General features: G+C 40.8%; 4 protein-coding genes across 4 annotated transcripts in view; 3 read left to right on the plus strand and 1 right to left on the minus strand.

The window, feature by feature from the left end:
- LOC138202810 (phospholipid hydroperoxide glutathione peroxidase-like) overlaps positions 1–3,551 on the minus strand; it is a 4,508-nt gene extending 957 nt beyond the window's left edge. The window contains exons 1-6 of the mRNA XM_069157093.1: positions 3,447–3,551; positions 2,561–2,655; positions 1,741–1,885; positions 1,293–1,444; positions 128–152; position 1 (exon numbers count right to left, since the gene is read on the minus strand). The exon at position 1 is cut by the window's left edge and continues 59 nt beyond it. Coding sequence (XP_069013194.1) covers position 1; positions 128–152; positions 1,293–1,444; positions 1,741–1,885; positions 2,561–2,655; positions 3,447–3,530 — 502 coding nt within the window. The 5' untranslated portion in view covers positions 3,531–3,551. The remainder of the gene's footprint in view (positions 2–127; positions 153–1,292; positions 1,445–1,740; positions 1,886–2,560; positions 2,656–3,446) is intronic.
- A 25,240-nt stretch (positions 3,552–28,791) lies between these two features.
- Positions 28,792–31,555, plus strand: LOC138203263 (C2 calcium-dependent domain-containing protein 4C-like). The gene is made up of 3 exons (XM_069158015.1): positions 28,792–29,040; positions 29,523–30,284; positions 30,423–31,555. The coding sequence occupies exons 2-3, from the start codon at positions 29,553–29,555 to the stop codon at positions 30,972–30,974; spliced, it is 1,284 nt and encodes a 427-aa protein (XP_069014116.1). The 5' UTR covers positions 28,792–29,040; positions 29,523–29,552; the 3' UTR covers positions 30,975–31,555.
- Positions 31,556–34,041: 2,486 nt separating this feature from the next.
- On the plus strand, positions 34,042–38,225 carry LOC138202811 (protein fem-1 homolog A-like). The gene is given in 2 exon segments (XM_069157094.1): positions 34,042–35,708; positions 35,710–38,225. Coding segments are annotated over 2 exon segments (1,854 nt in total). The 5' UTR covers positions 34,042–34,205; the 3' UTR covers positions 36,061–38,225.
- A 2,994-nt stretch (positions 38,226–41,219) lies between these two features.
- Positions 41,220–110,485, plus strand: LOC138202812 (receptor-type tyrosine-protein phosphatase S-like). Its single transcript, XM_069157095.1, has 36 exons — positions 41,220–41,550; positions 55,698–55,911; positions 60,739–60,884; positions 64,529–64,670; positions 72,289–72,477; positions 79,739–79,849; positions 83,832–83,846; positions 85,318–85,587; positions 86,183–86,562; positions 87,509–87,710; positions 88,656–88,792; positions 89,060–89,204; positions 91,351–91,668; positions 91,798–91,991; positions 92,135–92,161; positions 92,401–92,518; positions 92,708–93,370; positions 94,121–94,215; positions 95,079–95,332; positions 95,640–95,727; positions 95,955–96,173; positions 97,392–97,549; positions 98,312–98,326; positions 98,558–98,670; positions 100,361–100,458; positions 100,731–100,854; positions 101,326–101,501; positions 101,701–101,820; positions 102,611–102,765; positions 103,393–103,678; positions 104,441–104,619; positions 105,096–105,222; positions 105,328–105,453; positions 106,241–106,395; positions 106,568–106,703; positions 107,706–110,485. The coding sequence occupies exons 2-36, from the start codon at positions 55,767–55,769 to the stop codon at positions 107,772–107,774; spliced, it is 5,895 nt and encodes a 1,964-aa protein (XP_069013196.1). The 5' UTR covers positions 41,220–41,550; positions 55,698–55,766; the 3' UTR covers positions 107,775–110,485.
- Positions 110,486–113,058: the final 2,573 nt, after the last annotated feature.

Consider the following 113,058-nt stretch of genomic DNA (forward strand, 5'->3'; position numbering starts at 1 on the left):
ACTGTTCAGGAAAAAGACATTATTTTATTGCAAGATTGATTTTTCATGCAGCTGCAACAAGAAAAGTGAGCATTGTACTGAGGTTGGTTCCTAAATGGACATAGTGCTAATTTTATTAGCAAATTACCTTTGTGAAGTTCCATTTGATGTTACTGCAGAAAAAAAAAAAAGAAGTTTTTATTACAACACAAGCCGCAGACATGACAAGCGAGACTACTGTTTCTTCCACGGGGCACAGGGTGTGCAGTCAGCTTGAAGTCAAATGGATTACAACAGTGAATAATTCCATGGTGAGTGAATATTTCATTCATGGAGCAATTTATGAACCCACTTAGGCCACTTCTCCATTATCTATTTGTAGGCTGACACTTATTTTTTACCAAAAAAATGGCCAAGTGTACCGTTTCCTTCTCAATCTTGTAATTATCTTACCACATCACCTTTTAAGAGTGAATATTTGATACTCAAAAGTCATATGGTATCAAGATGACGCCACGAAGCTGATTGTTTTGATTTTTCCTGTTGCGTTTATTAAGTGTACATGGCGATGGCATTGATAAAGTTGCACTAAAATTATTTACATGCTGTAAAAACTGGTGAAACATTTCACAATCTAACCCAAAGTGGACAAAAAGCAAAGAGGAAGAAAGGAGTGGGATGAAGAAACAAAAAAAAATCAACAGGATGTGTATCGGATGTCGTGTTCCCACTCTGGGGTGGAATGACTCAATATGGAAAATATTTATTTTTACTAACAAAGGAGACTTTTAAGAAATGACTACATACTGATTTGGACTTTACACACAACTCTTCTTTCACGTTACTCAAATGATCACATTTACTTATTATAAACTAAAGATATAACCACCGGCTTCTTTACTAAAATAGGGGCAGTGACTCCAAGCTTTTCAAAACTATAAAAGTTTTCACAAACTGAGATGAACTATAAGAGAAATAACAGCCATAACTATTATTAAGACCAACATTGTGAAATATTTTTTTCCTTTAAATATGTTGTCTTCCTTGCAGTGGCATGCATGAATCTAAATGCACACCCAATACATTTGAAAGACAGAAATCAATTTAATTCAATAACAATGATGTACTGAAAACAGATACTGTAAAGAATATTCATTCATACTGTAGAGTACATGGTCCGACCCATTAATCTCATTAACTCAAAGAAAAAAAATAATTTCAGTGTTTAATCCAATTATGCTAAAGGCTCTTTTTGTACACAAAGTCATGAAGCATTTCTTTTTAGTTAACAGAAGAGTAGGACAATAACTCACTTTCCCAGGGTTCCCTTGCCTTTAGGCTGTGCCTTCATCCACTTCCACAGAGGGTGAGCATTGTCGCCATTCACCTCAATCTTACTGAAGAGATCGAACTCTGCATTATAACCTTTGGCAAACTCTTTAATCTCTGCTTCAGTTCCTGGCTCCTGTATAATACCAACAACAACAAAATCCCAAATAAAATTCATTTTATTAATACAGCCATCCAGAAATGTATCTAAAAATAGGCAAGAATCCAGCTGACAGTGCAAAAACAAATGAATGAGCATTAAAACGGCCACCATCCTGCTCGACCACTACACTCAAAAAGAACAGGGAGACAGAGGAGAGGATTAAGATTTGACAGTCATGTGTTGTTTCGATGGCAACAATGACAATATTTGTTTGATATTGCACAAAATTCCAAAAACAGGCTTTGCTGCCATCAGTTTATCCACATTACCTGTCCTCCAAACTGGTTGCATGGGAAGCCCAGGATGCGTAAACCTTTCTCAGCATAGGAGGCGTGCATTCCCGCTAGCTGAGTGTAGTTTACCCTGGTCTTTCCTCATTTAGAGGCAACATTTACGATGATGCAGACGTACCCTCTGGCAAGGAAAAACAAGACAAAACATTATGTTTAAACATCCAGTGTTACTCATTGCTTAAGTAAACCTGCAGTGCAGACCTTTTTTTTCGTCCTCCTTTTGCCAGTGAGAGTAATTACACACAGGAACATGAGCGTCGATACACGCTCACGTCTTAGGCTCTGCCTTTGCTTACAACACTATTTTAACCCAATTCAGTCAGCATGGCTAAAAACCGAAAGGTAGCTCGTGCGCGTGCGCTGCCCATTGAGCATGCGCAGTATTAAATATATATAGATATATACTGTACTGTATATACTGTGCATTTTATATTTTTACTGCTATTTTATTGCTTTCTATTATTCTATTATTATCTTATTGCTTCCTGTATGCTGCTGTAGCGAAACAATTTCCCCTCGGGGATTAATAAAGTAACTACCTAACCTAACCTAACCTAAATGCAATGCATTGTTCCGGCCAACGCGTGAATGTTTCACCAAACATCAGATTTAAAACCGTTTTCTGTGAAACACGGAGAGCTTTCTCTGGCGGTTACAGGCCCAAAGCATCATGTGAACTCGTTTGGCAAAACTTGAATGTAATGGACGTTTATTTATGTGTAAAAAGTCCTCCACTAAAGCTTTAGGTTTTGATGTCGAGTAGGGTAATCTCGGAATAAAACAAAATATACTTTACCTGTAATTCTCAAGAGACACCTCATTCCCATCGATGTCTTTGGCAGAGAACTCGTAGATGGATTTGGCACTCTGCCAGTCTCCCACCTGAGCACACTACATGGAGGTAATGAATTAAAATTGGACGCAGGTGAGTGTTGGTGATTAAGCAACAACTTAAGATAGAAGTGTGTCTGTCGGGGGCCAAAGTAAAAGAAAGCAGGCCAAAGGGTGAGCTTAAATCTGACGCCATGATTAATCACATTATTGAGAGGAAATGCAAGGATGTCAACTTCTGGTCCTAACATTCAGTGCACTTTGGCCCATTTGTGTCATCATGCATAAACATGTTTATCTTGCTATCTCCACAGTTAGTGGCCAGCATTTGAGTCTATCTCACTCAACAGAAGGGAAACACGCAGATTAAAAAAAAAAAAAAAAAAACAGACCTGATATTCAGCGTTAATATTATTTCTCAACTGCTGCATTTTCGCGATCAATAAAAATGAGGAAACGAAATAATGACACGGTGGATCTCTGAGACGTTACGTTAGATCACTTAGAGCCTTGATTTGGCGACACGGAAAATACGACGAACACGAGTTTCATTTGCGGCAATTGAGTCAAGCTGAAGGGGTACATTTGTTACTTATATTCAGCCCTTGAACCGACAACAGAAGCTTAAACGTTGCTCTTATAATGTCTGGGGCTTTTACACGAAGCTCGCATTAATAGGTATCAATGACGGACCCATTTGTCGGTTGCACCGCGAATATAAATAGAAGTTCTAAATGTGACCTCCATGTTTTCCAGCATGTAGGCTGCAGCGAACATACAAATGTTTAGACCAATTTGATATTGAAGCGGAAAACGTGCATCATCTGTATAACGGTGCTCTATTTACTTACCATGCTTCGTAATGCTCCTCTGTTCCCCACCAGTCCTAACAACAGTGACGGTCCCCGGACCCACATGCCTGCCACACTGATCATGTGACCTGTTAGCTCGGCCCACTGAGACACGCGGACGCGCAGCACCAAGCAGCCAGACCTGACATTACCTCAGTGGAGAGATTGGATCCCTTTATAATTTTCGTAAACATGACGTTTTAAAAACATTTTCCTCTTTTTTTTTTTTTTTCCTATCGTCTTACACTAATTTATTTTAACAAATGAATGTACCTTCATACCGGCAAACTGTATGGAAATAGGTTGTTACAAACCTACACAAGAAGAATATGCTATCAAACTAATAAAATGCCTGACAATGACAGACTGTCTTCCTCTTTCTGGCAGCCTAGTGAGGTGAGGTTTGTGCTTACTCACTCTCTGGGGAGGAACAATGTGGTAGGATCACTTGGGGATTATGACCTTTTACTTTTTGTCCAAACATGTTTGCACTGCAGAGTCAGCTGCCTTGGAGACTGGATAGCAACAGGTGGCATGTGTATGCACACTCATAGTGAGATGATTATGGCCAAAATCTGAGCTAAATAATTCATTACATTTAATACATTTTTCCACGGTCTTCCCTGTCTCACACCAGCTAACAGTGTGACAATGAGATGCGACAAGCCAAATTTAGGTCTGAAAGAACAGTTTATTTGAACTAATTGAACATACACTCCTCATCAGAAATATTGCCACCTCTGAAACAGAATTTAGAATAACCTCAGGAAGGAGTTTTTATAATCAGAATATTTAACAGAATGTCCAAAGATGTGTTACTAAAAAGAAACTCAATGAGAGAAGGCTGCGAAGGTTGGTGTAGACTGTGGAAAAAACACCACAAATGGCTTGTTTGGTGTCTTTATAAAGAGCTTCAGGCTGACTTGAATTCATCTGGAGTGGTGGTTTCAGCCTGTACGCGGCACACTGAACTAAGTAGGGCTCCAAGGTGGACCCCACTATTGAAAGAAAGGCACATAAATGGAAGGCTATTGTTGTCAAAACCTCTCAAAGTTATGCCACAGTCTTTCTGGGATAATGTACAGATGAAACCAAAGTAGAGCTCTTTAGGAATGCAGTGAATCAGTCTGAAAAGAAGACCCTACCTACAGTAAAACGTGGTGAAATCTCTCTCATGCGTTGGGGCTGCTTTGCTGTCTCAGTTACTGGAGGCATTGAATGTATAAGAAGAAAGATGAAATCAGAAGATGACCAATGTTTCTCAGAACAAAATTGTCAGAAAAGTAAACATCTGGCAGCAAAAAAGAATGGTTGAAATCAATGAAAAATAGTTGACTTAAATTCCATTAAAAACATCTGTAGAGAACTTAAATCAGCTGTCGCAAAAAGGACCTCTGCAAACTTAAAACAGCTTCAATGCACCAGCAGACAGAAGAAAAAGGCTTCAACATGCTGGCTACAAATAATGTTAATTGTCCCCAAAGGTTCTGTACTCTTGATAATGCATGAGGTGTGTGCGAGTACCAAAGGCAGCAAATAAATGTAATGCAAACCAAACTAGGATATATCTGTGAGCAGGAGCGGCTTAAACGGGGCAGGAGGAGGCTGAAGTTGCAATCACTTTCAGCCATGATCGGCTGTGCACGCTCACTCCTGACAAAGAGGCTGTAAAGGGAAGGATGTAACACGGCATTTAATGTTTTATTCTCCTTAAGTAATAGGAATCTTGTTAAATCGATGGAGTATTCAGTAACATAATTTGTAACAGTTAACACATTTTCTAAACTTATTGCTGTAGTGGCTCAGTTCATCTTTGTGGGTCAGAACATTTCACATCACATAAACACAAATAATAATCTGTCTTATCTTACATTGTAGGAAGTTAGGATACTGTTGACCCAATTGTGTCTATGGACTCCCGCAGCGGGTAGGCAACACACGTTTTAAGAGCATACTTAATTTATTTATTTTTAAAACCAAGACGGGTAAAGAAATAATGTGTTTATTGTAATAATGTTATTTCTTGCAAGAGGAGTCACAACCTTTCTTTTTTGTGCTTTTTGTTTTCATCTTCACTTCTGTCTAAAAGTTTTAGACTAATGTTATGTACAAAACTAATGTTTCAGAGTTTAGAAAGTATGGCATTTAGCTGATATAGTTTTACTGCACACCAAAACTTTCTCTCATTGACTTCAAAATTAAATTGAACTGTATGAATGTGGCTGGTTTGTGATCAGCTTGAATTCAAATCATTAAAGCTGTAATATCATTGTTATTCCAACAGAGGGCGTTATCTCATTGTAGGAAAGACTGCTATGGAGCGTTCATAACTTTGGTTTCTAAAAGAGGCCAAATTAAATTTAAATTGAGAAAGAAAAACAAGATTAAGATTCAAGGAGGGTTGTGAGATTCTGTGAAGACTGAAGGCAGTTTTGTGGATTTTAGTTGAGGAACTACAGAAGTTTGCCTCTGAGGGCCGTACAAAGTGATATCAACCTGAGATCTTCAGGTTTTTAGGTACTCACATTGTACACAAGTTTATTCAAAACTACTTTTTTTTTTTTTTTTTTTTTACTTTAGTAAAATGAGGCCAATGACTTATTCCTTTACACCCTCAGCTGTTCTGGGTAATGAAATCGTCTGAAATAGACTCCAGTGACCTGACGTCAGTCTGGTGCCACAATTAAAGTCCCCATGAAACAGCGTTTTGATTCTTTAATTGGATGTATTCCCAGCTGAAACTGGATATTGGAGTGGGACATAATACACAAAGGAATTACTCAAAAGTGTGAACCGAGAGGTTATCAGTTGGAGAAAGAGGTTAATTCATTTATTCGTTGGCATTATTAGGCTTGCAATATCAGTTCATTAAGTTTAAATGTCTAGAGGGGATAAGTGACAGAAAATGTTATTTCATGCGAGTCTTAAATTTACTGATCAAATGTACATATTTCTCTCCACTTATTACAGCTCATGATTTATTGGCAACATTTTAATGTATTTCTGTAAAATCAATGATAAAAGTATAAAGTCCTGGACTCATTTCAGTTGCAGTCCCTAGTGTATACACAGTTAATGAACCTTTATCACGATGGAAATGGGAACTAAAAACCTAGAAATGTGAACAAGGACAGATAAGTTGAACGATATTGTAGATACGAAGATATCACATTACAAAAATAAAACATAGAATAGTTTTACATTAAAGGCACATGACTGGAAAAAGACAACACTTCTAATCACTTACTTTTAATCAGCTTACGTGTGATGAAATAACGACATGGACTTATGAGACAGTGTTTTATGACACAGGAGTCGATCAACTCTGAGAGACTTGAACTAACTGAATGTCTTGATCATGACAGCAAAGGACTCTGCAGGGGTTCTGCATGAGAACTTTCTCTTACCTACCGGCACACACACTGACGAAAAGGCTTTTAATTGGGTATGACAAAAAAGAAAATTTGCTACAGGTTTCGTTCGGCCTGTAACATCCAGTTCCGAGACCATAATTGAACACCTGATGTGTAACCAATTAAAACCTAGATGAAAGGGCTCTTTCTGTAAAAGATATCAGTTCAGTCAATGTTTTGTGTGCATGTGTAGAAGTCTAGGGAGTAGACACTGTAATTAGTAGCTGCTCTGCCTGTACTGGCATAGTGAATGTGTATAAAATAATACAGTAGGTTTCTCCTGTGCAGGTGGCTATTACACATAGCAGTGCTGAAATAAATTAGCCTTTGATAACCTCACATGAACTGCGCAACTCCATACTGATTTATAATACAATGTGAAATGCAGATATTTTCTGTAAAAGGCATCTACACCTGTTGCACACACACACACACACACACACACACACACACACACACACACACACACACACACACATGCAGGGTTAATTAAAACCATAAGGATAATAAGGTCATAAGATGACATTTCAAAGTGCTGCATGACACACATGTGTCATCCAAACATCTTTTAAACCTGATGAAGAAAAGGTTTGTTTACATGTTTTCTTGTTTACTTTACCACAGCTCAGGCTGTAATTTAATGATCTGCTCCCATCTGAGGCCGAACTATGCAGCCAGCCAACAGCTGTTACAGGTCAGATATTCAAACATCCGCTCATGCATGCTGCAGGCAGGTGTATGGAAGAGCATGCAGGACGTGACTGAACAAAATTCAAGCAACACAATTATTGCACATACATACATCAGAATACGTTTGAGACACACAAAAAAAAGAAAACCACACCACAGTTATTCCTGTGTCGATTGAAGAGGCAAATAAACAACCAAATAAATGGTTAAGGTAGACACTGTGACAATATTGCCATTCAATCCAATACAACATTTTTAACTTTTTCCAAACCGCATCTTTTTTTTTTTTTCTTTTTTTTTTTATATCAAAGAGTTATGTTGGGTGATACACGACATAACCAGTTAACCCTGTCTAAATGAGGAAAAATTGTATTTGTGAAAAAGTGGGAGATAATGAACAGGAATAGACAGAAAACACAGAAAAACAAACAAGTTTCATATTAAAAGAAGAAAAAAAGCAGTTGCCTAGAAACAACCTCTGCTAAAGCTGACTCTTTCTACCCCCCCACCACACCCCCACCACACACGCACACGCGCACACACACACACACACACACACACACACACACGCACACACACACACACACACACACACACACACACACACACACACACACACACACACACACACACACACACACAGACAGAGCTATGCCCACCATGAGAGATAACATCAGATGCTTAGGGTTATTTCTCACTGTTCCTAAGCAACAAGTTTGCTGTTTTCTTGCCTCCGCCATATCTCGGTTGACTCCACTGGAGATTAATAGTCAAAGACAGAAATTGAATGGACCGCAAAACTTAAGTAATTTCTCAGAAGTTTGTTTTACATTTGAGGGCGGAGTAAAAAAACGCTATTACTATTAAAAAAAAAAAATGGCCCTTTGGGGATTAATAAAGTATCTATCTATCTATCTATCTATCTATCTATCTATCTATCTATCTATCTATCTATCTATCTATCTATCTATCTATCTATCTATCTATCTATCTATCTATCTATCTATCTATCTATCTATCTATCTATTACCTCAGCTCGACGGCTGGGTGTTAAAAAACAATTTTGAGACGTGGGGTCTTTCATTTTAGGTAAACTGTGCTTTTTGACTCTATATTCTACTGTTTATGTTGTAATGGCACATGGTGTGAAAAGCTCATCACATCACTTTACATTTACTGTTCAGGCATTTACTTAAAAAAAAAAAAAAAAATCTATTCCACAATAATTAGAGCCTGCCAGCTATAATTACTACATCAACAAATTCAATCACTTTGATCAATTGTCAGCGCACACTTTAAATATTAAATGACCTGCAGTGATGGCAATAAAATATGTGAGATAATAGGAGCCCACATGTGCTCGCTATGAGATCGTATTACCTTGAGAGACATGTGATGGTATTTCAATTTCAATACAGGTATGCATCACAGCAAAACATCTAAGTAGGATCATGCTGAAAGGGACCACTGAATTGAAAAGTTACATGTCTCCCTGTTGCATGTTTTAGAATACATAACAAAAGGAGTATAATGAAAACAGATAGCAGCCTATATTTGCATCGGCAGGGAATCTTTTACATTTAACCCTTACACTCTGGGGGGTTCGGTTGGCAAGGCAACAGATTCTACAACCTGTTTCCCATGACTGCATCTCAATAGTCCAGATCAGCCTCCGTATCCCCCCTGTCTTCCTTGAGAGAACAGGAGTAAGTCCAGGCAGGCAAGCCATGTGTTGAAACCTTCGATGTTATGCTGACAGTCAATTGGCAGCCAGCTCACCACATCCCACATCAATATCTCTCAGATCTATCCCCAAGATCAATTTAATACCTGCAGTCTTAGCTGCCACTGCCCAACCTGCTTGTAACCATTTGAGCTTTAAATAAATCAAATATTGTATTTGAGCTTTGTGAGAAACCTCAATCTAACTTCAACATATTGCAATCCTATACTTCTCAAACATTATATTTGCAAACTTGTTTGGTCCTTAATGCATTTGTTAAACAATAGAGGGGGGAAGATTTAGTGGCTGTGAGGAAATGTGTTAAACGTGGGAGTATACAGGTAATCACTTTGGGGATTTACAATTTTCCAGTTAAACTAAAGGATTAAGTATTTCTTTGTGGACTGAGAAAATATTCCTGTTAAATATATATATAAATATATTATCTACAATGTGTTGTCAAAAAGTTGTTTTTCGAAATGCATAAAGTGAGGTTTTAGAGATGTATAGTTCTGTTATAACAGATTTAACATACTGCAAATATAATCCAAACTTCCGAAATGTTACAACAATTGGAATACAGACTCAGTCTATCAATTGTATAACATATAATGCATTTTAATCACAAGAATAATAAATACCAGATACAAGCATGGCAGTTTATTTACAGGTGCACACTTCAAAGTTCAGATAGTATGATTTTTTTTCCCCCTCCATGTGGGTAAACCATGCCTGCTTGAGAAGTTAGTATCCATAACAGTTTTCACAAGTGCTAATTATGAAAAGCTAAAAACAAAACATTAGACAAAGTCACTTGGTTGCTAAGGAGCACAATTAATGAATCTGTACAAGACTGCATAATGACAATTAAAAAGACACTCAACAACAGTATGCCTACAGATTGAAAAAGACAGTAGAAAACTCCAAAGCATCAGACTAAAGATTTTGAAATCTAACAAAACTGGAAGTGAACTTTTCAGCTGTAAGTGAAAGTGGTATGTCTGAAAGAAAGCAAGCACAGCTCATTAACCATTTAACATGATCCCCGCTGTGAGGCAATGAGGTGGCAGCAGTGCGCAAGGACAGCGCTGGTGTTGAGTGACAGGGGCTAGGACACTTCAATATAAATGGAAATACATATAACGATCAAACTTGACGAGGATGGCATCTGGTCAACAGCGAACAGAGCTTTGCCGACTCTGCAAAGAAATGTATTAATTAGTACACTTTGTATTGGTGCTGACCAATTTTCCAAACTAAGTTGTTTTCCTTACTTTTTGGTCATTCGATACATTTACAATTTATTTCCACATAAAAATCACCAAGTGAACTCTTGTGTCTCTGCATTTCAATGCAGTTGTCATGCTGACTGATATAAAAAGGCTGCACTTTTTTTCTCACTGTGATTATGAAACACTGACAAAGGTTAATGCAGACTTGAAGTTCATGATGTTGTTTCACTAAAGACTAACTCTTAAAATCTATCCTGTAAATTATCAAACTTGAGCCCTAACTGAAATATAAATAGACACAATCTCAAATTTGCCAATTATTTTTTTGCTCAGAGTTTATTGATAACATCTATGACACTGATGTTGGTATATGTTAAGGACCAAGAGCCAGGAGTGGATTAGCGCAGCATCATGACTGGAGGCTGGGGAAGTCAGCTAACTTAACTCTTTCCAAAGCTCAGAAATAACCAATAGGGTAGTTTTGGTTGGATTCACACACAGACTCTACAGAGTGTTACTTTACAGGGGTTGGATGCTGTATCTATTTCTTGACAAACGTTGGCTTCAGGTCGCTGGCAACCTCACAGTGACAGCAAGACACTAGAAATTCACAACATCCAGCCAAGAATTTGGTGCATATTTGTGCAAACATTAAACATGATGCAACATGTTAATTAGAAAGCTCTAGAGCTGTTGGTATCAACTTTATACAGTCTGGAATTACATGAAGAAACGGCGTAAATCCACAGAACATATAGCATGTACAGCATGAAACTTGGAATAAACTGCTTGTAATTCAGTTGTTTTGTAATCTGTAATTTTTTTTCATCATTGGAGGGTATGTTGTTTATGATGTTGACAATAATTGCAGTCTATTTTGATTACAGGAGATAGCCATGACAAATCGAAAAGTCCAGCAGATTGAGTCCTACAGGAGGAACTCTGCATACGTCAGGTATGGCATTTCTTTCTTGTCATTTTTAACTCTTGTGCAATGAAACCTTTTCTTGGCTCCACCTGACTATTGTTCACAGCTTCAGTCGACTCTGTAATGAAAGTCTGGAACCCCTGTTTCTGGTGCGTTCAGCGACTCGGGAGGGCGGACCAATAAACAACCAAGTGCTATGATGTTGAAGTCAAGTGTTTGTTTCAAAATGTAGTTCAAACAATGGCAGCAGCAGTAGATCTACATGAAGAGATACAAACAATTGGAGCAAGGCTTGCAAATATCGAAGAATTGAAGCAGCATCAAGAACAATGCTCCCTGTATCCTTAGATTTACTTTACAATGTCTCCAGTGATAATTTACATACATGCCACTGCACTCTGCTCACAGTGAGTGAGGGTCTCTGTTGCTTACAGCTTGGTGAGTTTTTGCGCACAACATGTGTCATATGGTGGTCAATGCCGATTGGTTAAAGGCTGTTCCAGTAGTTTCCAAATTAACCCGAGGTCCATGCCTACTAGAATGCAACAACAATGAAGTGTAGCTAGACCCAGATATTAATGCAGTGAATTTGGGTCTGGTAATGGCAAATGAAAACTAACCAATGGATGGGATAGTGATGACAAATGTACACCCCTTTAGTGTTTTCCTTTTTACCATATCAAAGGTTCCTTTTTGTGTTTTGACAGAATTTCTAGCAGGCTTCAATTGCACTGTTATGGAAATTTGTTTTTAGCAAGGTTTCAATCTCATTATCATAGAGAAAAAAAACGTTTGTCTTGATTCTCATCATTACCTTTGGAAAAGGTTAAGGCAGCTTGACAGTAATTTTGGATTCCACCCGATTGGTAGATCAGGCTACAAGCTCCACTTCTCACATTCACAGAATGATACCAATACATCTGGAAGAAGCTGCTGCAGAATAAAAGTTCAGCCACGGCTTGTTATAGAAAGTTACTCATTGACAGTTTCTTAAAAGTCAGTGAATGGATGAACATGGCTACCCAACAGAGATTTTCTGGACTGAAGAAATACAGTATGACTGGCTCAAAAAGAGAAAGAGGACCTGAGTCAAGTCAAGTGCCTCAGTATGTCTGAGTATGAAATGTATGTCTTAGGATTCTTGTCATTTTAGGGTATTAAGATGCGTGGTGTACTGCTGGCTATCACAGTACCGCACCTCTGTATGGATGTGCTTTCAAAAGGTGGATAAGTGCATCAGCAAAATCACAAAGAGGAAAATAAGAGACCTCTGTTCACCTGCTACCTCACAGCAAGACTGACTCTGCTGCTGTCTTTAAAAGAGTTATTTCTCTTTCATGCCCAGTTGTTAAATTTTTTTGCTTGCCTTATTATGGTCCCTTGTCTTTTTTTTTATCTTTCCCTCTGCATTCATCTTTTCTTATGTCACACTCCCTCCCACTTCCCACTTTCTCTCTTTGCGGTCCACACCCTGCTGTGTTTCCTGCCTTTTTTCTCAAGCAAATTAGTTGATATCTCACTGCAATGGTTGCTACTCACCAGCACACATGTTGCAAGTACGAGTGCAAAAATACATGTACAGAGAATATGTAAGTTAGCCCGAGTGTAAGGAACTGACACCCATGTCTCTGATGTGTGTTTTGTGCATGTGAGTGTGCATTTGTTTTTCATCAACTATCATCTCCATCACTTTGATGTATTTAAAAAAATAAAAAAACAGTCCCAGTTTTGGTTTTCTGTCCTTTTATTTCATCATTTGTTACTTCCTATTCTCTTGTTTCTTCAAACATCCCCTTTCACCTGCCCTGCTTTCCCACCTGCTGCATCACCTGGCCTGACCCACTCCTCCCCACTTCCTTGTTCCCACGCAGCTAATCATCCCCGCAGTTTATATTTAACTCCAGCTCACCATTATTCACCTGCCAGATTATTACCTGGTTCTTAGCATTTCTCTTTTCCAGCGTTCTCTTACCTGTTAGTTTCGTGCATATTTTTTGACCTCGCTTGGACCTTGGACTTCTTGTGTTTGGTTTGCCTGCCTGTTTCTTGTGTTTGGTTTGCTGTGAGTAAAGCTCACTTTTGCTTTGAAAAACGATCTTGATTTCATGCATCTATTCTGTAAACTGTTAACCGTGTACAAGACAAGTAGGGATTACAGTTAATTTTTTTTATGCTGATGTCTTTCACTGAGCCTGAAGGCGAACATGATACAGAATTAATATAGACTTCAAGGTTCTTCAAAATTTAAAATAGCGTAGGAATTTTACAAGCAGAACATTGCTTTTGTTCTTAATATAGTCTGGCTCATCCACACAGACTTAGATGAGAAGAAATGGACACATCGGGATATTGGAGGAAAGTAATCTCAGCAAATTCCACCTCTCCTCTTTACAAGACCTTTCCAGATAGTCTTACAGGAATTAACTTGGCAAAAATCAAAAATACCCTTAAGGCCTTTTCACCACACATCTTATCATTTTGTGGTTTAAAGGTCTTCAGGCTCCTTTTAAGCAGAAACTATTTCTCTACTATAATGGGAAGATTAAAGACAAAAAAAAAGCTAGAAATTTGATTAAAAAGAGTCTTTTTAACATTTAAAACCACATGTCGACCAAAGTTATTTACAGGACAGATGAGTTCAAATAAAAACACAGACTTAATTATGAGGATCAGATAGTGTAGAATTAATCATTTTGGCTCAAATCATAAAAACATAGCGAGCTGCACAAACAGTATTGTGTAAGTTGTGTAATTGGTTAGCAATGGTTACATCATTACACAGTAATTAGGAAGGTAACAAAGTATTCATGGTGCATTAACAAAATTGTCCAGCTTTTTGTTATTCTTGTGTGTGTTAAGCTTAACTGGGCATGATCATTTTGAAATATGGACAATCATTTGATGCTTTTGAGTTGCTCCCATATGTCAGATCAATTATTTTTCATAGTTTGTTTTTATGAATATAGAAAACTGCATTGAACGCACTTGTACTTTATGAATCTGTAACAAGCTAACCCTAACCCATCAGGGCTTTTAGTGATCACAATACACCAATATATCGGTTGCTTACCTTTACATATTAAATTACATAGATGTCTCTGGGACTTGTTATCAGCACAGGCTGGATTGCAATAAGTACTACTGTAGACCCATCGACATGTATAATTACAAACTCATGTGGCTGTGAAGCATAACCAAGTGGGGAGGCCTATGTTTCCCATATTATAAATAAAAATGGATTGCAGGAACAATTATTTGGCAGGGCGTACATGCATTAAAAAGAAAAAAAAAGCCTTCTGCTGGATTGTCAGACTTAGACATGCTTGAATTTCGCTGATAAGATAAATTTGAATTTTACACCCCTCTGTTCTTTCTGTACTTGTCCACAGCTGACATTATAGAAAGAGTGGACCAATGGAAGTCTTTGACAGGTGGAGATGTCTGCTGGGTTTGAACAGATATAGTAGCTACAATGGAAGGAAATGTTATCTGCCTCTCTCTTTTTTCTTTAAGCTTCAGTTGAGTTCGGCTCTGCTTAAGGGGTATGTGTATTGCATTTCCTTGTTGCTTTAGCAACAGAGAGAAAATATATCTGACTCGTCTTCACAGGATTAAATATACGTATTTCTTTTTTCCGGTCTGCCTTATGTGTACGAAGGCATGTGTGAAAAATAGTATGTGCTATACTGTATTTATAACATGTGTATTGACGAACCACAGAGGGAGCTGTGTGCTTGGTTGTTGCCAAGTATGTTGATCCTTTATTGGCTCATAACTCTGGTCATTTGCAAATAACACCAACAATCATTTGAATCGCATGCTTGCAAACTGTAACGAGGAGCTCATTGTCATTTATATTCTTAACAAAGAACCTGTTGAAAGGCACACAGCAGAGCATTACCTCAAACATATTCCATTGAAAACACTAAAGATGATGACATACAGGTTTGCTGGCACCTGTATCCAGCTAGCAGAAGTCTCCAACTGTAGTTTGTGGGAGTGTTAACAGTATAAATAAACGCTGGCTCTGTGGTGCTATGTGCGGCCTGTTGTTGTCTTATCATAGGTCCTCCTCCATTTCAAACACCCTCACCACAAGGCTGCCACCTTCACAGGGGACAACAGCAAGGACAATGAACTTCTAAAAGATTAACAGGATAGCAGGGCCCGCGCATGGTCACATTTACAAAGTGTGTAGGCTTGTTTGTAAGTCGCAGATAACAGTTCTGGGCATGTAATCACATTTAACATGAATGAGTCAGAGCGTATAACAAGCCAGAAACACAATCTAACAGTCAAAGCTGCACAGTTAGTGAGGATTTATTCAGATATATGCAGTTTTATGTTATTGCTCTTTAGAGCTGTTTACCTCCCTAGATTGTTCATTTGTTAGTATGACAGCTATCATATTTCTCACAGTTACATCACAAACACTGTAACAAAACCACTACTGTGTGTTTTGACGAGGCCTGTCAGGGGAGATGGATCAGAAGCTTTTACAATGCCGGCTTTTTCACATCAGCCGTAACTAATTTTGTGCACGATGTTCCCCAACAGTGAGATGCTGACATGATATTCACACCTCAACAACTGACCAAGGCCTCTTTGTTTATTCCGGCTCCTCAAGTTTTTCCCTCTCGCTCTGCACATAGTGTAACACCTTATGGAGTTCATAGTTAGATGGATAGATGGATAGATATACTTTATTGATCCCGCAAGGGGAAATTGTTTTGCTACAGCAGCATAGGTTAGAAAGATACAGAGTAAAACCAGTAAAATTGACAGAATAAAAATAAAGGTAGCAAAATATAAAATGTAAAAATGTATAGTATATACCAACATTTTTTATTACAATTAAACAACCATGCAAAGGTCAGCAATAGTGCAAATAAGTTGACTCAACATAGTGAAAAAAGTACCATACCATACCTTCAAATTTGTAGTAATTTTGTAATTGTAACTGTACAAAAGGTTTACTGGAGTTGCTCAGGTGTATGTTTCCTCAAATCCAATAAAAACAGTACAGAGTCATGTTAATAACCTACTGGTAGCACATAGAAAAGAAAAGCACAGACAACATTCACAGCAAAAGTCAATCAGATTTTAAGATTTGGAAGAATCTCAACATACACATAAAAAAAATTTTTTTAAAAGATTTTTGTTAACTAAATAAAATTGTGAGAGTGTAGTGAAATTCAAATCACTAGCTATTCAACAAAATGTTGTTCTTCACCTCATCAGAGCATCTTTCCAAAGCATTTCGGTCATTGTTTAGTCTGCCATCAAAACCATGTCCTGCTAAGTTTCATTGGAGCCATTGTGTTTATGTGTCCAGGTGAGTATAATAGGTAAAAAGAAACACTGAAAATATAAAACAGCTATGGCTCTTTAATATGATTGGCAATTATGGATTGAAGCGCAGCCCTGTAAAGTACGTCACAACTCATGCTTCCCTGCTGTTACTGCTCCCGTTTTACTACTTCTGTGCCATATTATAAATACCAGCAATTGTTCACATTTACTTGATGGAGCAGGGCAATGAGTCATCCATGTTGCCCTTATAAAAGGCAGATGAAAGCATTGTTCAGGACGTGCTAAATCATGAGAGACTATGTTTTATGAAGGACCCTAAAGGTTCCGCGATTCATTTAATTCTTCCTATTAGAAGAGTACTTCACTCCTGCCATTTCCTTTCTCTCCCCTTGGGCTCTGAGTTGACTCTGTGCAGCCAATTGAAAGACAGCAGGATGTTTTCTTCTGCTGCAGTGAATTAATTAAAAATAGCCTATATACAGGCCAAAATATTTGTATGTGAAAAACAACAGCAAAGATGCTGCGCAGAGCCACATATAGGTACTCTCAACACCTCTTGCTCATTGGCAGTGTTACCAGAGGTGTTAAAATCATGTTACAACCCTACAGTATCACCATTTGTATTAAGCGCTTTTGAAAACTACTATGTGTGATTACTAACATCTTTACTTGTATGCCATTTTCTGATGTAATTGAAAGAGAAATCAAAGTTTTCTTGTGTTTTTGTCACTTAGATAAAACAATAACGTCTCCAGGAAGAGAGAACAGAGTGGTCATTGTTCAAAGTATTGACATCTGTTGATTGTGGAATTTAAACAAGCAGCTTCTCTTGTCGTTGAGCCAATCAGCGTCTGTCATGATTCATTTGTATTGGTGATGAACCCAGGCGGTTGTGTTTATCCTTCATGTCAAAAATATACAGGGTACCATTTGGTCGGTCTTTCTTTTCCCTCTGTCTTTTTGAGAGACACTGTTCATTGCCAGCATATTGTGAAAGGATTCATCATCCTGTCGTCGACAGATTTAACTGTCACACACTTGTCAAAATGCCAAGTAATGGAGTGAACTCACTGGAAAACTTGCACAAGTATAAATGTAGGGGGAGGAGATCCAAAGTAGTCAAGTAAATGGAGTATTTCATCTTTTCTTTCACAGAAGATTCTTGATGGAAAGCAGCTCTAATCAAGTAAAAATCAGTTTTGACATTTTAAAGGTGTCTCATAAGATAACTGAAAAACACCAGAGTAAGTCAGAAACATAGTAATTCATTCAAGCATACACTGTTTTTTGTTCACAAAGTTGAAAATATTTAACTTGGTATGACTGCAGAAGTCTATGCTGTAATAAATGATTTTCAGGAATTAGAATTAAAGTTTTAATTTCAGAAACAAGGCTTCTGAAAATGTTAGTTATGTTGGTGTCAGTGGTACGTTATTAAAGTAATACGAATATATTTTGCCCTACATTTTGCTTTTGTATTTGTTTTGTTGATGTTTTCAGTTACACTTTAATGCCTACACTTATAAAATGCCAAGCTCTGCCTAAACTATAAAGATTAGAACAGCAATTCTGTGAAAGTACATTATACCGTGTTATTGTTGTATATTTTACCTGCTGGGGTGTCCCGGTGGCCTCCAGGTATAGGGTGCTGACCATCAGCCCCAATGTTGCTTGCATGCAACAAACACAGGGCGTAACTTACAACCCTGTTTCCCAAAAACTTGGTATGCTGTGTAAAATGTAAATAAAACAGAATGTGATATTTTGTAAATGATGTAAGCCCATATTAAATTGGAACTAGAACAATGACAACATATGAAATATTAAAACTGAGAAATGATATAGTTTCATGACAAATATATGCTCATTTTGAATTTGATGCCAGCAACACGTCTCAAAAAAAGGGACAGGGGCATGTTTAACACCGTTGCATGATCTGTTCTTTTAACAACATTCTGTAAATGTTTGGGAACTGAGGAGACAAGTTGGTGGAGTTTTGAAAGAGAAATGTTGTCCTATTCTTGCCTGATATAGGATTTTAGCTGCTCAACAGTACAGGGTTTCCTTCATCGTATTTTTTGTCATGATGCGTCAAATGTTTTCAAAAGGTGACAGGTCTGGACAAAAGGGAGGCTAGTTTAGCAAAACCGGTACATACTGTTCAGCATTAATGGTTCCTTCGCAGATGTGTGCTACCCATACCATGTGCACTAATGCACCTTCATACAATCACAGATGCTGGCTTTTGAACAAGCTGGACGGTCCCTCTCCTCAGAAGACGTTGCATCCATGATTTCCAAAAAGAAGTTCAAATTTTAATTCGGCAGGCCAGGCCACAAGACAGTTTTCTACTTTGACTCAGTCAATCTTAAATGAGGTCAGACCGAGAGGTGACAGCATTTTTGTATCATGTTTATATGTGGGTTCGTTTTCGCATGGTAAAGTTTTAACCATCATACAGCGACAAACTGCTTTTACAGATAATAGTCTTTGCGGTGTTCCTGAGCCCATGCAGGGATTTCCACTACAGAATCATATCTGTTTTTATGCAGTGCTGCCTGAGGGCCTGAAGATCACGGCCATCCAATATTAGATTTTGGCTTTGTCCCTTGTGTACAAAGATTTGTCTGGACTGAAAAAAATGTTTTCATGATAATATGAATTTATGATGACAAAACTCCCAAATTATTTGCAATTGTACACTGAGGAACATTATTCTTAAATTGTTGCACTATTGTCCCACGCAGTCTTTCAAAGGGTGGTGAACTCTACACTACTGAGACACTCTACCTCTGTGATGCTCTTTAATACTCAATCATGTTCCTAATTGGTTGCCCGTTAACCTAACGAGTTCCACAAGTTTTTTTTTAGGTTTTTTTTTTAAAATAATGGCATCAAATTTAAAATGAGCAGATATTTTCCAGAAAAAAATAAACTTTCTCAGTTTCAGCAGGCGATATATCTTGTCTTTGCTCTATTTTCAGTTCAATATGGGTTTAAATGATTGGCAAATCATCACATTCTATTTTTATTTACATTTTACACGATGTCCCAACTTTTTTGGAAACAGGGTTGTAACTTTTCGAACATTACTTATATAAAATTACTCGTTTTAACCCAAAACAATATTTTCCAAAGTGGTTTTAGTGCCTAAACATAACTGATTTGTGACCGTGTGACATTTGACCAAAACCATGATCTTTTCCTAACCCTTACAATGTCGTTTTTGGTGCCTAAATCTTGTGTGTATGAGACGCCAGCCAGCTGTGACAAAACGGCGGTATTCAACTTCCTTCTGGTGTGTTAGCTTATTTCCAACACAGTGATAGAGTTTAATATGACTAAATGATAGTGGAAGGAATTACTATCCAGTGCACTCACTAAAATCCTGTCTATATTTGAAAAACCTTTGTGTTGAGGTGTTACTTCAGCAGAAGGGAAGCTGTTGCATCTGGGCTATGCATACTTTGTGATGATTATGATCACTGTGCGCAGATGGGACTGAGCTTGAAAGTGAATATGGCTGAAAAGAGCGAACCATATGTTATCCTGCTCTGAGCTGTAGGCTACATTATTTATATAGGCTGCAACAATCACTTTACCAAAATCTATTGCTGCCATCTGTAGAGATAAATTTTTCCTAGAGGAAAGAAAAAGTCCACACGTGTATCTTAAATCCACCAGGTCTTTGTCCCTTAATTTTATGCCTTAGGACTTTTCCAGGTTGAGGAAAAATGTGATCCAAAGAAGACAAGCTGTCAATGTGCATGTTCCTCAGTTGGTACAAAGTTTATTTAAGCACCCAACCAACATGTCTGTAAAAAAATGACCTTTCTGTGTGTGCGTGTAGGTAGATTGTGGGATGATTGAGGCATTTTTATTTCAATTTTCTCTTTCTTTTAACCTTTTCAAGGCATATTTGTATGCTATGTAGGTTTGGAATTTATTCCCTCACATAAATTCATTTAGATTTCTACTCAATAAAGACATTGTAGTCAGTAAATTCTGTTAAGTTTAAGTTAAAGTCTGTTAATATTGTTTTTCATGTTGAGACTCAAATAACCGTACGAACAGACTTAGAATTTGCACTTCAGGCAGGTTTTGTCAATTTCTTTTTACAATTAAATTTTAAGCAGAGAAATAAACTGTTGCTGTTCAGGGGATTTTAATGTTCTTAAACAGAGATTCTTTTGTGTTTATTGCTGAATAGAGAACTAAAACGTCTCATTTATGTGTTGTGTGTTTTTACATTACTGTGCTTGTGTGATTAATAAAATCAAATGTCTTATTCCCTCTGTTGTTTCTGTTGTTCTTGTCTCCTGACTATTTCTGCCAACTGTTTTACAGATGGTAAAGGTCCACTCTTCACTTTGTACATGCTCAATCATGTGCTGTCTTCACCCCCTCGCCATCTGTCTCCTCTTCTTTTCTATTTTTTTGTGTTTACTTGCTCTATGTACACTCATGGCTTCTGGTCTGTATATGTGATAAACCTCAAACAAATGTATCATCATAACTCTTAAGACCGCCGCCAAGCAACACTATCCACTCTCTTGTTAGCTATCTGTGCTCAGTGTTTGTTTTCCTTGGTGCCCAGCAGCCCCTAACCAGATGGGTCGGTTGTCTCTGAGCTATAATCAGTAGAGCGATGGAATGAGGTTTGTGCTAGCCAAAACACACTGTCATCTGAGAGTGTATTCTCTACACGCTGACACAGTAACTTACAAACGAAGAGTAGTAGTTGTTTACAAGTGATATCAACTTAATGCTGATAGTAATATTGTAGTAGTTTTACAAAGATGCCCAAACATCTCAAATTTAACGAACATATTTGATCTACTATGTATCAATCTGACTTCAGATTTATTTTTTCTATGTTTAGGTAAATTTAGTATTCATCAGGATATTCCTCATCTTTACAAATGTATTAAAAATTGTGGCAATGGGCAGTGCTTGGATTCTTTCCAAAGTCAATCTGATCTTGAACATGAGTCAACTCACTCCCATCCTCTCATTTCAGCCTTAGTGGTAGCAATGACTCACACTGAAAGCTTTTGACTTTATTATGGACTATTATCCTATGTTCTCTTATTATATACAATTTAATAATCTACATTATCAGCTGTAATTACTGAAATCCAGCATTGAAACATCTCTAGTTTTGATCCAGTTGAGAAAAATCAAGGAGGAAAATGTGGTTGGTTTGAGTTAACTTCTATACTAAAGATTCAAAAATCTATAGAAATATATGGAACAATTATGGATTAATGTATATATGTTAAAAGGCAATGCACACCTTCTGCTAAAATTGTTTTTTCAAAAATGACCCAAAAACAAACAGAACTGAATCTAATGAAACATATATCTTCTTTTGTTAACCCATTGTCAGCAGTTCAGAGGAAGATTAGGGTTTGTTATGCAAATAGTGGCAAATATAACCTTTAGCGGCTAGTCTCAAAACGGAGATGAGGACTACCAGTCTGTTAAGATCACCTTTCTTTACCTCCACCCCACAGTTTTTAAACTTTAGTCTTCAGACTTGATCAGCACTGACTCAAGTGCAGTTGCATGCTCCTCCACTTGCATGTGAAAGAAGTGGAGTACCCCTTTTAAATTAAAATTTAACCTTTGGCCAAGGTCTGTTCATGATTGAAGGGCAAGAAATTGACATTACACACATTCATGCAGTGTATATATACATGTGTATGTGCACCAGACTTTATACAGTATACTGTACATAGATTATATGAAATTATAATACATATTCTAATTATGCAGATTTAACCGTAGGATAAACATAAAACAAAATTCAGGCGCAGGTGGATTTTTTATTGTCAACATTAAAAAAAGAAAAGAAGCAAACTATGGTTATGGAATATCTGGAAATACTACTTTTGCAACTCATAAAATATATGGACTGGAAATGTTCTAAAACACCTGAAAGGAGAAGTAATGTCAAGGCAATAATCCCTGTGTTATTTCATTTGACATTTACTTTAGGTTTTCTGTAGTTTCTTGGAGAAGATTTCAACCTCCAGCACTGACTCTGTAAAATCAGTAGGTTATTTTGCTCCTGTTATACCTCTGGCACACTAAAATGAGCTAAAAGGAAGAGATGGAGCTGCCATTTTCTCTGTGATGTGGGACCAATTTCTGCCAATCAGGCCAATAATAATGACAGCCAAATAACATCCAGTGGTGAATACACTCTAATGAAAGCAAAGCTGCTGAAACACGTAGGTGGACTTTTACATTTCAGCTATTGTGCCCTGTGTCCTGTTTTTAGACTGCATTTGCTCCACTGTGAAATAACCAAGAAAATATCTCTGTTATTTTACCCCTTGGTTTTCATATATCAGCCTATAGTGCCAGAGGATGACAGGTAGGCTACATAAGTCATTCCAGGTGAGCATATTGACATTTGAAAATTACGTGAAATGTCACTTTAAGATAATGCAGTCATAGTACTGCTTATTGAGGCAATGAATATTTAACAGATCAGAGATCATACTGTAGCAACACTGATCACCCACAATAGGTCTGTTTAAGATGAAATATCACAGACAACAACCTCCCCGACTTGTTAATGATCACACCTAATAAATGTTATGCTGGAAATATAATAGAAAGGACCTGAGTTGGAGCAATAGTGCTTTGAGCTAAATGACGATGGCATGCTACAAGGTATATTTACCATGCTCACCATTTCAGTAAAATGTGTTAGCATGATAATATTTGCTAGCTGAAAATGATAAGGGAATGTCATCACTTTTACAGGAGTTTGGTCAAGTATTGAACTAATTGACATTTTAAGGGATGATACAAATAAACAAGTTGCAGCAAGTGGAACTAAAAAGACAAATCAATAAATCAACAAACAGTAGCTTGTAAGAACTGCTGAGAAGAATGATACACACAGAGAAAGCCTACTGATTTGTCATTGGTGAATTAAACAGGACTGGCGATTATTTGGATCACCTGAAGTGACATGCGTGTTTAAGTGTGTCAATATAGATAGTTACCACTGCCGAAGATAGCCTACTCCAGAGACGTAATTCGACCAAGAAATGGTGTGTTCGATCCTGTACGTTGTTGTCAGATAAGTGTGGAAGGCCTCATTATACTCTGAAGCACACCAGCATTGGTCCAATTAAATCTAGAGTCACACTACCCTGCATGCTTCGATGTGTGTCTGCATACACATACAGTACAAGTTGTGGGTTTATTGTGATTATGTTGCGTTCGAGAGATGTTTTCGAATTGTATTTTTGTAATTTTACACAAGATTAAGATTAAGATTCCTGCTGTGTGGTACTTCTTTTATCTCACGATGTAATGTGCAAATTATAAATATATTATGACTAAATGATAAAGTAATTTCTAACACTTGTGTTTACCTCTACTTAATTCTCATTTGTTTATTTATTTAAATGAAAACTCCATAAAAAGAATATGCAGTGTCCATAATTTGAGTGGGCACTGGCTACACAAGTGTAGTATGCATATAATAAACCTTCTGTATTTTTACAGTTCAAAATAGTAGACTGGCATATACTGTTTAACTGAACAGCTCTATTCAATTATCAAGAAACAAAGTGTGTTTTTTTAATTTTGTTTTAATCTGTTTTATTTTTAACTACAGTATCTATGCTGCAGTCAGGTAGAATGCATTTTATTCCTTTTACACAGCAGTGCAGTGCATGTCAAGTCCTCTCCAATGGATGTAGCGTAGTCAGATCTGGGTTAAGCATGTTTACCTAAATCAGATTAGGCAGTGAACCTACTGTGTTATTAATGTTACTAATGTTGGATTTTTTTTTTTTTTTAATTTTATGTTATGGTTCTTGTGTTTTTTTCATAATCAGAGGAAACCTTCCAATTTAGAAACCATACAGACTTTCCCTGTCATGTTCCTCAAGATTGTATTTTCGTATTGATCACATACTTGTATCGATCTAACATTATAAGTCTCTTCATTCTCACTCGTTGTTATATTTTTTATTAATAAGTATGACAGCCTCACTGGGCTGCAGGCTATAGCTGTTTAGGGTTTTGTTTTTACAATACATTTTTGCACTCAGTTTAGGGGCAAAAAAGGTATTTCTGTATAAAATCAGTAAGTAGTTGACTGGCTTCATGTCGAAATGGATTGCTGGACCAGTGGATGAATGTACAAATCTAATGGTTTATCACTAATCTATAATTGACTACAATCTACTTTCACAGGAAATAGGATGAATGGATCTCATTTGCATAATTGTTTTGAACCTTTATTTAGTTTTTGTAGAGCCACTAATGGCAGCAGTCATAGCTGAGAGTCTTTTGTAATTGTCTTCCAGGTTAACACACTGGCATTGATTGTGCATGTGTAAACTGATATTTGTTTGGGTTCTTGGGTATTGATGAATTGTCTTGCAGTGTGTCAAGATAAATGGTTAATGGACATAGCTGTAATGTATTTTGTTCTTGTTGGGGACATTTGTTGCATGTCATGTCTCCCCTTGTTTCTCGTGTGATTCTATAATTTCTGCTGTCGAAATATGGCAAAAATGCCCCCCCCCTCAAAAAAAAAAATCCTCTTTAATGATATCCTAAAGCAGGGGTCTTCAACATTTTTTTAGGCCAAGGACCCCCAAACTAATAGAGAGATGGAGCAGGGACCCCCTACTATATATATTGTATAAAATTGTGTTTATATTAAACTGGAGGAGTGCAGGAGGCTTGAAGGGACAGGTCCAGGCTAGTCTCGCTCTATGAGTGAACCGGTGTCCAGCTTGAGAGCGCTGCTGTGTGTCGCTGAATGTGCGCATTTCTGACTGAAAGATAACATCTTCTGCTTCCATTTATCCATCCGCTACAATATGTTGGATTCATGTTAATGTGTATTTAAAGACATATAAATGTGTGTGTGTGTGTGTGTGTGTGTGTGTGTGTGGGGGGGGGGGGGGGGGGGGGGGGGTATTGTCTATTCAACCAAAACTTTCACGGACCCTCTGCAGTACCTCTGCGGACCCCCTAGGTGCCGTGGACCTCCTGTTGAAGACCTCTGTCCTAAAGCACAAGTACAGTGTACCTCTCACTGGTCATTCTGCTTACTTTATATGATGAGAGAGTAATGTCTTTGTTAAGCCTCCGCACCGGATGTGTCATGTTTTTGGTTTGCCGTCCGTCTATCCCATTCTCATGAATGTGATATCTCATGAACACTTTGAGGTACTTTCTTCAAACTTATCACAAGCATTCACTTGGACTCAAGAATGAATGGATCTGATGTTGGGAATCAAAGGTCACTTTGACCTCAAAAAACAAGTTTGTGGTCATATCTCAAGACTTCGTACAGTAATTATGATCAAATTTTGCACAAATGTCTAATAGGATGGCATGGTGAAGTGATGATATCTTATATCCAAAAGGTCAAAGGTCAGCTTCACTGTTACATCATAATGTTCCACAAAATCCCTTTTTTGGCCATTACTCAACGCCATAACTGAGGAACAGAAGGGGAGATTGTGAACATATTTCACATTTGGTCAGCTACTGAACTGGTGACACTGATCTTGGGTGTCCACCAAAACGCTGGTGGATCTTCTTTGCTGTCAGTTTGAAGATGTGTGTGAAGCTTCTACTGTACGTCTTAGAATCTGTAGCTTCTTTGCAGCAACATCTATTTTCCTTGTTTATCAATTCTTTCAAAGTCCTCTCTAAATATCGTATATGATTCTGGACATGTATGGATGTGAACTGCAGCTTGACTGGGTGGTGGAGGCATACATTTGTGAGGTAGTAATTATACTTTGTCATGGAAGAAGTCTATGTCTTCAAAGTTTTGTGGCAGCAGTTCTTTGGAAAATGTTAGTCTCGCAGATAGTTTTGTTAAACTAATAACCAAATGACAAGCAGGAAATGTTTTGACCAGGGAAGGCAACTTTTTTTCATCTTTAACTTTAACTACAGTTCCCTTGGATCAAATGATTAGGCTGTAAGGTACATTGAAAGTTTGAGAAAAATAGAGCTACTCTGAAGTTAAACGACGTTGATTAAATCGAAATTTTAAAATAAAAGAAACATCTTTTCAGGCAAAAGCAAATAGAAGGAAATGAAATGGAATAATAATTTAAATGCACAGGTCACTTTTTTAAGAGCAAATGTATTGCATGAAGTCTCTGCTAAATAGGCTGTCAAGGGCAGAAAGATTGCCTGCATACATTGTGGATCCAGCCAAGCAGATCAGACCCTAATTGCAAGGAGAGATAAACATGCATTTCTTAGAAATATAGAAGAAAACCTTTAAAGGAAAATAAACAACATTTTCATAATGAGTGTGTCTGCTTTTTCGAAGCTGACTTTTAACATGTATATTTTCAGAGTTTAGTGACCATATTGGGCACAATAATACAAACAAATCATTGTAACGTTCAGCAAAGTCTGGGAGATGGTAAACTTGGAATATTTATATCATGAAGGGACAAGATTGGTCCTCTGAGATGGCCTCACATTTGTTGGCCATTTTTAAATACTCTGAAGAACATTGACTGGTCCAAACGACTCCCACGAGATGGCAGCTTATACCATGACAGATCCACCTCCATGTTTAACACCTGGCAAAAGGCACTGTGGGTTGAATACATTTTTGGGCTTTTTCCAATCAGAAATTGGCTCAGATTTAAAACAAAGACAATACTTAATGTACTTTTCTCAGGTTTTATTGTCTTTACACCAAATTATACTATCTATTCTATCTATTCGAGAGAGCTTTGGATACAGATGAAGGTAAAGAATATTTTTAGAAAAGTGTTACAAACATGTTCAGTTTTTCAGAGTGCCTATTATGTAATTTAGCAATTATAGGATCAGATACCATCCAAGCATATTTGGCATATTTGACATGCCTTATGTTGTTTTGAAAATTCAAATAGGTCACAACTTGGCTCTATTCATAAAAGATAAAAAGCTCAAAGTGATTAAGACAAATCATTGTACAATAATTGGTAACAATTTACTTTAAGCTCCCCTTTTTTTCATTTGAAGGACTGAAATAAGCATTATGTAACACAGTTGTGTGTTTTACTATGAGCCTCACAGTTAAGAAGCTATAACAGGAACTTCTTGGACATTTATTTGGAAAATGACTTAAGGATTTAATCCACTCTAAAGAGTTATGCTTTTCTTTTGGTCAACTTGGCAACCTGTTGTTTCAGCTCTTGATATCATGCTATAGATCAAAGCACATCTTTTGTGTGTTTTCAGTGGGGGTTTAAAAACCTAATTTGATGTCTTCAGATCAGCAAGGAACCTGTGCCATTGTTTGCATCCAATATTCAGAAGGCAGCTTTACCTCACTTTGACACACTTTTGTCAGAGTTTTGGATGCAAGAAGCAGCACAGAGTCTGTTGATCTGAGGACTCGATGTAGGACATATTCTTGCAGTATATCAAAGTCAGCAGCATGTCGATGGGAAGATTTATGGACATGGATTTATGGGTTTTAAAAAAATATCCAAAAACTAAGAATAGGTGTAGGGGCTTTAGAGCTGACTGAATGTGAGGTCTTTTCTTCATTCCAGTTACTGCAAGTTGGACTGTTTTTGTAAACAGACACATAATTCACCTCACTTTAACTCACTACTGCATATGATTAAAATTCTCTGGCAGTTTCTTTATCATGGTATCATTTTGTCAACTCCTCCATTAATAAAAACAAAAGCTTCTTACTTTGGTAAATGAGTTCAGATGGTTGGTAAGAGAAGAACATATTGTTTCTCCACTTTCTCATCAGTTTAGCACCATGAAGTCCAATTAACCCGTCTGTCTGTTTGCATGTATTAGATCCTGGTAATAGATGGTGTGCGAAATGACAATACATAAGAGCGCTCTCACGTGAATGCCAAAGGCAATGTAGTGACGTTCTCTCTAAAAATCAATGAGGCAGTGCGATAGGACTCCCACATAATTTGCAAGACTTTGTGGGTGATGAAACAACAGCTTCTAAATGAGCCCCCCGCCCCCTCCACCACTCCACCTATCCTCCTCGTGCCTGCGCAGGGAATAGTTTTATGGTAAATATCATGGGAAGGTTTCACAACCTCCTCATTGGCTCAGAAGTCAGATACCCCATCATATAAAGCGTGAGTGCCTGATCTAGCAGCCTTTTCCCGCTGGCGAGCGTTGTGGGTCACACTTGGACTTCAGCTAACAGGAAAACACCTTTTACGCACGGAGTGCTTGGAGACGCTGCAGATCGAGCGCACGCCGGCGATCAATTTTCTCGAAGGAAAAAGAGTTTTACATCCAACAAGTGGGTATATTCGATTACAGATGTGCAATGCAGCGGCACTTAATATGGCTTTTGTTTGGGGAAAAGTTATTTAGACTCGCCTTTGCGCATTTATTTGGAATATTTCATTGAATAAAAAAAAAAAAAATACTTTTAACATTTTAATTTAAAAAATAGTCGTAGTTTGACAAGGTGAAAACGCAGGATACTAAAAGAGCTCGTGTAAATTGTTTAGATGAAATTGATGAGGTTATTTGATCTCTTTTGCGCTGTAATTTCTTATTTAATTAAAGAGGTATTTGGAAAGCTTAGATGATCTTTTAACGTCTGAATTGTGAAAGAAATGTGTACTTCTTGTTTAAATGTTTAGGTGTAAATTATAACTAATATTATATAGTAAATACCCTTCAATTTCCAACAATAAGATGTAATTCTTTTTCTTTTTTTTCTGTTTCTTTTCCTTCTATGTGGTGTCTCTTCTTACATCACTTTTCTGTTCTTAGAGAAACTGTGTGCTGAGGCTCTGAGTGGGTATGTGGATACTGGAGAAGCTCCGCAGCTCTGTGGAGAGCAGTGGGACACAATCCCAGAGCCCCCACACAACAGAGGCCATTCCTGTCTCTGTTTATGCCAATGTCCTCACTCCAGACAAGATCCCTGATTTCTTCATCCCACCCAAACTTATCTGCTGCCCTCCAGAGGAGTCTCTAACCCCAGAACCTCAGCACTGCTCCACCCTGAGACCCTCTTCCTCTGACCATGCCATCTGCAGTCAGAGTCCGAGAGCTCGGAGCAGCAAGAATCCCTGCAGCCCCCGCCTCTTTGCCCGCAATCTGCAGAAGTCAGCCAACCGTCACATCATCCAAATAGAGAGTGCTGATGAGCCAGGTGCTGGATCTGGGAACAAAGTCCGTGTTGATGTCAACACCAATGCTGACCCCCAGTCACAGACTGCAATGTCTCTGCCATATGTCCCCAAGGCTCAGACCTCCTATGGCTTTTCCACCCTGGTGGAGTCACCTCATACCCGACGCAAGGAGAGCCTGTTTCACAGCAACCCCACCAGCCCCCTCACATCCCCAAACTCCCAGAGGCGCTCCCAAGGGGGGGCTCTGCTGGCCCCGTCTGACCCCAACCCTTACCGCTATTTCAGTGGTGGAGAGAGTGACACCTGCTCCTCAGCCGAGTCATCCCCCTTTAACTCCCCCCTCCTGTCCAGATCTGCCTCTCTTCTTCGCTCCATTACCCAGGAGACACAAGCAAAGGTGAGCACTTAGATCCTACATGTTTTTATAGATTATGATACAAAATTATCAGTATGTGTTACATAAGGGTTTCCCTTTGATTCAATATGAGGTTTCTTTCTGTGTTTACCAGTTGCTTTTTTTTCTTTCTCCCTCAAGGTGTCTCGTGCCAAGCGTTCCCTGGCACGCCACAGCTCTCTCTCCACCGATGAATGCAGCTCAGCAGATAACAGCCCCAACATGCAGCGCCGCCGCATGCGCTGCCCTCCCTCTCCCGCCTTCCGTGGATGTAAAAGCAGTGGCTTGGGGGGCGCAGCGTCGGACCTCTTGCATCGCGAGCACACCATCAACCTCCACAAGCGGGGGACACTGAGGCTGAGCACCCACTATGACCCCGAGGCAGCTCGCCTGAGGGTGCGTGTGCTCACAGCTGAGGCTCTTTATGACAGGCAGACGGACCTAAAGAGCATCAACTGCTGCATAGCACTCTACCTGAACCCTGGCAAGCAGCAGAAACAAAGGAGCACCATCATCAAGAATAGCAAGAATCCAGTATTCAACGAGGACTTTTTTTTTGATTCACTGCCCCAGGCTCAGGTAAAGAGTCTGGCCATGAAGATAAAGGTAGTGAACAAAGGAACCAGTCTGAAGAGAGATGTGCTCCTCGGAGAAAGGGAGGTGCTGCTCAGTGAGCTGCTCGCAAACCTCTAGGGAGCCCCTGTCAAGACTTCACTGAAAGCAAGCAGCTCCACATTTTTAGGGCCCCTTCTTCTCTGGCTATACCCAGTTCACACGTCTGACGAATACTGGACAGGAGAAAGAATACTGATGACAAGGGAGTTGTATCTTGAACACTGTGTTATCCAGCCCACAGCAGTGGACAGAGAAATCAAGGCCTCTGTAGAATTCCTACTTTCTCAAGTTACCATCACCAGTTCAAACAAAGGCAATCCATCACAAGTTACATCCCAGTAAAGTAATAATGTGAACAGTGGAGCTGTGGTCCTTGTTTGTGTATTCGATTATTGAGTTACAAAACGTGTTACCCTCTCTGATGAGTATTGTGATGTTGCTCAGTATCATACTAGCTGTTTTGCAGTAATGGTCTCATTTTAAGTTGGGGCTGTATCTTTCTAATAACGCTGTAATATTACATGTGAGTCTTTGCATGTTACTGTGAAAATCAACAATGCGTACTTGAAATAATTAAATTCTATTTTGTGTTGAATGTGATATTAATATGAGTGCTGTACTGTATACTTTTGAACTCATGAATAAAAACCTTAAACTCATTCTGGTGGGTTTTTTTTTTTTTTTTTTTTTTTTAACTGTGCAGCCTTGTGGTTTTGTCCTCTTGTAATTCCTCAGGATCAAGAAAATGTGCTGGAAGCTTTCAATTTTTGCAAACAACTCTGAGGTTGGCTCCTCTGAGACAGGTGCAGGGTGGGTGTCATTTGTTTGGCTTTTAATCCTGTTTCTCTGCATGCAATATTGTCTCTGTGCATTCAAACTCCCTATTCAATTTTAAGAGCATGTTTCAGGCTCACCAGAGGGTGAGTTTCAAGTAGTTATTAAGGATGGCAGGAGGTAGAATCAGGGCTCAAATGCTGGCATGCACAGTCCTGATCTAGAAATAATTTATCTGTACAGTGAGATTACATCTTCATTTATGTGTTTAATACTTGGGTTGATATATGTAAATGTATTTGTGCTTTTGGAGTTGGTCACGAGAAAATGCAGAGCACACACTATAGTCCACACCACTACCGGCAGATAGGTATGGTCCCACTAATATGGAACGTCATCCAAATGTGGAATTTATGCCTCCTCTGCTGGTGAAATAACATAATGACATGCCAGTGACCCCTAAGATATAATTTAAATTGAAACATCAAAACCATTTTATTTGTGCATTTTTAAATTATATGGTGACCTTCTCTGAATGTTTCTTGCCTGGTGTACATTAGGACAAGTGCTCCTATGACCCTGAGAAGGAAAGAGAAGTTAGATTTCATTAAAAAATGTAAACATTCTTGAGAACTGTCGCAGACTAATGCCCAAGGGTGATATATGACCAATTCTATTAATAAAGTACTGACATCAGTCTTTATAAATAGGACCTATAGTGGGACACGTTCATTTGTGAGCCTGATTTTCCCAGATGTGACTGGTGAAGACAAATTAAGGAATTATTTATTTGATGTGATAAAACTTAGCAGATAAATTATTAAAAGGTGGAACTAAGCAGAACATCTGCAGCACTCCCAGTTAAATGTGACAAGTCTACCCAGTCCTGATGAAAAAAAGGGGCTCGGATTTCAGTGTAAACCCTTAATAAATATTACCAAAGAATGTTTTTTTGTTTCTAAACTTGAAGTTTGTTGCATATTTAGTCATGATAATCATTATTATAGATTGGAAATACATTTTTAAGGCCTTTAGCAACAGTTGTGCTTTGTCATTCAATCCTTTGACCTTAATGTGATATTTTATATGCAATGTTTCAGCAGTTTTTATTTATGTGTATGAAGAGAGCATTACACAAAATGTAAATTTTTCCAAAGGTGTTTTATTTCCACTCCATATTTTACTTCATATAGGAAGAATTTGAATCTTTGTGATTCTGAATTTATAAGATATTCTAATCCTTCACTGTTAGACTCTCATCAACAGCTATTCTCCATGCCACACTGAATTTATGCATATAAAAGTAGATATGAAGCTGATATCATGACTTTTCATATTGTGGAGCAGTACAGAAGGTCATGTACAGCTTTATGGATGTCAGTATTCATGTCAATCCTTGTGCCGGAGGACAGAGTAATGTGATCTCCTCAGGGCGGATCAGATCAGTCATGTAGAGTTTCCAGCTTAATTCCACATAGCTACTGTTTTCCTGTATATTTATATAGTAGGACTCTAAAGATATTATTATGTGGGTGATACTGGTAGCAAGAATTGTACAGTACCACCAAGGGCAGCTAATTACTAATTAGCATCTATCTATCTATCTATCTATCTATCTATCTATCTATCTATCTATCTATCTATCTATCTATCTATCTATCTATCTATCTATCTATCTGTCTGTCTCTGTCAAAAAGAATATGTTCAGAGGCCTGTTTTGGATTACACAACTCTAAATATAGTCAATGAAATATGATGTACAAATACATACATGTGCATTCATTTTTAAGGAGGCCTGCATTATTGTAGGGTTGAAAGAATAGCCACTGATAAGGATATATATTGGACTTCCCCTTTCTTTATATACATGTTTATGATTTAGATTGTCTAATTGTTTGTCATGGAACACACAAAAAGCAACAGAAATACAAGCAATTTAAAGATATATTAAAGAAAACGTAAAAACAAACGGTACATTGTAGGGGATGAATATAGCTGCAAATGAAAAACTACACTACGATATGTCAGTGATATTATTTGTAGATGTACTTGATTTGTAAAGCCCACTTTTCACGTATCCACGGTGTTTTGACTCAATTTACCATTTAACACTGTTTCTTGAGGGTGTATTTGGTTTGTGAGCCGGGCATCAGCTGGCACTGTCTGTCGGAGACAGTGCGCTTTGTTGGTCTGACCAACCATAACAAACGAACCTATCAGCTGGTAGGCCTTTTAAATCACACGCATCACGGGAAAAGAAGTTTATCGTCAATAAAGGGCCGCCTATTCTTGTCACTGGAGATTCCATCAGAACTACATTACCCACAATGCCTTACTGCAATCGTAAACATAGACCTGTCAAACAACACAAACGCCATCTTGACAGCACCCTCAAAATGGCAGAAAGATGTGCGCTAGAAACCGAGTCCAAACTAAGATTCATGTCCCCCGCTATTTAAAATCAGACTCGACAGTTTTTCCATAAACGAGTGGTTATGGGGTTGGTGCACAGCGCGGCAGCTCAGAGCCTGTAAAATGGATGTAACCACGGCGGTTTTCAACGCGGCCAGAGATGGTAAGCTGAAACTTATCCAGAAGTTGCTGAGCAACAAAACTCCCGAGGAGCTGGAGGCTTTAGCCGAGGAGAAGACCCAGGGAGGCACCTCTCTGTTGATAGCCTCTCGATACGGACACTTGGAGGTTGTGGATTACCTCCTAGAACATTGTAAAGCAAATGTTGAACTCGGGGGGTCGGTCAACTTTGACGGCGAGACCATCGAGGGGGCTCCGCCGCTGTGGGCGGCTTCGGCAGCCGGTCACCTCCCCGTGGTGAAGACGCTGCTGAAACACGGTGCCTCGGTGAACAACGCGACACTTACTAACTCAACGCCGCTCCGAGCCGCCTGCTTTGACGGCCACCTGGAGATCGTCCGCTACCTGGTGGAGCACAGAGCCGACATGGAGGTCGCCAACCGCCACGGTCACACCTGCCTCATGATCTCCTGCTACAAGGGCCACAAGGAGATAGCCAAGTTCCTCCTGGACCGTGGCGCTGATGTTAATCGCAAAAGTGTGAAAGGAAACACCGCCCTCCACGACTGTGCCGAGTCAGGCAGTCTGGACATCATGAAGATGCTGCTGAAGTGCAGCGCCTGCATGGAGAGAGACGGATATGGGATGACCCCTCTCCTGGCTGCAAGTGTAACCGGTCACACCAACATCGTGGAGTATCTCGCCCACCAGCCCCGCACCTCCAGGGAGGAACGCATCGACGCGCTCGAACTCCTTGGGGCTACTTTTGTGGACAAAAAGCGTGATCTGTTGGGGGCGATGAGGTACTGGAGGAGAGCCATGGAGCTGAGGCAGCCGGGGGACAAAGCTGGATCCCTGGCCAAGCCTCCACCCGGTCCCCCAATTCCCGCCTATGGCTGTGCACAGGAGGTGAGCACCGCGGAGGAACTCGAAGCTTTGATCACAGACCCTGATGAAATGAGGATGCAGGCCTTGTTGGTCCGTGAGCGCATCCTGGGGCCGTCCCACCCAGACACCTCTTATTACATCCGCTACAGGGGAGCTGTGTACGCCGACTCGGGCAACTTTGAACGCTGCATCAGTCTGTGGAAATACGCACTGGACATGCAGCAAAGCAACTTAGACCCTCTCAGTCCCATGACAGCCTCCAGCTTCCTGTCCTTTGCAGAGCTCTTCTCTTTTGTTCTTCAAGACCGGGCCAAAGGTACCCTGTCAACACGCATCAACTTCCATGATCTGATGACCGTGCTGGGAAAAAGCGTGAGGGAGGTGGAGAGAGCTGTGGCGCAGAGGGATAATCCTCCAGAAGCTCCTCAGTTCACCAAGGCCCTCTCCATCATCCTCCACCTCATCTTTCTACTGGAGAAGCTTGAATGCAGCCCAGAGCAGGAGCACCAGAAGAAGCACACGGTGTACCGCCTGCTGAAGCTGAACCCCCGAGGTCGGAGCGGCTTCACTCCTCTCCACATGGCTGTAGACAAGGAAACCACATCTGTTGGCCGCTACCCCGGTCGGCCGCTTCCCCTCCCAGGCGGTGGCGGCGCTGCTCCTAGAGTGCGGCGCAGACGTCGACTCGCGTGACAGTGAGAACAACACGCCGCTGCACATCGCTGCTAACAATGGCTGTTCGGAGATTATGGCACTGCTTATGAAGGCCGGGGCTCACTTTGACGCCACAAACGCACAGAGGAAGACGGCCTACGAGCTGTTGGATGAGCACAGCAGCGGGCACCCGGCCCTCTACCCGCTGAACTACGTCACCCTTCAGTGCCTGGCAGCACGTGCGATCGAAAAGCACAGACTGCCCTACAGGGGACTCATCTCTGAGGAGATGGAGGCTTTCATTGAGCTCCACTGACTTCCACTGCTGTTCCCTGAAGAGGCACCCCATGCACTGCTCTTCCTGTTCTCCTCGCTCTTCACTGACCCGCTACAGACTTTCTCTCTTTGCCATTCTCCTCATCTTTGTCTCCTTTCAACCTTCGCTCCACTCACTTCGCCAACCCTGTGTCAGACCAAACCATAGCAATAAGCATCCAGCCTCCGGGCTCCAGTCTCCGCCCGAGATCTGTCCATTCATCGCTTCATTCTTAACCTTAAGTCACATGGACTTTTCAAGTGATTGTTGGTTTCTATTGCCAGTTAATGCTGGGTGAAACTTTAACTTCACGTGGGCTTTAATGCGGCTTTAAAACTCTGTCTAAAAAGCAGAGTTACAGTATGATGGTGCTTGTGTGGGTTTGCTGGTGGCTGAACTGTACGAGAGATGGGTTTTCGTACTTTTGCTACAAAGCATCTGATCAAAGTAGCGGATAACATGCATGAAAAAGACGTGTGAATATGGTAGCTCAGTTGTTGTTGTTGTTGTTGTTTTGCAAAGTCATTTAGAAAGGAAACATTTGAACAAACTCAGCCACTTGTTGGAAGTTTTTTTTTTTGTTTTTTTTGCCTGGTTTCCACTTGTTCACGTATACCATCTGTTATGTTTCTTTGATGGAAGGTGTTGAAATCACTGTGCCAAATGTTATGTTGCAGACGATAAACTGGTGGCAAAGCAAAAAAGCCGTTAACTTACCTGCCTAATTGTAAGCAGGAGAAATAACATAAAGCAGGGACATGAAACTCCCACTTCCAGAAGATCAGTGAATCAAGTTGCTTAATATGCAGAGCCTGCTGAGCCATTACTTGAAAGACTTTCATGAGACTGAGGATGAGCAGTATCTCTTTGGCTAAGTAAAACAGGCAGGTACCATTGTTTGGCTAACACTCTCCAGTCTCCATACAAAACATTTATAACCTATGCAGTTAATATTATTGCGATCACAGGCAAAGTTTTCTAGCAAAGAATTCACTGCATAAATGGATTTTCCACGACGTTATTCTTCAGTTGTACTCTGCTTATCTTAAAGTGATAAATACTCAAAAGGACTGGGGCTGCTTCATCGACCTCAAAGTGGCATCTTTTGAATTTAAGAACTAAGATTGTCTGCCTGAATTTCTGCCGACATCTGAATGAAGAATTTCAAACTGAAACCCAAAGTGTGCCTACATCCCTCTCCCCTGGGAAATGACAGCAACAACGAAGATATTCAGTTTGAGGTCAAAGAAGCAGCCTCGAATGTTTGGTGGGGAAAACAACATGAGCTTTGGTCCTGTTGTTTGTGTCCACGTAGTCTGACTCACTGGATGTAGACGTTGTAGTGGGTATAAGCCTGCCACGGCCGACTTTTTCAGGTGACATTCTCCTCCTTTTCCACCATCTGTGTGTAACTGTTTTCAAAATCCCTATCGCAGAAGGAAAAAAAAACAACCTCTGGCAAAGATTTCGGTCATGCAATAAGGCTTGGTTCTTTTTGGTGTTTTGCAGGGATTTAGTCATTTTAATGCAGGGCTCCGCCTCCCCATGTGCAAATATTCCACCAAAGCAAGTTCCCTCTTACACTATTTTGCAAGGGTGCCATCGCTGCATTCTGGGCTTAACGCCTCCACAGACGATTGTGAGTGGTTTAAAGAAATAAAAATAAGCCAAAACAGGGTTTCCCCCCCCCCCCCCCCCCCTTTACTAGAATGATATATGGGTGCAGCGAGACTGTTCTCCAGTGCCGGCACAATGCGGTAGAGATAGGTCTGGCAATGTGACACCAGTGTCCATGAATAAGTCGCAAATTTATGTCCACGATCATGTGTCAGTTCTGTTTTGGAGTGAATTTTCCCTTTAAATTCAGATGCAGTTCGCAGGTATGGAACAGATGGCTCTCAGGCCGTTCCTGCATCTTAGTCTTATATTTACTAGTCTCTCTTTTGTTTATCTTGCGTTATCATGAATGTTTAATTTGTCTGTCTGTGCTAAGCACCACCAAGTTGAATGCACACCGAGAGGCTCTATGAATCCACAGACGCCTTACATTCAGGCTCTGAACTGTCGCTGCCTTTCTCTTTCTCAACTGATTCGTTTAACTGATGATAACTCGAGAACAAAAGTGTGTTGGAGATACGTGAATAAAATTCAGTATCGCAACAGAATGTGTGTGCTTGTGCGTGTGTGAATAATCTCAGTTTTTATGTCTCTTTTCTAAATGTGCAAAATTTTTAATTTGGAAACTAAGCTCGAGAATTGAATATTAATCTCTCTTTCTGTGCTCTGATATCTCACTATAGTTCTTCAGTTTGAGTGCTGTTTGCTTACAATTGCAGCATTTGCATTAAGAGCATCATTACACATATTTAGACGGATTGAAATAGTTGCAGTAATGGGACATAAAAAGCCCTACCATCTCATCATGACAGACCAGCCCATGAAGTTATCTTATTTAGATAGTGGAGCACAATTTATTTTTGAGTGCACGTTATTAAAGAATAATCCGTGGCTTATCATTCATGTCATTTCAGCTCTTTATACCAAACACAGGCTTTCCACTACTCACATAAACTCGAGGACACTGAAATAAAGCATAACAGAAACTTGATCTTTCGGAGTCCTGCAGTCACAAAGTATAAATAGAGTGCAATTAACGTCACTGCTGCAGGGCAGTGGTAGACACAGGGCACTTACCCTGCTAATTTTAGGGATCTTTTGCCCTAGCTTCAACTCTGAAAATGGGAATACTGTAATGCTATACAGTCAGGCAGGTCGCATGGTGACTGGCAGAGACAGCACACAGACAACAGAGACTGCTTTATTCTGACAGGAAACAGACACAATATTAGATCCGCATTACTGGAAGCTCAACCAAAAGTCTTGACTATCCGCTAATTTGTTATGTTAATGTGAGTGGGAACAGGTGTCATGTCGGCAGAGTTAACTGAGAAACTCCAGCTGGTAAATGGTGGTTCAACTTCCTATACGTAATCTAAGAGGTCTCATGTGACTAACTTGACATCTGACCGCTCTGAAAAAGGGTGATTAAATTATGGTATTTAGATAACACAATAGCAGAGGAAGTAGGCCTCCTTTATATAAAGAGATCAAAGGAAGCAACAACTGTTAATGTTGGAATAAATAAAAGAGAACTTGTCTGCTATAGGCTATTACATATAGACAAAGAAGTGGATATATTATGAAGTACAACCCCCTCAATTCATACTTTTCTTCCAGAATAATCTATACTTTCATTAAGTCAATTCGGCCAATGAAAGAGACTTGCCACAGAAATACTGACATAACTAAACAATGATTCATAAACCTTTTGTTCTCACACTCAAGCTCAAGTATATGCAACATCACATAGCAGGAACCTCCCACTAGATGTCACTAGCAACATAGAAAATCAGTCAGAGTGGAAGCCTTTGTCCCCATAAGACCATTTGAAATGCTCAAAAACTATCTCAGAAATGGTGGTGGTAGGTTTATTTTTCTGTCTCTTAGAATAAGATTCTGATAATAACTTTTACCAAAGTATTCAGGGATGACTGTGTATTTGTAGTGTAAGATGAAAAAAAAATGTCGGAGGCAGAGTTGCTGATGCAGAGCCTTTTTGCAAAGTATTGCTTGGGGGTCAGCGAAAAGGTTAGAATAAAGCCTCCTTCATGTAGTCCTGTAGTCCTGAGGTGTCATGCCAGCCTCCAACACCATACTCCAACACCTCAGAATCTGCCCTCGTGGCGGTTTTTTTCCTTCACCGTTTTTTTTTCTTTTTGTCATGTTGTGTGACCTAAATAGGATCAAATATCAAAAACAAAGACCAGTTTTAGTCTTTTGGCGTCGTTTAAGATCAAAAGAATAGGGCTTTGTTACCATTTTTACTTCTTTTTTTTAATTATTTTTATTGATGTTTGTAAGCAAAGTATTGCTAGATGTGAACAACATTACCAGAGTAAGATCTTATAATGACATATTGTACATAAACGGTTAAAAGGCCACACATATATGGACACATTCTCATTGTTGTCCATACTGTATGGTAGTGGTGGGACTTATTTTACTGGAAATTACAGTACAGTTGTCCTTTGTTGGAGAATTTGGCAGACATGTATCATGATGTTTTTGTTGTTGCAGTCAACATCCATTGCTATAATTTTAGTAAGGGTTTACTGATGACAAAGCAATATATCCATATATATTCATTGCTACTTTGATCTTTTGCCAATATGATACAAACAAATCCAGACAAAATGTTTGGTCCACATTATGCAGCAGGAGACAACCAAGATAAAAGTACATTTGGGACAGCACCTTCAGTTTACCTCGTTGAAAGATTATTGATTTATTTATGTAAATTAGTCCACCCTAATTGATATAAATGGAGGGGACAAAATATATAAACACCTTTTGTATAATAGAGCACATTTCAACAGATCTACTGCAAAATAACGCCCAAAATAACTATGTAGTTAAATCAACTGCTTCAACATAAACTGAACATTATAAACGTAATGAATTTATTGCAGAGCTAGACTGCATTTGTTTTAACTAAGTGTACTTAATAAACTGGTCACTAAGTGCATCTCCCGGACAATAAACAGTAAAGTTATATTAAGTCCTGGCCTCTATTGTCCTCAGATATTATTGCATTATTTACCCCACGTGGCATTATTTCCATAATATCCCACCATGAGTTGTGTTTGACAGTAGCCTACTATTTTAGAGAGTCCGGCTATAATTTAGTGTGGGAGTTCTGCTCTGTGGTAGCTGATATGTGACTCTGACTCTGTATTCATGCCAACAGCTATAATTAGACACTATATTATAGGGATCTACAGGGTTTCAAGGTGCTTATCTTCTTTTTAGCCCTTGGGGAATACAGTGGGGGGGAATCAGTCACCAATACACAACACCGCCCTACCTCAGCACCAGCCACCTCTTTTGCACCAGTCAGCGGTCCAGCGAGAGCTTGGAGGAGGTGGGGTGGATGTGGAGTGGTAATGGGGGTAATAGGGGTGATGGGGGATACGGTTGCTATTGGAGATCTTGCCTGCATCACGTCATGTGTAGGGGGGAGGGGGAGAGCTCCGGTGTATGCCTGATAGAGAGAGAGTGGGAGAGGAAGAGATAGAGATAGAGCGGGGAGGGGGAGGGAAGGAGGAGGGCATTAAGGAAGAAGACAGGGAGTATCAATGACATCAACCAGCAGTAGCTGAGGCCGCCCGACGAGAAATGCTCTCCCGACAAAAGGGCTGAGGAGCAGCCGTGACCCGCTCCGCCCCAAGAGCTTCGGTCGACAGCCTGGACGTTGGGGGAAACGCCGGCGATGCGTGCATGCATCCTCCACAAAGGCAGACCTTCCTTTGAGTGGAGCTCTGCTGCCACTGGATTACATTTATCCTTGCTGTTTCCAAGGAAGCTTCCAGCTGCAAAGCCACCCACATGAATCTACCATACAGTAAAGAAGACGGAGCACTTCCTACCAAGGTAAACCAATAACCAATATTATTGGGGGTTTTTCACAGTTCACGTTTGCAGCCGTGCACCCCACCCAGACTGGTCATTTTCACTTGTCGTGTAGCGCTCGGAAACTAACGAGGTGGTAGATCCCAGCCGCGGTGAAATTTCAGTCTTTCTCCGGGGCCGGGAGTCTCCTCCGCGTTATTTCGCTGTCATTACAGCATCACTTGAGACTTTGTCCCAAACGTGTAGGTGAAAAGCAGACCGCGGGGTTGTGCAGATCAGGCTGGTTGGCATTATGCTGTGAGTGCGCGTCCCCCTTCATCCCCTCCTTATTGTTGGCTGGGCAGCATGAGGGACCCGGGCAGACTGGCACAGCCTTTGTTCCTCATCCACTCTCATTGAAAGTGGCTTTTTAACCCCTTTCTAGGTATGGGTCTGATTTTGAGTCAGATCATGTCTAAAAAATAATATATATATATAGACACTAACATTGTTCAACAAAATTATGAAAAATAAAACATGCATCCTATAGATTTGAGACAGACATTTAAAAAAGAAAAGAAAGAAGAGGAGTCATTAAAGTCTAAGTCCAGTTACCTTTGCATAAATATTTCAGTAATGCCACAGAAAAGTGAAAATCCCATTATGATAATGTCACTCAACACTTTTGAGGAGGCAATCACAGACACATTAGGAATCCATATGGGCCATTATACTAATATTAGAATGATTTTTTTTTTTTTGGTATGGAATAAGGGACCAGGTGGCAAAGCGGATGGACTTATTTAGTACTGTTTTCTAGACAATAGAGTGGCTGCTGCATCTGCTACTCTCAGGCATTATTTTTAAACAAGCCCATCTGCACACACAGTATAGGCAGTGTTTTTAGTCCATAGACCTCTCGTATGTCTACAATTATACGCAGAAGGATTTGCTGTTAACAGAGCCACTCACGCGTACAGGAAGAGTGTAATTTAATGATACATCGATTCATTCTGACACATTTTCCGAGGGCTATTGCTTGTTTGGGATTTAATCATGTGAACTCCAGATGCCTGTTTAGGTTTTCTGTATTTCCGCTGTGTGGCCTCTGTAAACTGGAAAATTGCAGTGCCGTGGTTAATCCGAGGAAGGTCTTCCTCTTCACCCACAGATGGGAAATTTTCCCCCGGGCACCGTGCGTTTGCTGGTTATTGTTCCAGACCATTTCCACATCCCTAATTATTTTAATCAGTCATTTTTACGCATGGGTTCCTCTCTTTAGTAGATGGCCCGATCCCCCCCCCTCCCCCTTTCCAGCTTCAATCATTTTCTAAGAAGAATACACAAGGTGCTCCACCTCTATGAGAGGACCAGAGATCTAGATATTTGCATTGTTTTGAAAGGGAAGAGTCATGTGGGAGCAGAATAATTGAACTGGCAAATTTCCTCTCTGTGTCCGCTGGAAGCAGATCATATATTCTCTTCCAAGAGTCGAGGGATGCCGGGCCCCACAGGTATCCATCTAGGCACTGTTAGGGGCAGTAGCTTATGAAATCAGTGATGGCATGTACTCTTTAAATATCATTTCACAGGGTTCAACTATAGGCCTCAATGGTCCCTCCAAATATACACCACTGCGAGATCCATCCAGACTTCAATATGCCGGATGACATGTGCTCCCAGTGGAGCAGCTTTGGTTTCACGTCAAAAGCCTCATTGAAGTCTTATTCCCAGTTTCTCGCAGCAGCATTACCCTAACAGCGCTCTTTTTTTTTTTTTTCCCCTTTTTGCTACATGTTGTGCCCGTCCTGGCTTTTTGTCAGAATCTCTGTGTAAACTCACCATTTGCTTTGCTTTGCACCAGTCAGCTGGAAGGAAGGAAAACATCAAGGCATGCAACTTTGATGCTGTGAGCGTAGCCACCTGTATTACAAGCAGACAGAAACTTTGTTGTTGTCTCGGCATTGATATTAATTGACCTTTTCAAAGCCATCCAAAAAGTGAGCTTTTGTCGGCTCCGCTTCTCTTCTTGTTTATTCGAAGCTTGCTGAAACCACTGCATACAGCATGCAAAATGAAGCCCACAGGGCTGGGCAACATCGTTGCAATTATTTGACCAATAATGAGAACAATACTTTTACATTATTAGAATATATATCTATTGATATGCAAGATTTATAGAAAATCATATTTAACCCCATTAGTCCCCAAATTATTATTTTTTTCTGATTATAAAGTCAACAGCATAACACCCTTCGTCTAGCAGAGCCCTGATTCAGATAAGAAAAACAGACCATGAATGGGAAAAAAAAAGACCAAAAGAGAAGAGATCCCTCCTCCGGGATGAATAATAAAATTGTGTTTTTTTATGTCTTAATTTAACCTTTGTTGAACCAGGGAGTTTCTTGAGATACATTATCTCTAGTATAACTGAGCATTAAGTCAGCATTTCATATTGTGATACGATCGCCCCACTCACATTTGTTTTACAAAATTGTGGTGACTAAATAAGATTTCTGGGCAGATATTCTGCATAATTGTTAAAGCGAGGTAGTCAAGTTCTCTAAGAGTTTTGAGTGATGTAATGTACTCCAAATTGCATTACACTAAACATAAATTTGATCCCATTCTGTGAGATTTTATATACATTAACACTAACGATGTGTACTGGTTTTGAAAAAGAGACTCCCATGATATTTTGATATTGATCTCAACCATAATGACCAGCCAATTAGGTTATTGAGAAGTCATGTATAGTAGTCACATGCAACACACCAGTCAGTTAGCAGCAATCACATACTGTATGACACATTGTTCCACATATGGAATTAATCATCACATCTGATGAAAGATGATATTTGTGGGCATCGAGAGATATTCATTGAATTTGACAAACATTTGCACAAGAATTACGTTTACTATTTGTTTGAAATTGATAATATAGTTCTGTAAAAATGTAACACCACATGATCATATGACCTTGATGCTAATTAACTGATGATGAGTCAATTATCATTCTATTGAATACACATATTGCCATTATTCTTGCAATTACCAAAACAGTCTTTTCATACCAAAAAACTGCAACTTTATAAAAATAATAATAAAAGATATGCAATAGATAAATGTAAAAGTTACCTATGTTCTCCTAATTATCTATGTTAATTGCATAAACAATGAGTAAATAAGTAATTTATATTTACATAAACAAGTGTTAGAAATCCACTATACCTGGTGGAAGATGTATTGTAGCCTGCTTATGCAGCGATGCACCGTAGTGGTTTTTTTTTTTAGAATCTCTCCAGTGATCCAGACCCTTAATTATCCTTTTTTTTTTCAATCAAGAGGTCATTCGTAATTATGTGTGTGTGTGTGTTTACCATGTGTCTGTGTTTCTGTGCGAGCATATGAGTGAAGGCTAAGAGATACGCTGTGACTTGACTGATGCCCTTCTCCAGATGAATCAGAGATTTTGATGTGTCAGCAGGGATGAATAATGCACACTGCTCCAGTACCTCTCTTCTCTTCCTCTCTTCTCCACCTCTTGTCTTCAGTCGTTCGCCTCTCTTTTCATCACAACTGCCACATCTGAAGACATCTTCACCTTCCTCCCCACCCATCCCCCTCCTCCTCCTCTCCTCCCCTCCTGCAGAGGAGGACTGCATGTTGCTGCCGTCTCGCTGTCCTTTGGTCAACCCTCCCTTCTGTTTCAGCAGCGACCTCATTCCTCTCGTCAGACAGAAGTCTCTTTGGACATTTTTGCACATTGCATGATGACACACATGTTTTCTGAGCTTCTACCTTCTGCCGACATTTGCTCTGAAAACGGCCAAATGTGTTGATGTACACAGCTCATTATCCAATCATGAGAGGGGGAAGTGCAGCCGTTGACATGGTTTGACAGTTACATCCCTGACTGACAGCAGTCATTAGGAGGGTAGTGCTAACTGACAAGATGGCTGATAAAGCAGAAGACAAACTGACTAATCAGAACTCGGAGAAAGCGAAAGCAGCATTTGCTTTGAAGTGTACAGTTAGCCGCCAATAAATGTTCAATCGGCAGAATATTCTATGCACCTTGCTTCAAGCACTTGACAAGTCCTCAGGAGTATTGTCAAGTCTCGAAGTGCGAGGCTCCTCTTCGGTACATGTGAAGGATAAAGGTCTGAATGAATTCGTTTGGGCTGCAATTACGCCCCAAAAATATTAAGATCTTGCGAAACATAAAATAATATAGCTTAATTAGTGAAATGGAGCCATACAAATTCTAAAGCAGGTAGCAAAACTGTATTTGTGTGACTGTCATGTACAGAAAACCTTCTCTAACCATTATAACATATGTTACACATTGTGTGGCAAAGGACAGGATATAATTAGATGAGCTAAGGTTTCATAGCCCTGTGTGTGAATATGTTTCACTTTTTAGATGTCAGTAAACAAGTATTGGACAGACACCCATAACATTAGGTAGAGACAGCCAAGGTGCCCAAAAGATGAATCCTGCTGACTTTAGTGGTCTTCTGATTTTGTTATTGAGTCGTTTGTGGTTTCAGTAAATGTTTCAAAAACTATTAGATTGCCATTAAATATTGTGCACAAATTCACGTCATCCTCAAGATTTACTGTCTAACTTTGATGATACCTAATGTTTCATCTAGTAGCATCATCTGGACAAAATGTAAATTTGTCTAATGCCTTGGTTTATGAAATGCATCCCCATCAGCCTCAGTTACATTGGGCTATGCTATGTTTAAAACTATTTAGCAAACTAAAATAGTACGCATAGCTAGCAACACACCTTCATCAGCAGGTGTTTCAGTCTGTTATCGTTGTCACTATGAGCGTGTTAGCATGCTGTCGTTAACATTCAACTCAAAGCGCTGCTGTTAAAGTACAACTTCACGAGCAGCTTTTCACTTTTGTAAACTTAAAATGGTCCCAACAATAGACCTGCCTCTGCCACCTACTATATCCAAACCAAGTGTTCCCTGTTGTAGTCGGCTCCACCGATCGAAGAAAAGGAAAGGTTTGGCATGCCTCCATATGCCAGAACATCTTTATTGCATCAGTGAAACAGCTTTGCTACTTTAAAAAACATTTACGATGCAGGACGGAATAGGGACGACGTCCAGGAAACGTATGGCTCCGTTCCATCATCACAACTCACTGAGAGAAAACTTAAAAGCTAGAAGATTCACTTCCCTTTGGGGTCAGCAGAAGCATTGTGCATTGTGTGTGTTTGTGTGTGTGTGTGTGTGTGTGTGTGTGTGTGTGTGTGTGTGTGTGTGTGTGTGTGTGTGTGTGTGTGTGGATGCAGGTGCAGGTGCAGGTGGTGGGACTGGTTGACATGGCTCCTGAATGCAGGCCCACATTTGTTTGTGGCATTTCATGATTACTCTGTCTCCACAGCGTCGAAGAATGCCAGTTTGGATGAAGTATTTGCTTGATGGAGGGAGAGTAATGGCTAGTCATTGGTGGAAAGCATCCGTGCGCAAGTCTGTTACCCTTGACAAGCATTTCATCTCTTCACTTACCCAGCCACACTCTCTGATTTCAGCATCGAGACAGAGGACAAATGCAGTTTTTCTACCCCATTACTCCGGTTTTCAATTCTATTCACAACTTTATCGTCCCTCAAGGAGAAATTCATTTGGCGTCACAAATCTCATCTCCATCAGGAAGTCATGCAATGGCTGGTTAGTGACAGAACTGCTAAGGCTGGCCGCCTGTGTGGCGTGTAAATAGGCTTGTTCACCGCCATACGAAGTCAAAAAAATTAGCCCTGGTGTTGAATGTTAAATTCTTTAGATTAATAGTCACGTAAATTGGCAGCAATCAGATTTTTTTTTGGCTGTATCTTTGAGCTGTACATTGATCTTAAACACCAAGCAGAATGTAAAATGTATGTTAATGTTCAATAGCTGATCTCTGTGTTGTTGCAGAACAATGTTGCAGTTGTGCATTAATGAGCTCTCAGTGGACAACATGTCATGTGACCATGCCAGACAGGTGATAGCATAGCAGCGCAAATACACAGGAGAGTGGGATCCTGGGTAAACACAACAACGTGTCTCCAGAAAATTAATCAGGATCTCCCAGAGGGACTGCATATCTTTTACATAAGCAAAGAATGAATAAAAAGTTGCTTCAAGATTGCAGCATACAAGGAAGCAGTGAATGAGACATGCAGGCCAGTGCTTGTAAAGCCATGTAGCGCTGTGCCAGGTGTGTGTTGGTAGTTGTGTGTTTGCAAACAATGATATTCTTTCCATAAATCAATAAGCGGATGATTTCATTTGAAGAATGTCTTTTACATTAACGACATCCCCATTGCATAATTGTGTTGATCAGCCAGTATGACGTTATTAAAACAGAGCTCTGTGTCTCTCAAGGCTGCTGTTATCACTCTGAAGACAAGCTTATCAAGAGGCCCTGAAATCTGCTTTACACAACCCAACTTTGTCTTCGATGTGTAGGGTTTTTCTAAACCGCTGAAACAGGGTGGCAAAAATGGCTGGCATGTCTCATTAATGAAGCACAACTGAAATATAATGATGGCCAAAATGATGATAATAACGTCCAGACAGATGAAGGTGTTCTCTGTTGTCAGGGAGCCTTAGTCCTGCTCCAGGAGAAGCTCACTAATTGACCGCGGTGTTTCTTTAGTGCGTGTTTCCTACGTGTGTGTGTGTGTGTGTGTGTGTGTGTGTGTGTGTGTGTGTGTGTGTGTGTGTGTGTGTGTGTGTGTGTGTGTGTGTGTGTGTGTGTGTGTGTGTTTGATGGACTTGATCATTTATTCAAAATACATTTATGAATTGTGTTTTGGACTCGTAAAAAAAGCCAATTGTGTGACTTACATTTAAATTAGGAATTGTCACTGTAATCAGACCAGTTACACAATGCTGCTTTTCTCATATGTCAGAGCTGTTTAACAATTAGGAACGTACATGGAAGTGCATAACTATGTGGACATCAGTATGTATATACAGTTCTCTCCCCAGTTAGGATACGACTCTGTGCTGGCGTTGGATATGCTAATTGGACAGTGAGTTGACAAGGGCTCAACCATCAGCCTGCGTAATGAGCCGCTACACAGAAGATCGGCTGCCTCTGAAGAAGAGCCAACAGAGAGAAAGAGAGAGAGAGGGGTTGCTGAAAGAACTTGCGAAATATGTTTGGGTGTTTGCGAGCTATGTCATCGTCTCACTTGAGTGAATGTAGCGTAGATGTGTTTTTATGTGGACATGTTCTTCTGCTGTTGTCAGAAAAAAACAAAACTCCACCTGCATCTGAAAAATGACCATTTTTTTTTTAGACAAGAGACAGCCATGTTTTAGTCAGATGACAATGCATTTTTGGCATTACCCTAAGGGATTTGAAAGAGGTTTATGAGCCTACAGGGTTGAAAAAAATCGACTGAGCTCATGGAGGAGCAAGTAATCCTTCAACTTATTTGAAAGCATGAAAATTGTCAAATTGAAGCTGCAAGGTTTCCACCCAGCTGTGACGTGTAGATCCCTTTTCAAGCCAAAATTTAGGACACGTCAAAGTAAACAGGTTTGGCTGACTCAAATATCTTGACTTTGCTACCTGTTTTACAAAATATAAAGATGAAACAAAACACTGGGATGTTTGTGCAAATGAAATTTAGATCCAGCCCTCTGTTTTTAAGCAATATCTCAAGGATTAAAGAAAGTATCTTAGCTTTTTAATTCTTCTGTTATCCTACCATTATTTATTTTTAAAATTATTCTTTACTTTGAGCCAGTATAGCCACCATACACAGCAGAACACAGCTGGCACTACAACATAAATGATTAAAAGGACCAGTAGTTGTTAAATTACAGGTCAGAAACAATTTGTATTTTTTATTTAATGTAATACAGTCTAATACCATGGCTGGATTTAACAGATATGTGCCATTAGTCTCCTTTTGTCATTTAAAGAAAATCTTAGATTTACTGGCTGTTCATTAATGCAGCACTGACTCTCTAACTTCCTGTTACCAAAATAGCTTCACTTAGCCAATAAACACTTTTTTACTGCTCTGATGTCCTCCAATGCCATATATGTACTTTTATACCATTTGGTAATACATTTCCTGCTTAGCGAGATCCAGTCCATCTGTTGCCAGGCTCATCCGAGGTGGCCCATCCATTATGCGATGCCTCTTTTGAGTTGCGTTGGTCTGTCTCTGACCTTGGAGCCACTTTAAGATGCGTGGGTGTTCATTTGCCGCACTATTGTTGGGCCACAGAAGCTTTTCTCTGTCCTAGACATGCAGAGATTGAGGTCAAAGGGAAAGTTAGTTTGGTTAGTGACGCTACTTTCTCCACCCTTCCCTTTGTCCCTCATCACGAATCCATGTGTTGTCTTGGCTCGGAAATGTAGTTGAGATGAACAAAAGAAGAAGCATGTCCAGATTTTTGAAACAGTGATTTGATTTCTGAAAGGGTCATAAATAATGGTCATGCTGGTGTGTAATCTTACTGATATGCTTATGTGGAATGAGAAAGGCTGTTTGTGTCTTTTACTTCCTTCTGGGATTAGACAGAGTGGTCAGACACGGAGAATGACTGTAAATATGGCTGTAAATGAAGGCAATCAAAGTGTAGATTTCAGAAAAATTACCCTGTTGGCTGTAGTTCATCAGTTAATCAAACCGTGACCTCAAGCAAAACTCACACTCACAGCTAAAAAAAAGAAAAAGCCAGAAGATGTGGGTTCTAGATACAGTTTTTAAATTCTGTTTTCTCATCATCCCATGAAAGTTATTTTTGGAGTTAGACATCATTATTTCATTATAATGAGAGAATCATGCTGGTTTTTTTTTTCAAAGATCACATGATAAAGTACAAGCAAAGTCCCACTCGAGACGCAGACATATGAAAGCAGTCTTACAGTGAACCCACAGTCCACAAATGAGTACCTGCATATAGTCACATCAAAAAATGTGCAGATGCAGATCTTTACAATAAACTTTCAATTCCAGCAGACTGTCAAATGCAGAAATAAAGTTAGCACAGACCTGCTTATAACCCAGAAACCTAAAAAAATAAAATAAAAGATAAATGTTTTAACGCATGTTTAGATGTCATCATACCATCATTCTATTCCCTCTAGTAATCCAACCAAAAATGAAAACAAAAATATTAGGTGAGCTCAAATAAACCAACGGATTATTTCGTCATGATTTTTTATGCATTGATTTAATCTTAAATCCCTCTATTGTTAGGCTGACCAGGTCAAGACAGCCGCATAAACAGTTGAAAAAAACAAAACAAAAAAAACTATTCAAATTTAAAAACTAATAAAGTAACTGAAGTGAGTTTAAGAGAAGGCCAAAGACAGGCACGATGAAGAATGGAGGAATTTACAAGAAAATACTATTCTGTTAATGTCATTCAGTTATTTTCATTATGAATGAAGCTGTTATTTTCAGTTTAATTAATGATTTAGTGTGTAATTAGTATTTTCATTCATAGTTTAGTTTAGTAATTAGTTAAAAATGCAAATCACAATTAACCGGAGCTCAGAGGGATGTTTTGAAAAAAAAAAATTCGGACCAACAAATAACCCATAAAATTAATCAATTTAATGTGACATGAATTGTCACATTAAATTGTCACTTAGTCAAGTTAAAGAATTACAGTAATAAGGGTAATACTTGAATGAATGGATGATTGAACAGTCAGAGCCCATGTCAGTGACCACATGTTTTGATCGATTCATTGTTCTTTTTAGTTACTGCTTGAAATAGAAATAATAAATCATTACATATATGGGCTTTCCTTCCATGCCTACAGATTTGGTAGGCTGTCTCCATGAGTCATATTTGCTCTCAGAAGCAATTTGAAACTCCAACAGCAACCTTATTTACAGCTTCAGACCAGTGATGAAAATGGTTGCTATCGCTGTTTTGTCAATATTTCCCTTGATCACGCTGTTTGGCGGAATGTCGTGTGGGGCATCCACAGTCTTAATTTCAGCATCCTGAAATTTTAAGATTTAGCTGAAGCATCCACGTCTCCAGATTCATTTGTATTCAGGGCAAAGAATCGCAGTATTTGAGTGACAGGTGAGTTTTCTTGTTAGAGAGGAGCCTCAGATATTTTATTTCCACTGCTAAAAATGTAACCGGGGCGGTGTAGCTCATGCCTGCAGTAAGCCGTGCTTCATCCTGTGCTTTTGATCCTCAGTGTGTGTGTGTGTGTGTGTGTGTGTGTGTGTGTGTGTGTGCGTGCGTGTGAGTATGTTTGTGTGTGTGTTTGTGGGCTGTGTGTTTAAGAGAGAGCGAGGGGAAGTGTGAGCGAGCGAGTGCCAATCTCCCCCATGATGCTTTGCCATCTGCCATGTTTATGTGTGTTTGTGTGTGCCGCTCTGTGACGTGTATGCATTTGTGAGTGTCGTTCGCCTACAGGGTGCAGGGTCATAGAAACGTGAAGTAATATTAGTCCTTCTGTTTCTTCCTAATACATGGCTCCTACTCCAAATGTCTCCTCTCCAAGTGGGAACACAAATACATGCATAATTCAAGACCGGGGTATTTTTGTGCAGAAAAAGTCCAAGTGTACACTTTAATTTCAGAATCTCTGGTAAAAATATGAAAGAGGATTTATTAGAGTGGATTACTGTGTTACTATTGTACCTTTGAAAGTTTAGTGGTGCACAGTCATAATATTCCTCCCATCGTGTTCCCTTTAAAAAAAATTGTTTTGCTTTAATGTATCCTCCAAGCGTCACGGAACACCTGTAAAGCCTGCTCGCACCATTGGATTCCAATTAAAAGTAAAAGAAATCAAAAGGACACAGGGTTCCTATCAGGTGTACTATCTCACAGCCAGTATGGTGCCGCAGGAAACAGATCTGGTCTTTCTATGAATGCTCGTGACTCGTTGTCATGGAGACAGGCCTTGGGAGACCTTCTCAACCCACTTGTGGTGAAAGGCATTATGGGTAAGGTGGAAGGGGGGGGGGGGTGTGCTGGGTGGGGACGAGCTGAGGAAAAACAAAACATGTCACCCTCCGAGGGCCCCAGCGGAGCAGGGGCAGCTTGGATGCCACCTTAACAATGTTATTTCATCAGCCTGATGGAGCACAATAACCGGTGTACATTTCACCACCTGAGCTGTGGTGTCATTATCTGCTTCCCTGCAATAAATAGCACATGTATCCCCATCAATCTATCTGTCTGGATGACCATCTGTGTTGTCACACTGAAAAGGTAATAAGACCAACCCCTGCTGTCCTCTCTCTGGATGCTGAGCCAGATGATCAGGGCGAGCAGCTTGTGATGGGGGGCTGTAGAGACTCTAGGTAGAGACATGAGAATATCCATCCTCACAGTGCTCACACCTTTTTATTCTGCCTCTACAACAAGCAAAGTGCATCTTGGTTTTCTATCTAAATGTCCAGAGTATGTTAGATCCCATTAGCGTTAAATATTAGCAGCACAAGTGCAGACATGTCCAGATTGGCCTTGGTCTACTGCTGCTTCTGTGTATGTGTTTTGGCTCCTTCCCTCAACATTCACAGCTGTAGGATGCTCTAAGCCCTTTTGTTTGAACTGTGTCAATGGACCAGCAACAGCTGGAGCAGCCGGTGCAGGGCAGCTGGGGAGAGGAAGAGGATTTGTATACAAGCAGGGGTTAGAGTGTGTCTAAAAAGAGAAGGATATGAACGATGGAGTGTTGCGGCGGAGACGACATCAAGAGAGGGGAGAGGTCAACAAGGAAAGTGGGGAGGAAGGGGATGAAAGGAGATGGGAGAGGAGGAGATTTCAGCAATTCATAGACTAATACAGCAGTGAGATGAGGGTAAGATTAAGGATTAGTTAGAGATTGTGCTACTATAGTGGAGGTAGAGCCAGAGGGGTTTTGTCAGCAGGTGAAACCCGACAGGGACGCCTGGATAAACGGAGAATAATGTAGGGTTAGACTGAGGTCATGTTTAGACCCTCCTGCACACACAACGCTGCAACATACGAGGAGCACCTATGTCTCGGCAGCCGCGTGGCTCCATGCAGACAAATTGAGTTTCCATGAGAGGAGAATTTACTTAACATGCTGCCAATGGTGCTTAAATGAGCTCTGATCTGATTTTTCTTATCATATTGTTCAATTGAAAAGGGGGACGCTGAAAGCTTTTCTATTCCGCGGCTATTACGCAGCGTTAGATAAGGCGAGGGCTGAGCGGCATGAAAAGGAGCCTGTATCAGATAGACAGCCATGTTTTCAGCAGAGCTATTTTTAGTGTAGGAATTGGCAGACAGTAATGTGTTTGAGCAGGTCATTAGCTCAATAAGTGGTTGGAGGAGTCTTTGAATATGTAACTCAACAGAAATGCCTCTTTCATTTACTAAAGGCGAGTAAGGGTCGGCCTAATCTCTGCTACTCCATTTCCTGCCAGTGTATCGGGGATGTCACGGTGAAAGTGCACTTATGGGTGTTTAAGCATATTTATGCGCCGATGACAGTGTGCCTGTCACCTTTGAATACATATAATGTCTCCCCGAGAGCATATATATTTTCCCGTACTGCTGCTTGAAGGGAGACATGTATGTGCCCTGACATATGACAGGTTAACAAAAGCTCCTTTCTCATTTGGCCTCTCCACCTGCGTTCTGATACATCGAGCCGAGGGGTGGGGGTCGGAAGAGCTTGATAGGACTGAGGAGTTATTGACTCCCAGACAGGGAGCTTCTGCACAGCTTGTCTAAATCTCTGTAAGCAGACAGAGCTGAATTATGTTCAGACTTCCAGATGTGTGTGACTCTGTGCGTGTGTGTTTATGTGAGGAAAGTGAGCAAAATACTGATGGAGATCCCCCCCAAGGCTAGGGATTAACAAGAGCGGGGACGTCTATTAAAGGCAGCCGTTTTCTGATACATTTGCTGTTATTGAATTTTTGCTGCATTTTTACTGACCTCCCAATCCTCTTTGTTTAAGTGTTTTTCCATTACTGTGGCACACTCTGGATGTTTTATTGCATTAACACTTTTATGTGCCACCAGAACACTAAAATACTGAATGCTAAAAAGGAATTAGGCCAAAGCTAAAATGAAATTATTTGGACGTCTGAGGAAAAAAAAGAAGTCTTAAAAATGTATCATTGCAGCTAATTTCACGGCTCACTAGAAAAGGAGACTTATTAATACAGACGCAGTACGCTGAAAACTATTTCGGTCTGTTTCTTGTCATAGTTATTGAACAGTGGCTCTATTGTTCTGGTATTAGTTCAGTCAGAGCTGGCCTGCTTGAGCTGTTAATCCCAAATCAGAAGTGCTCTGGCTAAATCAAAAGACCTAATCCTGCATTAGCATGAATTTGTCTTTCATTTTCTTCATGAGGATGTTTTCTCTACATCACTATGAAATATTGTATGTTTCCCTCTTCCCTCATGCTGCACTGACATTTCAAATGTCGCTCTACAGTGTTTTAATATAGGTTGAAAATGTACTTATGGTAGCGGGAGGAACAGTGTTTGACCGATGTGTATACAGGGACTCATGCTGTTTAGTTTTCTGTATCTACAATTACACAGATGTTGCCTAAATGCCTTCTGCAGTGCACGTAACTCGTGTGTAGCCATAATAGTTTGAAAAGTTTAAAATACACCTTTCTAATATAACATTTAATGAAGTTGAAATTGTGTTTGCCCTTCCTTTGGTACTCCTAGCCCATCCTGAAAGAAACACGTCAAGGTCCAAACCTAGTACAGCTGGACCCTGTCTGAAACTAGAGGGCTTTTAATTTGAAAAGTTGCGACATTCAGACGAGCGGGGGTGTTTTATACACAGACAATGAGTCTAACCATTGTGTAACTTTGAACCATAACTTTCTCAGTGACAGACACTTACTTTATAGTTCTGGCCGTACTGTTGCAGTCCAGCCCAAAATATTGAATTTATGTTATTTACCTTAGTTATGAGCAGCCGTTTCTTTTCAGCTCAGTGTGAGAGTCTCTGCTGTGTTTTGCAGGTGTTGACGGCCATGCTTGTTTCTGTCCTTATATCTCTGTGTTTTACGAAGGGCAAAGCTCAACCTGTGCGACACTGACAGTGTGGAGCTGACACAGGTAAAGGAGATACATGTTAAGTCCGTGCGAGGAAAAACACTGCGCTCCACAGGAATGATAAATCAGTGGTAGAGGAAATATGTCTAACCTTCTTTTTTTTTTTTCATCTCCAGAGTGCCTACCCTTGTTGAGTGAAGCCCTACCCGTATCTCCATCATCTCCAACCAACCCACGGTGGCGCCATGCCTCTGCCCAAGACGGGTGGAGTTCTGGCCCAGTCCAGGAGGCCTATCCTGGGGCGCCGCCTTAGCCCATCTCCCCTGTGTCTGCTGCTGCCTTTGATAATCCTGCTAACCAGACCTATGAGCAGCACGTGTAGAGCACTAGGTATGACAACCAACTATCTCTTTTGCTGTCTATCAGTTGAGCTAGCTACACTTTTATTTCTCTCTCTTTGTCTCTTTCTCAGTTTAATGATAGGTGGTATGATGTCAGCAGTATATTCCATGTACAAAGGTGTGTGTGTGTGTGTGTGTGTGTGTGTGTGTGTGTGTGTGTGTGTGTGTGTGTGTGTGTGTGTGTGTGTGTGTGTGTGTGTGTGTGTGTGTGTGAATCCAGGCTTGTCAGTACATCAGCTCCGGACTGTGGTGTTGTTAATGTGTTTTGATAAGCCGGGAGGTCCCATCAGCATGTTCCTCATCATCTCCTTGATTACAACATTTCCACAGACTTCCTGCCTCAGTGGTCCACACACACACACACACACACACACACACACACACACACACACACACACACACACACACACACACACACACACACACACACACACACACACACACACACACACACACACACACACACACATATGCTCAGACAGACTCAGCTGTCACTGCTCTGAAAATGTCACCATGCTGATTTTTTGAAAGGAAACAACATCCTAAATATGGAGATAGCACTTCACGCCATTTGAAATCAGGAAATTGTCTAATATATTTTTCATTTTCCATGTGTGCATCCAATTTGAGGCCACGAACCATTGAGAAGACTGACGTCATGGTGGAAATATTTGTATATTCAGTGAAGAGGTAGAATTACACAACAGCCAACTTTCAGTTGAAATGTGGGACTGAAGATCTCTGCCTTTGGACCACCTACAGTGTTTCTCTCAGTAGAACAGATAGTGTCGTGAAAAAAAGCTTCCTTCCCCTGTCACTTTATATCGCCCAAGCTTTCTAAAAAAAAGAAATGGTTAAAAACCAAAAACATGAATTCAAACAGATTTTTTTTTTTTCTTCCATTAACTGCTTCTTTTGCGAAACTCTTAAATTAGTGAGAGGAAATTTAATGGAAAGGTTTTAAATCTTAACCCCCCTAAAAAAAATTATAACTAAAGCATTAAGCTTTGGTCAAGAACATCTGAAATGAAATGCTGAGAATCCAAATGTTCCTGCTTTAATAGCTTTTGTGTCATTCAGATTATCTATTTTTCTGAAATCCTGCAAAGTGGATCAAACTTTAATGATTTTTGACATCAAATGGGAACATCCTGGACTGCAGCTGTGTTTGAAATCAAGTTGAGCATAAAACCATTACATTATTACATTACATTTCATTTAGCTGACGTTTCTATCCAAAGTGACTTACAATAAGTGCATTTCAACCATGAGGGTACAAAACCCAGAACAACAGGAATCAAGAAAATACAATTTCTTCAAGAAAGCAAAACTACAAAGTGCTATCAGTAAGTGCCATTTTAAGTGCTACTAAAGTTCTCCTATTCAAGGTAAAGTCGGAAGAAGTGTGTTTTTAGTTTGCGGTGGAAGATGTACAGAGTTTCCGCTGTCCTGATGTCGGTGGGGAGCTCATTCACCATTTAGGAGCCAGGACAGCAAACAGTCGTGATTTTGTAGATCACACTCAAACAGAATTCCTAATTACCCAAAGGTGTTGCAGCACTACTTATCTGTGAAAAATTGTTTGCACACAATAGCGCCCTGACAAGTAAAACAAGCTACCTGATTTTAGACTCCTGGCCTGAAAAAAAGTTCACACTGACGAAGCATTAACGGGAATTTAAATGTTATTCCTTCAGTAACTGCTTACTGCTAGATATTTTTTAGCAACTGTGATTGTGAGGGAGAAAGATTATTATATACCATATAAAGGACAACAAATATGCTCCTCTCAGGTGAGAGTTATTAATAGGCCGTCAGTGTCTCTGTCGCTTAACTCACTTTTTTGACAGTTAATAGGTATATTGCTTTTCCATTACCACTTTGACTTTTATGCAAGACATTCCCTTTAAAAAAATTAACTCGGAACGAATGAACTCGGATATAATTCCTTTTAATCCTGCTGTTTATGTGCCCAGATTTCAAATTCTTATTTGAGATGGTCTCACAAATTATCTTTACGATACCGTTTTTCTTCATCCAACTACATGTCATACTCCAACTGCCTTCATCCTCTTGAATCACAAATTTGTATTATTTATTATTTTATTTATTTCACATATTTGGCTGAGATGCAAACAAATTTGGCAGCAAAGACACACAAACAGGAAGATATGCAATATTAAAAGGGGCTTAAAGGCTTGTCAGACCATAGCTGGTTGCATTTATACCTTTGCCAAGTTTTTCCAAAACTAAACTTCTGTTTCTTTAACTCATAGCCTGATAATTGTCTGATCTGAAGCAACCTCGGAGTTCCAAACACTTTTCTGTCACATGGCTGCTAAATACGTTATGACACTGTACCTGCTGGTCCCAGTTATATTTGAGCAAAGCAGTAGTGACTCATTCAGTCGATTTTAAAACAGGTTACAAAGGTGTTCCATTAACAGACTAGTGATAGGTCAGACCTGGCTGGTCCATAGCAACAAAGTGAAAGCAGGGTGAAGGAAAGACTAGCAGTCACGATACAAAAATATATTAATTCAGAAACCAATGTTTCAAAATTATGTTCTTCTTCTTCAGGGTAGTAAAAAGTGAAACCTAATATTAAAGAAACATAGTCCTCATTAGTCCCTCATTTTCCAGCGAGATTTCTAGAACCTTCCCATCATAACAAGTTTCTGTTCAGTGCAAATCCATCCCGAGCCATTGCCTCGCAGGGCTTTTCTCTGGCTTTCAGAAGAGGCTTAAGTGGTAGCATTGCCAGTGGGGGTCGGTTTTGCACGAGGATTGGTGTTGAAGTACATTTAAGAGAACATAGAAAACATTTTGGACTCAACATGAAGCCACTGAAAACCATGTTCGAGCCCTAAGAAGAACACGAAATTCATTCATAATCCGATAGTCAGGAGAAAGCAGTTTCAGCCATGACATTTTTTTGACTTTTCAGATTCTCATATTGTTGGCTGGGAAAAAGGGCAGTTTGCTCAATACTCCGTGTGCATTTCTAAGAGTCTAACTGGCAGGAAAATATTCAGCTCTTGAATTCTGAAAGGGTGGGAATACATTTGTTCTGATTGACTATACTGTACCAGCATTTTGCTTCTTCCTGTTGAGGATTATGGCAAGCATAAAATGAAACCACTTTTTTTCTGACATTCAGAGTGGGTCTCTTAGAGGCAGCACAGTGCAGCAGGCACAGGAGCAGTCTTCTGACATTATGTTTTCCAGTTACTGTCAAGGCATTGTAGTGAAACTGGAAAGTGGTCTGTGTGGCTGTTAACCAGTGAAGTGAGCGGGAGTGGGAAGACGTGCAAACAGGCTTTAAGAGTCCGCCAGTGATTATTCAAAACAGAAGTGAATCAACACAGCAAGACCTCACCCACCGAGACGTAGGTGAGGAGGAATCCAGGTTGCTATGGTAAGGGTCAACCTGCCTTCACCCTGATGGATAGCAGTGATTCTGTAGCTGAGGAGGAGTTAAGCTGGGCACCATGGCAACAAGCCACAGACAGATAGCAAGGGGTGGATGCATGAGGTTGTTTGACTGATCTGACTCAGCCACTGTGAAAAGTGTAGGTTCTGTACTGTTGGCTCAATATCACACATGGAAATTGCTATTTTCTTGCAGAGGGCAACTGAAGTTAAAATGCATCTGATGTGGGATGTGGGATGTATACTTATACAAGCAGCAACCTCAAGCAGCTCAGCCAGTAGACACGGACACCGCGGAGTAATAGGAACGCTGTTTCTACCTGCCTCTGTCTTGGAGAACTGACTCTGGTTCAGCGTCTCTCTCTTTGGCTGAATCCTTGCTTAGAGATGAAATTGGTCAGAAAATGCACTTGAAATAGGATTTAAATGTCAAAAGTGCAAAGGTTACTGTTGGGTTCATGTAGTTTTTGCAGCTGGCAGGAAATTCATGTTGTGTTCATATTACTGTTTTGTCCATTTTTGAGTTATAATATATTATAATTACAAACATTTAACCTTTTGCTTGAGCACATTAATTGTCCGTATTCATTTTGAAGCCCCTGGCTATTAACACTTAAATAAGGCTTGATCTATTTACCACAGGAAAATAATGCAAACATTTGTCCACAGTTGGTTGGCTCTGGTTAATCCAGAATGAATGACATTTTTCATGTCATGAATGACATGTATACTTATACATCCCACATCCCACATCAGATGCATTTTAACCACTGAAATTGTTCTTAAGTTCCCCCACTGAGGCAATGCAGGAAATTAGCCCAACTGGGGTTGGTGTGTGCATTGTATCTGTGAAGATCATCCAAAGCTGCATTTGCAAATCCCCTATAGGTGTTTGGCAAATACAGGCCCAAAATGACACCTCTGGTATTAATACATTTAAACCAATTATATGCTGTGAATTTGCAGCCAACACTTCCCCTACCTGTGAAACACTCATGTGTCATGACAGCTCATGCTGCATGCAATACAATGGTAGCCTGCACGGGATGAAGCAGAGGGAGAGAGAGAGGGAGAGGGAGAGAGATGTTCCTCTGAAGCCCAACCCTATCTTTTATTTATGACCCACAGGAAGTCCTTCAGCTTGTCCTCTGATACCCAGGAAGTAAGCACAACCCACTGCCATCAGAACACAGTCACTGACAGTGAAATGGGGTGTGGTCAGCAGGGGGGTTGTAGCTGGTTATGGAGTTGGTTTGATGTCCTGTGGGTCTAAAGGTGTCAGTTTTCATGCTTGTGTTTTGATTTTCTTCTTTTTCTTTTTCCTTATATATTATTATTTATTTTTTTTGCTCCCCGATCCCCCCTCCCTTTCTCTGTCTTTCAGCTCCACCGAAGTTCACCAAGATTCCCACAGACCAGATCGGAGTGTCAGGGGGTGTGGCATCATTTGTGTGTCAGGCCACTGGCAATCCCAAGCCTGTCGTCTACTGGAACAAGAAGGGCAAGAAGGTTAACTCCCAGCGTATCGAGGTGGTTGTCACAGTGCACAATGGTTAACTCCCTTAACAGCATGCCAAATATGTACAGTATATCTATTGATGCAGATGTCATTCTACGAATGTTTACAATAGTAATAACTATATTTGTGGGAAAAAAAAAGTGGGGGGGGGAATGACAGTAGTACCCATATTCACATGTAGGTGTGTGCAAATCATTAATTAATACATTTTGAATTTGTACAGTTAATAAAAGATAGAGGGAGATGTTACTGATGTACACAACATAAATATATTTAATTAAGACGACATGCATTTTAATTGGAGTAGTAAAAAGACCATTTCAAAACCTAGTGTATGGTTGAACCAAATATGAAATGCTAAAGGAATTTAGATTTTAAACAGGGCTTTTCATTTGAAAAAAGTTTATAGGAAGTCGCAATATTCGGCCGACTTGGAGTGACTTCAGATGTTTTGTCATTTAAACTCTGGAGAAAGTAAAACATTTGGTTGTTTTATCTTATTGAATATTTGATGTTAGCATGAATTCATAACAGCACTAGACATTTTTGAAAGGACTGAACTGTGATTTTTCTGACGCTTATGTTACATCAACAGGCCATTTCCTGCTAGCAGTGGTGCTAACTCAGCCTGCATTTTGTGTCGGATTTGACTTAAAAAAACTCTATTGGGTCATCATCTGTCTCTGTTCATATTCTGTCCGTCCCATTTTGCTGCCAGGTCAACACTATTCTAAAGTTAATGTAGTGCTATTTTTTTTTATTTATTTTTTTTATTAATTGCAACACTAACACACAATCCACTAAGGGAATAACACAAAGACAATAATAATAATAATAAAAAATAATGATAAGAGCAGTTAATACAGTTGCAGGTTGTGTTAAGTGTTGTGTGAGTTGATGTTAATATGCTGTTGGTGTTGGTGTAGCCTGTATGTGTGTGTGTGCACGTGTGTGTGTTTATTAAGCAGTCAGTCTAAATTCCAATTGTGGTGTGAGTGTGCTTAAAATATGATTGTGGATATGCAAAGAAAACTAAAGTAAGATAACAGGATAAATTGGATCAAGTTTGTGAGAAATGAATGAGAGATGACCAAACTGACTGAGGTTCTGCTGCAGAATTTTTGATGGGGGGATGATACATTTTCCATAACGAAGTAATCTATGAGAAGCTTTTTCCAGTGTGTAATGTGTATTATATTCCTTGATTTCCAGTTCATGAGGATCGTTTTCTTGGCGACACTTGGGGCCACAAGGAGTAATCAACCGTTTGTTTCGATCAGTTTGATTGTTGATAAGTCATCTAGTAAACAGAGTAAGGGGGGTGATGTTATGTGGCATTTATTGTTTTAAGTAGTGGAGTGAAGTTGAGTCTGTACAGCTCTGACAGCCTGGGGGAAATATTAATACCGAAGTACGTGATGTGACCTGTGCATAGAGAGATAGGTGGTTTATAGGCTGCCACATCCCAGCTGTTTCTGTGTAACGGAAGTATGGCGGATTTATTCCAGTTGATGGCGTAGTTAGAGATGTTGAAGTATGATTCAATAAGTTTAATTGTTTCTTGTAATGATGACTGATGGTTTTGTAAGAATAGCAATATATCATATGCATAGAGACTTCTTTTATGGTGTGTGTTTGGTGTTTGGATTCTTTGGGTGTGAATGTTCTGACGAATGGCAGCAGCTTAAGGTCAAATGAAAATTATGAATAGAGAGGATGAGAGTGGGCATCCTTGCCTAGTGCCCTTGTGCAATGTGAAACTGTATGATATTTGTCCATGTGTTGTAATATAGTGTTACTTAGACTAGCTGCTAACATAGAAAAGCTGACAGTTGAGAACAAAAACGGGCAAGCGTAACGCAGTGCCCCCTGGGGAACGTTATGTATTTCGGGCCATATGAATCGCCCAGATTGCCCAGGTCAGAAAGAGTAGGCTAAAATTTAATGTAAATTATTGTAATTCTGGTTTTCCTTCTTGATTTGCTACAGCCATATTTTTCCTAAATAAAAAGTTTGACACTTTGTAAAACACATCAAGTGATGCTTTCCTTATGTCTGTTTGCTTAATAGGATGCTGGATTCATAAGTTGATTAACTTTCACAAAGCATAAAGATGAGTAAAATGGGGGAAGTTAAACAAAAATTTTAATCTGTCTGGCAACATCTCTAAAACTCATTAATTCGCTGGCAATATCTCATTATGAGCGTTTAATGTGGTAGATGGATTTTTTTTTATACTTCAAACAGTCAAACTATCTCTGTCCTCCAGCTGCTAGTGTTTATGCTAAGCTAAGCTAATTGACTCCCTGGCTCTGGTGCGACAGTTAAAGCACAGATATGAGAGTGATATCAATCTTCTCAGCTAAGTTTTAACAAGAACAAAAATAAGCCTAAAATTTCAAACTATTTCCTTGAAATAATCATTTGACAACAATACAACATTTTTGCGCTTTTCAAGCATACGTCACAAGTTTCAATGAAAATTCACAGCATTTTTCAAAATGTACAAATTAAACCTAAAAAACAAAGGGCCTGATTTACTAAAGGTTTGCGTGTAAAATCACGTGCAAACTTCACATCACCTGCAAAAAAATGTCCAAGCTGATCTACTAATGACGTGCAGTGAGGATTGTGTCTTTCAAATGTGCAATTTGAAATGCAAATAGAACAATTTAGCACCTGCAATGATATTTACAAACCTGAAAGTAGATATAGGAGAAGTGGTTGATGTGTATTTTAGTACGACTGAAAGGAACCTATTAATCAGGTGCGCAAATCTGGAGAGACGACTGCTCTCATTGTTGTGAGAAGGAGACGCAGAGAAACTAAAGAATATGTAGAGAACGTGTTTTTACACCCGCGGAAACATGTTTGACATGACGGAGGGAACAATTATTCAGACATATCGTTTGTCCAGCGATGACATTTCTGAGTTATTGAATGAACTGAATGATGATTGACAGCCAATAACAAGGAGGAGCCACGAAGTACCAGCAATTAAAAAAACTTCTTACGACTCAGCATATCCCCCCCAGTCCCGTTATTCATGTGTGCTGTCACAGGTACTGAATGTGTCCCGCAGAATTCACAGGGAGCTACATAATCACCTGCAAAATGGTTGCAAAACAATTTGCAAACTTTTGGAAGGAACACGCAATTTAGTACCCTTTATTTGTCTATTATATTATCACACTTTATGGACACTGCTGTCAAAAAGCTGAATGTAAAGCAGGCTGGTCCAGAGTACTGTTCAATCTTATGGTTCAGTAGAGGCCTGACTGTATATTGGATATAACCTAATGCTTAAAGATACTGTATTTCAACGAGAGGACCAGAGTCAACCCCCCATATTGGTAAGTATCTACCCGGCTGAAGTGTCGTTGCGCAAGACACTGACTCCCTGCAGCTTCAGGGACGTGTGTGCAGGTACATGTCGTGTATCTGTGCCTGACCTCTAACATTTCTGTGAAGGAGATCAAGTGAAACAGGGATTTCCTGGAAAAGGTCGATACAGTATAATTGCTGTCACATTAATACTGTTAAAGCAAACTTGCTAAGGTGCTGACATGTAACATTACTGTATAGTATGATTTGGAGGATCTGTTTCCTCTTCTGTAACTAATATGTCTTCTTCTGTGGTTCTGTGGCTCTCCAGACCGTAGAGTTTGATGAGGGTGCTGGTGCTGTGCTGAGGATCCAACCGCTCAGAGCACCTCGAGATGAGAACATCTACGAGTGTGTGGCTCGCAACAGTGAAGGAGAGGTGTCTGTCACTGCAAAGCTGGCCATTATCAGAGGTAAGACACAGAAACACACACACAAGGAGTGTGTCCACTTGAGAGGTGCTTTTCCTTTCACGTGTGCACACCTGGCTTCAACCGTCGTCCCCGCTTCACTTGGCTGTCAGTTGAGGATGTGACAGTAGAGCATTGCCACACCCTGCCTCCACAGCAGGCTGCAGTGAACTGTTCTTTTTATAGTCCCTCTGAGTGCAACCAAGCGTGATCTGGCCACAGAGAGGGCCAGCTAGTGCACTAGCTAAGGGGTATTTCAGCATCCCAGCTCGCTGTAATCACTACGCTTCCTGGCCAGGGAGAGGGTGTTAATCTAATGTGCACTGCCTCCTTGGAGGGAAACTTATCTAATGTGATGCTTAAACATGTTATGAACTAAAGTTGCAGCATGTGGCTGCTAGCTTGGGATCTTAGCACTGGCCATCCGCCGAGCACAGCAGGAATGGACGAAGAAATAGAAGGATGGCTGCTCAAGCTGTTACTACATGAAGAAAATCAAGGGATTAGGGCTTGGTTTGGCAGACAACCCTTTTTGCCAGGAGTAATTGAGGAGGACTAGGAAAGAGGGAGGAAAAGGTCGAGGAGAGGTGAGGGGGGGGTTTGATGGAGGGTGAGGAGGTGGGAGTAAGTTGAGTAACACAACAGGATGGTGCGAAACAATAGAGATGAAATGGGATGTCAGAGGAGCTGGGGGTGGGGGTGTAGGAGTGCAGGAGATGGATGGGGATTGTGGAGTTGGCAGGGCTCTGAGGTAAGCAGAAGGCTGCTAGCCCAGGGAATAGACTCCTGTCCATCTGTTACTCAGCCTCTGCGCACACAGCCCCGATCTAAAGCACATTATCACATAAACTACACCTCGAAGGTGAGCCTCCCGGTGTTTGTGCTCTTGTGTTTCTCTGTTCCAGGTATGGTGTAAACTTCTATCTCACTGAGATCCGTATACCATGATGTCACCCATCCCCTTCCCTTCTGTCACAATACAATCTTCCGTTTTTGAGAACAGAATACAGGACAGCAAGAAATATTTAACCCGGGGCTCTGTTCAGATTCAGAGTAGTAAGTAGCCATAATAGTTAAAATTTTCCCTAAATCATATTGCACAGACGGGTTGCATCCAGATAGCAACAGAGGCAATCATTCTGCAAGTATTTTTTTCCCTTGTAAGGTGAGCAATATGATAATAATGGAAGGATTCTCCAATTTAACCCTTTTACTAATCTCTCTTTGACAGATTAAAGAACACAGCACACAGAAATGAACACAGGAGTTCAGGCAACCAGGATATATTGATGAATCTGGTACATTTTTCGAGGAAGAATGGACAACATACCTTTCAAACTCTTTTTGTACCTCTCATCCAGAGACTCTTCATGGGCTAGCAGTCTGACTTAAACCTTTGCCAAAAAGTATTTTGAAACTGGGGTTTCTACAGCTGCAACCGGATGTTATAAGATCTGTCACTCTACATTATTCCAATCTCCAATTCTTCCTTAAATATGGACTTCATTTTCAAAAAAGCCCTTAAGAGAACATGAGTTGCTGGAATTTTTCTTGAGAAATAGAAAAGGACCACTTTCAAAATAATCTATGTGCAGCTTGTATCAAAACAATATTAGACGCAGTCGAGCCAACGTGTCTTCAGATCCCTTCATTCATTTGGATTTTAAAGTTTTTTTCTACTTTTTGATTAACCAGTCTAAATATACAATTTTCACCCCAACATTTACAGGTGTACTTCTAAAAAAATATAACTTCTGATTTTTTTTAACAGTATGCTCCCAATATCACACAGTGATGCAATCAACTATAGGATGAGTGATATACTGCGGAATAAATCATCATCCAGGAATGCTGTTAGATGCACAAAAGTCTGAAAAAATTGCGCGAAGGTCAGTTTTAGTTCATTGGAGAAAAGATCCACCAATCACTGAAGCAGAAAGGAGGCTTTCCATTACTGGTTGAAACCCATCCACTCTCACTGAAAAGACTTTTCATCCCCTGATGTTCCATCTCGTCATTTTGTATAATGGTTGACCGAGACTAATAGCAGCGTTGCACAGTGTGGTTGGCCACAGGATATTTGCTTCTCCTCTATAGGCTGCCTAATGGATGGAGATGTTGTAGGTTATGGTCCGGGACATCTTTCTTTTTGTGCCTTCCCCATCATCATCCTCGCACATCACCCATCCCATTACCTTCTCTTTTTCCTCCATTCTTTTTTCCTCACCATCTTTTCCTGTCTTTGACTCAGGCGCGTTTTCTTTAGCCCACAGCGATAACCATTTCTAATTTCTTCTCTTTTGTTTTATTCATTCTTTCATTTTCGTAGCCATCTATTCCGCCTGACTCGCACTGTCTATCTGGGCTCTGTCTTTATTCCTCCTGTTTCATTTTTACAGGCTCCGTGCTGCTCCACCCTATCCCTTTTATAACTAAACTGCTCCTTTCTATGGACACTGCAGTTGTGTTGTTCTGCCTTTAGGAGACATGAATATCTGCAGTTCTGCATGTTTGAAAACCTCTGGTGGGCGAGAGATTCTCATCACTGCAGCGCCATTTGTGTGTGTTTGTACACGCACGACCTTCACGATGGTGTGTGTGCGCGTGAATGCATGTACGTGGATTTCATTCCTTATGGCCGTTGAGTATGTGCACATGCATCTGTGTGTGTATGGCTGGTTCGTGCAGCGTAATCCTGATTATACTCACCTCCCAGTGTCCCATTTTAGGAGAAAGGGAGATGAGGGATGGGGGAGGAAGAGGGTGAGAGAGAGAGAGAGAGAAGAGGGAGGAGAGATGTTCTGCCACCACGGCAAACACCCTTCATATGAACAACAGAGTCAGATCAGTGATTCCCCCAGGCGTCTGCTGCATTGGCAGGCCAGCGGCTCAAGCAGCCTTTCGGTCTGGAAACAACTGAGAGTATCAACTCAGCCTGCAAGAGGATTACACTCTTTGAGTGGAGAACTGTCTCTTTCGTCACATATACCCTCTCATCTTCACTGTTTTTATTCCATCCTTCCTTTTTTTCTTTTTACTTTCAGTCTTTCCTTCATGCATGTTTGTATGTGATACGTACACGGATGCTACATGTAGGATCATCATGTTTTTCTGTGTTTAGTCCCCGGCCACTAAAATACGGCTCAGGATGGTGAGGACACATGTGGGTTTTTGGCGTGAGTGATCCACGACGCGAGGTCTGATTTGGCATTGTGTTGTGATCTATTATCATAAAGGTCTATTAGCATTTAAAGTGCTCCCCTTCAGCCCTCCTGCAGTCTATAGGAGTCACAGCATTACAGCCTCTGAAGACTGCTGAGTGCCAGCAGATTAATCCTGAATCAGGCTCCCCGAGATCTGCTTTTATTCAGGCATCTTTCATGCACATGGCTATTTCCCACTGAAATGAAGTGAAATATGAATAGGATACCTGTTTCTTAACCAGAGGAAATGATGATTTGACTGTCGTGGAGCGAGTGTTTGTGTGTTTGTGAGAGGAAATACAAAGAAACACAAGGAGAGAAAAAAAACCTGGATTCATGTTTGTTTGTTTGCATCATATGCATTATGTGCTTGACTCTTTGGGCGTGTGTGTGTGTATCTTTCCATGCTACTACTGTGTGTGTGTGTGTGTGTGTGTGTGTGTGTGTGTGTGTGTGTGTGTGTGTGTGTGTGTGTGTGTGTGTGTGTGTGTGTGTGTGTGTGTGTGTGTGTGTGTGTGTGTGTGTGTGTGTGTGTGTGTGTGTGTGTGTGTGTGTGTGTGTGTGTGTGTGTGTGTGTCTGTGTCTGTGTGTCTGTGTGTGCGTGCGCAAATTGCATATTTGCCCAGATCTGGTTGGCTCCTCTGACTGGTTTTGGGCACCAGGCCTGATTGCCCTTCTGCAAACATAACGAGGCCAAAATGTACGTTCTCAACCTCTTGATACACACAAATACACACAAACACAAAGCTCCGGGGAACAATGCTGCTCAGCCCTTGCCAATGTTCCCCCAAACACTGTTGACACACAGTGTTTATGTACACATGTTGCATTTTTCCATAGGCTGTCTTATCAATTTAACCAGGAGATGAAAAATAAGCAGTACTTTTGTGCAGCAGTGTTTGCATTTGATAAATGATTCATTTGTTGAAAAGTGTGATCAAGGCCATGCCCGCAGTATCTATTTCAAGCGGTCGCTGACTCATGCAGGGGCCTGGCTGAATACCTGTAGCTCTCTATTCTCCTCTCCAGTGAACTGTACTTTAATGTCCAGTACAACTATCTGTCTGCTGGTTTTTCTGCATTTACAGCGCAGAGGGTGAATCTGCCGCTATTTGTTAGTGTGCTCCGTCTGTCTTTCTATAGCGCCCCTCTGCTTGACTGTCTGATTATGGTTTTAAGAATTCTATTTACTATATAGTTTTTTTCAGTTTGCTCTAAAGACTTTTACTTATTTTCAAGGACTGTTGTGTTATGTGCATACCAACACCTCCCATGCACTCTAATATCATGTGATATTAGCCCTGCAGGCTGTAAATCTGTTATCTAAATTTTACATGAATACATTATTACTCCATTCTATTCTATTTTTTGTTTGTATTGTGGCTGCTTAGATTTGTTAAAGCCTGCATTCAAATCTGTTTTTCTTCTTTTCTTATGGTTGAATGTCTGAGCCTCACAGTGCAGAATGATGGGTGTGTTGATTTCAAAACTAGGGGGTGAAACCATATACACAAAGTATTATTCAAAGTAGAATATTTTATATACCTCTTGTAAATCTTCAAATAGGAGGGGAAGGAATGGTAAATGTTTGCATTGCTTATTAGCTGTAAATTAACATGGAGCTTGCAATAAGATAAAAAAAAAAAAATAAATAAAAATTAAAAAAAAAAGTGTAAAAAGCTCTCTTCCTATCCTTTTTATAAAATTAGAATAATAAAAAGTACATTTTAAAGGAAGGAAACAAAACCTTTGATGATTTGAGCTTCATCAATCGGAGGTTTTGCTCCTTAATCTCACTGAGTGTCTTTAGATTTTGAACAGGACTAAACAAGCATTTCGAAGATGTGGCTCCATGGACTCCAGAGAATTTGAGTTTTCTACAGTTTAATGACATTTTATAGACTAAACCATTATGTCTGTCTGTCTGTTCCTGTCTCTCCTACTTCCCTCTAATTATTCAGTCCAAGGTCCACCAACACGGTGTATTTGCTGCATTAATAAAGACCTGACTGGAATACCGAGCCAGACCCCCTTCAGATGTACACACACACACACGCACGCACGCACGCACACACACACACACACGCACGCACGCACGCACGCATATATGCTCATGCCCCAAGACCGGTGCAGTGCCGTGCTTTAATTAACAGCCAGGGAGTCCATGTAGTGGTAGCCGGCGGAGTGATAAAGAGACCATCTGAACCTTCTCAGGAGAGGGGTGGGGTTGGGGGAGGGCAGAGCGGAGCAGATGTAGGCCTAGCATATTCCTCACCTCGGGGGAGCTCGCCTCCTGACCTGCCCATCGATCTCCCTCCTCTCCTTCCTTTCTCTTCCTCCCTGTTTCATCAATGGTCATACCACAGGCCTCCATTCAGGTGGCTCATTAGCATTGATCAGTCGGAGATGGCGGGGTGGGGGTATGTGGGGGGGAGGGGGTGTCAGGGTGGTCTCCTCCCTCCATTCGGGTCTCAAGTGTCTCGTGTCAGATGGTTGGTACGGGGCCTTATCGCTACACTAAACATCATCATCGGATGCTGCTCTGAGCTTTGAGTCCTCTCTTGCCGTCTGTGGCATTTCTCCTTCCTCCTCTTAGCTACAGCATCAGCAACAGCTTGACATTCCTATCTGACAGAGTCTCTCCAAGGCTGATGGCTGTGGATAGAGAGAACGAGAGCGATAGATCCTATCTCCACTCAGCCTCTCATCCTCATAGCAGATTGTGCGGGAACAGATGGTATATGTCTGTCATGTGGTTAGGTAGCAGGGGGCCCGGAGGAGCAGAGGAAAAACACACAGTTCGACGTGGCCACAGTCTGCGCTGGGCTCCAGATTTGCCTGTGATGCTGAGCTCGAGCGAGCAAACTTTGAGCGCCTTCGGTCGTGCGTGACAATCAAGAGGTTCCGATGGGTTTGATTTATCACCCGAGAAAATTGCCATCTTGGTAATTGCTTTACTGTTGTAGGGGAGTGGAATATATAATTACAGTTCTAGGTATGGAGGAGGTGTCTATGTGTATGTGTGAGAGAGATAGAGTGGTTAAAAGGGTAAGGAGAGGAGGAAGCAGGAAGGCTGATGGATGCTTGCTTACGTGTCTGGCCATCTGGACTCTTGTCACCGAGATCCTTAATCCCATTCACCAGAGAAAGTGTACGAGAGCGTGTTTGTGTGTATGTGAGATGGAAAGCAACTGCTTTTCAGCGCGCACACCTTCCTTTTCCTGGACATGTGTGGAAATGCCACACAACATTATTCCACACATTGCAGAAATCTCTGAGGATGCTAATGAGAACATAGTTTTACAAGCAAATATGTACACACAGAGACACACACACACACCCAACGTAATCAGACATATCCAGACGCATGTAGACACATCCCAGATCGGCCTCTCTAATCGTTGGTACATTTTAACAATTACTGCTAACAAGTCCTTATTACCCCTAGTGCCCTGCCCCTCCTCTTGATCCCAGCTTCTAATTGCTGCTGCTGTTTCTGAGCAGCCTTCTGCATAGTTATTAGACAGGAATCATTACCAGCACATAACACTGAGCCACACCTTTGAAAATTCACAGTTCACTGCCACCAAAACATATATATTTCTGAGTTAGGAAAGTACTGTATATGTGTGGCTTTGTGTGTGTGTGTGTGTGTGTGTGTGTGTGTGTGTGTGTGTGTGTGTGTGTGTGTGTGGGAATGTGTCGGCACTTAAGTAGCTCCTGCTGACTGGGTGGTATGTTTATACTCCTCTAGAAACAGCCTGTCAAACACACACAAAAACCCAGCTCAGTTTCTGCCCACCTGCTCTATCACCTAATGATTAGCTCGCTGTGGGCATGAACACGAAGCTTTGATCACGAAAGCTATAGTGGCCCCGCTGTCCTCGCCATGTATCTCCACTTTCAAGGGTCTGCAGATGTTAAAGGGGGGAACAGTGGCTCTCACATTACTGCTCGTGTGAGCAAGTCTTATGTTTTACCACAGAAGCAGGAAAGTAAGGATTGAGTGCGTGGCCGGACTTTCTGTGCAGGCAGTGCAACTACTCATTTGTTTTCAGAAGAACTGCAGCTCGATGCTCCCAAAAAATAAGGAGAAACACATTTGTTCACTGTCCAATATGAATGACAAAATACCAGCAAAACTGAAGACTTTTCCATCAGCCACAGTTGTCGTCTGTGTTTGGCACTCAAATGTTTTAGCATTCTTACATGATAAACTAAGTGAAAAATATCCCTGATAAATCCGAGCATGTTAGTATTGTCACTGTAATTATGTTAAAATGCTAATATTTGCATTTAGCTCAAAGCACTGTTTTGCCTATATACAGCTTCTGGTCTTTTTTTTTTTTTTTTTTTTAAGTGGTTGCATTGTGTTTTGAATGCTACATGCTTATTTTTTTTTCTCTTACTCCTTTCAGAGGACCTGTTGCCATTTGGCTTCCCCAGCATCGACATGGGTCCCCAGCTGAAGGTGGTGGAGCGGACGAGGACGGCCACCATGCTGTGCGCCGCCAGCGGCATCCCTGACCCGGAGATCTCCTGGTTCAAAGACTTCCTGCCCGTGGACCCGAGCTCCAGCCAGGGTCGCATCAAACAGCTTCGATCAGGTGAGATAGACGAGTTTTAGCCCCAATTATTTCAATTGCCAGCTACTAAACAAACAGTGCATCTAAAGCTTAGCAAATGTAGCTATCAGGTAAATAAATCCCTGTTGCTCTAAATTTGGTGATTATCACGTTTTAATTATGATTGAGGGATTACATGCTGCTCTCTGAGTTTATCTACATCCTTTGGGGCTGTAAAACCTTTTTTAAAGCCAATTTCATCAAAAGGATAATTGTGCCATCCTTAAGCCAAGAAAAAAATGTGGTTTTTTTTTTATCAACATTTGGGAAAGAAGATTATGAAAAGATGTCACTTAAAAGGCAAAACCCTCTTTCCACTATGAATCATAAATGTCAAAAACCACAGCAGCATGCCGTTGAGGGGGTTGAAAACATTCATACATAATTATAAAGTAAATCCACTTTGAAATAAATGCTTCATATAAAAATCAATTGGCCCCAAAACAACCATAATTCTCTTTTCTCAGAATCAATAGATGCAGAAATCTAAGTTTCTTCACATCAGGCTTTTAACTAATGCTCCTCTTATCTTGACCCGCCCACCCTGAAATTGTGTGAAATGATCTAAGTGTTGTAAAATGGGATGGCAAGATCACTTTGCCTGGGACGGTAAGAAATGAAGAGTAAGGAGAGAAAAGGACTTTTTTGCTGCCGGAGAGAGGGGAGACAGGAGAGACAGATTGAGGGAGGAATACAGAGGAATCACATCTTGCGCTTAAGACAGTTTTTCAGCTTTGCTTATGCTCTTCTGTATAGATGATACAGTGTCTCCTGGAGTAGGCAGACATGTTTTTTCTCAGCCATTCTCACTCAGCCATCCTCAGGAGGAATGAAAGTGACGGTGAGGAGAAACCATTTTGTTGTTGTTTCATCCATATTCTCTGTGCTCCTCCGTCCTGCCACTCTGATGTCTCCCTGCTGTCATTCTTCACCGATCACTGGTGCCCTTTGTCAACTATGTGCCTGCGTCTCCATTTGCAGAATTAGCCTTCATAATGTTTAAATACATTTATCATGCCTCAGGCTAAAGCTGCATTTCCCAGGCAAAAAGTTAAAACCTGATGATGCACATAGTAGAAATTATATCGAAGGTACCACGTTGTTTTGTATTGCTCGAGAGAGCTAGTTAGTTACAGAGCAGTAACGGTAATTTACCACTTTCTCTGTTTGAATGCTTAGTTTAGAATTACGCTTATTGTTCATAATTTAGATTTTGCAATTTACAAAACTTTTAGGTTGAGGACTAATTGATAGGCAAATGTAATCTGATTTTGCATTGCAAGCTTACATGATGTAATAAGCAGCAGGACAAAGCCATTCACATTTGCCTGAACCATGATAGCATCCACGACCAGCTTTCCTGCATTAGGAGTAGACTAAACAGTGGATTGAATCCTGAAAAATCATGCAACTTTAACTATAGATGATGTGCTCATTAGCCTTGCAAATAGCGCTGTGTTAAAGTTGGTCTAGCAGTAAACTAGCTGCTGGACATGCTAATGTTGGCAGCGCATTTTAGAGCAGATAAACACAGTGTTTTATCCGTTCCTCACGTTTTGCTGTTGTATTTTAGCTCATTTGTATTCTTCAAATGCAACGTTTCGCTCTCACTACGGCCCCGTGTTCACTGCTTCAACATGTGGAGAATTCCTGCTGTTTGCAGGTTCTGTAGCTGCCGCTGTCTTTCTGTGGAGAGACCTCTTTTAGCCCAAACAACACATCTTAAGTATAATATCCCTTAACCTACTGATGTGTAAAAGTGGAGGCTTACCACTATACTGTAGAATGCCTGTAGTATAATTGCCTTTGTGTAAAACAGTCTGCAGTGAGTGTGGGTGGAACAGCGCTGCTGCTGCTGCACAGATGCAGGTGAAACAATAGATACCCTCCCAAAAAATATCCTTAAATGGCTTAAACCTGTGGTATGAAAAGTTAGAAACATGCCAGTGAGAGCAGTGCGTTGATTATTTTATTATTTACAATAAACACAATGCAACTTGTTCTCTTATTAATGTTGGTGGCCTTGAATCTACAAAATAACAAGAGTCTCCCTGAATCATGCACCTGGAAACCAGTTTTGTTTTTTTTGTTTTTTCATTGGTATTTTTTAGATCTAAAATTTCCTAATTTGTCCTCATAAGTTTCAATCGGTCTACTTTGGGATGTATTTGCTGCTCTGTGGATTGTCAACAGGGATGAGACTGATTCACCGGTACAGTATGTTAGGTCACATATCACATCAATGAAACAGAAGCAAGACAAATGGCTCTGTGAGAGATGCCGCAGGCTCTAATAGCTTTTAAAATCACCAAAAGCATCACAAACCTGAACAACAAAATGCGCTGTATAATGAACCGAACACTGCAGTGAAATGAGATGGAGGAAATCAATTACACCTGAGCTCGGCAAAGAATAACAGCAAAATGTGTTATGGATGAAACACTCCTTTAAGATCTGTTTAATGGAGGCACCTTCCGAGCGATGCCTCTGATTTAGTGGACGGCTGCCAGCTCTCATTGGGCCGCAGCCAAGAATCTGTTTTGGACCGCAGTCGTTGTTTTCTCTCTGTCTCTTCTTTCTCTGTTGGGTCGTGGAAATGCTTATATGCCCTATATGGGTCAGAATGAAAAATGATATAGAGGATGACTGCACTCAAATCTCACAAAAGACGACTCTTAGCTATTTCACAGCCCATAAGTATCGATCATCTGCGGGGGCTTCCCACTGCAGGTACCTGTCCGTGGTGGCCGTTGACAGTCATGAACACCCTGTTTACACATCTCAGACCTGCACTCACGCACTCCATTTGTTCCTGGGGACAGAAACATATGGTGCGGTACAGAACTGAACTTTTCCTGACATCTTTATACCTCAAACAGGCATCCATCTATTTTTTTTCATGCCATCTGCTGCACTAGTTTAGATGTGCGTGAGGAGAACCATGACAAGTGATCTGTCTATCTCTGACATTTGGAACTAAGATCTGGAGAGTTTACCTAAGCACTTAACAGCCTTCGTAGACCCACACTCTAACAGATGGCATGCAATATGGACCCAGAGGTTGACTGCTGGGTAATGGATGTACCTGTCTGTGCTAAGAACTGTGATCTGATCAAAGGTTATGGTAATGGTCAGTTTAACTGATTAACTTATAAACACAGAAGAACAGTTTTGTCAAAATTTAGAAACCCAATATTTTATTCACTTTTTACAGGCAGCACCCAAAATTTGTTTTAAATATTAGTTTTTTTCCCCCTTCTTTTTGAAGATGTTTTTTCTTATCAGGACTGACCCAAAATATTGCTTCTTGCATCATTAACTACTGTTTCCATGGAGGTTGTTTTTGGTTCTCTTTATGAGTATGTCTGGCTGTTAGTCAGCAGGATACCACGAAAACAGATTCAAGGGAATTTAGTTGAAAATTATAACACTGGCCAAACAAAACAAAAAAAAAAAAAAAAAAAAAAGATTAGTTTTTGTTGAAGATCCATTTTTATTTAAAAACAACAACTATTCTTAAACTGGCGTGATGGACAAATACTTTTCTCAATCATGTTGTCAGACTGAGAAAACTTGGCTGTGGCATTGGATAAATCTGCAAGGTGACAAAAATCATTTTCATTATTACCACATCATGTAAATTTACAAGAAAGGAGGATACAAGAAAACCAGCAAATAAGTCAGCACCAGCAAGTTTTCATACATTTGTGCTTCAAATAATTATTAACAGTTAATCACAATTTTTTTCTGATCAATCTACAAATCGAGTTGTGAAATTTGCGACATCTTTTTACTTTTAAATATAGACTTGAAATAAAAATGGACATAATCTTCAGCTATGCCAATGCGGAATTGCGTTAAAGTGCAATGCCATTGCGGGCCACTAGGAGCAGGCTCAAAAAAAAACAAAAAACTCTGGCTCTAATGGCATCATCTTGAAGTCAATAGATTTTTTTTCCACAAGTTATAATGGTGTTATTAGTTAATTTCACTCCCTCTGTCCCTCAGAAAATAGTGCTGTAATTAATTAGACCTCAAAGAGAGGTATGTTTGGGAGCGTGACTGGTTTGATTGACAGGCCCGTAGTGTAGTCAGGTTGCTGGTATAGGTGGACGGACGTGTCTTCAGGTTCTCCATCAGATCTAAGTGACAGATCCTCCTCTCGCTCCTCCCCAACTCCACTCTCTTATCCAAGTATGGTCACTTCTGGTTCCAAAAAAAACAGATGGCAATGGCCAAAAGGCTGTTTTGGTCTCTGCATCCTCAGAAAAAGTTGTAAGAAATGGTTAAATTATAACCAGTGTAAAAATGAATCTGTTTCAGTTTCTGTTTTATAATTAAATACGATAAGTTAATGTGTTTTAAATAGTGACAGTGTTAATTGTTAGTAATGTCCAGCTTCCAGTTAAATTAATGTCTCACGTCATGGCAGACCGGAGTCCAGGTGATCTGTTTGACCTAGATGTTCCGGCAGAGCTATCAGGTTAGCACTATCTGTTGTCATCTGATCAGCTGTGCCTCAGCCCAGAAGACATATTACACCATCCGTGATTTTACAGCAGCTCTGTTTACTTAAGTCACATTTCATTCTGGGCCTGTAAGCAGCTTCCAGACTGACTAACAAACCGCTCTTCCTCCTCGTCTTTTCTTTTACTTTCCCTTTTTTTTTTTTTTTTACAGATTTTCACCCCACTTTTCCTTTGTTGCCAGTTTTCTGTCTACACGGTGTGTTTTGCTGTGATGTGCCTGCTGACCTTTCTGTGTGTGTATATATACTGAACACCTGTCTTTCTCCATGTATGGTAATGACGTGTTTTGCATAAGAGAAGATTTCAATTGCCGATTTCAAATTTGTGCTGATGGTTAGCCATATGAGCTGCTTCCAGCTGTCAGATGAGTTCTTGTTTGCAGTGCTCCACCTGTCCGGTTCCACCACTCCTCCAGTCTTGTCTTTCTCTCCCACTTCTCCTTCTGTATCTTTATGGAGAAGAGACTTGGCTTGCAGTGCAGATCATTTATTCGTATTTATTTCCCAACTCTGCCCTGCACCACGGGGAAATGAGAGATGGAAAATAGGGAGGAAAAGGAGGGCACGAGCGGCTTTCCTTTCATGTAACTGCAGAAGACAGAAGCAAATGGATGACAGCTTCAGCTCGCAGCGCCGCAGCTCATTAAACACACTCGGACGCACAAAACACTTGCTTGTGCCCCAGCTGAGAGAAGCAAGTTAAACTTTTCATCCTTTGAGTCTCTAAAAATATGCTGTTTAAGTGTTTGTGTGATAGTCCAGAGTGCCCATAGAGTCACAGACACAATAACGGTCTGTCAGTACCAGTGTGTATAAAGTGATGAAAAGTCAAATATTAGGTTTCATTTTGATGGACTTTACTTGAAAATTTCCTGAAACTCAGTTCAGAGGGAAATATTATATTATCCTATTTCACTGCTTTTCTCTTTTAAATATATACTTTACAAATTAAAAACTGTATTTAAAAATTTGAAATAATCTTCGAAGAATTATCCATTAAGTCAGCTGTCTGGCAGTGAGGTGTAGTTTCTTAATATCTGCTGTCTAATATTGTCATTCTGTCAAATTGCTTCTTCTGCCTTCATCGTATATAGAGCACCTATTGCATGTTTGTCTCTCCTGGATAAACGATCCCCCATCTGTTGTTTATGTTTTTGGATTTTATGTCGTTTTTCCTTTTCGGGTCTAACATTAGAGGGTATCATATTTTGTTCAAATTGTTTATAAATATAGAAATATAGATTTAGGGTTATATACAGTTATATAACGACTTACCTTGATTAAATGAACTTGTTAAAAAAATTAGTCCACCTAAAGTAAAAAACAAACTAAACAACATAATTTATTATTTATTTAGGTTTGGAATTTTTTTTTTTTTTAAATTTGCACATGGAAGAAATGGCCCTTTAAATGTGGCACCTACCTCAACTCCCCCAAATGAAAATAATTATTGTTATAAAATAATGTCCATAGATCTGACTTCTTTAAATTTGATTGCTCTTTTTAGATGCTGGTATTGTTACTTCTATCTTTGTACAACATGAATCTAAACATATATTTTGCCACTGTGTGGATGTGAAAAATCTGTGTATGAGCAAAGCATACTATATCCTCTGTTTCTTTATATATATCTCCTTATATAGCTCCATACTTCTCTTACAAGCCAGATGCCTTTTATCAGTCTCACAGAAGATCTGATATAAAACATAACACTTTGTATGAGATTTGAAACTTGCTCTGTGTGTGCGTGTCTCTGCCTCAAAATTTGTGTGTCGTGTGCGTTTTGAATTGTGTCCTTTTTTTCCCCCCACTTTGTGCAATGCAGCAGAGACCTAATGCATGGTTTTGTGCTTCCTCCTCGGGCTCCATGTCAAAGTCAGTTTCAGACGAGATGAATGTGACAGAGCAGCCTGAAAGAGCAAAAACAAAACGAAAAAAAAAAAGACAGAAAGAAAGAAAATAATTCAAAAGGCCGATAGCAAGAAAAACATGGCAGTAAGAATAGCAGCGTGAGAAACAAAAGAACACCTGAAGAGCGGTGTGTGTAATTATAGCACATTTAGGGAGACTCTGTTTATCGCAGCGGGATCAGGGTAGGAAGATAAAACTTGAGGAAGTAAAAGAGCTAAAGAGCATCATTGGGTCGTTGCCGTGGGGTGAAGCTGTAGCTGCTGCCAGTTAACTGCCAAGATAGAAACAGGCTTTTTGTGCCTGCTGTAAGAGAGGAATTGCGAGCTGGTACAGAGGTATACAACTGAAAGCCCTTTAAGTGCCGTCTGAGTTTATGAAAAGTCATTTTGAGACTTGTTTTTGACTCGCAAACTTTTTGGGAGGAATCTCTGAATTGAATATGTTGCTTTCTTTCTGTTTCTTCTCACTCCTTTGGAGAGGGAGGGGAGAAGGAGGATGTGTGTAGTGAAGGAAATACACAATTCTTTGTGAAAAATACAACTTCTGGTGTAGGAGAGTACGGCCCGTTCAGACAGTGCCTCGCAGAAAATACAACAAAGCTGACTTTATTGGATGTTGAAGCAATAGACGAGGAGACACCCCAGGGTCAAACTATAACAGAAACAGACCAACAGACAGATATCTCGGGATGAAAAGGAGAGAATGCAAAAGGAAGGCAGACAGCAACAGAAGCATGTTCTACAAATTCAATCAAACATCTTTCTCTTCTTTTATTTGTATTTTTCTTTTTTTTCTGTGTTGCAGGAGCATTACAAATTGAGAACAGCGAGGAAACAGACCAAGGGAAGTACGAGTGTGTGGCCACCAACTCTCAAGGCGTGCGCTACTCCTCCCCCGCAAACCTTTACGTGCGAGGTAGGACCTGAACCCAGAACACACGTGCAGACAGTATGCACATACAAGCACAGACACAAACACACAGGACACTACGATTAAGGTGCTCTTTGTATTTTTTTTTAATAAATCCACTTCTTTCCATTACTGTTCGCTTAAACAAGTATTACTAACCCATCCATTGTCTATAATACATGTTGACCCTGTTGTTTGGTATTTCTCACTACCACCTTTAACAAGTCCACCTTAAACCTTGGTGCGAGCTCCTGCAGCAGAATCAAAGTGAGCGTTAAAGTTGGGCACGCACCTCGGTTTAACTGCATGGCAACATCACTGATGTGTCTACTAAAGTGGTTACTGTACTAGAGGCAGAATTAAAAGGAAATTAAATTTGATTTGAATGAAATTGGAAGCCAAGATCTAAATTTAATTGACAGTATTTACGTTAATGGAATCATTGTGCACCCAGATGATCCCTGTTTAAGTGAATCTAGCCTCTGTCTGTGGGTGCTGGTGCATCACTGGCTTATGGCTGAAAGACTACAAACAATGTTCAGATTTACAAGCTCTTTTGTCTATGTTACGTGGGATATCAGAGAAGAGTGTGTGTGTGTGTGTGTGTGTGTGTGTGTGTGTGTGTGTGTGTGTGTGTGTGTGTGTGTGTGTGTGTGTGTGTGTGCGCGCGCGGTGCAGTGAAGCGAGTGGCTTTGCGCTGGCCGTTTTTATTCTCTCTGTGTTTCCCCGTTCTCTCTCTCCCCCCCTCACGTCATTGTGTTCTGCATCAACACCCTTCCATCCCTCAGAGCTTCGAGAAGGTTGGTGCGCTCTTTCTTTTCTTTTGTTACTCCTTTGTTTCAGAAAGCTTCACTTATTGAAACAGAGGGAAACAAAAAAGAAAAAAAAAATTATAATTTAAAGGAAGCCGCAGTAGATTTGAAGAGAAATGATTAGAACCTGTTTCCAAAATGAAGACAGACGATGATGAAGTAGTCTGCCTACGCAGCAGAGTGAATTGACTGCATTGTGAGGCCTTGTGCGCAGAACCCTTGGTATTGCCTTCACTCCCCGATCAATGTTTTCTGCATGGTATGATCTTGTTGTCATGGAGACCCAAGAATTGGAAGATTAAAAAGAGGCAATGTTTGCATGGAAGGAGTGAGAGAGAAAGAGAAAGGAGCACCGCTTGCATGTCTGTTGACTGACGGACTGACACGAGAGCATGGCACAGTGTGTGTTCACGCCTATTGATATGCTTGGATTGTGATATTATTGAACTTGTCGTGTCGTGTCGTGTCGTTCTGTTTTTGTTTTTTTTCTTCCTTTGGTATCATCTTGTTTACCATTGTGTCCCTGGTCCCATGTCATCACATCTGCTCCCGTTCTGCACTTGTTGCACTGAGTGGAAATCTTGGGCTTGCAGTCCTGCTTGCACATGCCCCCTTTGTTCTGGAGTTATACGTTTTGTTTGTTGCAGAGGCATCATGTGTTGGACCGAATTCATGACGTAAACTCAAGATGGCAAGGGAATAATCACATCAACAGTGATCGGCACGAACATTTGCTCAAGTCCCGTACTACACTCAAAATCTGACTTGTATTATACCAGGTCGTAATACTACTACACCACTAAAGTTTCAGGGTAACATAGTACTTCTATTTCACATTCAAAGCATACGATGCTTTTATATGACATGATACATTGTTACAAACCAGACCAAACATTATTGACTAATACTTAAAATGAGCCACACCTCGTCCAGCTACAAAGGATACATACATGAATACATTTTCAGTACATATCCACAAATATAATCGTATAATATACTGCTCTTTTACTTTTCAGACTTTAAAAAGAAGACTGTATAAATAACAAAATAAATATCACATTCTTCCTCTTACTATGATTTATTAATAAGCAATGAAATGTACTGCTGCTCAATTAAACACAACACGGCCAGTTCAATAATGGCTACATTATCTTAATATACAGTATGTATATTGTTCTATTAATAATTGCATACTTTTACCTAAGTAATATTTTCAATGCAGGACTTTTACTTGTCATGGAGTTTTTTGATATTGTGCTATTGCTATTTTCACATAAGTAAAGGATCTGAATTCTTCTTCCACCACTACACGTCATCGAGATTCAAAGTAATGCTTCACCGTTGGAATATTTACAGATATAATATGCCACCTTCACTGCAATAATATATAGTAGACGCTGTGTCGTACTTTACGTGACTGTTGCTATCTCCACCAACCACTCTGCTACGCCTCTAGTGACTGACATTTGAAATTAATCATATCCATTCTCATTTTTAGATATCGGGGGGGATATTAATGATTCCCTCTTATTACAGTGGTTAATGAAAGCCGTGTCCTTGAGACAGCTAGGATGGTGCTGAGTAAATGTCAGCCCTATAGCGGGGCTGAAATACAGCAGTAATCCTTATGACTGTGCCAAGGTCTCCCCAGCCTGTATAGCCTCCAGACTCCCTGCAGAGGACAGGACTAATGATAGCTCCACTAATAAAGATCGAGGCTCCTGGCTCATACAAATTGTATACAAAACGGAAGGGAAACCATGCCACCCGGCCCGATTAACTTTAAGCTAGCAGCTCTGTGAGCGTGTGAAGTATCATCCCTTGATATGGGCTGGCTTTATTGTCAAGTATTTACCCACGTCTCTGTGGTGGATTCTCCAGTCTTTTGTCTGAAATAGTCGACTGTTGATCAATCATCTTGAGTCTTCACCTTCATCTTGTTGTTGCTCATATTAATCAATTAATCCACAGGCTTAATTAACTCTCTTTTTTTTAACCAGTTACATTTCTTTGCTTTATTGATAGGTAAATACTAACTGAGTAAATGCTGATGCTTTTGTAATGCTACATTGCACCTGCTGTGTCTGTCTCATGCATGGAGCTGTCATGGATGCAGTCTGTCTGTCTGTCTGTCTGTCTGTCTGACTGACTGTTTGTCTCCAGCATGCTCAGATTGAGGAGATGCCTGCCTAATCATGTCTGTTTTCTAACAGATCTACCTGTTTTTGTCTCTTTGTCTCTTTCTTATCTTCAACTTCTGTATCCAATTCTGGGTATTTTTATTTATTTTTTCCAAATGCTTTGACCTTTTATATCTGTTATTTCTGAAATGATAGTGACATCACGACAACTATTTATTTTTAATTTGTTGAAATCATGCAAAAATGTTAACTTCTATTCAATTGTCTCTAGATTCTTTGAGTAGGGGGATGTGGCCCATGAAGATTCCAAGTAATGATCTTACTCATTAAGGAGTGGAGGTTATGCAGCAGATTTACCAATATTTATGTATTTTTTTTATTTTACATTTTCTTTTATATCATTTTAATTATTACTGGATTTGCAAGTCATCGAAAAAAGCTTAGACATATTGTTTTGCTACCGTAAGGTTTTTTTAGTAACTTTATTTTAATCTTTGATATTTCGTCTTTTTTTTTAATTGTCTACTTTTAGGATATTTGTTGTTTCACGCAGACTTGTTTTTGTTCCACATATAAGCTTCCTAGTGCCGAGTTTAGTTGAGTTTTTCGACAATGTTTCTGCTCTTTGTCTGCCTTCCCTTTCATTCTCTCCTGTCATCCAGAGATGTTTGTCCATTCCTCTCTCTGTCTCTCTCCGTTACCTGTGTTGTGACCCCTCGGGTATCCTCTTCTCTGTTCCTCCAACATCCGATCTGTACTAGTCTTTTTTTTTTTTTTTTTTTTGTCTTTTCTTACTTTTGAAGCACCTACTTTCTGAATGGGCCTGACTCTGGTATATAGCCGTGTTTTTAAATAGATCCATGTGTTTTCTTCTTCCTCGCTCCTCTTATCTTCCCCCCTTTTTCCCTCCTTCCCCACAACCCTCTTCTAATCCTCTCTTTATCTCCACCTCCCTGTCTTTTCCCCTCCTTTCCCTTCCCCCCCTTTTTCTCTTCTTCTTCTTCTTCTGCATTCTGTCTGCACCCTGATGTGTAGGAGCGACAGACACATGTACATAAGTTTACTAACTTATAAACATGCACATACTACCTCACATATCTCTCTTTTTGCTCGTACTCGTTCTTTCCCGTTCTGCCTCTTTCATGCTGTCTTGGTGTTCTTTACTTAATGTGTCCAATAATCACTCTGTAATTGCCACAACACCTTTTTAGAACCCTTGATTCACTCCTGTCCACATTTCCAATTCATTTGACTACACACTGTATCAGTTATGAATCCTATGTATTGTTCAGTATCTTGTTGTACAATGTGGCTGTCCTTTGCTACATTGCCTTTCATTGTCTTGAAGAGAAGCAGAGCTGCCTCTCTCTTTCTTTCTTTCTTTCTTTCTTTCTTTCTTTCTTCTTTCTTTCTTTCTTTCTTTCTTTCTTTCTTTCTTTCTTTCTTTCTTCCTTTCTTTCTTTCTTTCTTTCTTTCTTTCTTTCTTTCTTTCTTTCTGTCTGTCCTTCTCTCTCTAACTCTCCTTCTATCCCTCTGTCTGTCTCTGCAGTGTCTCTGCTCTCATCTCGCTTCTCTCTGTCTACCTCTCAGTCTTCAGTTCTTCGTTCTCTTCTTTGTGTTTCTCCACCATTTTGCCCCTCTTGAGTCGCCCAGGCATGCAAGTGACCTATGAGTTCAGTCTCTCGATGCATCTCTCCCTAATATGTAGCTAGCCGGGCTCTGACAGATGCAGTATTGGATATAACTTGCCACTTTGCTTGTTCTTCTCATGGGGACATAAATAGCAGGCAGGGCTTATTGATCCGATCCATGATGCATACTCTAAAAAGAGCATATCTACTGCACAAGCACCTCAAGGCACACAAATCTCAATGAAGTAAAGTTTGTCTCTGAAGTTTCTGGTAAAGTTTAGCATGCTTAGTCAAAACTTAGCATGGGTAATAATAATAATACAAATAATTATAATACAAATAATAATAATAATAGTAGTACAACTATAGACAAAAACCTGAATTATATATATTTTTCTGTTTAAATTTATAACCAATAAAAAGAGAAACTGACTATAGGTGTCATGCCCTGGTTGAAATGATACTCAAGAGTTTGTCACTATTATTTTGAGTAGGCAGCTCACTCTGAATGGTTGAGCTCAACACAAGATTTGTGTCTTTCTGTTGGATTCATCAGTACCATAAAGTAATTGGGACTAAACTTGAAATATCCCTTTGTGATTTTCTGTAAAAACCCTGAAGTTCATTCTCCCCCTTCCTGTTACCTCTCCTCTCTTTCTCTTCTCTTTTTCTTCCTTTTTATCTTTCTGGCTCTCTCTTTCTCTCTCTCGACCTCTATCTCGCTCTCTGCCTCGCTCTTTCTCTCTCGTTCTCTCCCCCTTACTCCCCCCTCCTTCTCTCTCTCCTCCTTTCTTCTCCTGGCTCCCCTCCCCACTTTCCTCCCCTCCCCCTACCTTACCCCTCGCCCCCCCACCCCTCTCCCTTTCTACCCGACTCTCCTCCTTTCCCAGTGCGCCGTGTGCCCCCTCGTTTCTCCATCCTCCCCTCCAACCACGAGATCATGCCGGGCGGGAGCGTCAACATCACCTGCGTGGCGGTGGGTTCGCCCATGCCATACGTCAAATGGATGCTGGGCACCGAGGACCTGACTCCGGAGGACGAAATGCCGATTGGACGGAACGTGCTGGAGCTCAATGGTGTCCGGGAGTCTGCAAACTACACCTGCGTGGCCATGAGTAGCCTCGGTATCATCGAGGCCACCGCTCAGGTTTTAGTGAAGAGTAAGAGCCTCAGACACCTCTAGACCCGTCTGATTTATTTTTTAGTTTAGCCTCTCAGCGAAAATAGAAAAGTGCTGCTCGTTGGAAAGATAGGCCCTCTTTGATAGTTTTTACATGTATTTCTGAATGTGTGCTGTCTGGAAAATTAGAAACTCTGTACTTTATCAAGACTTTTTACAAGTTAAGTATGGTTCAGGCAACCTTCATCCCTGTGAGTTTATCACTGATGCGTGTCAGGTTGGAAATACTTTTTTTTATAAATTGCCCTCACACACAAACATCAACTAAATGAATGCTATGCAATTTAAATAGTGTATCCTCCAAAAAAAAAATAATAAACTGGAGTGTAGTTTCGGTCCAGATGTGCCAAGAGTATATTTACATTCACATAAACAAACAATAATCTAATGTGGTGGTGAAGTAGGAATAGATTTATCTGTAATATGGCATAAACAAACAGAACAATGTATAAACCAAAAGAATGCAGGATGATGTGTCATTAATGGATTTATAGATAGTGTGGATAGAAAATAATAGAATAGTTTATAGTAGAGCGTATATAATTCTGTTCATCTCCTGCCTCTCTAATCCCCAGCTTTACCAAAGCCTCCCGGCACACCCATCGTCACGGAGACTACGGCCACCAGCGTGACCATCACCTGGGACTCTGGCAACCCCGACCCTGTTTCCTACTACATCATTCAGTACCGAGCCAAAGGGCCGGAGAGCAAGTACGAGACGGTGGACAGCATCACCACCACCCGCTACAGCATCGGGGGTTTGTACCCCAACACTGAGTATGAAATCCGGGTGTCAGCCTTCAATAGCATTGGCCAGGGGCCCCCGTCCACTCGTGTGGAGGCTCGCACGGGAGAGCAGGCGCCCGCCAGCCCTCCACGAAACGTCCAGGCCCACATTATCTCAGAGAACACTGTGATGGTCCGCTGGGAGGAACCGGAGGAACCGAATGGACAGGTGGGATGAAGACAGAAACAGCTCCTTATGATGATTTATATCAGTAGAAGAAAAGAAGCATTTTACATTAATACATCATATATACATTCTGCTGTAATGGAAAATACAGTAGAAGAAGATGTGTTGACCATCACTTTTACCATCAGTGGCTGCAGACAGACAACGTTTCATAAGTGCACAAAGAGGTTAAAACAATAAAGGCTTAATAAAATGTTCCACTGGGAGCTTTATTCCAGTGTGCAGGTTCATGTCCTTTGCAGGGATTGTGTCTTGCCAGAGATTTCTGCCCTGTAACTCCCTTGCTACTTTCCCCACTCTCTCAAGAAAGAAAGGGTAATTGGACTGTCCGCTCTAAGTTGAGAGCACTCCCTCTTGAGGCCCATTTCCTTTTTTCAAGCCTACCTAACTACGCAGTAGGTTCGTAAAAGCTCACGACCGAATTGAGTGCATATTGGGATTATAGATATTGAAGAGTTATAACAGGAGAGGTGGGTGAGCTGCAGGGTGAGGGCAATGGGATGGCAGAGGGATTACATATTCAAACTACCCATAGGGAGCGGTATAGTGATTATGTTTTAAATGCTGCAATCTGAGGACACCCACCGCTTATACAGAAACAGGGTTTTGTCTGCTTTAAAGTGAGGTTTGTTTATCGGGGTCAAATGCATGACAGCACCTCATGAAGATGTCCACTTACAAACATTAAAACCAACAAATCTCCTGGTCTGAAGTAAAACAATAGACGCTGACCTTGGCTGTCATACATTGTAGTTGTGTTAAAAAAAATGGTATTACAGATTACCATGGGTGTGGGACAGCAGGATTATGTGGAGGACCACATAATGCAGCCCAGTCTCTGATGACCTTAAAATCCTGTCCCAATCTAGAAAAGTCAGCTGTACTTCTTATCGACTGGCCTTTTATCTGACTCTCTGGTTCTTTGCAGGTGAAAGGCTATCGTGTGTACTACACCATGGATCCGTCCCGGCCGATGAATGAGTGGCAGATCCATAATGTCCAGGACAGTGTGATCACTACCATCCAGAACCTCATAACCTCAGAGACCTACACTATCCAGGTCCTCGCCTTCACCTCTGTCGGAGACGGACCCTTCTCAGACCCCGTCCATGTGAAAGTCTTGCGTGGAGGTTAGTGTGTGACCGTGCAAAAACATCATCATTGGTAGATGTTTGTGCAAAAGAGTAAATTCATCCTGCATGCCGGTGTATAGATAACAGCTAAGTGGCTATCTTCATGTGTTTATGTGCCAGTGAGTAATCGTGGGTTTTCAGTTGTGCATGTGCAGCAGAGCGCTGATAAGTAATTATTTGTGTGTGCGCATGGATACAAACTGCTCGGGAGCTTATTCAAGTGGCTTATGCAAAGTTTGAGTAGCGATCCAATTCAAAAAGCTTGACCTGTCAGAAAATATGACTTCTTCCAAATGAATAAATTCTACCAGCTGGGACAGAACTGCGCAGATTTACGCAAAGGAAACAGGGATTAAGAGCCCAAAATGTCCCTCACACCTCGTGTTCCTGTGACAGCTGCTGCAAAGCTGCTGGTTTTATACGAGGGAAGGTACAAAGAAATGACAACTTAAAATCTGTGGTGGTCTTACCGGTTTAAATTTCTGTGTAGCTTGAGCTACTGCCACACCATTAGTTTCTAAAATGTCTAACATTTTCCATCAATGAGAATATATATAAGAATGCAAGTTATTACAAGGGGTTTGGGGGATTTTTTTTTTTTTTTTTTTTTGTCAATAGGTGTCTGCTATGACAATTAGCAAGAATAAGGAAGGAAAAACAAAAAAAGGAGTTACTTCCAACTTATCTCTAAAATTTGAACATTTCTACCAATGCAAAAACATGATGTGCATGAAATAACCAGTGTCATTTTAACTTTGACAGATAGTGTGTTCATGTCTAAACTCTTAATTTTTTAGTACAACGCTGTTTGAGAAAGCATATTTTTAGAGCCTTGAACTACAAACCAGAAATGTACATGACAGCAGCGCAATATAATTGGTATATATTTAAATATAGATAACACACAGACCTGACTGACATGTTTTGTCCGTTCCCCTTCAGTCCCTGGCCAGCCAGGCAAGTTTAAAGTCGGTAAGGTGACAGACACCAGCATCGAGCTGACCTGGGAACCCGCCTACACCAAGGAGAAAATCGTCAACTATGAGTTGCTCTACAAACCTGTCAAGTTTGGCAGTTTGGTAAGACCTCTTCCTCTTTTTTTTTTTTTTTAATGTGAATCTGACTGCTGAGGGGATTTCTTAACAAGACAGAGATATAAGAGGAGAGATAAAAGAGGAAGTTTGAAAGATTAACCCCAGTGTCCAGCACCACTGGGTCTTGCGGTGACTTTCTCTCTCTCTCCAACTTTTCTTTGATGTTTTCTTTTTGACTCCTCTCATCCCTCCCACCCTCCCTCTTGTCACCTCACCTCTCCGTCCTCCGCTCCTCTCTCTTCTCTCTCATAGGAGAAGCTGACCTTTGCGCCGAGGAATTCTTACACCGTGGAAGGTCTGAAAGCGAATACCGAGTACTCCTTCTCCCTGGCCGCCATCTCGAACAAAGGCATTGGAGCTTTCACTAATGAACTGGTCCAGAGGACGTCACAAGCCAGTACGTCTCAGTTCAGCTGGGGTCATATACTCTCCCTGCACGCACACACTTACACACACACAGGTTGCACAAATTTTAAATGTGTCATATTTCACTCTTGTGCAGAAAATGTCATGTAAATGTTTTGCCCTCTAAACACACACACACACACACACACACACACACACACACACACACACACACACACACACACACACACACACACACACACACACACACACACACACAGCTCATAGCAGTGCGTTGTCCTCAGCTCCTGACCTGGTAAAAAAAACCTGGGAACCATCTCCGCATCTCTCCGTGCGTCTCGTTTATCAACCCATCTGTCTGACCCCCCCGTCCCCCCATCCATCCATCTACATTTGACTGTGCCTTTCTTCATCCGCTCAGCCTCTCTCTTTCGCACACAGCCAAAACATCATGACAGATGGAGATGGAGCACTGATTAATGTTTCACTCTTCCTTTTCTTTGCCCTCCTTTCACTTTTTTTTCTGCTTTATCAGTGTCTAATGTCTTTGAAAGGGTGAAACTGTCTGCCACTTATTGGCTAAGAGCCAGTGGTGAGGAGCATTAAAGGATGGTGGTTAGCCTGCAATGTTGACAGGTAAGTGCTGGCCAGTCTGTATCTTATCCATGCTGAACTTGGATTCTCTCTTGTCTCATTTTCTCTGTTATTTTCTTTTCTGCACAATCGCTGATAGCCGACAAGAGTCAAATAAGTTCCACTATATCAAGTCATTTTATATCTACTTTGAAGAGAAGAAGAGATAACAGAGAAAACGATACAAGGATAACAATTTATAAAGTAGCTGTGGTTGAGAAAAAGTCCTACACTTCGAGGCGCTGTGTTTCTTCAGTGGTAAGTTTTTGTCAAGTATTTACAATCTAGGCAGACGAGAGCTGAGTTCAAAATGTGCTAAACGCTTTCAGTCTTTACCCCCATAAAGAAAGAGAGACCAAGGTGGTACACCGCAGTGGGTGGCAAAGAAGGGGGTGGTATTCAGGAAAAGGAAGGTGCTAGATAAGCAGTGTATTTCATGCAGCAGAATTCATTTCCCAGGGAGGTTATGTGCGCTTTGTTATCGCCAAGCTTTGGTGCACATCTAGATTGTCCCCTGAGGCCAACAGAACAGTGGCTGTACGGCTGAGTGGATAGATACTTGAACCTGTCAGCTATGACTATTACACCCACACACATGCTACACACTCCCGAGCTCAAACACCTCGGCCAGACACCTGGGCCACATTGGCCTTTGTGTGTGTGTGTTACTTAAATGGCATCATATAGGGTGAGTAATACCTGCGCTTTGTACATCTGTGGTGGAGAAGGTTTGTGTTTTGTGTTTGTTTCTCTACTCATGTTTGTCACAGTAAATATCCAAGCCTACTTTTGATTCAATTCTAGTGTGCAATTCATCATTCTAGCCTGACTTTCAATATCCGTCTGAGTGCCTTTCTTTCCCAGGATCCCTGTGCTTTTGTTGTTGTTTTTTTTAACCTGCCTCCTAAATCCTTTTGGCCTTGTGTGATATCTGTTTTAGTTTGTTTTATCTTCCTGCTGTGAAGCCCAAGACCTTCACGTAGTCAGCAGTGGAAAGTCTCACACCACTCTATTATCCCGAGGACTCAAGGATTATGCCACCATGGTGGCTGCTGTTGTGAAATGTATATATTTGTCTGTGCTCCCGTGCGGTGAGCTGTGCATTCCTGCTTCAGAGAGAAAGACTGACTTTATTTTTTTTTTCATTCATAAATCTGGATCCTTTTATACCACAAGCTCCAGCCAGAAGATAAAATATAATCACTGGCTATCGGATGCACATTCTCCTTGGGTATAATTAAGTTGTCCACTCAGGGTCGATACTCGTGTCTCTGGTTTATTTCATTAGGCTCTAAGCCTAACATTATGCCTTTACATTACATGGTTGCTCCCCTTTTTTTGCCTGAGTCATGTATGTCCCAGTGTTATCTCTTTCACTTCAGTTTACCTTCATTTCTTATTGTTTCCTCTTTTTTTTTTTTTTTTTATCCTTATCTCCTATCCTTTTGCTTGTATTTTTCCCCTTTCTTGCTTTTTCATTCCTGTGCTCTTGGGTCTCTCCTAAACTCTTTGCCAACTGCTCTCCTTGCCCCTTGTCCAATCAGAGCCCTCCGCCGCACCAGAGGGTGTGTCCTGCGAGAGTGCCAGCTCCACCTCGCTGAGAGTAAGTTGGAGGCCACCTCCAATGGAGGGCCTGAATGGCGAGTTGGCAGGTTATGAGCTGAAGCACCAGAGAGTTTCTGGGGCAGGAGGCGGTGGTCAGGGCCTGGAGGTGAAAGGGCTTCCTATCCCAGCCCAGCAAGGGCAGACAGAGGTAGTGGGGCTGGAGAAATGGAGCTGGTACAACATCACCATGGCAGCCACCACTGCCAAGGGGACTGGACCCAACAGCCCAGCTGTACTATGCAGAACAGACGAGGATGGTAAGAGTGAGAGCTAGAGATCAGTTCTAAACGGTATTGATTCTTTAGTTGATTATTTACTCGCTGGACATTTGGTCACTTAATTAATTCTGCATTTGGCCATGTGTGTCTGTGTGTGTGCGTGATTAGTTCCTGGTGCAGCCCCTCGTCAGGTGGACGTCCAGCCTCTCAACTCCTCAGCACTTAGAGTCACATGGCGTTCAGTGTTGCCACGGTTGCGGCAAGGCCAGATCCGTGGCTACCAGGTGCATTTCAACCGTGCAGAAAGCGGTGAATCACGCAACCTTCCCCGGATCAAAGACCTGTTATTGGATGAGTCTCAGGTGACATCATAAGTGAATATTTAAATTATTAAATGATGTTCATCTATTACATCCTTAAACTTCCTCTCCTTTGGGTCCTTTGACTCACTCCTTCTCTCGTCTGTCTCGGCTGCCTGCGGGGCGTGTCTCGTCTGTGGGATAAGATGGAGGAGGATGACTCGACTCAATATGTGAGTGCAGACTCCCCATTCTCTTTTCATTATAAATGAACTCTCTATTAATAAATACGGCACAATGCTGTCAATTCATTACAATTTTCATTAAGTTTGACCACCACAGATTTGATTAGCCTCTGTTATTTCACTTTTTGATTATTTCTTCCTGATGCATATTTGTTGTTGTATTATTTGGAATTGAAAGGGATAAGTTTGCAGTATTTGATGGTGCTAATGTGTGTTTTCTCCTTCAGGAGCTGATTTTGGGAGGTCTTAAAGCAGAGACTTTGTACTCTGTCTCTGTGGCTGCGTATACTACCAAAGGGGATGGAGCACACAGCAAAGCCAAGCTGGTGCAGACCCCAGGGATTGGTAAGCATATATCTCTATACAGTGCACAGTTCAGTGCACTGGATTTAGTGGCATACTCAAAAATTGATCTTACAGTGAGCTGCACCAGGAGACAGCAGTAGATAAATTATAATTATCTTACAAGATTGAAATGATATATGTCCTGATTTATGTATTCTGATTTTCCACTGCCCACACTTTCATTTTCAGTGCCCGGCCCCCCCTCCCTTTGGGTGCGTCCAGGATCAGGTCCATCAGTGGTGGTGCGGTGGGCTCCTCCGCTAGAATGCTCTGAGTCAGGTTCTGATAGCCGTGGGGCCCCAGTGGAAATCCAGGGCTACCACCTACAGTTTGGCCTGAAGAATACCTCTCTAGACACCACAATGGATTTCACGAGCCGCGAGAAAAACTTCACTGTCGAAAACCTCTCCCCAGGCTCCTCCTACGTCTTTGTCCTTTCAGCAAAGAGCCGAGCGGGCTACGGAGATGTAGTGCTGCAGGAAATAACAGTTCCCATGTTTCCACCCGTAGGACACCCCACAATATCTGACTTTTATAACGCCACTTGCTGCTCCCTACAGTTCTCCTGGTTGCCTCTTGCCTCAGAAGAGGGTAACGGTGTCATTACAGAGTACACTATAGCTTACAAAGAGGCTGCAGGCTCCAAACCCTCTGCTGACCAAGCCCCCTACGCCTTACCAGCCCTTTCTGCTCCCCCATGGCTGATCACACTACCAGCGAGTGAGTCCAGCTACACCATCCTGGGCCTCAATCACAGCACATCCTACGAGGTGCAGCTCAGAGCCCACAACAAGGCAGGGCCAGGCCCCTTCAGCCCACCTCTGGTGTGCCTCACCCTGGCCTTTGAAACAGGTAGGGCTGGCCTCAGGCCTTGGGAACACCATTCAGCTTCTAAGCACTGGTTCAACTTCACATCTCCCCTTGCTGTGGATTTCACTCCAAAACACTAAACTAAATGAAGTCTGGGCCAGTTCTTACAGGTCTGCCTTTCACCAGTCCACCTCAGAGAAGTTGAGAACTGCAAAGTCGGGTGGAACACGACTACTCCCCCCAATCTCCTCCACTCACTCACTTATACCTCCATCACCTACCCTTCACAACCAGTGGAAGCAGGCTGAATGTTAATGGATGTTTGCTTCGAGAGCACTGCTTATCACAAACCCTCAGGTAAAAGTCAATACAGAGCTTGAATATACAGTATCTAATAGAGAAGGTAAGTGTTCAGTCTGATTTGAAGTGAAAACGGGCGTCTGGTGCGGTATCTGCAGGTAAGCTCTTTTATCTGATAGACCTTCACTGCCACCTTTTCCGAAGCCTTTGCTGACATGTTGAATTCTGAGTTGAACAAACACAGCCTTACACTCCGACAACGTGGCATGTCACATTCCTGCAGCCAATCTGTCTGTTACTTCTACTTACTACTCTCTCATTCACTTTCCTCATCACCTGCCCATCCTCCTAACCATCATGTATCCTTACCCCCTTAACAGATCACACTGTTCTCCATTTTTACAGGTTTGCACTGGGAAAGCAGAGGATCGGTTGATTTGAATAAGATGCTTATCACGAGTGACTTTTTTGTTTGTTTGTTTGCTTCCCCAGATGTGCCGAGGAATTTCTCTGTCCACCTGGCAACTAAGACCAGTGTTCTTCTGACATGGGAGTTTCCAGAGAGCAGCAACTCCTATCGCTTTACTGTATGTCATATTATGATGTAACATTTGCAGAGTCCTCATGCTTTATAAAACCTGGCTTTTTAGTAGTTTTCTGTATTTTTAGTATGCATGACTCCAACCTGAATAGTACTTCCGACAGTGGATATATATACCCCTGAGCATATATAGTTCCACCCACAGAGGGCTGGCTTTATGTAAAATTCTATGAACTATGAATTAAATACCAATGAACATTTACTATATGTTGCCAAAGCCGCCCACATGCACCTCACTAATCAACATGTATCTCATTTACTTAATTCAGGGAAAAAAAGTTTATAGTAGTTATCTACTCTGCTATTTTTTGGCTGGGCCCAGTAACTTCCTGGAGTTTCCATTGGTTGCCAGGCTACTGGTCCTGGCCAAAAATAGTTTGGCACATAATCTGTCACCAAAACAATGATGTGTCATTTTCAAACTTAGTTTTTTGTGTGGATTAAACAAAGAAGATGAATCTCGTTAATTTAGAGGCAGTTTTTTCACTGTTGGACAGAGCCAGGTTAGCTGTTTTGTCCCTGCATCTATTATTTATGCTAAAATAATCTGGTTGGCCTTTGGCTCTATCTTTATTTTTACAGTAGGTGTGGTATTGATTTTCTCATCTAACTCTTGCAAGAAAATTAATTAATATATTTAAAAATTTTCCCTTCAAATATGGTGCAAACTGCCCAACAAACCCTTGAAAGCTTTATTCAGGGTTGCCAAGGTTGTGTACTGATAAATAAATAAATTTATTTTGGCAGCTTTAAAGTACTCTAGGATATCATTAACACACTTTATATAAATTAGCATCCATGCCTTTGACTTTATTATTGTCTTCTCATCAACCTTTTTCCTCCTTCCAGGTGGAGTATAACCGTCAGAAAATGGAGGTGGACGCTCGCCTAAGAAAGGCAGTCATCCCGAACCTTCAGCCTGACACCAGCTATGACTTTAAAATCACCGCTCCTGAGGGCAACATGGGAGGCCTCCGCCACCGCATTACCGCCAAGACATCCCCACCGATCACTATCCGCCGCCCTGAGATCGACCACACCCGTGACACTGAAACCACTGTCACAATAATTTTGCCATCGTTGGAAACTCGCACTCCTGTCAAGTGAGACTGAAAGATTGCGTTTTAGATGTCCATGAAATCGGCGCCATGTCTTCTGTAGCCATGACAACTATTTCAATCATCTGACTTACTGCTGTATTGAAATCATCCGCCTCGCTGTTCTTCAGTCAGACGATTACATCCTGCAACAATGGGGGGCATGATGATAACAGTACATGACTGATAAGATGTTAAGATACCGCTGTGTAGTGCAACAAGTTGCCAGGGAAACATGAAAATAGTTAGCGACCGTTTGTTATTGTGTGAGTGCAGCTGGTGTTATGTTATTCATCCTCTTTTGCTCCCACAGGAATGTTTATGTTGTTGTGGTTCCGCTGCGAAAAGCCCGCGGCGTCATCAGACACCTCAAGAGCCCAGATGAAATGGACCTAGAGGAGGTGAGAACCACAACAATGATGGCACCCACCGATGTCTGAGCCTGGAAGGGGGAAAAGACCTATAAACACACACACACAATCCCATCTCTAAACACTCTTGGCAATGCTTACCCTTTTTATTTCAATATCAGTGTTTAAACATTAGTCATCGATATTGGAAAGTCTAATTTTTCTTGTCGGTATCTTCTCCCTGTCTGTTGTCTTCCTCTTCTCTCTCCATCTCACAGCTGTTAAAAGACATCAGTCAAAGGCAGAGGGATTCTCGACAGCAGAAGCAGGTGGACCTGCGCAGGGCTTACTTCACAGCCCGTTTCACACCTGCCACCCTACCGGCCTTCTTCACCCTGGGGGACCAGCTGGACTACGGAGGCTTTGAGAACCGAGCTCTGGAGCCCGGCCAGGAGTACGTCTTCTTCATCCTGGCTGAGCTGAACTCCACAACCGGGGTACGAGAGCCACTACGTCCCGTCTCTTTCCCTTTGTTGTTTTATAACCACTCCCTCTTTGCCCCCCCCACGCCTGTGTTTCCCTGCCGCAGGCTGTCACTATACATCGTAATCAATATGGCCTGGCTGCTAAAACAATAAAATTCCCGTCAGTCAAAGTGTTGTAAGCAAAAGGCAATAACCTTCACGTTCCTCCATCACCACCGCTAATAAAGAGTGAGTGTACCTACTGTGGCAGTGGAAGAGATATTACCTTGTGCTCTGCTGGTTTTGTATGTGCATTTAAATTGGAAAAGACATAAATATACAACTTGAATTTAACTTGATTTTTGTTTCTTTTTTTTTTATTATTAGATTTTTTTTTCTTTTTTTATAAGGATTGCTTTTAGCCCAAGAGATGCTCTTCAAAAGACCTTCTTAACTAACAAGAAGGCAACAGTTAAAACATCAATAAGCTTATGTACATTCTTTAAATGTTGTCTTTAATGTCAAAGACAGATCAAATATAATCTCACACACGTATGCACATGGTCTGCACTAATACAGCATTTTATCACCATAGCAGTCTCAAAGCGCTTTACACCGCTTACCACTCAAAAAAACGCTCACACAATAATAGCAACACAGCTGCCCTGTGAAGGTACTTGCCTACCATCAGGAGCAAATTAGGGTTCGGTGTCTTGCCGAAGGACACTGCAGCATATAGACAGAAGAAACGAGGGATACTATTATGATCATAGGGTAACCAGCCCTTTCATAAAAATAAGTCATGCTTGAATGTTTACTTAAAAAATAAATTAAAAAAAGAGCGTTAGATTTCATTATACACCTTTTTTCCTGGCTCATAGTTTGTGGAATTGTTGTACTGAATAACCTAATTCAGTACAACAATTTACCCTTTTAGAGTTGCTTTTAATGTGTGATTTAAATTGTCTTGACTGTTATTGATGGATTTTAATGTGACTAATGTTGTGTGATTTATACTTTTATAATGTTGCTTTGATCACTTTAACCTGTAAAGTGTCTTTGAGTATCTTGAAAAGCGCAATACAAATATAATGTATTGTTATTAATGTCAGCTGTTCATGTTATTATATCTCCCGAGAAAAGTAAAACCCTCGGAGACGCCATGTTAATGATCATTTATCAACAAAAACACCAGCACTTCCAGGGTCTTACACAATTTTCCTGGCTCTGTTCCTGCATGTTTGTTTACAGAAGATGTACGTGGCCAGCCCTTATACAGACCCAGTGATTGCCCCGGACTCAGACCCGCAGCCCTTTGATGCAGGTGATGGTCTGATCTGGGTGGTGGGACCCGTCCTGGCTGTCGTCTTCATCATCTGCATCGTTATCGCCATCCTCCTTTACAAAAAGTGAGTGGGTCGAACTTCATAAAAACAAAATGTCACTACTCAGACTGTTGGGTACACCAGGTAAATGCCAAAGCAAGCTTTGATTATGACCTGTGGAGGATAAGACTGGCTTTATTCTATATTTTTCACAATATCAATAACTGGCCTTTTTGTGGCTCTCAGCCCAAACCCATTCACACTTCCAGAATATGTAAATGTTAAATGTCCCACAGATAAGTGAGACATTCATCTAAAACATCTGGGCCCTGTAATTTTCAACAAACACTTCTCAAATGAGTGCCAATAATGTCTTCGTTGGGGACAATTTTCAGCATTGGATTTGCTTTTCGAGTGAGTGCTTACAGCAGCAGGACTGTGTATGATGGGCTGACTCAGAGTAAACTACAGTGCCAATGCTAATTGTAATTAAATAACATGTCACCCAGTGTGACTCACTGATGTGTTTTACACAACATACATCGTCTGGTGCTTGTGTTCTGCTTGCGGCTGCCGCTGATGTTCCCTGAACCAGATTTGTTTAATCTTCAGTTGCTCTCCCACAAATACAAAAATTTCATCAAATTTGTTCCAATTTAGAAGTTCGTTCTGCCCTCAGACAGCCGTCAAACAGTCCGACCCCGCTGTAGGCCTGTGATATGTGCTGCAAGCCATCAGGCTTTTGAATACAAATGCAAGATATTGATTTTGGTCTCTAACAGCCTGTCTGTTTCCTTCCTTTTCTTCCTCTAATTATTCCTCGCCTTGCTCTTGTTTCACTGGAAGCAGCAAACCTGACAGGTAAGATTAAGCCAATGTCAAGCTCTTTGTTCGTTTTAACCCGCAGTAATTACATGATACCAGCTGTTGTACGGGAAACTTATACAAAGCTGTAAAACACCATATCTTTTAATGCACTATTTACTTGAATCAAGTAGTCATGCTAATGATGTGTCAGCAGTGAGTCTGGTTTTCTGTCCCTGGTTGTTTGCATGTGCTAATTGCTCATTTGACTTTTCGGTGTCTGAGCAGCAAGCGCAAAGACTCTGAACCGGGAACCAAGAGCCTGTTGAGCAACGCAGAGATGATGGCCCATCACCCAACAGACCCAGTGGAGATGAGGCGCATCAACTTCCAGACGCCTGGTAAGAAGCACCCAAACACACACTTTGTATTTGCATAATAGAGTCTACTTCCAATTGCTTACTGTTTAAATGAAATATTCATGCAACTAATTTTATCCTTGGTAAGAATAGGCAGACAAGATTTCGAAATTTCGCCTCCGCTTCACAGCCAACATGTACCTGGCAGCTTCCTAAGATCAAAATGGCCGCTGCCCAGGTAGTACAGTCAGTGCTGAGTCATAACGGTGTGACAAAATCTGATCATCTCCACTCGCCCACATTCCACATGCCAAGCTGCAGATAGCAGCACCAGAACAGACACAAATCTGTTTCATCAGTCTTGTATGTTTAGAGCTCAAAATGATACATCAAAAGGTGTGTTGTGGGTTACTTGTGGTCATTTGTAAAGGAATTGGTTCTGTTTTCACCAGTATAGCAAACTAAAGCCCAACTTTGAAGTAACTCTGTGGATTTTCCCGCTCCACACCCCCTGCCGAGTGAGATCTAACAACACAGCTGTGTTGGCCGTGGCACCGGGCCGATAACGCTTCGCTTTCACTTCTTCCACTCTGGAAACAACATCCAAATAACTCATGACCTGAAGGAATTTAATCACTGTTCTCAGTATATTTTCATGGTTGCAGTTTATAGAAACGTTACAAAGTCTTTGTTGAAAAGGTGGCGAGATGTGCCACCATGGAGAAAGGTTAGCGGCTGCCAGGATGCACATAAAAGGTCAAAGAGACTACATTTTTTTTTAATCAGTAGATGAAGAGTTTTATTTTTACATCTTCCAAAGAAAAACCCCACATATATCGCACGCCGGCTTTCATCATCACAATTTTTTTATCTCGTGGTGCAGGAACCTTGAAGCTCCCTCCTCGCCCACTTCTCCTCTCTTGTGCTTTTGAGATGCTCGGCACCGATGAAATTTGTTTTCAACAAAACCGTCTGATGCTATCTGAGGTCATCTTGGTCGTGACAGGAGCATTTTGTCGTGGTTACCTGTGGGGTGTTGCAGTGCCAGTGTGCAGAGGAAAATAAGCATTGAGCTGAGCCTCGGTTTGATGGCAGCAGAAGAATGACTGAAATGCTTTCCCTGGGGCATCGACATGAATAATGTTTCAAGAAACATCAAAGATGCATTCTGACTTTGGCATTATGGATTGTGTTTATTGTACAAATAGCAGTGTTACTTTGATTTATTGTTGCACCCATTTGCTTTCCGAATCGAGAGTGGATTTCTATCGCTTCTCTTTTCTCACTCCAGCTGTGCAAAGAAATGACTGTAGGAGGCATAGGTTTCTTCCTCTGTATGTGTGTGTGTGTGTGTGTGTGTGTGTGTGTGTGTGTGTGTGTGTGTGTGTGTGTGTGTGTGTGTGTGTGTGTGTGTGTGTGTGTGCAACCCTCCTAATTAGTGTTCTGTGTGTGTGTTTGTTTTCTCTGAGTCGCTGCTTCTCTGATCAGAGAAAGCAATTTATCAAAGAAAAACAATTTACAAACAACTCTCGCCTCACTTTGTCCTCGCACATGGATCAAAATTGATTTTCTGCCTCAGCATGTTCCTTAATGATATGTGATGTTGTCTGATTGTATAATTATCTTCACATCTTTGCATATGAGTGATGTCGACCTGCAGTAATTTGGGTTATTCAGCTTTAGTGTGCATCTCCTCGGACCCGGTGCACCTCTGACCCTTGTTGTATTGTAGGAATGATGAGCCATCCTCCCATACCCATCAGCGAGCTGGCTGAGCACATCGAGCTGTTGAAAGCTAACGACAACCTGAGACTCTCCCAGGAGTACGAGGTGAGAATTGCATTATCATCCCATATAAGTAAAGACATAACATCCCTATTTTTTAGAGATGTTAAGCCTGTTAAGGCTTCGATTCATAAAGCAAATGTGATTTGACTTTTGTTTATCTGTTTGCAGGCTTATATGTTCATGATTTATTTAGTAGTGCAATTCATTGCTGTAACTTGCCCACATTACCAAGCACTCTCTTTCCATTATCCTAAAATGCATTATGAAAATATACCGCCCCACAAAATGAATGTGTCTTTGCCGCTTCTTTCCAGTCGATCGACCCCAGTCAGCAGTTCACCTGGGAACACTCCAACCTGGAGGTTAACAAGCCCAAAAACCGCTACGCTAACGTCATCGCATACGACCACACCAGAGTCATCCTGACTCCCATTGAAGGTGAGGATTAGCTGGAAATGAGTCTCAAGTTAAAGATGTTTAGAGTTTCCGATGGGAGAGCATATTCGAGTTCAGGGGGTGTGTGTGTGGGGGAGGGGGGGGGGGGGTTTGGTAGAGCAGCGTGATGGATGAAATCTGAAATTGCAAACAGTGCTGGAGACCGGCTGTGTGCAGCGACATGAGACTGACAAACAGCGCGAGTGCATTCAAGTGCAGCCAGCACTCCTCCAGAACAAGAACGAGGGGAATGGATTTGATCTGGAGCTCATGAATTTACGGCAACAGAGTCTTGTTTGTTTGTTTGTTTGTTGTCGTCCGCTAGTCATCCAGCAGCCTGCCTTTCGGAGGCCACGGCTGCCAGAAACAACCAATTCTTTAGATCGTTTGATGTCGTACACCAAGGTTAATTTATTATGCCTCCTTATGCAGATTGCAGTTTAACATGAGTCTCACAAGTGTCTCGTTTTGCAGGTATCCTTGGAAGCGATTACATCAACGCCAACTACATTGATGGCTACAGGAAGCAGAATGCATACATCGCTACCCAGGGCCCACTGGCGGAAACGTTCGGGGACTTCTGGAGGATGGTGTGGGAGCAGCGGGCCGCCTCTGTCGTCATGATGACTCGTCTGGAGGAGAAGTCACGGGTAGGAAAGCAGGCCCTCACCCACTGACCCTCATCCACAATTTTCATTACCTGAAGTGTCTGCCTTAGCTGCAATTTATAGTTGAAAAGTCTGTGTGTAAACAAATCTGATCAGAGTGAACAAGAGTGTTGCTTTTGTCCTGTCTGAAAACAGTCATAGCAGTAGAAACAATGATGCTGTTTTTCCTTTATCCTTGCAGATAAAGTGTGATCAGTACTGGCCAAGTCGTGGCACAGAGACATATGGGATGATTCAGGTCTCTCTGCTGGACACAATGGAGCTGGCCACTTTCTGCGTTCGCACCTTTTCACTGCATAAGGTAAATTATTTTGCTCTTTTTTTTTCTCCCTCTTCAAGCGTCCTGTTCCATCTGTATCCACCCTTACCTCATCGCTCTGCCCTCACCTCTATTAACTTCACTGCCATATCCACTGCAAACTGCTTTGATCTCTCAAGCTTGCACTTTGGAACCAGGAGCAACTGGAGTAATCATGAGTTTCCTCCGTCACAGAGCGAGCGGCGCATGTGGACACATGTAGGATAATAGATTAGTCTGGGCTGCGTGGAGCGTTCAAACCAGGCCAGCCTCCCCGTGTCAGGCGCTGAGATTTGATCGCTGTTGGAAGCAGAGCAGTTTCTTATAGCACAGGGCTAATCTAGGACCATCAGACTGGCGTACCTCTGTGGCCTACTTACAAACACAGAAACTAGGCCAACTGTAGCTTCCAAATGTAGCACCGCTTCTCTACATTTTTGTTGATGTGTTGTGAAACGTCAAGTTAGGAGAAATGTCATACAGTAGAAAGTATTGCATATAAAATATTCAGAACTGAGAGTCTTTTTTTGTAGAGAAGGTACAGTGTATAGGATTTTCTATTATTTATGATCTTTTCAAATCCGCCTACTACTGAAAGGAATTATAAAGGAGTCGTGATTAACAGAGAAATTTCTGAGTACCGTTTACTCAATCAAATTTTCTATTCCCTTGTGATTCAATAATAATGACGCTAGCAAACAAACAAGACTCTGTTGCCGTAAATTCATGATGTGCGTACAGACAGTTATGACTTCTGTAAAGTATAATTTTTCCTTCCTGTTTCTAATATCAGAGTGGAAACAGTGAGAGGAGAGAGGTGCGTCAGTTCCAGTTCACGGCCTGGCCAGATCATGGTGTGCCAGAGTATCCCACCCCCTTCCTCAACTTCCTCCGCAGGGTCAAAGCATGCAACCCTCCTGATGCCGGACCCATCATTGCTCACTGCAGGTACGCACACATACAAGTTTATCTTTCTCGTAGAGAGTTAAATGCGAAGATCGGTGCTATTTTCATCATGACTGTGAAGTTTCAGTGAGGTAATGGTTAATTTAGCAGCTAGCCTGACTCAATGCAAATGTGAGAAAATCCGGCACTAAGTCACACTTCGGTACAAAAACCGAAGTGTACAAATGGAAAGGTGTGGATTTGTGGGTGGTAATATTGGGAACAGCTTCTTTGCCAAGCGCAACACTAAACTCCCTGCAGTCACCATTGTTTGAATCCTCCTGGTGAGAAGATTTCATCACTGCACCTGGCCAAGAAGTAGTCCAGTGCATATTAACTAACCTAACCTAGTTAACTGAAGTTTTTGATTTTTACACTTCAATTCTTTACACTTCAATTTGAAATGTGTTAATTAGTGAGCTCCAGAAGAGCTGTTAGTCTAGTTAATTTTGAGTCTTCGGGCTAAATTTAGCTAATCAGCTTTAGCTTCACATTTATCGGACAGACCTGAGAGGAGTACTTTTCTGATCTAACTCTCAGCCAGAAAGCCAAAAAAAAAATTCACTAAATGTTGAATTATTCCTATTAAATGAAATATAAAAAAAAAAAAAATATCTCCCACTCTATCAGTGCTGGTGTTGGTCGCACTGGCTGCTTTATCGTCATCGATGCCATGCTGGAGCGCATTCGACACGAGCGCACTGTGGACATCTACGGTCACGTGACCCTGATGCGCTCCCAGAGGAACTACATGGTGCAAACAGAAGACCAATACAGCTTCATACACGAGTCCCTGCTGGAGGCTGTGGCCTGCGGGAACACTGAGGTGGCCGCCAGGAGTCTGTACTCCTACATGCAGAAGCTGTCCAAGGTGGAGAGTGGAGAGCATGTCACCGGCATGGAGCTAGAGTTTAAGGTAGGGACGAGGCCAGGGGCAGTTTCGCATGGCTGCAAAGTATTAAAATGAAATGGATGGAAAATATTGTGGCATAATAAATTATATTCTGATATTTTAAAAAGTACTGTAGCATAGAAACTTGGGCTTGAAATGAAAAAAAAAATGTCTGTTTACAATGTCACTGGCTGCGTGTGTATGTGAGAGGTTAAACTAGAGTCCATTGTTGCCTCTAAAATCATTCCTGAATATATTTTTAGAGGTATGAAAAGATTACACCACTGAGGATTTGGCAACAAAAAAAAAAAGGCAAAGATTAATAAAGCTGAAACAATTAGTCAATTTAATTGATTGGTCAGTGTCCCGAAAATTTCAAAGACTTAGTATGTGTTCTAAAATGTGTGTTTTCTGTTTGTCTTGCTTCTTTGACACAAATTTTATTATTTGGGGTTTGGATTGTTGATTTAACAAAATAAAAAATAAAAAATTTAAATGTCACCTTGGGCTCTGGGAAACTTGGGAAACAAGTAAACTATTTTCTACCATTTTTGGACAAATAAATTAATCAAATAATAGAGAAAATATTGGGCAGATTAATCTATATTAAATGTAGTTGCAGCCCTAAAGATTATAGCTACTGCTTCATTCACGACCCAGTGGGTCCCAAATCATCCAGAACATCTTGCATTCTAGCATGAAAAATCAATTGTGATTTGCTCGATAATATCATTTGAAGTTAAAAAAAAAAGATTTATCCTACATGCTCATTTTCTCTCCATCTAGCGACTGGCAAACACCAAAGCCCACACGTCCCGGTTTGTCACAGCCAACCTGCCTTGCAACAAATTCAAGAACCGACTGGTCAACATCATGCCCTATGAAACGACTCGCGTGTGTCTCCAGCCAATCAGAGGCCTGGAGGGCTCCGACTACATCAACGCCAGTTACATCGACGGATACAGGTATGTTTTCCTCCTGCGAACACTAATATGACCTGACCCTCCCGCCCCCTCCTCTCCCCCCGTCCTCCGATGATGATGACTTGATGAGTGAATGGGTTGGATAGGTTTTCACCACACTGCTCTCACCTGTCACGTCCTGTCAGATCTGTCATTACTGTATACATGCGCCCACTGTTTGTCTCAGTGCTTCGGTCCCTGTGAAGGGGACGCACGCTGACGACTTTCTGATGATTCAGGCATTCATAGCAAAGCATTCATTCGTACGCACATGTTTTGAGTGTTCCTCTTTTTGCCTGAGGCCTGACCCCCTTTTCAGTCTGATGCTTGACAGATGAAGAAACATGGAGCATGAAGGGAGGAGGAGGCTACATAATGTGTGTGTGTGTGTGTGTGTGTGTGTGTGTGTGTGTGTGTGTGTGTGTGTGTGTGTGTGTGTGTGTGTGTGTGTGTGTGTGTGTGTGTGTGTGTGTGTGTAGGCAGCAGAGAGGCTACATTGCCACCCAGGGTCCACTGGCTGAGACAACAGAGGACTTCTGGAGGATGCTGTGGGAACACAACTCCACCATAGTAGTCATGCTGACTAAGTTGAGAGAAATGGGACGGGTACGGAGAAAATAAAACGCACACACACAAAGTGCAACAAATAAAAGGTCTTGTAACGTTTCAGTTCAGTTCAATCAATACTTTTTTTGTGTTCTGCTCTGTCAGGAGAAGTGTCATCAGTACTGGCCCGCCGAGCGCTCAGCCAGGTATCAATACTTTGTGGTGGATCCCATGGCGGAGTACAACATGCCTCAGTACATCCTCCGAGAGTTCAAAGTTACAGATGCCAGGGTGGGTTCACACTGTCTGGGAGTTTAAAGACGTGTTCTCCTGTGCAACATCTCGCTCCTTGACTGTTTTCGACTCTGTTCCATCAGCGCTGTAGGAAGTCAGTGGCGCAGAGCATGTCCTATCGACCTGTGGTGTGTGTTGGTTTGTGTGTGTTTTGTATGTGAATGCGTGTACACAACAGATCAGCATTATTGACAAGACGTTGCGGATTACTCATTCAACTGTGCTGTCTCCAGATTACCTTGACAGCGGGTGTGTGTGTGTGTGTGTGTGTGTGTGTGTGTGTGCGTGCGTGCGTGCGTGCGTGCGTGCGTGTGTGTGTGTGTGTGTGTGCGTGCGTGCACGTTCACGCGCACTCATGTGCCTGTCATAGATAACTCCAGTTAAGCCTGTCCTGCACTGACGCCACGTTGACAGATGCTCTATTGATCTCCATTAAAGGGGAGTCAGAAAGGCTGAGCAGAAGAGAAAAGATGTAATTGCCTACTGAGTGGCTGACAATAGCAGACGTACTGACGTTGAAGCTTTAAGTTAACCACAGCCACTGATCCAGGGTCAGGTAACAGTAATCATTAGAAGGAAAAAAGGATATTGCCTGGCAACGTCTCACTCCTCAATCAATACAGCAAGACAAAGCTCAGTAAATAGTCATTTTGAAATCCTTACTTTGCATAAACAGTAACTATATATTTTATTATAAACACTTTGACGTGTGGAAAAGATGTTAGATCGACTTTCAGGTCAACTTTGTCTTTTCATTGTTTTTACCACTTCCACACTCCTTCAGGATGGCCAGTCACGAACGGTGCGTCAGTTCCAGTTCACTGATTGGCCAGAGCAGGGTGTGCCCAAATCTGGGGAGGGCTTCATCGATTTCATTGGCCAAGTGCACAAAACCAAGGAGCAGTTTGGCCAGGATGGACCAATCAGCGTTCACTGCAGGTAAGCAGTTGTTCCAGCTCGTGAAAAAACTTGACATTGTTAATTAAAATACATTTTAATTTAACTCTCGATTGCACAATGACTGCAGCAGCTTTGTCAAAGTGTAGCACTTTGTTATCAGAGGTGTGACACACTGTAAAACTCAGGTAAATGCTTTCCTTTATGGCTGCAGTGCTGGCGTGGGGCGGACAGGTGTCTTCATCACTCTGAGTATTGTCCTGGAGAGGATGCGTTACGAAGGGGCGGTGGACATCTTCCAGACTGTCAAAATGCTGCGGACACAGAGACCAGCCATGGTGCAGACTGAGGTAAAAACCGATTGGTTAAGCATTGTAGAGACACAGTGACAGTACAGGTACAGCACAGTAATGGTGCTGGTCGAAGCAATCCTTCTTTTACTTTAATATTATATTAAAGGTGACCTGCTGCCACTTGTGACAATTTGATTATATAAAGGAAAGTTTACCTGCATTAAACTTTGGGCTCTTGTTTTACACTTGGCCAACAGCGGCGGCAGGTGCAACACAAGTATCTTTACTACTGTCTCACCGACTCAATTTTCAATGTTTCCATCCAACCCAGGTTATTTGAATAGCAAATCTAGTTCCACCCATAAACTGAGGAGTGACCAGGTGCTTTGTTGGTGCATTTTTTTTTTTTATCTTGACACAGCTGAAAGCAATTCCCCGATTGAAACTGAAGTTAAATCATTTAAATTGGAATTTGAATTTCCCAACTTGAATAGCATAAAAAAAATTTATTTGAAAAACATAATTGCATTGAAAAACTGAATCTGAGGAGCATCATTTTAAATTGAATCTATTAAATTCATAAGTGAATTTCAATAAACTTGAAACTGAATGTTATATGATAAAATTGCAATATTTTTTTCTGAAACTGCCGTCTCAAATCTGTAATACTCCCACATTCAGCTCTCACAATTCAAATTCAGATCTTGAAATTCAGTCTCAGTTTGTGTCTCACACATCTCGGTCTTTGAGGAATAACCATAGAGTGCAGAATCACAGAACTCCTTTTTGGCTAATCAGAACGTTGTGTAGCACTGAAGGCAGAGTGTGAATGTCAATTTGTAAACATGACATGCTCTGCTTGTTATGCATATTCATAATTGAATTTTTCAGATATGACACTCAGCATTCCCAACATAAAGTCAGGATCCAACAATCTTTCCAAAATATCAGCTTTGAAATGAACTCTAGATAGGTGTTTTGAGCAGTCATGCAGGAAACAGGAAGTTCATATCTCTTCATGGCTAATGTAAAAAAATTTTGTCCTTCTATCTCACCCAGGATGAATACCAGTTCTGCTACCAGGCTGCCCTCGAGTACCTGGGTAGCTTCGACCACTATGCAACGTAAGAGAAGAGACAACCATGCATCCATCTTTCTGCTTCGAGGTCCACCAACAAACCAACAAGTGACACAAGGGAAAGACGGCCTGAAATAACGTGAACATTGAACCTTTTTTTCCGGGAGCAAGATTCAAAGACGAATTATACACCAACAAGGACAAAAAGCAACAAAAACGGCAAACAAGAAATCTCTGTCTAGCAGCACCCACGCTCATCAGGAGTCTCCCTGAGGAACCGGTGGGTGTGGAGACTATCCATGTGTAATCCATATAACTTACCTCAGTGTTCCAGTGTGAAGGACGTATAATACATGTGTGTTGTGGTCAGCTATCTCCAATATGAACCAGTGAAATACAAATGGCTTCTGAAAAGGAATTATGATACTCTATGTGTATAAAATAGAAAAAGATTTAAAAAAAAAATAAAAATAAAAATAAAAAAACACACAAAGAGCCTGGATATTTGCTGCACCCTCAATGGGCTTTTTATCCTCAACTTTGTATCTATTGGTTTGGTGTACTAAAGGGGTTACAAAGTGTAAAGGTGAACATTTCTATGTGTCTGTTAGTCTATTTCAAAGGTGTCTACTGCTACCACAGGTAGTCCTGTAGTTTAAAGCAAAAGACTAGGTTATGCCGCAGCAGAAGCCTACAGTATGGACTCACCACCCCGAGGACTGTTGGAGAACCATGTGGATGCTCATTTACCCCAATGCACAGTGCCAAGAGAAACCATGCAGCGTGAACATGAACTGTGGCCTATAAGGAGAGATGGCTCCTTCTGTCATCCAGCATAACACAAAGCCAGACTAGAGACCGCTCTTAAAATATGGTAAAAGATCAGTTCTCTCACACACACGCACGCACGCACACACGCACGCACGCGCACGCACGCACGCACGCACACTCTCAATCGAGTCCTCACTGAGTAACAGCTCTCCTCAGGGCAGTGATTAGAGCCCACCATATCCTTTACTGGGCTTACACTTGTAGTCCAGTGCACTCTTCATTCAACAAAGCTTGCTTGCTATTTGCGTAGTCCTTGTTCATCCTCCGGCTCCGCTCCTCTTGATGTCAGTCCCATTGTTTCAGTTCAGCAGTGGCTCACTGAAAGAGAAGCTCATGAAAGAAGTCAATTTCTTTCACTCAAGTTTTAAAGCAGTCCATTTCTGTAGATTTTTGTGTTTTTACTGTATGTCTCTGCCTTATGCTGACTTTTTCTTTTCTTGTGTTTCAACACGCTGCTTAAACACTCATGCATTGTGTGCTAAACTTTCATTGTTGTACGTTATCTTCACTTGAGGATGAAAGTTGTTTCCTGATTATCTTCCTCCGCTGAAGCATCCCTACTTGAATTGCACCACTTTGCAGTTAAATCCTTCTCATATATTTTTTGCAAGTCAAGGCTACTGGCAGCGAAAGATAATGACAGAAATCCAGAAAATATTCAGAGCCAGTGGTGAATTGCTCACTTTCAGCAGTCCTCTCCCCCCTTTTCCCACCTCCATTTAAACCACATTAAAATGTCTCTCTCTCTGTTCCCTCTGTATAGAACATCCCGACTTTACCAATTGATGTTTTCCCCCTCTGTCTAACTCCAGTACAAATACACAAGTCCTTGATATCAGTGTATATCTTTTCTTAATTTGACATATTATCATAATTGGTCCCACGTCGTGATTAAAGAGCACAGCGATGTTCCGTTCTATCAGACATCTTGGGCAAATTCAACAATTTTGTACATACAGTCAATCATTGGAGTCCTATACAGTACAGTTGCATACGTCTGAGCACAAGATATAATGTGGGATTGGATGTGATGTAGTACTTATTGTCGCAAAAAAGCCTTATTGTTATTGTTCACTTTGTCATATTTATTTCATATGATTTTTAAAGATATTTATTATTCTATTTTGTTACTTTTTACTTTTGTTTTTATTTATTTGAGATTTATAGCAATTATAACCGCAAACGATGTTGTTTACTTGTTTCTTTTGCGAGCCAATGTTAAAGTATGATATTGTCATAGTTTGTTTTCATTTTTAATGGTCAGTTTTGGTGCTTTTTTTTATTTGCTTTACTATTATAAAGTATGCCCTCTGTGTAGGGTGCTATTTGATACTGATTACTGATGTCCAACTAGTTAGCTAGAGATGTACAATAGAGGCAGAACTAGTTTAAGTTTACAGTGACGCCCTTTTGATGCCCTCCTCCCACTCAACCTACATAGCAACAGCAGCAGTGGGATCATAGCAACAGAGCCCACTGGGATAGGTGTAAAAGGGCATCAGAGAAATTAGATGTATAGAGCAGACTTCTCAGTGAAAACCTCCTGACAAGCTGCTGATGTTTAGTTTGCCTGGAAGCACATGGTAGCAAGTGTATTTTTGACAGAGAAAGGGTAAGAATTGCCTAGCTACACACTTTACACACCTTCAAAAGTTATTGTTTGAATCTGAAATTATTCTCATACAAACTCTATGTGTGGTCCAGAAGTCTTGACAATGTTTGACATATATGAAATATGTTATTCCTTCGATTTTTAATGGATTATTGTGTCAAGAGAAATATAAAAGGAACACACAAAAACATGATAAGAAATGTATTGAGGGCCAGCTCTGATGATGCCATCCCCCTCACTTATGTACCTGTTCTTTCCTTTCAAACCATAGATGTAGATATTGTATCTTGACTTTGTATTAAAAGCAGGATGATTGGATATACAGCACAATGAGCTGCTTGATTCCTGTTTTGTTTTGTTTTGTTTGTTGTCTTTTTGTGTTATTCACTACTTGTCCACTAGATGGGACCAAAGTAAGTAAGTAAAACTACAGTAAGAATTAACTTGTCTCTGTGTCCAGCTTTTGCAAAGTGCACTGCAAACAAAATAACACTCAGAGAATGTTTGAAAATTTTTATTCATTCATTTAATTTTTTTGCAGTGCACTTGAATTGTTACCTTTTTTTTTAGTTAGATTGGTAACACTAAATTATGTTGCATTCTGCTGAAAATAAGTTTTTTTTAAATATATAATGACAGGCTGGAATCTACACTGTGACTTTTGTCAAGCCAATCAAGCAACAACACACATCATATAGAGTAGATGGCAGAGATGGAGAACATTGCCTTGACCACAGCCTTTTGGTCATGTGAGGATTAAAATACTCTACATTTTGTTATCCCTGGCATTAAACTTCATTGTTAACATTCTAAATTGTATTTAACCACAAATAATAACATAAAGAAATAGTTTGACATTTGGCACCCAGACAAGAAGCTCGGTGCCATTCTTGGCTGAGCAGCAGTACTGGAAGCAAGAGGGAAAATGATACCCTGGCTATTTACAAAATCAGCCTCATACTGTAACCCTCCTGTAAAACCCATGTGTCACACTTCAGGTTTCATACTGATGAAACAAACTGAATGTAATGTGTTAATTGGTGAGTTGTTGTTTTCTCACAAACACTACACAAAGCAGGAACCAGAAACCATCCCTCAGTCAATGAATGATGAAAACATCATATTTTCTGTATCTCTGTTGTATCAGTGACTGCTGTTTGCTTACGATTAGGAGATGTAGACATGAGGGATGTTGCTCCTTGCATCAATGGTGGTGTGTTTTGAGGGCGGTGTGGCACACATCCATACAACAGGAGTTGTAATTAGCTGTAATTCACAAATAATGAAACTCCTCTGATCTCAGCAGAGCTCCACACGTGTTTTCGTTTTCAGTACCATATTCATGATGTAGAAGAGTTCTTCTGCCTGTGCAGTGTTCACATACAGCACCATCATCCTCTTTGTTTTTGACTGTGGTCTGATATGAACGGCTGCTGCACATGAGGAGGAAGAGTACAACACCAGGTGTTCCTTATCGCTGTGTACCCAGAAAAAATGCATTATTCCCAGCAAGAAACTGGTTTGTAACATTTCCTCAGGATTGTGAATTGTATAACTGGATAGCCACAGAAAGGAAAGGTCTCTTATAACATTTAGTATTTAGTCATTCTGAGTCTCTGGCTGAAGGTGGTTTTGATTAAGGTAGTTGAGACTTTTGATGTCGTCCACCCTCAGGCTTTTGCCCCAACAGACCACCACATTCAAAATGGCGCGACACCAGAGACTCATAAAATATCTGTAACATGGTGCCACAAACACTGAAGAAGGGAGAGCTGACTCTGGCCCTTCCTGTAGAGTGATGCAAAGTTCCTGTTCCTGTCCTTTTTTGCTGTTCCAGTGGAACCCCAGGTATTGGTAGACCATCTTCACCATCTCTCCCCTAAAACGGAGTAGAAGTCTTGGACCTCCAGAAGTCTACCACCAGCTCATGTTTTTTGCTGATGTCAAGCTGCAGATAGTTCAGCTTACACAAGTCCACAAATTTGTCCACTTTGAGACACTTCCTCCCTGCTGACACATTCAACAACTGCAGTCATTGAATAACTTTGCTAAATGGCAGTACGTACTTCCTTGTATTCTATCAGAAAAACATTTCTTTGTAAGTAACAGGAGACAAAACACAGGAACAGGAAGAAAAAAGGCATATGTAGATTGTGTTGTTCTGTCCATCAGGGGATAGTTAATGGCTGGTTACTGGAATGATTTCAGTACTTTAACCTGCTATATTTCCTTCTGGAGATGTGTCGAGACAGACCCTGTAACTTTACGCCTTCAACTGTATTTAGACGGCTATTCATTGTGAAATCGAACACATTATCCCACATAAGGGAGCTTTAGTTTTTATATGGGTAGCTGTATTGTTTTCCATCCCCCGCAAATGGTGACATTTCATACCTCACACAGAGACAAGACACAACAGTCAATGTCACCCTGCTCCAAACAAACACTTACTGAACACAATAGATCATGTTTACCTGACAGTGTTGGCATCTGTGTGAATTGGGTAGTGAATTATTTATCGTAAATTATTAAAAGCCAAATTGATCTATTGGCTTGATAGATCTGACTGACAATAATTGTGCACGGCAGTCTTTTGTCTAATACATTTTAAACAGCATAGGAGCCTTGAAATGTCTCGAAAAGTAAACACAGCAAGGGGAAATGGAGAAAACCAAAGAATATTTTTTTTTAAAAAGTCCTCTATTTAACATTTACTTGAATTGTTTACACAATACTATTTTTCTGCTTTTTATTTCAGTTTAAAATATGAATAATTCTCGTGGTAAAAAAGAAACGATAATTCCATACACCTCACATAGTATTTAAAGTGATACTATTACTATTTAGGAAAATATGATAATCAAAAATGCAAAACTAAAATGACTGTAAAT

Source organism: Embiotoca jacksoni, unplaced genomic scaffold (assembly GCF_022577435.1).
Source record: "Embiotoca jacksoni isolate LCO1_2020_lvr unplaced genomic scaffold, fEmbJac1.0.p SCAF_22, whole genome shotgun sequence".
NCBI lineage: Eukaryota > Metazoa > Chordata > Actinopteri > Embiotocidae > Embiotoca > Embiotoca jacksoni.

Coding starts and splice junctions, on each gene's coding strand:
- LOC138203263 (XM_069158015.1), top strand. CDS start 29,553: ATGTGGATACTGGAGAAGCTCCGCAGCTCTGTGGAGAGCAGTGGGACA. Junction 30,285..30,422: donor CCCAGGAGACACAAGCAAAG/GTGAGCACTTAG, acceptor TTCTCCCTCAAG/GTGTCTCGTGCCAAGCGTTC.
- LOC138202812 (XM_069157095.1), top strand. CDS start 55,767: ATGCCTCTGCCCAAGACGGGTGGAGTTCTGGCCCAGTCCAGGAGGCCT. Junction 72,478..79,738: donor CATCAAACAGCTTCGATCAG/GTGAGATAGACG, acceptor TCTGTGTTGCAG/GAGCATTACAAATTGAGAAC. Junction 105,454..106,240: donor TCAAAGTTACAGATGCCAGG/GTGGGTTCACAC, acceptor ACACTCCTTCAG/GATGGCCAGTCACGAACGGT.